Genomic DNA, 132,785 nt, shown 5'->3' with positions numbered 1-132,785 from the left:
GCTCACATTTATATAATCAACTGCATTCAAATTAAATTGGTCAATGATCCAAGACTGGTAATATGGCACTTAGAAGGCAATCAGTCACACAGAGGAAGAGCAGCCAAGCTGGTTAGGCCCTATTGCCATAACTAGTTCATATTTTCTAGTTAATTAATATTACTGCAAATTTCATTTGAGGTCAGGTGGTCCATTTTAGGCTTGGGGAACTGAATGTTAGATATGAGGACGTAGTCAAATTTATTTTTATCTTTTGATTGAAAAATTAAAAGCCACAAAGTACCTTTCAATGTAATACAAATACTAGGGGCAGAATAGAGGCAAGGATCAGAATATTAACACAAAGCTTCCTCTATTTTTAAAATTGAGTAGATGATTATTCATTCAACATATTTTTGTTCAGTGTATTGAATCGGTTCCAGGGGCATTTAAGTGTAAAAGTTATATGGTTCATAAAGTATTGAATTCATCAATATTTCTAAAAATATCAATGTCCACACTAAGGTTCTTTGTAGCTCAAAAAATCTATGCTATTTCTCTCATATTGTATTATTCAATCAATGTCACAAAGAAAATAATACATGAAAAGACAAGGATTTAGCATCCCACATTAAAAGCTCACATTATTTTGTACTTAATTTCTTTTAGCTCTCTTTTCTACCCTCTTTCCTCACCATATATTGCCCTGGGTGTGATTTCCTGGTTCTCTGAGAATGCCTTCCCATTCCTGCTTGCCCTCTGATATTATGCTACACCCAGACACTCCACCTCCACCCCATGATGTAGTCCAATGTGACAAAGGACTTTGTCTGGGCCATTGGGCTGCAGGCAAATAAACCTGCCTTGTTCTGAACCACATAACTTAGGATGCAGGTCAGGAAGGGGAGATGCAAGAAGATTGTTAGTACAGTGTGAATGCCTAATATTGAGTCTCTTACAAGAGAGTGGGGGACAGATTTTGGAAGAGAATAGAGATTAGCTGAACATCATGTACTGTCTTTTCAGACCCAGGAACCAGCTCTCTCACATATCCAAAAAACAACTAAAGGAATTTTATTATAATAGTTTCTGTGTTTCCCTGAAACAAAATATGAGTTCAGGGGGGTAGGCAATGTTCCCATATTTCTCACCAACTTCTTTTATTGGGGACAAAAATGTCTACTTCTCAATAAGAGATAGAATGGTAAATAACTGGAAGAACCAGTATATTTAAGTGACTGAGTCTCCCAGTAAAGGGAAGGTATAAATTACATGAGGGACAGCTGAGACATGCTGCTTACTTGTGAGAAGGAACAGAAAGCAGGTCTTTTTAAAGAGTAAGGTGTCTTACACCTTTTATTCTTAGAGTCCTTCATCTTCAACAACACATCAGACATACCGTGTTTCCCCGAAAACAAGACCTAGCAGGACAATTAGCTCTAGTGCGTCTTTTAGAGTAAAAATTAATATAAGACCAGTATTATTATATTACATTTATTATATGATATTATAAGATATTATATGATATTATATTATACTATACTATACTATATTATATTATAGTATATTATATTCTACCAGGTCTTATATTATAGTAAAATAAGACCGGGTCTTACATTAATTTTTGCTCCGAAGACACATTAGAGCTGATTGTCCAGCTAGGTCTTATTTTCAGGGAAACAATTTTCGGTATTAAGATGCACCCAAAATCCCATTTTACACACAAACATACACATAGTTGTAATTTTTAAAATTTTTTCTGTTTTGATTTAAAATTATTTTGCTATGAGTAAATTATTTAGCTATGATATAATTTCTGGCAAATCACTGTGCACGTCATGAATTTTTGTGAAATGAGAAAAACTAACCAATTATTTTCGAGGGTCAATGAGAATTTTATAAATACTAAATTTGACAGTTAATTAAATTGACAGAATGTTATTAGTTTTACTTTTGCAATTTTATTTTCATATTTTGGAGCCTTTTTTTTCAGTTTGCAAATGTTTCCCTTGGCCTTTGGCAATGTGCCAATGGTTCCTAATGGACAAATAGCCCTGGAAGAAAGTGGTGGTGAGGAAACACCATGGATTAACTTGCTTGCATTCATCATTAAACCAAGCGTGCCAAGGACCTAGCTTGTGTCTCTTCAAATAAATGCTGAGAGCAAAGGAAAATCAGATCTAATAGGATGGTGTATCTCAACGGCTTTGCCTGAACTAAAATACTAATCTATTAACGCAAAATGTATCAAGACTACATTAAGTGTTCCTCAACAAGACCAGTGTTTCAGTCTTTTCTTGATTCAATCTTTAATGTCTACTTTAAACCAGCATATTTCATACTTCTCCTTCATATTTCTACTTCTATGGGCATATGTTCTACTTCATTATTCTTTTTCTATGAGCATAGATTATTATTTGATGATGAATATTTATTTGTTCATTTGGCCACTGGCTACCTAAAGGTATTATATGAAAGACATAGTGCTAGAATTCAATCACATTTACTGAGAAAGTTGCCACCTGGCAGACATTTTTCATTGTGATGTCTACCTTCCTAGCAAGGCAAATGGCCTCCAAACACCACCAATTTCACTAAGAAAATAGAAACCATCAGGTAAGAACTCCATCAACTTCTACCTCTAATACCAAAGTCTTTTCTGTATCCATTCCCATCTTAGCTATATTTTAGTTTTAATGGAAGTGTTGCCGCTCCCATCCAAAGCGAATTACTCCCAATGTACTTTAAACTCTCCTACCTCTTGCCTCCTTAAAGAGGTATTTGAATTGGTTGTCCTCTCTCTTCTGTATGGGTCATCTTTTTTCTTTACCAATTTCTTCTCCTTAGCATGCTGTCTCTTGTATTAAAAAAAAAAAAATTATTCCCCTGACACTACTAGCCATTATTTTTGCTCATCTTCCCTTTATTGCCAAATTTCTTAGTATCAGTGTATACTTTAGGGTTCCTAATTTCTTATATCCCTTTTCCTTCTCAATCTACCATCCTCTGGCTTCCTTCTAAACTATACCACTAAAGCTGCTTTTATAGGGCACCAGGGTCACCGTCTTATAAATTAGTGGACACTTTTCTGCTCTTCTTTACCATATTTGAGTGTTTACAACTTTTGCTGATGTTAACCATTGCTTTCTATGGATCTCCCTTCTTTTGGTTTCTATGACAACAATCACATCTTCTTACCTTCCCTGAAGATTCCTTGTCGGTATCTTCAACTCGCTCTTCTTCCTTAGATCGCTGCCTAAATACTACTGTTCCTAAATTCTCAGGCATCTCTTCTGTTGTTCCATATATTCCTCAGGATGACCTCCCAAATCCATAGTTTATCTACCACCATCTATTTCCAACATAATCTCCCGTTGAGTTACAAATCTATATACCTAGCTCAATCCAGATTTCCCACAGGTAGCTCAAATATAGGCCTAAAAGTAAATCCATCCTTCCTTGCCCATAGCCAAAAATCTTTTCCAACCTTTATTATCACAGCAGTTACCTCTTAGGCATCCAGTCCATAAACGTAGAAGTTGTAATGATTCTTAATCCTAGTTACACTGCAGAATGAACTTAAAATCTTTCAAATATAACTCCCAGTTGTCACCTCAGGCCTGCTAAGTAAGGATCTCCACAGGTGAAAACTAGGGATCTATATTTTTAAAGCTATTCTCATGCAGCTGTTCCCCAAACCAAGATTTGGCCATCACTCTCCTAGAAAACTCCCTCTTTAACCCTTCCCTGAATATACAATCACTTTCTCTTATATAGGATATATCCAAAATATTTGTTATATTAGTTTTTCTCCTCTTATCCATTCACAATGCTATTGCTTCAGTTTAGGATTCCTTAACTTGCTGTCTGGATTATTGCAATAGTTTCAAAATACGTCTATACATTTGATCCATTCTATCCTTCACATTTGTCGGATTTTTTTTTTTCCAGAAAAATACAATCACATGCCTCTGTGATTAAAGCTGCAAACCCATACCTACCTGATCCTTCAAATGCCATCAGGGCTGTGTTCCTTAAACACAACAATGATCAAATCCAGCTCCAGGCCACAAACCTCCCCATCAACTGCAGAACAACGCGTAAACTCTTCATGTGACATACAAGACGTTTTAAGAAAAGACAGTCTAGAATCTGGCTCAGTCCTATCTACAGCTTTTAGGACAAAAGTCAAGCTCCTTGATTTATCATGCAAGTCTTATGGTTTGGTCTCTGACTAAGTCTTTAACCTCATCTGCCTCTTCCTCATGTATACTTGATATCCCAGTCTTAATGAACTTGCAATTCCTCAAATATGTTGTATATTCTTTTACTGGTTGCTTTGTATTTGCTGTTCCCTCTCCCTACAATGCGGTTCTTCCATTCCCTACATTTCTAAGTCCTATTCATCCTTTAAGACTCAAATAACACCTCTGGGGGGAAGTTTTCCCTGATACACTGTGCCCAATGTCTACTCAAATGATAGTCTACGTATCCTGCTACCCTAGTATTTATCTCACTCTTATAGCATTTGACATGCTTGTTTTATTTTCCTTCTATACTATGTGCTTCTTGAATGCAGGGACCATGTCTAATTCATCTTTGTACCTCTGATACCTAACAACCTAAATGAATTAGTTAACCATCAGCAAGAAAGGATGGACAATTGTACATGCTATGATTGCTTTTAGCCTGCATTTACATTTATGAGAATACACAAATCTATGACAATGTTCTGTTGTGATCCTTCTGGATCAAGCCACAGAACTAAAAAAATATTGCTTTCTCTCCCATTTTTAAACTTAGAATGGCAGCATAGTGTACTGGTTAAAAACATGGACTCTGAAGTCAGGCTACCTGGGTTTGAATCCTTGGCTCTTCCACTTACCAGCTGTGTGACAGTGGTCTACTTGCTGCATCTCCCTGTGTTATCCTATCTGTGAAATGGGAATAACAAAAGTACGTACTTCATGGGATTGTTATAAGGTTTAATTGAGAGAATGTAAATGACACATAAATGTTTGGTAAATAAAAGAAGTAAATATACTCATAAGTAATGATACACTACCACTCAGGGGTAAGTTGTATGGGATTATCTACAAATACTGCAAAGCGCATGTTCTCTATATGTATATCATTTTGTTTTTTCTGCTCTACCTATCACCATGCAATCACCAATGGTATCCATATGTCTGATGGCCTACCTGCTACCTTCACAGTATATTTCTTCAATTACTCTAAATCCTTAGAACTTGGGAAACAATGAGAATTTATTCAGCAAGTTAGGATTTTCTATTTTAATACAGCAGTTCAGTGTCTTCTATGCCATGTCCTTTGATTATCTTGCTTCCTTCCCTTCTCTAATTTTCTCATAGTGTTACTTCTTAATTTTCTATTTAATTCATATTCTTCGTTCAGTTAACAGAAACTAAAACTCATTGTCCCATAAAGCTCAAGTGTAGGCCTCCTATTTAGAGAGACCACCCTGATAAGCATTACTATGTCTCCATACTGGAAACTCTTCATAAAAACAAAACAAACAAACAAAAAACCCCACAAAATTAGTTTGGTCTCAAGTACGTAGATCTAATCATCCCCATTTAAATTGATATATTAATCTGGGTGGGAGAGACAATTTCAATTCTTAAATATGTAGCAATATAGCCAAAGCATTCTTATTTGTACTTACAGTTGTGGGGAAGTGCTCTCTTTTGGAATGTGGAGTTCTTATGTGGTCAGAGAAGACTAACTCATAGAACCTGGAGGTTAGAATGAGTCAACAGTCTTTCACCTAATTCCACAAACAGAGAGGCAACATTGACTCTAATTGGACAAGACCTTTCCCGTCCTTACTTTCATTTCCATTGCCATGGTCTTCCTTCAGACCTTCAAGTTTTCACTTTTTCTCCCTTGAGTTATTGTACTATACTCCCTAATTTTCCTACCCCTAACTTTCTTCCTTATCCCTCAAATACTGATCCTTCAAATGCCATCAGAGCTGTGTTCCTTAAACACAACACTGATCAAATCCAGCTCCAGGCCACAAACCTCCCCATCAACTACAGAACAATGCGTAAACTCTTCATGTGACATATAAGACGTTTTAAGAAAAGAGTCTAGAATCTGGCTCAGTCCACCCTTCCAGTTAGTCTCCCACGATGTCGTCTTCTGCCATACTACACTACTCCCAGGCTCTGGACACATCCTGCCCTTTCCTCAAGCATGTCCTTCACTCATGCTTTTCCATCCACTTGAAATGTTTTCTCCTTAAGTCTTCCGGTCAAAAGCCTACTCTGTCAAATACTAGTGTAAAGGCTCTTTTGTGAAATTTTCCTTGACATCCTTTCATTCCTTGTCTTGGTGACAGTCTCTTTTTCTTGTGTGCGCCTATTGTACTTTGTCCCTCACTATAGAACTTGGCACATTGTGCTACAGAGAGTCCCTCTTTGACAAATTTCTTTCTCACTGTGTTGAAAGCTCATGTAAAGCAAGAATTGACTTATCCTCCTCTGAATCTCAGCACCAGGCGAAGGGTTTTACACCTAACTGGGATCTGCAAATTACAATTTAATTTGGAGATGTCTCTGATTATAACATTTTAGGGAGAGTGATCCCAGCTTATGTGTAATAGATGACATTAATTCATGATGATTTATTGGAGGATGAAACATGAATTTCAGTGAATTATTATAAAATGTGGTTCTTGCCAAATCTAAATTCAGTAAAAGTATTTTCAAAGGAAACTTGGATTTATGTTCTTAATTACTGGCTCAGTAATGACAGCTTTTTGAAAGAGAACACAATGAAATAGAGAACTTGCCAACAAGGGCAGAATAAAATTCCCAGTCACGCTCACTATAAATTACCCATAGGCCTCTCACTGCAAAGACTTGGCTACATCAATGAACAATTTCAAGGTTGCAGGGCCAACCTTACGAGCACATCAGAAGGCTGAGTCATTACTAAAAATAGCGATATCAAATAAAAAGTTACTTTTAAGAGCAGAGCACTACTTCATTTTAACAGTTAGGACCTTTGGGATTGAAAAAAATTAAAGCAAACAAATACCTAATGCTGCCAACATAATAGGCTCTGCTAAGAAGTCTTCTTTAGCAAGTTTGAAACGTCTCCTTTTAAAGCCTGAGGAAAAATTCAGGAAAACTAAAAGAGGCTCTAAATTCACAAACTAAACAGCAGGACTGAGCAATTATCTAGAAAATGGAAGCTTACATTAAAACTGAGTTCTATTATCTGGCTTTACCAGTTTAAATGTTTACTTCTTGAAGACAAGTCCTCTTACACTTTTATCTTACATAGTCCGCAGACCACCAAATACTGTATTGAGTACATAGTTAGCACTCACTGTTGAATGATTACTTTTTACTCAATAATGAGATAATTGGCTGATTTTCTTTCTTTTTTTAAAAAAAAAGATTTTTTTTTATCGGGGAAGGGGTACAGGACTTTATTGGGGAACAGTGTGTACTTCCAGGACTTTTTTCCAAGTCAAGTTGCTGTCCTTTCAATTTTAGTTGTGGAGGGCGCAGCTCAGCTCCAGGTCCAGTTGCCGTTGCTAGTTGCAGGGGGCACAGCCCACCATCCCTTGTGGGAGTTGAACCGGCAACCTTGTGGTTGAGAGCCCACTGGCCCATGTGGGAATCAAACCGACAGCCTTCGGAGTTAGGAGCATGGAGCTCTAACCACCTGAGCCACCAGGCTGGCCCTTGGCTGATATTCTTCACCTCACATTCCAAGTACAGACACAGAAAATTTTTTTTCTTTATGTCTAAAATATTGACAAATGGACCATATTATTGTGTGCCCCCAAAATTCGTATATGGAAGCCCTGACACCCAGTACCTCAGAATGTGTCTGTATTTGGATGTAGGGCCTTTATTTTAAGGAGATAGTTAAGTTAAATGGCGATTAGAGTGGCCTTAATCCAATATGACTGGATAAGAAGAGATGAGGACACAGACAACAGCACAGAAGACCACGTGAGGACACGGTGAGAAGGTGGTCATCTGCAAGCCAAAGAGAGAGGCCTAAGAAGAAACCAACCTTGCAGACTTCTCAATTGTGAACTTTGAGCCTCCAGAACTGTGAAGGATAACTTTCTGCTGTTTAAACTATCCAGTCTGTGTTTTTTGTTGTTGTTGTTATGGCAGCCCTAGCAAACCAATACAGCCCACAAATAATGAGAACTAATTTAAACACTCATTATTGGAAGATTTAACTATTAAACTTGGTGCCTGGGCTTAGAGCCACACCATAAATTTTCTTGCCTCCTTTCGTCATGAGAGAGGAAGAGAAATGTACTCTTCTTTTTGAAACTTTTACTAAAATTTACTTGTCACCAACATGAGGTTGGATGTGAAGCTTCTAAGGAAAAACATCAAGGATGTTTTAAAAGTATGTTGTACATACTTTGGGGAATATAACTGTAAGCAACCGCTCAGATAACAATTGGAAGATCCCATTGGCAAGCTTGAAATCAAGTCACACCACAATTATTTCAGGAGTGATCAATTCCCACTGGCCCATTCCAGATTCATTCTCTCCTGGCAAGTTTGAATGTACCGATTATGCAGCCCCCAGCCAGCTCCCACCTTATACCAATGGGGGCGATGGTGCCCCCCAGTTCACCATTGCCTTGGCTACTCCACCAAGGGACCCGCTGAGCATGCATGGGCATGCATGAAAAATAAGGTGCCCAACTCAAACACTTTATGCCTATAGTCCTTTACTGGAAAGCCAAAATTGGGGGCAAATTTGAGGACATACCTTAATACTAGTAAATACAGAAGAGGCAAAGGTTTTTCAAGGGACTTGGAAGAGCCCCTGAGACCTGCCTCCCACCTCCTTCCCACACTACACCTCCCCAAACCGAAACAACTTTCTTTTCTCTTCTAGTTTTAGCAGTTGTTTTTCCTCCTCCTTAGTCCCCTTACATCGTGTCCTGTGTCCATAGAAAGAGCTTTACCCACCTTGAAAAGGTCTTGAGATCAGGCTTCTTTCTTCTCAGAGGGGTTTTGCCCACATACTTTCATCACTAACAGCCAAAATGATTCAGCAAATAATTATGGATACACACACTATTATTCTGAAAGAGTGGAAAGAGAGAGAGGTTAAGGAAAGGAGAATATGAAGTGAAAAAAACTGGGAAGCACTGACTTTGCTTCTCTTTATTTTCTTTCTTTTGTACTTTTCTGGAAAAGCAGAATTTCAAGAAGAAGCTTAAAACTTCCATGCAGCTTGCAGTTCTGAATGGACATTGACAGCCCATATTTGAATATTTTTGATGAAAGATTACTTTCATAACTTATGACATAAAAAAATATCCATTCTTAGTCCTAAGGCCAAGAAACTGCCCATGTGATTAGTAAGATCACCCTTGTATTTTTCAAGTTGTATAGCAGGTTTGGACACACACACACACACACACACACACACACACAATTCATACACACATCACAAATCATAACCTAAAAATGACTGACTTGAAAACATTCCCAATTTGATCAAGAGTGGTTGGGCATTTGTACAACATTGATTAATTTTTAGTCAAGAGTTACATTGGTATGTTGGTAGCATTTCAGCAATGCACCTTATCTAGTGCAAATCAAAGTAGAACTAAAAGCTTTAAAATAACAGAGTTAATCATCATACCGCAACTCCATGCTAGTGGCAATGACAGAAAGTTTGCAAGAAAAGGGTGGTTGTAGCTATGTAGTAATTAAAATTTGGCTAGAAATTGTCATTCATCGTCAATGCATGAAAACATTGTGAGGACTTTTAAGAACTTTAATAACATAATGTGTGGCCCAACATTTGGATTTTAGCAATTTGAACTCTGAGTCTGCTTACAGAGCATGACGCTGCTCCTTGGACTTGGAAACTGCCCATAGAATGGTCTCCATGTGCTGTTGGATTCCTGTTGACAAGTTACCCAAAAGCTGCTGTTCTACGAGCTTGGACTGGAAGTAGGACGTTGACAGATTCCTAATCATATGCTACTCCTTGTTCTTGTATCACAGCCCCACTTGCTGACCACGGAGTCAGCCGACCTCTGAAAAGTCCAGTTGCCCCCACCGATCAGAAAATAAATGTTGTAAGTTTGTGGTCTTGTTTCCCCCTAGCAATCCATCTTGTTGATCATCAGCTCCTTGCAATTTTTGCCTTTAAAAACCTAGCCTTATTTCCTCCATTTTGGAACAAGTCCTCTGTTCGTACTGAGGGTTATGTCCCTGATTGACAAATCATATGTAAGTAAAACTCTCTTTTAATTTCTTTTGGAATTTTTGTTAACAACTGGAATCAATTTATTTCACATATTTAAAATATAAGAAATATAATAATAAAAGGATAAGATAATTTAATTCTATCATATTTTTAAAAACATGTCCTTTCAAGAACAGTGATTTACATAGAGTTGATAACTAGAATCTAGTTGATAGCCCTTCTTTGCCTAATATTATAATGCCTTCAACTCATAAGTTTGCACAAAGGCAAAATTAGCTTTTAAAAGGAGAATTGAGCTCAGAAATGTTAGCCTCATGCCAATTTTTTAGTCAGTAAAATTTATAAAGCATGAATCATATAAAATTCTTAGAATATTATCATTATTTCGGTTAATACTTATGGAACACATACTATATGTCAGGTATAGACAAGAATTTTTTTTTTCCTTTTTAATGGCAGGAGGTCTAGATATTTATCTAATGGTTTTCCTTCCTTCCTTCCTTCTTTCCTTCCTTCCTTCCTTCCTTCCTTCCTTCCTTCCTTCCTTCCTTCTTTCTTTTTTTAAAAAATTTTTATTAAAAAACTGTATGATATAAGAAAGCAAAGAAAGTAATATTTGGTACTGTACAGAATTTTTGGTACTGTAAGGAGTCTGGCCAACAACAAAGATACTCATAGAGGGCACTTACCCCAGGACCACCCTTACTTCTGATAACAAGTTCGAACTCTCAGGTTCAATAATTAGCTAGAAGGACTCACAGAAGTCACTGAAAGCTATTATACATAGGATTATGGTTTATTGCAGGGAAAAGACACAGATCAAAATTCTCTTACTTTTGTAAACTTCCTACCACTTGGTGGCAGTATACCAAAGATTAGGAGGTGGAAACTTTTTTAGGTTTAATAGTAATAATGACTTGAAATGACACCAAATAGTTCATGATAATGGCTGCAAAACAACTTCTCCAAAATGTGCCCCTTTCCAGTTGGTGATTAAACTACTGTTACTATAATGTAAGTTTTTAGAAAGATTCTTTCTCTAATATTTTCCTTGTCCTACAACCCCTGCCCATCTTTACATCTATTATAGGTTCATGAAATTACTATTATAGTGCAATGAAACTATTGAATTAATACTTAAGCCACTTTCTTACTTTGTATGTTTCCTTACTTTTTGCTGCAACTGAGGCCTGATTTGTCTCTTTACATTGGCATTCCTTATAGAAACAGGAAGATCTTTCTTTTTAGTAAGAGAGGTTTTGTTTTCCTAATAAAATGCTGAAAAAAATTATGATAAATACTGATAACTATAACCATTCCTATGTATTCACTTTTGTATTATATAGTATAATAGATATCCATGTTTCTAAACATTTCCTCTTATGCTACTTATAATGATTTACTTAAAATGCTATTGATTAAATTTAAAGGTTGTATCAAATACCATTATCTCTGAGCTAAATGTAAAATTAAACATTAATAAATTGTTATTAATTCTAAGAGTAATGATATTCTCTCCAACTCCCCTTTTATTTCCTTTTGGCTTTCTCCTACTGATTTGATTGTCTCCCCATGTGGTCTTTTCTTTCTCCTTGTACTTTTTTTTTTTTTTTTTTTTTTTTTAGTTTAAAGGTTAATTCCTTGTTATGTAAACTTTTTAACTTAGGTAATATATATCTGGGCACTTCCTGTGAGCCAGGCACTATGGGAGATATAAAAGAACATACATAAAATGTGGTCCCTGTTATTAGTTATCTATATTCTAGTGAAGATCCAGGATGGCAAATGTGTGCCATCACCCCTGTTTGCTCTGCTCTTTGGTCAAGGCCCCTCCAGCAACTTCGCCTCCTGCAGCTGCAATCTTAGGTTACCCATCATTCCACTGAGTTCTGAAGTACGTAGCCTTTTCTGGAAGAAACTCCTTTCTTCAGTGCTTCAGGCCAGTTTTGAGTCTCCAAATAAGTGGACAGGATATCAAATACTTGATTGATGGCCAATATCTCTGAATGATAGTTTTTCCCATTCTTGCGTCTGACCATGTATTCCTGGATTGGTAAGCGGGCTGTCTTGACAGAATGTTCTCGGGCCTTTTGAAACGTCACCTTTTTCTGAACGCTTTCATCCACAAGTCCACCAAGGATGTAAACTTTGTTCAGATCAACATCTTCAAGAGCCTGTTCTGAGTCAGGAGTCAGGTACACAAGCGTTTCCAGGGGAAATAAAATAAAGCAGTCTTCTTCTGTTACGTCTAGCAGGTAACTAGAAAATCCATCATTTATCCTCAAACACTCTTCATACAGGGGACTGTCTGTTGCGAATCCAGTGAGGCAGATCCAAAATGGCCTCTCTGCTTTTTTATTTGAACCATACAACCTTCGGATCTGTCCAGCCAATCTACTTAATTCCTTCTTAGACATGTGGTGGGTCATACTCAAATCGATACAGAGTCTTGGTCCCGAGTGTTTGGCTTCCAAAAGTTTCTCCTTGGTTAAGGATCTCAGAAAGCGTTTGCTGTGCTGGGGGCAGATGCCTGAATTTTCTACACGATTGGCTTTTCTTCTTTTTTTCTCTTCTTTCTTTTGCTCTTCTTTGCTGCAACTATTTTTTCCCAGTGTCTCTGTTTTCTTTGGACATTTTTCGAGCACCACACTGCAGCGCCCGTGGGCCGGGTCTCTCCCTCCTGATGCTCACATTCCATATCAATCTGCAGAAGCTGGAAGCTGTCAGAGAGCCCATCTTCACCTGTGTCCTCGAGGATCACTTCTTGCTCCTGCAGCACGTCTGACTCTGTTTCCCGAGCACCCCCTTCCAATTTCCAGTCCAAGTGCTTAGTCCTCCGGCCTGATCCCGTCACCTCCCGCAGCAGCGGCCTCTCCTTGTACTTCTTAAATGTCAGTATTATCCAGGGTTCTGCCTTCAAACTTGCATTTTCCCTCAAGCTAGGGGGAATACATATATACATTTAATCAAGCTAGGCACTTCCCCTAGGCAATTTCACTCATACCCAAAGTTTAAGTCTTCTCCTACTTCCCAATGATTCTTAGATTTTATTTCCAGTCCCATTTCCCTCTGAAGCTCCAGTTTCATTTTGTGATTGCCTACTAAACATCTCCACTGGAGGTACTTATTACTGGCATTGCAAATTCAACATGTTCACAAGTTAATTTAATTAATTCAACAAATATTTAATTATCTAACATGTGCTAAACACAATGCATGGTAGTAAAGATATTAATATAAATATGACACAGTGAAATGAACACAGACATGGGACCAAAGAGCTACAGCGCAGTGGTATAAGGGCTAGAAAAGAGAGGGGCAAGCACCATGAGAGCACAGAAAAGAGATGGAATAAAATGTCAGGGAAGATTTTTTTCCTCAAAGGCAACAACTAAAATGAGTTTCAAAAGATGCGTAGGAAAGGCATTCCCGGAAGGAGCAGCATACTAGACAGCAGAATAGGTGTGTTTAGGAACCTGAGGAGAGTAGCCAGTGAGATGGGTGTTACCAAGCTTGTCAAGGACAAGAGATCTCTGAAGAGATTGGACATTAACTAGTGGAGAATGGGAAGCCATTTTAAAAATTTAAGTAAGAATAGGGCATTCATATAGTACTATTTTAGAAGGGTTATTTTAGCAGCACTGTGTAATATGGATTGTCCCTTCTCAAATGTGTTCCATCCCACCCCCATTATTCTTTTCACCTGGTCCTTGAGCAAGAAATATTGGAATCATTTTAATTTGAATAGTACCACCACCACCACCACCACTACTACTACTTCTACTACTACTACTACTATTTTTAATTGAACGCTAGCCTTGTCCCAGGCACTAACTTTTGTGTGTGTATTATCTTATTTAATACTCAAAATGAAACCATGTGGTAAATACTATTGTTAATACCATTTTACAAATGAGTAAGCAGAGACTAGTCCACAGCCACATGGCTACTAAATAGAGGACCTGAGATTTAAACTCAGGCAGTATACAGAGGGTGCCAAAAAAGTGTACACATTTTAAGAAAGGAAAAATCCATTAAAATCATAATAATCAATATATACTGATAACAAAAGACGAATACAAGTCACGTTTGACTTCTGCAATTACAAGAGGTGCTCAAAGTGGTTCCATCAGCGTCCAGACATTTCTGATGATGGCAAACTACTGCTTGAGCAACCTTGACCAAAGTGTCCACTTGTATACACTTTTTTTGGCACCCTCGGTATTTTAAGAGCCCATACTGCTAATCTACACTGCTAATGATAATAGTACCAAATATCTATATGTTTCTAAACATTTTCTCACCTCCCTTGGAATTAGCTTGGGACTGTCTAACTGCTTCTGGCCAATGGGAATGAAAGTGATATATGGCTTTTCCAGAACAAGGCACTTAAGAAATGGTGTTCCTCTCAATCTTTTTTTTTTCCCCCTCAATTGTGGCAAACTTAGAGGTCATGAATTCCAGAAGATGGCAGAGCTACAAGTTGGAGGAGACACTGCCCTAGAAAGAAAAATGTCTTTGTATTAAACTCTGGAGATTAGAAGGTTTGTTGTTATCACAGCATATCCTAGCCTATTCTGACTAATAACAAGCAACCTGCCCAAAACTTCCTCTTTCTCCTTCACTGTCCTTATCCAATCAATCACCAAATCTTCTCATTCCTCCTTAATTCTTCTTCTCCGTCCTTCCCACAGTGTCTTAGGTTAAGCCCTCATTATTTCTCTAATTGGGATGGTTACCAAAGCGTTCTAAACAACTGATCTTACTTCCATCCTCAATCCATGTTACACAGTGCTGCTAAAATAACCCTTCTAAAATAGTACTATATGAATGCCCTATTCTTACTTAAATTTTTAAAATGGCTTCCCATTCTCCACTAGTTAATGTCCAATCTCTTCAGAGATCTCTTGTCCTTGACAAGCTTGGTAACACCCATCTCACTGGCTACTCTCCTCAGGTTCCTAAACACACCTATTCTGCTGTCTAGTATGCTGCTCCTTCCGGGAATGCCTTTCCTACGCATCTTTTGAAACTCATTTTAGTTGTTGCCTTTGAGGAAAAAAATCTTCCCTGACATTTTATTCCATCTCTTTTCTGTGCTCTCATGGTGCTTGCCCCTCTCTTTTCTAGCCCTTATACCACTGCGCTGTAGCTCTTTGGTCCCATGTCTGTGTTCATTTCACTGTGTCATATTTATATTAATATCTTTACTACCATGCATTGTGTTTAGCACATGTTAGATAATTAAATATTTGTTGAATGAATTAATGAATACAGGAATGAATGAGTATTATTTTAAGTTATAATGTGTTTCCTAGGTAAGCTATAGGGAAAACAGGGTCATTAAAATAGACACAAAACTGCATTCTTTGGCTGTGGTAGCTAATTCGTAAAGATGGCCCCTAATGAACCACGCTTCCCAGTATTCACACTGTTCTGTAAACAATTTCCACATTGAATCTGGGCTGGCCCTGTGATCAGTTTTTATCAGTAGAACGTTGCAGGAATGACACTGTAATTTCTAAGGTTGTGCTGAAGATATCTGTAGCTTCCAATTTCTTTGCTTGGGACATTCTCTTTTAGATACCAGCCACAGAGAAGCCCTGGGGAGAAAAACTGAGGCACTCTGGTCAACAGTTCCTGTGGATTTCCTAGACGCCAGCCAGCACAAGCTGCCAGCCATGTGACTGAGCCACCATGCATATTCCAGACCAGTTGAACTACAGACAACTGAAGCGCCAGCCAACATCATGTGGGACAGAAGAATGTTTCAGTTTTGCCTTGTAACTCTTCTCCTATTCTGGCTTTATGTGATATTGTGAAACATATATGCTTTATTGGGGTGAACTGACAATTTACAAAGTTGTCTTAACTTTACTAGTATTTCCTGTGCACGCAATGACAAAAGTGACAACTCTGCTGTCTTCCCCAGTGTTTGCCACAGCTCCTAGAGGCTATCAATGTTTATGCTAACGTGCTGGCATGTGACATTGAGAATGCAGACATCTACATTGGGATGTGGTCTCAAGTCACTACAGGAGTTGTTGTCATAAATGCTGCTGACCACTCGCACCTCAGTGTCCCACAAAGACCATTATGAAACAACCCTTCAGATTTACTCACGTTTTTATTGAACCTCTTTCACAGTAGGACTCGGGCATGAATCCATGGGGGCTGGGCCAATAAATAATCTGAGCGACAGACAGACAGAAATAATGCTACATTCATAATCATTTCTCTTCCTTTATCCTGGCCTGTTGTCCTTAAGCCACACTTCTGTGCCATGTCATTCCCTTCCTTTGGATTAAAGGAGACACCATGCTCTTTCATGTAAACAGATCCTAGTACACTAATTCCACTTTCAGACATGTCCAGAGAAGACTGAAACCAAGAGGCTCAACATGGCCAAATTCTACTGAATTAAGAACACATATACATTTAATTAGTGTAGAATACCTCTTCTCTCGCACCCTCGTTTGCTAAGAGCTACCTTTTTCCTTGAGGAAATTGCCCTTCCTCCTTTCCAATTAATTGTGGTTGGATTGTCAATAATGGGGTTATATTCCCATCCCTGGCCTATAGGAATGGGAATATGACCCTATTTTGGTCAATCAAAGTAGGCACCTCATCTCTCTGAGCAAAGGGATTGTTCCGAAAGATGAATACAGGTCCCAAGACAAGGCAATCAGAGTACTTCTCAGAGATTTTTTTTTTTAGTAAGAGGCTCCTTCTTTCTTGAGGCATAGAATAAGAAGGTTGTAAGCTTGGGCTTCTATGTGGAAAACATTTGGAGGCAATAATGAAGTCTTGAAGAATTAAGCAGATGAGAGATGAATGGTGCAAAAGAGATTGAGTCCTGGTTGTGTCAAGTTGGAAGTTTTTCTCCCTAAGATATCTAAAGTACATGCTCTCTACAGAAATTCCATCAGTTTTATAACAGGCCCCATTCTTCTTCCATTAATTCCCATGTTTTTTCTTAGCTAGTTTGAGTTGGATTTCTGTCAAATACAATTTAAAAATGCCAATAATTACAAAATAAAAGCAAACAAAATGATAAAAATATTTTTCTTATTAAGTTACCTGCAAGTCATTTATATTCATAATGGGAAAATGACTTAAAGTAAAAAGAGCTGAAGTTGCAGCATACTTAAAGAGTTATTGAATAAGAAATCAATGTGCTATAACTTGTGGTTACAATGAAATAATGAGCTTAACAAATTGTTCAAGGAAAGGAAATTTGATTTTTACAGTTCTTTTATGATGGGAGAAATTTATGAAAATATGTGATTTGTTGGGGTAAAGTGATAATTTTTAAAGTTGTCTCAGCTTCACTAACTTTCTCTTGCAACTCCAATTTGAAATTTTGGATTAGGAAAATGAGTATGTCTATAGTTTTGCCATCCACAAAAGAAAAGATAATAACACAATATAAAGTAATGAAACTCTTAGAGAGTTGTTTACTATTGAACAATACTCTGCTTTGGATTTAATGAAGTTTTCTATTAGTTTTTAAAGAGAACCATGAACAGAGATTTAATTCTAACATACTGAATCATTCTTTTATTTAACAACTAATTAGTATTACGATGAAAATCTCAGCAAAATATAAAGCCTCTTATAAACAAGACTGAAGCAAGGACCAATTCTGAAATGTGTAAAGTATAAAGGTGTCTAAAGAAGACAAATTAATTAAATTCACCATCCAAGATTTACTCTGTCAAATGAGAAATTTTACAACCTAATTTGTACTACAAATTGCCTTTGTACAATGTTTTTTACAAGTGTGAACACTGATTTCCCAATAGTATGAAGAAAAGAAGGCACAAGGAAGAAATATCCTGAAAGGGAAAGTTAGTTAGCTGCTGATTATAAAGTTAACATCTCTCCTGAGTTAAAATAATTGAATCCTGCTTGCAAATTGCGAATGGTGAAAGGTCGAACTTCCTCAGTGTTGTTTAAGCCACTGTACTCTAATAGAATTTAACATTAAACTACATGAGCTCTATCTATTACTGACTAAAACATGAAATGGAAATGCTCATAGTTAGGTTGCCAGAATATTCTACTGAGAGAAATAGTTGACAAAACAAACAACTGCTTTTTTTTTTTTAAATAGAATTTTGGTTTCAAGTACAGTGCTAATGACTTCAACATTTTACTCTTTTTTACTATGTAAACTTGTGTTCTGTTTCATTTAAGAATTTTTTCATTCTGTAATGGTATTAGATTTTTAGTGTGGAAAGGAGCAAAGCATTGAACTCAATATAGGAACTTTGCCTTATTTAATTTCTTACTCCATAACCAAGAAACTAACATTTATTAAATACTTCTGTGCCAGACAACGTGATGTACATTTGATAAACATCTCTCCTTTCATCCTCCCCCAAAACCTATTTGGTATGTATTATTATCCACATTTTACAGAGAAGAAAACTGATGGTAAAATGGGTTTGTGACTTGTCTGAGGTCATTCAACTAGCAAATGGCCAAGCGAGAATTTAAACTCAGGTCTCCCTGGCTCCAGAATATTTCTCTTTCCCACTGTTGCACACTGATGCCTTTGTTTCCCAGATATAAAGATTAGAAAGTTTAAGGCATGACCTACTCCTAAAGAAGCAGCAATTGGAAATAGAGGTATTAACTTGGAATCCTCAAAGATACTTCTTTGAAACTTAACTGAGTTTATGAGAAAATCATTATTTCAGGTTAATAACAGCTTTTATTGATTCTCCTTTGAAATGATATCTATAAAATTCCTAGTAGAGTGCTTGTTACATAGTAAGGGTTCCAACTGCTCTCTAATATTTAGGGATTAATAAAATCCACTACTTCAGATTTTACTGTGTTTGTATCTATGTAATAATACCATGTTTCCCCGAAAATAAGACCTAGCCAGACAATCAGCTCTAATGCATCTTTTAGAGCAAAAATTAATATAAGACCTGGTATTATATTATACCCAGTCTTATAGTAAAATAAGACCCAGTCTTATATTATAGTGAAATAAGACCGGGTCTTATATTAATTTTTGCTCCAAAAGATGCATTAGAGCTGATTGTCCAGATAGGTCTTATTTTAAGGGAAACACGGTACTATGGTGGACACTTACTGTCTTGTCTGTCTAACATCCAATCTTTCTCTGGGAACTATTTCACACATCCACCCTGTGGCAGAGTAAATAATTTAGCCCCATCCTTCCGCATCCCCTACATCCCACTCTGACTTAAGCTTTACTGTGGGCAGAAAGTATTTCTCTGCCCCTTGACTTAGTGTTTAGCCATGCGACTTGCTTTGACTAATGGTATGTGTCAGGATGGTTCTGAGCCTAAACTTCAGAGGTCTCCCATGTGGCCTCAACAGCTTACTGCCCCCAGAAGGAGGATGACCAGTGTGTGGAATACAGCCACCCTAGTCACTACAGCTTTAAGTAGAGCTGCCTCAGCCATTATGCAGATCTGTGGAAATAAATGACAATTGTTTGAAACCACTAGTTCGGCGTGTTTTGTTATACAACATTAAAGCGGTAATAGCTAACTGGTATACGTCCCACCCCATTCCACTCCCAAATCATATGGTTTCCACAGGACTTAACAGGTTCTTACAAGATCGGACTCCGTGTAAGATCTTTTTACAAGATCCTGTCATCAGTGGGTCCAGAGGCCAATTGGGCCACTTAGAGTTCTCCTCAACATTTTGAACATGGAGAGAGAACATCAGGCACTCTTTCTGTGGTAGAACGTCTAAGGTATAAAACCTGGTAGTTATTATAGCCATATTGGCCACCCTGGAGAAAGCTGATTGATAGTGAGAAACATGAGTCAGGAGGCAGAGGGCGACACCTAGGGGCTGTTTAGAGTCCCTGTTGCAGTTGTTCTTAAGACCCTGCTGCATCCTTATTCTTAGGTTCTCTAAACCAAAAAACCCTCCTCAGTTTGACTAAGCTGCTTTGGTAGCTTGCAATTGATCACTTTTCTTTTTTGACTCTGGCAAAAAAACCCATAAAATTTACCATCTTAAGTATTTTTAAGTGTGCAATACAGTAGTATTAACCATATGTACATTGTTACGCAACAGAGCTCTAGAATTTTTTCATCTTTCAAAACCGAGATGCTACATCCACTGAACAACAACTCCACTTTTCCTCTTCCTCCCTACCCCGGCAACCACCATTCTACTTTTTGTTTCTATGAGTTTGACTATTTTAGATGTCTCATATAAGTGGAATCATGCAGTATTTGGGTGTGCAAATGTACACATATTTTCATGATGGATTCAAACTAATAATTATTTACCACTCTTTGCTTTTCCAGTTTTGGAGAAAACAATGAAAGAAAACAAAATGGATGACAATAACAATAGTTTGGAAACATGAACACCCATGAGTGAAACATATTTCCACCCCAGGGCTTTTGCCCATACTACACCTTCTACCTGTCAAAATCCCGCCCTACCCTTATTTAAGGTCTATCTTAAATGTCATGTCCTCTTTGGAGCCTTCTGAGATGTTCCTAATGGAGAATCACCTTAACTTGAACCTCCATGAGGTATCTCTGCCCCTCTGTGGCTCTTAGCCATTTTATTTATCTTACTCTCCATTTTCTGTTGTAATCTTTCTGGAGAAAAAGACAGTGTCTTATTCACATTTCTATTTCCCAAATTACCCTATCAAGTGTTTTACACACAATAGGCACTCAATCAGTATTTGTGGAATTGAGTGGCCCCCACCAAAACTCCTGAGTTAAAACTAGATCCCTCTTTTGTCTGAGCAACCCCACATTTACTCTAATCCACCTACTTTATACTGGAGGTTCATAGTGCAATCATTGCCCATAATTTGACTGCAATTAAAACCCTAAATTAAAATTGGATGAAAAACTCAGTCAGCTAGTTTTTTTTTTAAAGGTCAAAGTATTTGCTGCCAAAAGGTGAACAGGTTGAATTTGATCATCCTTTAGATTAAGGTCTATTTTAGCTTCAAAATTCTTTAGTTTTGTGATTTATATAGTTAATTATTTTCCATTACAAATAAATGAATTTCCTGGTAACCTTTTTAAGAAGAGTTAGCAGAAAATTTGCCTTGTTTTGTTTTTTCTGATATCTTTCCATAGGCATGTCCCGGGTACAGTACTAGGACTTCTTCCCTTTTCTATTTCTAACTTATATCTACTTTCTTGGTAATTGCATCCATGTCTATGACTTTAAATTCCATCTATGTACAGATGACACTCAAATCTTTATATCCTGCCTGTATCTCTTCCCTGAATTCCAGACTGATACCACCAACCGCCTATTAAACATCTGTCTGGATACATAATAGGCATTCTAAACTTAACATGTCTCCAAACAAATTCCTAATGCCCTTCCCCATTCCTCAGCAAAGTATTTTTCTCTTCAGTTTTACCCCATCTCAATTAATGACCACTTTACCCAACCTTTCAAGTTGCTTAGACCAGAATCCTTGGAGTCAAATCATTGGCACTTCTGTACTTAAAACTCTCCAATGGCTTATCTCAATCGTCAGAAGAGCCAAAGGCCTTCTGGCGCCTTACACTATTGCCCACCACTCCTTACTGCAGTTATTTCTCTAAACTTATTTTCTTCTGATTGAATTCCCATGGTTCTCCCCTTCCTTACCTTGCTCCTCCCACTGTGGCCTCCATACTGTACCTCTAATGCACCCCAGAGCTTCTTTTTCTCCCCTCTCCTAGTAACCCAACTGCTCTGTCTGTGTGGAGCACTCTCCTTTAAATTAACCCATGGCCCCCTCCCTCACTTCTACCAGATCTTTGCTCAAATGCTATATTTCAGCAAGAACTTCTCTGAGCACCTGAATTCTGCATGTTCCATTTTATTTCTCTCCAAATGCTATCGCCATCTAAAACTGTATTTCATTTATTTATTTTACTTACTGTCTATCTCCTCACACTAAAATGTAAGCTCCATGAGCACTAGATTTTTGTCTATTTTGTTTACTCCTTTATTCTCAGTGCTAAAGTAATTCCTGGAACATAGTAAACACCCAATATAAATAGTTCTTGAATAAATGAATGTTCAAAAAGTTTATAAGTACAAAAGGTCAGAAGAAATACGGACAGAATAGAATAATTCTCCTTTCACTTGAGTTATACCTCTCAATGCATGTTTCTAGAAAGGCAAGAATGATTCCATGGTATATTTTACATTCTTAACAACAACAACAACAAAAACCACTCTCATTCTGTTATTTAAAAAAAAAATACAGCCACGCATTACTTAACGATGAGGTTATTTTCTGAGAAATTTGTTAGGCAATTTTGTTGTGTGAATATCATAGAGTGTACTTGTACAACCCTAGATGGTAGAGACTCCTACGCACCGAGATTATATGGTATATCTTATTGCTTCCAGATTACAAGCCTGCACTGCATGTTATTGCACAAAACAACATAAGATGAAATCAAGCACAAGAGAAAATGAGGTAATCAAGAGACACGGTGAACATGTAATGTATGAAGCTGCTCCCAGTGTAATACGGCATACTGTTTTACACCAAACTTTTTTTATAAGTAGAAAAAGTACACTCTAAAATAATGATTAAAAGTATAGTAGGTAAATACATAAACCAGAAACATAGTTGTTTATTATAACTATTAAGTATTATGTACTGTACATAACTGTAATATGCTATACTTTTGTATGACTGGCAACACAGTAGGTTTGCTTACACTAGCATCACCACAAACAGGTGAGTAATGCATTGCGCTATGGCGTTAGGATGGTGATGATGTCACTAAGCTACGATGTCACTAGCTGCTATGAATTTTTCAGCTCCATTATAATGTATGAGACCACCATCATCTCTGTGGTCTGTCATTAACCAACATGTCCTTATGCAGTGCATAACTGTACATGGGTAAAATGGCAGAGAAAATATGCCCAAGTAAAGAAAAAAAAAGTTCCTATGATTCTCTGAAAATTTAGTTTGCTGCAAGGGATACTCTAAACAGGTTTTCTTAGTGGACTATGTGTACTTCTGGTGGTAAATGAGTAATTTCATATAGTACACAGAAAAACATTTTCATTTACCATGTTTCCCCGAAAATAAGACCTAGCCATTCCATCAGTTCTAATGCATCTTTTGGAGCAAAAATTAATATAAGATCTGGGATATTATATTATATTTTATTAGACCCGGTCTTATATATAATAAGACCGGGTCTTATATTATATTAAAATAAGACCTGGTCTTATGTTAATTTTTGTTCCAAAAGATGCATTAGAGCTGATGGCCTGGCTAGATTTTATTTTTGGGGAAGCACGGTAAGAGCCTCGTGCTTATTTCAATGTATAGTACAAAACAAAACTAGTATTTTACAACTGGGATTTTCTGGCTGTGACGCTGTAGGATGAGGCTAAAACATGCAGAGCTGTGGTAATCTGCACACCACATGAATCACAGGAAAGGACTCAGGCCCGCCCATGATTGTTGTGAACCTCCACAACTAAATCTTCTCCTGGAACAGTTCATGGAATATACACATGTAGGTGACAATGCTGTTCACTAGTATGTTGTCTTGCACACTGAATTTTCTAGCTCATTCCTGCATTTTTTTCAGCACTAAATTGAAATGTCACTCTGAGAAACTGACAATTGTTAAGTACGGAAGTATTAAAATGCTTGCCCTGAAAGCATAATTTATTCACTGTTGCATGCACCAGCAAAAACAAAAACAAAAACCTGGCACACACTTCAATTGAAGAGTAGTATTTAATTATGCTTTTCAAACTGTCAATTGTATCAACCCTGTAAGTCTCAGACTTTTACTTTTTGATGTGCAGAGGCAACGAAAACCACTGAAGGTCATTAGCTTCCATGCAGACAGGTCCTCATTCTCTTGTTCTAAACCTTTCTGGAGGAGACCTTCAACATTCAAAATCATTTGCATGAATAGATCTGCATATTTGAATATCTTATTGTTCTTTGTTGATTTGAACAGCCAAAAATCACCCTTACATTCAAGATTCCATTAGAATTATAAGTGAAGACCAAGTGAATGAGGGGCCTGCAAAGCAGAATGATAGATGTGTGCCTTGATCATGCTGTTTTATTCTTCTTTATCTGAAAAATTCTCTAAAAATATTTTTATCACCAAGAAAGACTTCATAAGTATTTTCTCCCACTAACTGGTAAGAGTGAGTGGATAAACGAACCTTTTTTTCTATTACCTTCTATCATTTATAGCATAAGATAAAAAATTTTCATCAAAGCTAATGATAATATGAATGATAATATCATCATTAATTATTATTATTATAGAAATGCACACCTACATTTAAAAACTAAGGGTCTCAAATAAATGACCTAATATCACACCTCAAGGAACTAGAAAAATTAGAGCAAAAAACTAAGCTCAAAAATAACAGAAGGAAGTAAATAACAAAGACCAGAGCAGAAATAAATGAAACAGGTTTGAAAAACCATAGAAAAGATTAAGAAAACTAAGAGCTATTTTTAAAAAGACAAACAAAGTTGACAGACCTTTACCTAAACTAAGAAAAAAAGAAACTAAAATCTGAAATGAAGAGACATTACAACTGATACTACAGAAATACAAATATGAGACTATTATGAACAATTATACACCAACAAATTGGATAATCTGGAATAAATGGATAAATTTCTAGAAACATACAACCACCATGACTGTTCATGAAGAAATAGAAAATCTGAACAGCTTGATTAATAGTAATGAGATTGAATCAGTAATAAAAAATCTCCCAACGAAGAAAAGTACAGGAACAGATGAATTCCACCAAACATTTAAAGAGAATTAATACCAAACTTTATCAAACTCTTCCAAAAAATTGAAGAGGAAAGAACACTTTCAAACTCATTTTAGAAGGCAGAATTACCTTGATACTAAAGCCAGACAAAGATAAGCAAAAATAAGCAAGTGGAACTATATCAAACTAAAAAGCTTCTGCATAGCAAAATAAACAAAATAAAAGGCATTCTACGGAATGGGAGAAAACATGTGCAAACTGTATGTGTATATCTGATAAGGGGTTAATATCCGGAATATACAAGGACCTCATACAACTCAACAGCAAAAACTTCAAATAATCTGATTTTAAAACAGGCAAAGAACCTGAATAGGCATTCTTCCAAAAAAGATATAAAATGGTGAACAGGTACATGAAAATGTGTTCAACATCACTAATCATTAGGGAAACGCAAATAAAACCACAATGAGATATCACCTCACACTTATTAGGATGGTTCTTATAAAAAAGACAAGAGATAGCAAATGTTGGTGAGGATGTGGAAAAAAAGAAACCCTGTACACTGTTAGTGGGAATGTAAATTGGTATAAGCACTATGATAAATAATACAGAGGTTTCTCAAAAAATTACAAATAGAACTACCATATGATCCAGCAATCCCACTGTCGTGTGGGGTGTCCGGCGGGGCGGCCTGCGGGGTCTCTGCTCCCGCTCCCCACATAAGAACACAGGACATGGTGAGGCCAAAAGGGAACACCCACGGAGCCATAGGTAGGGGAGTCATACCACTATGGTCTCACTGGAGGCTGGGTTTACACGACGTGTGACCTGCTGTCCGCTTTGCTGCCAACCGACCAACCGACCAACTCTCCTCGACTCTCCTTACTCTCCTCTAGTCTCCTCCTTCACTCTCCTCGGCTCCCCTCCGTAGCGGCGGCAGTTATATCAGTGACCAATGGCTTCATGGCTACAGCTGATGCCAACCAGCCACAGCTGACGGCCATCCACTATCTGAGCCAGCACCTCTCCACATGAGGCCGAGAGCCTGGAAACTGCTTCCTGGGGCTCTGTCCCCACACCCACTACTGGAAATATATACAAAGGAAGAAAAAGCAGTGTCTCAAAGATATATCTGCACTCCCATGTTCACTGCAGCATTATTCACAATAGCCACAGCGTGGAAACAATCTAAGTGACTATTGACGAATGGATAAAGAAAATGTATATGTATGTATGTATGTATGTATGTATGTATGTATGTATGTGTATATATATATATATATATATATAATGGAATATTATTCAGCCACAAAAAGGAGATTCTGCCATTTGTAACAACATGGCTGAACCTGGAGGGCATCATGCTAAGTGAAATAAGGGAAAGACAAATACTGTACATGTCACTCATAAGAGTAATCTAAAAAAAAAAAAGATCAAATTCATAGAAACATAAAGTAGAATGGTTGTTGCCAGGGACTGGGGGATGGGGAAAATGAGGAGATGGTGAAAGGGTACACACTTTTAGTTATAAGATGAATAAGTTCTGAGGATCTAATGTGTAGTATGGTGACTATAATAATACTGTACTGTATACTTGAAATTTGCTGAGAGTAGATCTGAAGCATTCTTGCAAAAAAAAAATAAAAGGTAACTGTGAGATGATGGATGTGCTAATTAGCTTGATTGTGGTAACCACATCACATATGTATACATATACAAAATCATTATGATATACACTTTAAATATACTAATTATACCTTAATTTTAAAAATAATTACTATTACATTTCTATATGGCTTTCTTTCTTTGAGTCACTAAAGGCTCAAGGTCTATTTTGAAGGGGATAAGAGAAGAATGAAGGAGAGTTTGAAGGGATAAAAACTTTCTCTCCCCGCTCTAAAACTTTCTCTCCCCGCTCTACTTCCAGTTGAATTTGCATAAATGTGTACAACAGTAGACATACCAGTAATTGGCTCCAGCTGTCTCATATTTTAGAATCAACTAGAAAGGAACTTCCCCTTTATATCCTTTCCTTTAAAGTTTTCCTTGTCCTTTCATGTGTTTAGTATTTTTAAATGTTTTAAAATTGCCCCATATTCTCATTATAAAAAACAGGAAGTTATTTAAGCAAAAGGAAGAAAAAAATAACCGTGATTTCATAATTAAAAAAACCCATTATTGTTATTTTGGTGTATTTTTTCCACATATGTTTCGTTGTTTGGCTTATATGGTTGAACTCTATCTAGTGAAGTGGTCTAAATGGTTTCCTAAAAGTATCTTTAAAAGAAGCTTTTAAAATTATACATATTTTAAAATATACATATTTTAATTGACATCTATAATAGTAAACATAAATCAAATAAATTTACTTCCTTTTATACAGAAAATAGAAATTATTGAACATTTTATAAGATGAAATAAGTAAGACCAGGCTATAATAGGAACAAATATGCCACAATATGATTTGGTAACATAACCTTTACCTTATTGATTAGAGTACAGCAAATGTGAAAGAAATCAAGTAAAAATTTACACATGAATTTTATCCAATGTATCTAAAGAAAAACATGTGATAGTCCATCAAAAATCTCATTTACATTTAAGAGGATACGATAAATCCCTCACATTCCTTCTGATCCTAAGATTCAGGCTATTCCAAAATCGGCCCAAATATCCCCAAATTGGCTAAAATCCAGAGTATCTCAACATGGACTGAAATATAAGTATTTTAGTAAGCTTCATATATATATATGCTGTGCTTCTTGCACAAAAATAAGATGGTTTGCTCCAAAAGACACATTAGGGCTAATGTTCAGGGGATGTCATCCTGAAAAATCATGCTAGCGCTTATTTTCCTGTTAGGTCTTATTTTTCTGGGAAACATGGCATATGACTAGAAGCCTTATGAGTTTAAAGCACCTTGATTAGTTATCCATGCAGGCCTCCCTAAAACCAGTATTTCCATTTACCTGTTTGTTTGGTACCCTGGAGCTATTTATACCAAGGTAATGCACAATACTGAAATTTGGAATGGAGGAATACCATTCTTTATGAAGTGAGAGAAGGATAACTGTGAACCTAGGCTCATTCTCGGAGAAATTAAATTTAGGAAAGGGCACATAAGGAAGTAGAGAATTTGGAAATTGATTTCCTTAAGAATATGCATGGTGTCTTCAATGCTGCAATGTCTGCAATGCTGTACATTGAAGATTTTGAATTCACTTCCACTTCTTAAGTCTCTAACAAACTCATAATAACGAAGACAAAGTTGACCTTTAATGCATACCTCACAGGAAATTGTGATGATTCAGCCCGTAGCACCTGTTCCTCCAACAGAGCTGAGTGAGTGAGAAGGTGTTTGATGTCGAGAAGAATCAAGCAGTTTCATGTAGGTAATATCCTTTGGATGAGTCAAAAGATTCATGGTATTTATTTCTCTTCATAAAGTCTACCCGACTATTTATGAATAACGGGTTATTAATTCAGTGGTTGAGAAAATTAATAAGATAAAGCAACACCTCATTTATTTGGCTGGTGTGAAGAATCAGTTGTACCAGGTAAAAAGATCCTCAGGATAATTAAAACTTATATAACTTCAAGGCATTGAAGTTAGAAAAATAAGTTCAGTATTTTTGAAAACACTGAAACATTTGAATTTGAAAACAGTATACCTGCTATGCAAGCACAAATTCAGTTTTCTGTTACTTTCTTAAATAAAGACTGTGGAACTGAAATTGTCCTTTTCAGAGTTGTGAGTGTTGAAAAGTAGGGCAGGCCCAGACAGTGAGCTGGGAACTGTTGGTGAAGTAAACTGGATACGGTGTGGTACACAAACCTATTGGAGGATGATGGAGTAGCAGGAGAAGCAATTGAAAGAGGGACGCTGGTACCATAAAATCTAGTTCAGAGTCACAAGTATGGGATCAAACTGGAGGAAACAGGCAAGAAACTGATCCTGAGTTATTAACCCAGATCAAGCAAGCTTTGTTCTACCAGCGTAGGCATTCAAGTACTAAAACTTGCACAAGTGTGGACCTGAGGCTGCTGTATATTTCTCTCTGCTCGCTTAGCTGTTTTCATATTTTTCCATTAGCATTTTATTCTTTTGTATTGTAATTTTTAAATACTATCTTTTTTCCCACTTCACTGTCCTTGAGAGCCATTAACATCCTCTTCTGTAATCACAGCCCCAGGCTCAGTACACAAGTATGCTACACAGAGACAGCACGAAAGGAATGTACAGCCCTTTATTAGGTCTCTAACAACAGTAAGACAGGATTGCACAATCAATTATCAAAATAACTCTTCACTTTTAATCACACAGCTTATAGCATATTGGAGAGTGCAAAAGAGTTCTTCACTATAGGATCAAGTCATTAGTGCACTATGTACAGAAATGATCTTAAATAGGCCATGAAGAGTGGCTCACTAAGTAGAGAACCATATGATTTCACTGATATGTGGTATATAAAACTGAAAACAACAAAAGAATAAGACAAACAAATGAAGAAACAAAAACTCATAGACAAAGACAATAGGTTAGGGGTTATCAGAGGGGAAGGCAGAAGGGGGGCTCTAGAAGAGGGTAAACGGGGTCTAATATATGGTGATGGAAAGAGAACTGACTCTGGGTGGTGAACACACAATGTGAGATATAGATAATGTATTACACAATTTTATGCCTGAAATGTATGTAACTTTACTAACAATTGTCACCCCAATAAACTTTAATTAAAAAAAAAAGAGTGGCTCCCTGCTCCTGACCATCCATGGTCACAGTGAGCTTTCCTTTCTTCATCCTCAATTTCGGGGGGCCCACCCATGCAATTGCCTCTCTTCATTCTTTATAGAAGAAATTGATAGGAGAAAAGCACTTTTCTAGTCAACAATTTATTAAACAATTAAACATATTCTACCTTGAATTAGGAAGTTATTTCAAAGCATAGATCCTGTTATGTGTTTTAGGAAAAACAAACAAACAAAAAAATCCCTCTTGCCTTGTCTTATTTTTGCATTTCTAAGGATCCTCTTCTGACATCTTGGTTTAATTTGTGACTGCCCGAGAAAGAGGGTAGATGTGTGTCTTGTCCCAGGCAGGAGGTAAGGAGGGACCTGGTCACACTTTACTCATTATAGTCAATAAGCTCTCTCAAATGGGAACATCTATCTTTTTTAAAAAAAAAAATTGTATTGGGGAAAGGGGACTTTATTGGGGAACAGTGTATACTGCCAGGACTTTTTTCCAAGTCATGTTGTTTTCCTTTCAATCTTAGTTGTGGAGGGTGCCATTCAGCTTCAAGTTGTTGTCCTTTCAGTCTTAGTTGTGGAGGGTGCAGCTCAGCTCCAGGTCCAGTTGCCATTGCTAGTTGCAGGGGGCACAGCCCACCATCCGTTGTGGGAGTCCAACTGGCAACCTTGTGGTTGAGAGGACGCGCTCCAACCAACTGAACCATCCAGGAGCTCAGTGGCAGCTCGGCTTAAGGTGCCATTTTCAATCTTAGTTGCAGGGGGCGGAGCCCACCATCCCTTGTGGGACTTGAGGAGTTGAACCAGCAACCTTGTGGTTGAGAGCCCATTGGCCCATGTGGGAATCAAACCGGCAGCCTTCGGAGATAGGAGCATGGAGCTCCAACTGCCTGAGCCACCAGGCTGGCCCTGGGACACCTATCTTTCACTCAGGTGTAGAAAAAGACTGGGCTGACCACTGTATCCTACTTACTAAGAATTGTGCAGATATGCTGAAAGTGTCTTCTCTGAGCATACCCATGCATTATGGGAATTTCTCTGATCTCTATGGGTAACTGTTGTCATCTACTTCTTCAAAAGCAACTCATCTAACCACCCTCCGGCCTTCTTGTCCTTCTATAATATTGATTTCCTTATTTCATACAGAATTGCTACATCACTATAGAACAAATGTTAAGCCTTCCAAATCAGGTACACTTAATGGGATTTGTGTTTTTAGTGGTACTTCCCAGGGCCTGGCTTCGGAGCTTTACACACATATAATACTCAGATGCTCTCCCCTACTAAAGCCATTTCAAGGAAATGCAGTAATCTAAATGAAAACAGTGTACCTGCTATGCAAGCACAAATTCAAGACAAGTTCACTAGTACCCTTTTCTGAATAGATTACTAGCCATAAGCCAGGCCTACTAAAAAATGCGAGGCTGGAGAGATCCAAGATGGTGGAATAGATAAACACTGTGCCTGCTTCCTTCTGTGAACACATTAAAATTACAACTAAATTATAGAATAATTAACCTGGAGAACCATCTGAAATCTAGCCAAACAGAAGTTCTACAACTGAAAATATAAAGAAGCCACATTGAGACTGGTAGGAGGGGTGGACACACTGAACTGTGTGTGGCAGTTGACAATCAGGAGGGATATGTTAGCTGCCTTGGTTACCGCTGGAGGAGAGAGGGACCCCAGCCCCCCAACCCGGTTCCCCAGCCTGGAGTACTGGTGCTGAGAAGAGGAGCCCCACAACATCTGGCTGTGAAAAACAGTAGGGATTCCGACTGTTCGGGTGGGCTGGAAGGCTGTGGGAAACGCAGATTCTTCTTAAACTACCCACGCACAGACTCACTTGCTCTCAGGCACTCATCTTGGGCTCCAGCAGAGGGACGGCGACTTGGGGGGGGGCTTAGAGACATACGGGGGTACAGACTGAGGTGTGTGACTGCAGGAGAAGACTGGAGGCTAGTCAGCATTTTCCTGGTGAGGGGTCGACCTTTGTGCAGCCGGCAGGTGGGTGCCATCTTTCCTGTGCTGAGCCCGCCCCTTCTGACCAAATCTGAATCTGACTGCTGGTTGAGTTCCACTGCTCTGCTCTGCTGACTCACTGGGAACTCACTCCACCCAACACGCACAATGCCAGAGGCACTCATATTGCACTCTTTCTCGGAAAACTATCAAGAGTCCAGCAGGTCCTAGGCAGGCAGCAACTGGCTTCAGTGTGCTCTGAGACTTTTGCTGAATTGCTCCAGGCTCAGCACTAGCACCAAACCAGAAATTACATTAACCTGGTGACCACAATTCTTCCCACTCTAGTGACTCTCTGAGACCTTGCCTCACCCAAGTCATGTACCACACAAGGCGTTATCAGTGGCTAAACCTGAAGGGAGCCAGCAGGTGGCAGCAGGCCTCAGGGTGTCTTGGCTTGTTGCAGAGCTACCCCAGACCCCATACTGGTGGCAGCCATCCTCAGTTCACAGCATGGCCTTTCACACGCACCTCCAGGTCCAGCACAGTCAGGAACAACTGTGGATTGATTTGTAGTTCCTACTAGGTAGCCCCCAGCTGGTCACAGGCAGAGGCTGACCTGGGTCTGCACCAGAGTCTCTCCCAAGTGGCCCCAGAATCAACATACTTGGAGGTTGGTATCAGACCACAGCAGAACACCACCCAATTAGCCCCACAAGCAGCACACACGAAGGATGGTCTCAATAAACACCAGAGCCCACTGGAGTGAATCCCACTCAGTAGGGTAAGCCTCCTGCACCGCAGCCTGTAAGCTGTGGATGTGGCAAAACCCCAAAGCCAGTCAGGCTAAGGGTTAATCCCACCCACTGACATACCAACAGTAATCAAGGCTCAACTACTCTGTTTCCCCGAAAATAAGACCTAGCCAGACCATCAGCTCTAATGTATCTTTTGGAGCAAAAATTAATATAAGATCCGTTATTACATTACATTACATTATATTATATTACCTGGTCTTATATTAAAATAAGACTGGGTCATATTAATTTTTGCTCCAAAAGACGCACTAGAGCTGATGGTCTGGCTAGGTCTTATATTTCGGGAAACACTGTATAACAAGAGGGAGAGGACACACAATTCACACAAGAGACACTCCTACAGCACCCGTCTCAGGTGACCAGGGAGACTGTGCCATTGGGCACCCCAGGACACCTACTACATAAAGCCACCCAGGCAAGACTGGGAGACATAGCAGATCTACCTAATACATATAAACAAACACAGAGAGACAGCCAAAATGAAGAAACAAAGAAATGCAGCCCAAATGAAAAAACAGGAGAAAATTCTAGAAAAATGAATTAAATGAAATGGAGGCAAGCAATCTATCAGAGACAGAGTTCAAAACACTGGTTATAAGAATGCTAAATATGTATAGTGCCAGGTGGGTACTAGACTAGCTGGGGGATCACTTAAATTATATAAATGTCTAACCACCATGCTGTACACATGAAATTAATTTAAAATAATATTGAAAGTCAACTGTAATTAATAAATTTAAAAATGGGGGGAAGGAGAAGGGTAAAAAGAGGTCCAAATTTCCAGGTATAAAACAAATAAGTCATGGGAATGTAATGTACAGCATGGGGAATATAGTCAATAATATTGTGGTAGAATAGTACAGTGTCAGATGGCGGCTGGACTTATCATGGTAATCACTTCTTTAGGTACATAAATGTTGAATAACTATTGTGTACCCCTGAAACTAACATAATATTGCATATTATCTATATTTTTAATAGAAATCTTTTTAAAAATGCCAAGGCTGCCGTATCACTTTCCCACATAGAAGTGGAAGGTTTTCTACCTCTATGCAGTCACGGAGTCACTAGGTTCACCTTTCAGAGATCAAATATCTACTTCCTGTTCTGCTTATTCCTGCCCACATTTGGCACCTGGGTCCTGAGGCAATATAGAGCCCTCTCTCTCCAATGGGAAACCAGTGTTGCTAGACCACATTTAATATCCCAGGTCTTGATTCAGCTATACTTCTTAAACTTGGAGATCCTAATCCATCCACTTCAAAGAGCTGCTTCCTTTAGTTAGTTAGTTTTTTTATTTTTTTTTAATTAAAGTTTATTGGGGTGACAATTGTTAGTAAAGTTACAAAGATTTCTGGTGTACAATTCTGTAATACATCATCAGTATATCACATTATGTATTCACCACCCAGAGTCAGTTCTCTTTACATCATCATATATTTGATACCTTTTACCCTCATCTACCACCCTCCTCCCTCCTTACCCTCTGGTAACCACTAAACTATTATCTGTGTCTATGAGTTTTTGTTTCTTCATTTGTTTGTACTGTTCTTTTGTTTTTGTTTTGTTTTGTTTTTTAATTAAAGTTTATTGGACTGACAATTGTTTGGAAGGTTACATTGGTTTCAGGTGTACAAATCTGTAATACATCATCTATATATTACACTGTGTGTTCACCACCCAGAGTCAGTTCTCTTTCTATCACCATATATTTGATCCTTTTTACCCTCATCTACCACCCCGTCCTCCCCAGCCTCTAGTAACCACTAAATTATTGTGTCAATGAGTTTTTGTTTCTTCATTTGTCTTTTTCCTTTGTTGTTTTGAGTTTTATATACCACATATCAGTGAAATAATATGGTTCTTGACTTTTTCTGTCTGACTTATTTTGCTTAGTGTAATAATCTCAAGATACATCCATGTTATTGCAAATGGCACTATTTCACCTTTTCTTATGGCAGAATAGGATTCCATTGTGTATATATACAACGTGTTCTTTATCTATTTATCTATCGAAGGAAATTTTGGTTGTTTCCATGTCTTGGCCACCTTAAATAAATCTGCAATGAACATTGGAGCACATATATCTGTAGGATAAATGTTTTCATATTTTTTGAGTAGATACCCAGGAGAGGGATTGCTGGGTCATATGGTAATTCTATTCTTATTTTTTGAGGAACCTCTACACTTCCTTCCATAGTGGCTGCACCAACCTGCATTCCCACCAACAGTGTATGAGGGTTCCTTTTTCTCCACAGACTCTCCAACACTTGTTATTGGAGAGGTGATATCTCATTGCGTTTTTTATTTGCATTTCTCTGATGATTAGTCATGTTGAGCATTTTTTCATATGTCTATTTGTCATTTGTACATCCTCTTTGGAGAAATGTCTATTCATGTCCTCTGTCCATTTTTAAATTGGATTGTTTGTTTTTTTGTTTTTGAGTTGTATGAGTTCCTTATATTTTTTGGATTTTAGCCCTTTACCAGAGGTGTTGTTTGCAAACAGCCAGTCAGTTTATGACAATGTTTGTTGCCTCTGGATATGGAAACTGGAAATACTTTCAATCCACAATAGGCAGGTAAATTTATAGAAAAGAAGAATTGCATAAGGACTACATACAGTTCTAGCTTTTCCTTTTGTCTGGTTTTAAGTTCCCTAAAGTGGATTTTTAGAGTGGGGGCAAAAATCTAAACTGCTGCATTGTATTTGTCCTGATGATGTGTTAACTCAAAATATATTTACCAACTTAATATGTTTTCAGGATTGTCGTGTCCCACGAGACAAGAGTTGTGGGGAGCGAGGAGGGCGGCACAGGGTTAAGAAAAGACAGTAGTCATGAATACATTATCAGCAGGGCCAAAAGACCCCCAGTCTCAAGGACTGGATGCCCCGAATTGGGCCTATGCATTAGCTTTTATTAGTTAGGTGGGGAAGTAAAGGAGACAAAGCTTGTCAATCTCAAGATCTGTGAATCCCACCCATCATACTAGGAAACTGATTCAAGCCAATCACCCTTGCCTGCAGGCAGCTGAACCCTAAGTCTCAGGATGTATGTACTTCCCCAAGGGACAAAACCTATACACATATGAATAGATGGAGAGCACATCATTGAATCACTTCCTTGCAGGTTTTGGGAAGGAATGCAGCCACAGAGGCAGAGGCTTTCCTTAGCCTGGGGAAGGTGGGGGGCTGTGCCCACCTCTATGAACCCCGTGGGTTCTCCTGTTGGTCTCCACTCGACTGCGCCTGGCTTGAGTTGTCCCCCCTCCCACCCCCCGTGGGGAATCTTACTGGTCATTGGCTGACCAGCCATCTTTTGGGGCCAAACTGGGAGACACGAGGTGCAAACACAAAGGTGAAGCAAGGTCCCTGAAAGGATCCATCTCAAAGACTCTCCTTTCTTTAGGGGCAGGTACAAGGAGATAGACAGGTAGGCTGCTGTGTGGCAACACAGGATCATGTATTTTTATACTTAATCACCCTTTTCATTCATTTAAGCTAATAACCATTCCAAACTTTTACCAAATGCTAGAGAAAAACTTGAAATTGTATGACTTTTAGGAAATAAACAAGGTTTATTACTACTAGGCCTATAAGAGTATAACAATATAATATATCTTCCCAACTTGGATAATTTTGAAAATAAAATGGAGTGTTATTTATAATTACCCTGGGAGAAGTTTAAGTTGGACTGTCCTGGGATACCCAGATGGTAACCCAGCCTATTGGAGAAAGCCACAATGGGTCTTGATGCTTTCTGATTAACAAATGAAGTCAAAGCACTTACACACATGAGATTTTACATAGTGGATCCTCATCATTCTTGAGTTCTATATATATTTGCAAATCCACTTACTAGCTAAAATTTATTTGTAATCGCAAAATCAATACTCACAACACTTAGTCAGTTGTCCAAAGACGTGCAGAATGGTGAAAGATTTGAGTCGCCAACATGCAAATTCTCCGCTAAGGGAATTATTTCAGTTTTCATACTGTAAACAGTAAGAAAAGTTTTCAGTCTACTTAGTGCCATGTTTTTCACATTTGTGCCTTTTGTTGGTGATGTTGCTGTTTAAAATGGCCTCCAAGTATAGTCTGGAAATACTGTCTAGTGTTCCTAAGTGCAAGGCTGCAATGTACATTACACAGAAAATACGTATATTAGATAAGTTTCATTCAGGCATCGATTGTAGGGCTGTTGGCCCTAAGTTCAATGTTAATTAATCTACAATATAGATTAAATAAGTTGTCTTTACACAGAAACACACGTAAAACAAGATTATGTATTGATCCATCGATGAAAACGTGAGCAGAGGCTCTCAGGATAAAAATATGTACATATGAACCATTAAAATAGCTAATGAACTGGACTTCACCAAAATTAAAAACTTCTGTTCTCCAAAGAAATCATTAAGAAAATGAAAGATAAGCCACAGACTAGGAAAAATAGTTGCAAAAGGACTGCTTTTCAAAATATGTAAACAACTTTCAAAACACAGTAGTATAAAAAAGAACAAACCAAAAAAAAATGGGCAAAAGATTTTAACAGTCTGTTCCCCCCAAAAAATATGTAAATAAACATATGAAAATAAACAAATAAAGAGAAATAAAATAAGCAAATAAACACAAGAAAAGATGGTTAAGAACCACCACCAGCCTCCATTAAAATATGAGTAAATAAATAAATCCTCATCTGCCCTGAGCTCTCCAACAACCTTGTCTTCACTGTCCAAATTCCTGAAAGATTAGCCAAGATCCTCTCCTTTATTTTCTATTTTGGTTCACAACCATCTCATTCCCCTCTCCATTTCTTTTCTGAAACTGCTCTCAGGGAAAACTGACTATTATCAAATCCAACACTCCCTTTTAGTTATTCTACTTAATCTCTGACCACTTGACACTGACCACACACTCCTTATATCTCTTCTTGTCTTTTGGGTCAACAGTTTTCTGGTTCAGACTACCCATTCTGAGTTCTCTCTGAGTTCTCTTATTCTAATCTTAGTTTTAATACTATCGACATGCTAAAATCTTCCAAATTTAGATCTCCAGTTCAAACTTTTCTCCTAAGACTACCAGTATCTACAACAGCCTATCAGACAGGTCTCTCTGAACATGTGGTGAGACCTTCCCAATTAACATGCCCAGAACCAAATTCGTCACTCCCCTACCATCACTCCTCCTTTTGTGTGTGTGCTCACTTACCGTGTGTTTCCCCGAAAATAAGACCTAGCTGGACAATCAGCTCTAATGCGTCTTTTGGAGCAAAAATTAATATAAGACCCGGTATTATATTATATTATATTATATTATATTATATTATATTATATTATATTTTACTATACCCAGTCTTAAATTATAGTAAAATAAGACCAGGTCTTACATTAATTTTTGCTCCAAAAGACACATTACAGCTGATTGCCTGGCTAGGTCTTATTTTCAGGGAAACACAGTAGTTCTCAATTCTATTTCTCCCTCTCAGTTCTTACTGCCTTTCCTTTGCTTTAGGTCCTCATCAGCTTTTGATTTTCAATAGCCTCCTAACTGGGCTCTTCATGTTCAATCAATTCTCTACATTGTAATGAGAATTATCTTTCTAAAATGCATTCTGATTATGTTATTTTTCCACTTAACAATCTTTGCTGTCTCTTGACTGACATCAAAATGAAGGTTAAACTACTTAGCAGGAATACAAAGCCCATTACAGTCTGCCATTGACCTAATTTTCCAGCTCAAATCCTATTTCCCTCAACTTGGAGAAACACTTACCAGTCACAAAACATCTATATTATTTGCACATTCTGTTCTTGGTATGTGAAATGTTTTCCCACACCCTTTCTTTCAGAGGCTGGAAAATTGGTACGAATTATTAAAACCCAGTTGACAGTCACATCTTCTGTGTGGTCTTCAAAAACAACCTTATTCGTATATTCCAGTGGTTCTTAACCCTGACTGCTCATTATAATCACCTGAGGTTTTAAAATATTGAAGCCCAGCCTGTACCCCCAGAAATTCTGATTTCATTCTCTAGAATGAATCTGAGCATATGAGTGTTTTAAGTGTTCCCCCAGAATATTCTAGTGCACTAGGTACTAAAGATATAAAAATTAAAAAGACATACTGTCTTTTCTGACTTCAAGAAGATTCCTGCAGAGGAAACAAGTTAATTAATTGTCATTTTCAATAGAAAGGAGTATATAAAGTGAAACGATACACATGTAGGACATATAGAGGAGGCAGGAAGAAAAAGTATGCCAGGAAAGGCCCACGGTGATGCCTACTATAACTCAAAAAAATATTTAGTCATTTCTTTTTATTTCCTTGTAGTTTATTTCCTGCTAAACCACGAACTATAGTTCAAACAACTAATTTATAATTTAACCATTGTAAACAACAAAACGAAGGAGCTCTTCTGTAATCAGTCACCATTATACATTTAATGTCCAGAGCAATACTTGGCACATAGTAGAAACTCAAAAATACTTGTTAAATAAATTAATGGTCAACAGTAGCCTTTAAACTTTCATTGTCTTAAGAAACAAATTTGTAATTAATGTCAACGATGGTTGCAAATTAAAACTAAGCGTAGTATTTTTGGTGTCAAAGATTTTGACAGATAAAGCATGTATATGTGTTCTACTTCTTAGATGAGACAAGTAATTTAAAATTAAGCTGAAAAAAAGAAAAAGAAAAAAGGACTGACAAAGCAGTTCACTTTCAGTAATCTGGGTTTTTCCAAATAGTGACATAAGAGCCAGTCATTTTGAATTGAACAGTTGAGTTCCTCTTCAAGAAACAGCAATGTAGGTCAGAGCTGTGCTGACATTTCCATTTGCCTCATAGCTGAAAATCTTAAGTGAATATTGACCAGCAGGCAGTGGAGAAAGAAGACATGACGCAGGCCACCGGGGTAGCAGCCTGGCTCTGAAGTGGAATTATGTGCTGCAAACAGGTCGAAAGGTAAAGAAAAAAAATGACCATCCAAATATTTAAAAACAGCTGTATTTCCTTTTGGAAATACATGGGCAAAGTTATTTTCTGTTATACGTTCTTGTGATATTTCATACAGTGATTACTGATGAAAGTTGAATCTATAATATTGTCTGACATCACATCACTTTAATAACACTGTGTATATTCTATTAGGTGAGTAGTTAACTTCTAACTAGGAACATTTTAGGGCTTGTTTTGTCTATTATTGATAAAGAGAAGACCTACTATTGTTAACAAATTATGAAAGGGGTCCCTATATTCATGAATCATGAGAACCCCGGTTTTTAAAAATCTTATCAGATATTTTATGCTATTTCACAAGTCATGAGTTTTGTTTTGTTGTTTTATATGAAAAGCTCACGTTTTATTAAACAGATAAAAATAAGTGAATAATGTTGATAATTGAGTAAATGAAATAACTCATTAATAATGTAAGAAACTGATTAACTAAATAATGTAACTCCAGTTGTAAACTAATGGCAATATTATTTGGAATTTTTATAATGTATTTCTTTTGATACTACAGATAATGGACTTTCTGTAAGTTTAATTGGTGATAACACATATGCCTTTGCCTCACTTCATCTTTCTTCATTTTGAATGCCTTTTCTCTGGAAATTCTGAAATTTTTGGTTTTACCAAAGTTTTACTCATCAAAGACTGATACCCTGTTTCCCTAAAAATAAGATCTAGCCAGACAATCAGCTCTAATGCGTTTTTTGGAGCAAAAATTAATCAGCTCTAATGCGTTTCTTGGAGCAAAAATTAATATAAGACCCAGTAGTATAGTATAGTATAGTATAGTATAGTATAGTATAGTATAGTAAAATAAAATCAGGTCTTATATTAATTTTTGCTCCAAAAGACGCATTAGAGCTGATTGTCTGTCTAGGTCTTATTTTCAGGGAAACATGGTGTTTCTGGAGCTTGATACGTGCATCTGATCAGGAGAAAAATTCATCATCAGGAGTTAGAGCAGAAAGAGATTTCTGACAAGAGAGACTAGATTAGGAGGAATTGTGTTATATCAAGGGTCAAAATGTCCTACTAAAGTATAATTCATAGTGATTTTTGAAGGGTATAAAATTTCATTCTTTTGTTTTACTTCTCAACCTCTATTACACCTCCTCACACACCTGTGACTTTTCTTTAGTGTTTCTTTCCTTCCTTCCTTCCTAATCAAAGGTTCTCATAAAAAACAATAACTTAGAAAAAAATTGTAATACCTTTTATTATTTTATTGCTATTTTATTAAAATATTACAATTTAAACTTTTTTTCTTTTTTGTATTTTTTGGTATTTTTTGTATTTTTTTTATTATTTGTATTGTATTATTTTATTATTGTATTATTGTATTATTTATGTTCTTTTTTGTATTTTTTTCTAGAGGGGAACAAAGAGCTTTTTCCTGCTTTCAGGCATGAATCAGGTCACGATTCAATGGGATATAGTAACAGCTCTTTATATATTCTTCAATTGGTGTCATGGAGGTACAGTATTTTGAATACCTACTGTTATCTCTTGCTCAAATCAAGTATTGAGTGTTTATTACTTTCAAGGCATTACACTAGAATCTCTGAAGAATAAAAATTATATTGGGAAAAATTACATGCACATAAAAATTATATGGAATAACATTTAAAACTCCAGCCTCCCTCCTGATGCAGGATTCCCTTCTCACGCATCCCTAACAGACAGGACTTTAACTCATATACAAACATTTCCACATAGGAGTTTATTACTTTGAGTCGGCATCTTTGAACAATTACTAATGTTGAACATTTGAATTTCAATCAATTCCACAAACCATTTGTTGCTGGCTACTCTGTGTCAGACCTGTGCTGAGCCTTATGATAGACATCAGAACCCCAGGGAGGGGATTGTCAGAAGTTCAGGCAGGCTATTGCCATGTGGGAGTTTCCATTGGAAACAACGATATCCTGGGTAGATGGCAGGGATTCATTTACTGCGAGACAAGCAGCACCAAAGCAGGGTTCTAGACCTTGAAGAAAACTCTGCAGATGATGCAAGTTACTCAGTGACAAGCTCAAAACTGTGTTCTCTAGGTTGGGACACCATTATATTAGAGAGATAGAAGTAGCTTCATCATCAGAACTAGAATCCGTCCAGCAGGATGTTGGACATTTTCGGAGTCAGACCAACACTATCCAAGACGATTTAGGAGAAATAAGGCACCAGCTACTTTGTACAACTTGTTGAAAAATGCAAATGATAAGTAGGACTTCTGTTTAAAATCATTTAGTTAATATAAATGAATAAATTTTACATGCAATAGCATATTCTTCTGAATCTCCTGTTTTAATGTTTTACATGGAACTTATTATTTTAATCTACTTATTTTCAGGAATTACAAATATAAACTGCTCTGGCCGCATCTGGGTAGAACCAGCCACAATTTTTAAGATGGGTATGAATATCTCTATATATTGCCAAGCAGCAATTAAGAACTGTCAACCAAGAAAACTTTATTTTTATAAAAATAGCATCAAAGAAAAATTTCAAATTAAAAGGATTAATAAAACAACAGCTCAGCTTCGGTATAACAACTTTCTGGAACCACATGCCTCTGTGTATTGCACTGCTGAATGTCCCGGATATTTTCAAGAGACACTGATATGTGGAAACGACATTTCTTCTGGATGTAAGTGTTGGGGTGCATTCAAAGTCCAAATGAAAGAGGGTCTAACAATTAACTGGTAATGAGAAACTTGTATAAAAGTAGAGGCAAATTGTTATAGTTCACTTCGTATATTAGTCTAATACAAGAGTGACAAATTGAATGTCTCCAGGGGCCAGATTGGTGAAAAATATGAGGTAAGGAAGTTGGTGGGATTTGTGCAGAGAAGAAAGCACTTGCATGGTTTACTGGGGTCAGCCACCGCCCAGTTCCAGCATTTGTGAAGGAAGGTCCAATATTCCTAGATCTTTTGACTATTCCAAAGAAGACAGAAATATGAATTTTTAAGGTGAACTTTACGAATTTAAAACTGTGACCAATGCATTCAAAAAAACAATTTTCAACATTTGCCTGGTCAGGTACAGCATACATTAGAGACAGCAGCCTCAGGCTTTAAATGTTGCTCTTTTCATCTGTTTTTCACTTTTTTGTTTGTTTGTTTTTCTTCCAAACTAATACCATCAACCTTAAAGGAGACCCCACTGTGAAATTTTGAGATTAAGGTTTAGGGAGAAAAACAGTTGCAAAACTAGCTTTGTGTTCCTGCTATACTCCTTACCAGCTGTGTGACTGTCGTGCGGGGTGTCCGACGGGGCGGCCTGTGGGGTCTCTTCTCCCGCTCCCCACATAAGAATGCAGGACATGGTGAGGCCAAAAAGGAACACCCACAGAGCCATAGATAGAAGAGTCAAACCAATATATTCTCGCTGGCGGCTGGGCTGGAGACACAGGAAGCAGGATCTACATAATCTGCAACCCGCCGTCCTAACAGCAGTCCGAGCTTGCCAGCCACCATCTTCTCGCTAGCCCCCATTTTTTTTGCTAGCGTAGCCACAGCCGTTATATTAGTGGCCAATGGCTTATGGGTTACAGCTGACGGCCAACTAGCCACAGCTGCTGGCCATCTGATCACAGTTGATGGCCATTTACTACCCGAGCCAGCACCTTTCTATGTGAGGCCGAGAGCCTGGAAACTGTTTTTTGGGGCTTTGTCCCCACAGTGACCTTAGGTGAGTTGCTTAACCAATCTGAGCCTCAATTCCATATCTGTAAAATGAGGCAAATTATACTGACTGTGGTAAGCACTCCATTTTAATAATTTATTTTAAATCATATTATACGCTTGAAAGTACAATGCCAATATGCCTAAATGCCTTAAAAATGCTAAAAAATATGCCTTAAAAATGCATCCTTTGGCTAATACATGGGAAATTCTGATACAATTCCCTGCTTCTCATCCCACTGCCCCAACTGTGAATCATTGTGTTTATTCCTGTAATAAAGAAAAAATTTATCAAGTTAATCTTAAAAATATTTGTTAAATTCAATTTGTGCACACAGCATTCTGAAGATTTTGAAGTTAGAGTGATACGGGCTGATTTGTATAATTATAAACTTAATTCTTGGTTCTACTACTAAGAAGAATAGATCAGTAAGTTCAGCATTGTTTTATCCCATATATTCATTCTTTATGGCATCTGGGCTCATTTTTAGTGAAAGATAGAGGTCTTTGAGTCCTTGCCACGCTCCCTTCCTCCACGCTTTATGAGAATCAAACCTGAGCTCTTCTTCCTCACCTCCAGACCTTACCTAGCCTGAGCCAGACCTCCTGGCCCCTAGAGTACATGCTTGAAAACCAGGTTTCTTTGTTCTAAAACAAGGCCATTGTCCTACTTAACTCTGGGCCTTTGATCTTGCACGATTTGCGAAAGAGAAAAATATGTGAGGTAGCAGAGGTGAACTGAGGAAGAAAAGTATGTAGTAGAAAAGAAAGTAGTAAGTTTTGGAGTCAAAGAATGAGGTTGGCAAATGTATGCCTTAAACAAATAATAACATGACAAACTTGCCCTGAATTGCAGGAATTGAAACCATAGGCACCTTATCTGATGTATGAGGACTCCTTACCTTGTCCACATCCTCGGGAAATATAAATAACCCTTGATGCGTCAACGCTTTAGTATTGATTCTTTGGGGGGGTTGTTGAGATAATATACAATTTCTTCGGAAGGCAATAAAGCAACTTCCACAGTTATAGGGAAAGGTTAATTTCCAATTTAAGCAAGAGGAAAAAAGGAGGAAAAAGAAGTATGGCCTCCTTTCCCGTGTTGCAGTTTGGGTGATAGATTACGACCAACAGCTCTCCAAGGTTGGCTAAGGGCCTCTGCCCCCAAACACGACAGGTGATGGTTAGGATCAAAGAATGGCCTTGGCTCGCCTTCTATAGCCATGTAACAGAAGCACTTATTCTCTGCAAATGGCCACTTAGAAAGAACATCACTCTTTACATTATTTACTCTGTGAGTTGTAACTTCTTACATAGACCTCTAGTTATGAGTGTGAAATTGCAACTGTCAGGTAAAAATTTACTCAAACTCCTAGGTTCAAGAAACCCTGTGTTCTTGCGTTCTGCATTCTTAGCGAACAAAACTTCCTATTTAAGTAGGTCAAAAAAAAAAAAGGTTTTTGAGGGTTTTTGTGGTACTCTAGAAATCACATTGCTTTCGCTGGATCCCTTTGATCACAGGATATTTGTCCTCTGAACTTTACTATGTCAATTTATCGTTACTGTTTTTTTAAAAAAAAATGATTATGCGTATATTTTTAGACTGGAGACAAGTCATAAAAGAGAGAAGATAAATGAGTCATAGCTTTCCCTGAAAAGATATCCAAATATATTTAAAATGTTCTGTACTTAAATGTGTAATGTGTGAAATACAAACTATTATTATCACAACTTTCATTTTTAGCCATAACTTTAAACACTTCTTAGATTCCTATCTGTGATTAATGCACACTGATTATGGGAAGTTTGTTCTATCAGAATAACACCAAGCATGGAATAAAACACTATAAGATGTCTTTAAGCATTTTAAATCACCAAATTAAAATAAACCATATATGGCACAGTCCTATTTCCACTTAATCATTTATTTAAAAGTTTAAATATCTTTGACTAAAACTTTAGCCATCTTGATCTTTACTTATCTCAATGAGAGCCGAATTGTTATCCAATATTCATCTTTAACACTGCTATTAAGTATCATTACTGGCACAATTAGGCTTATCCGTTCTCTCCTTGGGTAAGGAATTAACAGAGTGATCTTTGCCAGAAGCATGGGGTCTCTCTTCATTTTAAGTCTTCTTATTATCATTTTATTAATCAAGCCAATCAATTCATGAAATACACTTTCCTGAGAGATTGCTATGCACCAAAAATGTGTTAAATGCTAGAAATTCAAAGAAGAAGCAATCACAGAGTTTGTCTTCAAGAAGCTCTTAGTAGAAAATGATCCTTGGCCAGACTCTGAATTAATAAGAAACCTGGCCTGTGATTAATGGTTCAATAATAGGGGAGGGAAAGAGCAAAAACTTAAGCCTCATCCTTGCATATTTCAGGGTAGTCTCTTGTATCTGGCTGTACAGCAGGTGTTCATCCTGCTTTGAATAACCTGCCAATGAAATCTAACAACAATCTGGTGCTACACTAATAACTATACTCATACTCCCATCTTTACATAGCTTCACATTAATTTTACAAATATTGTGTTTATTTGCATGTGTGTATATAATCCATTTTATCTTTCACAAAGTTAATTAACCACCAAATAGTTATAACATGGAGCATTTACTTTATATAGAATGTTATGGAATAACATATCCCAAAAGACTGACAGATGTCTTTCATGATGGCTCAATCAATGATACTGTCTCTCTGAAAACAGGAAAATAACGACTTCAGCACAATCACTGTAGTCATTGAGGGACCATAACTCAATCAATATTCAAAATGACTTAAATTTATGTTTCCACAGCTACCTTCTTTAAGGTGCAAATAAAATTTAAAGATTTCTTTACCCTACTTGGCATCTTGTTTTCCCCATTACAACTTAACGTTACAACTTACCAAAATGTTTTAAAGTACTTTAGTGTATTCTTTCTGTTAGAAAATATTTGTAATTATAAAATCAATAAATACATTTATTGTAGAGTTTATACAATTGTATAAATTACATTTAATGTATAGTTTTTTTAAAAAAATAGACCAGCAAAAAGAAATATCCATCATCTCTATAATGCCATAATCTCACCACTAACAGAATCCCTCTTTAATAATTTTGAATATGTCTTTCAAGTTTCTCTCTCTCTCTCTCTCTCCTCTTAAAAGACACCACTATACTAATTTTACAGTCTGTTTTTCTCACTTTATCATATGGCCATTACTTACTAAGCTAATTAAACATATTTCTAGCGTCTTTCAAAGGCCAGATACTTAAATTGTATTCTACAACTTTGTTTTGAGATGTATTTTCGGAGTGGTTTATAATTTATTTAACCTAATTTTGGGGTACTTTGTTTCCTTTTTTTTTTCATTATTATGAACAATACTTTAAGAGGCACATCTTTTTAGCCAAGTATTTTTGTATATCTATGAACATTTCATTAAGGATCTATTCCTAGATGTAACATTGCTGGGTTGCAAGATAGATGTAAAATATCTGTGTTGCAGCTTTTAAAGGTTGTGATATGTAAAGTGTTCTCCATAAAGGCTGTACCAATTTGCACTCCCACCAGAAGTGTGTTACAGGATTTTCATGAGTCCATTCCGACATTGCAGATTACCATTTTTCAAAATCCTTGCCAATTTGATAACTCAAAATTATATCTATTATTGTTTCAATTTGCAATGAGGTTAAGTGTTTTCATATTTTTATTTCTTATTTTACAAGTTATATTTTTGGTAGGTGATTTACAGGTGAAGAGCAGGAGTATATTTAGATTTAAGATAAATCTTTGGGTATAACTTCAGATTCACAAATGTCTGCACTTTTATTTTTTACGAGCTCTCCTTCTTCTATTTGTCCGGTCATTCTCTGAGTAGTCTAGTTTCCCGGACAGGATTGCACATATAGACACAAACTGAGAAAGCACACCTGAAAAGTAAGTATATGATTAGTATTCAATATTTCCATACTTCTTTTTTAACCTTGATCTTGGTAATTTATTATTAGATGATGTAACTGAAAATTCCAGGTGCTGTTCCGTAGTTGGTGAGGTTTCTCAGGCTTCACAGCCCCCAAGGGCTCAAACAATGTCATCAGAACTCTCTGATCTTTTCCCATCTCTTGGGTTTTCTTTTCCCCTGTGTTGGCTTCATTCTTAAATAGACTGTTTCACTCTGACAGCAAGATGGCCACCAGCAACTCACCACTCAAACCGAGATAGCAATTTCAGGAGGTTAGAAAGTGCCTCTTTTACCATGGCTCCTGAAAAAGTAGCTTGGAGAATTCTGATTGGTTCATCTTAAGTCGTGTTCATTCCCAAGGGAAATACTCGATTAGTCAGCCTAGGTCAAGGGCACACTTCTGTGTGGAACCTAGTGATTGACAGCCCTTGGAGCAGGGGTAAAGAGGGGATCAGGTTAGGAGTGAGGGAGATGTCAGTTCTGAAAAGGGAAAGATGCTAGCAGACAGAAACCAACAATGCTCTCCATAATATGGCCACTCAGAGAAAGTGGTGAGGATGTGTGGGGGAGGAAGAAAGAGAGAACCTTGAAATAGAATTCTGTAACTACCAAAATGTTTACAAATCCTTTTTTGTTTTTCACTATGGTAAAATAGACACAATATGAAATGTACCATTTAACCATTCTTAAGTGTACAGTTCTGTGGCATTAAGTACATTCACACTGCTGTGTAACCATCACCATCACCCACCTCTAGAACTCTTCATCTTGTGGAACTGAAACTCTGTATCCATTAAACAATTCGCCTTCCTCCCTGCCCTCACCCCCAACCCTGCAACCAACATTTGTCTGTATGAGTTTGACTATTCTAGATACGTCCCATAAGTGAAATCATACAGTATTTGTCCTTTTGTGTCTGACTCATTTTACTTACCATAAGGTTCATCTGTGTTGTAGCATATGTCACAAGTTCCTTTCTTTTTAAGGTTGAATACTACTCCATTGTAAGTATGAACATAAACTTTTAAAGTGAGTAGTGGAATAGGTCCCCGAGCACAAGACAGTTTTCCAGAGTAGTAGAAAAAATACTTTGGAGAACACTTTCACAGGAACCAAAAGGCACAAAGGTTTCAAGAAGGGAGTGATCAAAATACTAAGTGCCGCAGAGGTTGAGGTCAATACTGACTACATAGAGATCATAGGGTTTGTTGATTAGAAAGTCATTAACTACCTTAGCAACAGTGGTTTTGGTGGAATTGTGGGGACAAATCTTGATTTTTTGAGGTTCAAGAGGAAATGGGAGATGAAGAAAAAGACCAATATAATGGATTCTTTAAAAAAAAAAAAAAAAAAAAAAAAGCTTGGCTGTTAAGAAAAGCAGAAAGATACAGTAGAAGCTGAGGGGAGAGACCTTGAGGGGAAGGGGATTGTTTTGTTTTGTTTTGAACGGGAGGAATTTGATTATAGTATTAACCCCAAAGGAGGGGAGAATATAGTAAAATATACAAAGGAGAGGATCAATGTTTGATGGCAGAGTGGGTTGTAAGAGGAAGTGGTAGGGATGGAGTGAGAAACACTGAGTGGAGATTGAGCCAATTTCCCAGATAAAATGGAAACTACTTTATAAAGAACTCTGTGCTTCTATGGTGGCTCCTAAGTGATACATTTTGTTGCAGATCCACCAGATGTCCCTGACGAGGTAACCTGTGTCATTTATGAATATTCAGGCAACATGACTTGTACCTGGAATACCGGGAAGCCCACCTACATAGACACAAAGTATGTGGTGTATGTGAAAAGGTAGGTTCCTCCCTCAGCATGGTGAAATGAGCAACCCCACCGCAGTTCAGGCAGGGCTCTACCTCCAGCAGGGACCCAAGAAACCAGCCTCTAACATTAAATACGCACTCCCATTATCCCCAATTCCCTAATTATGATCTGGGAAGTTACCAAATCCTTTGGGGCCATTAATATTTTCATCCCGTGGTGCAAGGTGTTCGATAATCTTTCCAACCCTTTTATTCATTGGCAGGGGCCTAATGGTGCTACAGCACCACACAGCTTTAGGAGGACCTTTCCTTTCCTCAGATCTATCACCACACAGCTTTAGGAGGACCTTTCCTTTCCTCAGATCTATCGCCTTCTTCTATCGCCTTCTAGGGTTTAGGCAACTTACTCAATCTCTCCAACTTGCATTCTCTTTACTTTAAAGTAGGCCTAACACAGAACCTACTGCACAGGTTTGTTCTAATTATTTAAGAGGAATTTGGCTTTTAAAGTAGACATCGCAGTGCCAGGTCCATAGTAAGCACTAAATTCATGAAATCTGTTATTATTAACAATGACTCCAAAACTTGAATTTGGTGTCTATGTAGGCTGACCAACTTTCCTGGTTTGCTTGAGTCTAAGAGAGTTCCTGGGACATAGTTTTAAAACTGAAAGTGATAATTGAATGAAAATAACCACTTTCTACTTAGGGTTGAGGAGGCTTTTGTAGAAAGGATATTTTGTTATGCTCTAGCAACACCCAGACTGCAGGAGCCAAGATGACCATGCAGCCAAAATCTCTCAAGTTTTATGCTTAAAGATAAGTGGTTGATCATAAAAGTTATATTACCTCATACCAAATTAAATTGGGGGGAAAATATGTTTAATTGCTACTATTCAGAAACTGCAAAATAGGAAGAGGTTCCCTTCCTCAATCTACGTAGTTCAAATTTTTCTATGTTATATTTAAATTGTATCTATGTATGTCAGTCTATTTTGGACTCCTCTACTAGTGTTAAAGATGGAAAGACAATTATCAATTTGAAAAAAGTTGTGGGCAAACTGGGATAAGTTGGTTACCCTATCAATATTTCTTTTGTTTATTTATTTATTTTTAATTTTTCAATTACAGTTGGCATTAAATATCATATTAGTTTCAGGTGGGCAGTAATTTTTGTTTTGTTTTGTTCAATGCTGTAGGGCTTGAGCCTAGAATGCCTGGCATATAGTAAGTGCTCAATAAATATTTTTTGAGCGATTGTTCTAACTGATAACAAGAAATAGACATTTCCTGCATTTTCCCTTCACAGTCTAGTTAAGTAACAATAAAAGGTCATATATATTACATTTTTTTCACTGTTTCTCCTGAAATCCGACAATAAATTATAGCCCAAATCAGACAAACCTAACTCAAAATCTGAATTAATGCAGTACAGATTAATGGATCTTATCATATTTTAAAGAGGACATGAAAGATTAGCATAAAACAATGAATGCTCTACTCTAAAAAATTCCAGGAATGAGCTCCTATAAGCACAGATAAACATGTTCATCTTACAATTAAAAACACACCCAGGAATTGAAAAAAATTAGAGAAGAGAACGTCAATTTTTCTAACTAGCAAAAAGGTCTTTCTTCCAAGGAAAAAAATTTATTATTACTTATAATAAATTTTGTGGTTCACGTAGTATCAGATTTAAAAAGGCTCTTCTAGATCCTGGGTTCTTCATGTATTTTCCTCTTTGGCAGATAGGTAGAGCTCAACATTTGCTAGGTTTCACTTCCATCTCACGTGGTTCTATTTTCCAGTAAAATCACATATACTGACAGGCATTTTACCTCAGCCCTCCCACTTGTTTCACTCGTGGCAGAAGTGTAGAGTTCCCTCTATGGCAGCATAGGGGTCATCAAGGCTTCCTTCTGGTGCTGGGTTGAAGTTATAAAGTAGAGGAATTGTGTCTGTATTGCTTCAGGAACTTTCTTTCTCCCCAGTACCTTTGTAGTGATCCCACCAGCAGAGGTGTATGGCCATTTACACACCCTCCTGTACCCTTCTGTACTCTTATGAATTCTGTTAATAAGCACCTACCTGCTGTTGTCCCAATACGCTCAACAGCTTCCTGTAAATATATTCTTTCTTTACCTTGGAAGCTCTTTTATATCTGGCATAGTGCCTTCTATTCAATAAATACTTGTTAAATGAAAATGAATGAATGATGGTGGCCCTTCATTCCATTCTATTCAAGTCACCTTAGCAAATATTTATTTAGCATTTTGTCTTCTTGGCACCATTGTAAACTCTACAGATTAAAAAAAGAAATAGACACCATCTCTGTGATGAAAAGCTCATAAATTTTTTAGAGTAACACCAAATAAAATCTCTCCTGAACTGCCGCTACCACGTATCTAGCATCTTACTCAATATTTCCTCTTAGAAATCCAAAAGGTAACTCAAAGTTAGCATTTTCAAAGTCAAACACCCAGTCCCCTTTCCCCAGACGTGCGTTCCCCTTCTCAGTAAATGGCAACTCCATCCTTTGCACTATTCAGGTCAAAATCACCTCCCAGATTCTTCTCTACAAATGATCAGCAAAACCGACTGGATCTAGCTTTAAATTTTTCAGGCACCATAAAAAACCAACAGGGCAATTATTTTTAGAGGAGCTATACTTAAGACCCACTAAAATCAATTGCCTATTGTGCCAGTTCATTAGGTCTGTTGGTTTTGCCCCATCTTTTTCATATGCATATTCCTAACAACCCGAAAGAGTTCTTAGATAGGATTTCAAATATTTTAAGGCTCTGATGTTATGTTTCAGTAATGATTTTAGGTTTCAATGAGCAGTTCACATTTTTAAATCTCTTTCCTCACTAATTCTGCACCTGTTCTCGGAATGCTAACTGTGGCTGGAGACAAACATAAACTTACTTGACTGATAATACTTTATATACATGACCACTAATCCCAGAGAGCTACCCAGTAGTCCCAGTCCATTTCACTGGCCAAGTCACTCCACCAGTAAGCCAGATAATTATTTCACTACTTTTTCTCTCATTGCTGGTCTCCAACATCATTTTTCCCTCCTCATTCTCTAGTGATTACCTGCTTCCTCTTTCTCTGAGAAAATAAGAGCAATGAGAAATACCACAACCTCTCTCATCTACTGATGCATTGACATCTGTATCCACATACTTGCTCTTCTCTTCTACTACTGTGGATGAACTACCATTGCCCTGAGGCCAACTCTCCACTTGTGTACCAGATGGCACCCTTCCTGCCTGTTGGAAGACACTGCTCCCACAGTGTTCCTCTCTTTCTTCTGCATCATCACCTTTTCTCTCTTTAGGGGACAATTCCCATCAGCTTTCAAACATCCTATAGTATCTGCCCTCTTGAAAAATAAAACCCTCTCTTGGTCTCTGCCCTCTACTACCTTATTTCTCTGGTCCTCTTTATGGCAAAAGTCCTCCAAAAAGTTATCTGTATTCTGTCTCTGCTTCCTCTCTTCTCATCCTCTTTGTAATCTAGTTTAGTCAAGTTTTTGCCCTCCACTGAAACAGTGTCACTAATGACTTCCCCATTGCCAAATCCAGTGGCTTATTCTTAGACCTTATTTTCCTTATTAAGAGCATTTACTATCAGGAGCATTTAATTTTGCTTTTCGATGCCTTCTTTTGGCTTCCAGGATATCACCTCCTTTTGGTTCTCCTCCTCTCTTTCTAGGTGGTTTTTCTCAGTTCCTTTGGGTGATTCCTCTTCATTTCCAGTAAAGTAATAGGTCCCCCAGAGCACTATCCTAGAATCTCTTATTATCTCTTATCTACACTCATTACCTAAAAGCTCTCATCCAAATCTAAGGTATAAAACTCCCTAAGTTATATATCTCCAGTCCAGACATCTCTCCTGAACTGTAGCTACCATGTACGTAGCATCTTACTTAACATTCCCTCTTAGAAATCCAAAAGGTAACTCAAAGTTAACAGTTTCAAAATCAAACACCCAGTCTCCTCTCCCCAGACTTCTCAGTAAATGGCAACTCCTTCCTTTGCACTATTCAGGTCAAAATCACTGGCCTCCTCCTGGATTCTTCTCTGCATATGATCAGCAAAACCGACTGGATCTAACTCTTTTTTTTTTTTTTTTGAATGTCTTTTCCTTTCAAGTCATAAACTAAAAGTCACTTTCATGTGCGTTTTAATTAATTTATGTAAACTGCCCATTACTTCTCTTGATTAAGGCAAAACCCAAAGCCAGTCAAGAACAAGTGTAGGGGGTGACAATGGTAATCATCTTAACAATAATCCACAGCCTTCAGACCAACTCGATTGGATCTAACTTTAAAATTTGACCCCTTCGCACTACCTACATAGTAATCCTGGTCCAGGCCATATCATCTCTCATCTGAGTTAGTACAAGAACTTCCTAACTCGTGCCCTCGCCTCCACCTTTGCCCTCCTATGGTTCATTAGTTATTCACAAATAGCCAGACTAATTCTTTTCACATAGATCAGATGCACATCAGATCATGTCACTCCTCTGCTCAAAACCTCCCATTTCACTCCGTCAAAACCAGAGTCCTTCAGCTGCCCTGTGTGAGCTTAAGATGCGTTCTACATGTCTCCCTCCTCCATAACCCTCTGATCTCTTCTCTAATCCCTTTCTGTCTGCTTTACTCCAAAAACCTCACTCATCTCCTTACTATTCTTTAAACAGGACAAGCAAAGTCCTGACTCAGGGCCTTTGCCATTGCCTAGAAGGCTCTTCATCCAGAAGCCAGGAGACTTGATTGTTTATGGCTCTAATGTCACCTTCTCAGATAAGCCTTCCCCACCTCCCTAAAACATAAAATCCTCTCACCTACTTCTAGCATTTCCCAACCCCTTTTTGCTTTATTTTTCTTCTGGACATGTATCACCACAGGACATACTATATATTTATTTGTTTCTAGCAGAATGTATGCTCCACGAAGGTTGGGACTTTGTCTGTTTTGTTCATTGTTGTAGCCCCAGTGCCTAAAGTAGTGCTTGGAACATAGTGGGTATTAAGTAAATATTGTTGAATGAGTGATTAATAAATGGAAGACACTATTCACCATTATCACCATAAATTGGCAGTGTTTATTGAAAATCTGTTAACTGTAACTAGAGTGAGATGCATAGGAAACTTCAGAGAATATATACATCATGCTGACTCCTTTCAACAAATAATCTGTTGTGTATGAATCAGCACATAAATATAGAAATAGGAAATTCAAAAACTTTGTAATACAGTTTTATGTAAAAATAGTCCCAATGTATATAGTCAGTCATTATTGTTGGATTCTTCACCTAAAATAGTGCTTTGTGGTCTAGGTGCTAATGAAAGGGTAGGCTTTAAAAGCAGAATTAAATTACCTAGTAACTATGGTTAATGTCGGTTTGAGAATACATTTTCCTTTTGACTTGTGGTCTCAATATGTGCGGTAAAAGAATTAGCCACAAATCAATTAAGAACATGCATGTGGTTTTTCTCTAACTGGAAAATATTCAAAGGTGCCCTACTTACACATAGTTGCCATTTCCACATTTTAATTCTTATTTAGCATGAGGTTAGCATACCTTTTAACAAATTCTCTGCTAATATATTTGTATTCCACCTTATTTCAGAAAGAAGATTTGGCAACTGTGTAAACACTTGAATTTAATGGCATGATTTGACTTCAGATACAAGCAACATAAACTTTCCCTTGTGGAAATATAACAATTTTTAAAGTTTCATTTTTATTTTTTAGCATGTGTAAAAGTCATGTTACAAACACCTTTTAATTCATAATAATAATTGTTTTTTCATAAGCCATTTATTATGTGTGAAGCCACCTGCTCCATGCTTTCTTATTTCATTTATCCATTTATTTCATTTACCCACGATAACAATGATGCGATTATTTCTGTTTTACAGAGAAGGTGACAATCGAGCCATGGAGTAAGTCACTGGCTCCAAGTCCCACAATTTATCAAGGGGAGTTTGAACCTGAGCCTGGCTCTAAAACCCAAGCCCTGTGTTTTTCATCACCATGATAAGTCTTTCTTGCCCTCTCATGGTGTTCATAATGATCTCCCTGCTGGTGAGAGGAAAGAGGCAGCACCAGAAAATATGCACTGAGAGTTAAACACCTGAGCAGAAGTAGGGTAGCTGTGGCTACCTGCATGCTATGTACCCCCTTCACCCTCTACCCACCCACCCTTGTCAGCCTCAGAGAGATTTCTTAATTGCCTGCTGAGGTTACCCTGCTCTGGTAGTGGCAATAAGTTTAAAAAGTAAAAATATCGTTTCTATAGTATTTTTATTTATAAATGCATTTATTATTTGGTAGTGTAAGGCTGGTTCCTCTTTTCCTCCCTGGAGTTCTGTGTCTTAGCAAGCATGTCATTCTGGATTTCAAAGAAATCTAAGTGGCTGGCAAGTTATAATCCTGGCTGGGATTCCATGGGCTGGAGAAATTCGGGAGTTGCTGTGTAGACACACAGTAGTAACAGGACACAAAGTGAAGCCCTAGGGATAAAATGCCAGTGATTTTTTAAACTGTTTCTTCCCCACAAAACCTATCAAATCAGTCCCCTAAGACAGAGAGCAGTTGATGATATTAGATAAAGAAATTAGGCCGGTGCTTGCCTCAGCAGCACAAATACTGTAATTAAGACAGTGCAGAGAAGATGGACATGACCCTTGATCAAAGATGACGTGCAAATTTGTAAAGCATTCAATTTGTTAAATATCAGAATGTAGAATATCTGTATCAAGTTCGGTTTCACAATGCAGTACAACTAACTAGGATTCTTTAAGGAATATACCCAACCAACAGTATAGAGGTAGAAACTACACCATGACCACAGCTATCAAAACAGGGAGAAAATATAAGATAAAAAAATATTTTTAATAATGCTTCACCTTCAGTGGTCAACTCTTAAGAGCAATGAAGAGAAAGTTGTTAAAAAATGGTAAACTGATGATCAGAAAAGGCAGCATGCCATTGACAAGACTGGAGTAACTGGCAACAAGTGCTGATCTGCACAGAAAGATAATTTAGTTGGAAAGGTGCTATAGTTCTGGTCTCAGGCTATGTTCAAATGCAGCTACCAGGGAAAGCGCAGATATGTGGTAGCCCCACGTGTGGAATAGCAATTGAAGCCTGGAAGATGAGTTAGCCGAGGGAAAGAACTAAGCGAAAACCAAGTGCGAAGGGCTGACCCTCAATATGGTGGGGTAAGAGGAGTAGCGGGGGAACCCAGGCGGAGGGTTGGAGGAGGAAAGATGTCACTAAGCAGGTGTGAAAAAGAAATGTAGGATCTCTCACTCAGAAAATACGACAGGGCCCGGTAGCCAAGGGAAGTAAGAGTTTGAGGAATTAAGAGGAACAGATGTTAAAAAGAGGATTCTGAGGACTCACCTTGGGAAGGACGCCATTTTAGAAGAGTAGTTTCATGAAAAGTGAAGCTAGAAATCACAAGGGCTTAAAGAACAAGTTGAAATGGTAACTTGGATATAGTAACAAAGGACATGGAACAACTGACTGAGAAGCTTAAAAAAAGGAAATAAGAAGAGTTGGTAGTTCAAAAGGTACAAGAAGTACAAACTTAGTGAAGTCCAGTGAAAACACTTTCATGTTATGAATGGATCTGATTATACATAATGGTGTCTAAGAGTTTGAGGGGGGCTTATATTTATCTCTGCGTATTTCCCTCCTGAGTTCTAAACCACCTGAGAGAAACCAGAGGCAGCCGCTGAAATACAAAACTATTTAAATTTTAATTAATGTTAAATATTTATTGAAATATTTAATTAATTTTAAATACTTTATAATATTTACTACTGATGAAGCTTCATAATGGAGAGCATGGCTTTGGTACGTGGCAACAGTAAACTATCTAACATTTATCCTCTCAGAATAAACAGACTTATTGCCCTCATCCTCAATCATATCCAGCTGCAGGTCCCCACATGGGGGACTCACTCATCTAAATCTTATAGCATATTAGAGGAGCAGACTAGAACAGGTCATCTCTCTGGTCTTCTTGACTCCTGAGGGAAAAAGAAGGAGGAAGGGAATGAGTTTCATATGCCCAATTCTTCTTGAGTAGAATCACCTCTACTTTCAAGAGGGAAGAGTGAGCAAGGGGCAGGGCAAGAGGAGGGAGATTTAAGGACAGTCTCTCTTCACAGAAAGGAGACTATAGGGGAAGAAACATTCTCCAGTACTCTCCTTTCCACTTCTCGCAACCCCCAACTCCGTAAAATACTGTGGAATAGAAATTTTTAAAAGACTTAAAAGAGAGGCTCAAACTTTGTGTTCAAAGCCAATGTCAATCAATAAAACTTGAAGTTTTAGCCTTAACAAATAACATTTAAAATTTTACTAAGTTTAATTGGCAGATTAGAGATCCTCAATCATTTAATGGTAAAAACACAGATAAATATAATTTGAAGTGATAATTTAATAGCTCTCTCTCTCTCTCTTTCTCTCTTTCTCTCTCTCTCTCTCATTCCAAACTGGGTCTCTCCCCTCTATCTTCTCCATCCTCTTCAGCAATAAGAGACTTCCTTTCCCCTCATCCAATCAGCCACCAGTTCCAGTCAGTTTTATTCTCAAAATCAACAGCAGGTCTTTTTGACCTGGTCTGCTCTACTTCAAGTTATTTCTTGCACTTTCATGCTCCAGAGTACTGAATTTGTTGAACTTTTTCAAAAATGGCTTGTCATTTCATTTGTTTCAGAACATGCTGGGTTTTTTGCTACCTGGAAGCTGAGTCTTTCCCTACCCCATCCAGCTCTCTCACCCCATCATCACCCCCCACCCCATTCTTACCCCTCACCCTACATCTGGTAGAAATGTCTGACTCACAGCCCTTGCACTGAACCCCTATGCAATACTCCTTCCCAGAATGTGCTCATTTATTTCAAGCTATGTCTAGAGATGACTTATTCAATAGGCAGAGAAGTGCCCAGGGCCCACAATACTTTCAGGAGTCCACAGAATGTTTAATTTCATTTAAAATCAGAAGGAAAAAATGAATTAAGTCGAAGAAAATGTTTTAATATGTAATATTAATATATTTGCTTTTATAACAATGGTTGTAAAATATCATCTCTAAAAATGTATGCATGTATATATATATAAACATAAACACACCCATACACATATGTAATATTTTATTTTCTTAATAGGAGTTGATGAAGATAAAATTGCTTAGTGCCATGAAAGTCATACTGTGGCCTTAGACAGTTTTGACTTCCTTTTTTAAAATTCTCAAAATAAAGTCAAGTTTGATTCATTCTTCAGCATATGTTGCATTCTCAACGCAGGCTAAAAAAAATTGAGGAATAATTAATTGAAGCCAAAAAAACTGGTGATTATAATCTTTTTTTTTTCTTTTTAAGTTTAGAGACAGAAGAAGAACAACAATTTCTCACCTCAAATTATGTTAACATCTCCATTGATTCATTACAAGGAGGCAAGAAGTATTTGGTTTGGGTCCAAGCTGCAAATGTACTAGGCATGGAGAAGTCAAAACAACTGCAAATTCATCTGGATGATATAGGTAAAGACTATGAAATTCTATAATGTCTTTACAAATAAACAACTAATTCATGCTGACCTACTAAATAAAGTCTAGATCTGAAAAGAGTTCCCAAAAGTTCCTGTAGATCATGATTTAAAAAAACCAAATGAAACAAGAATCACCCATAATTTCTCCATGGGTGTATGTGTCTTTAAAAATATTTACTGATAACTTTTTATGTTCAGGCATTGTTCTAAGTGCTAGGAGGAGTAAGATATTTAAGGTACCTGCTGCCCTAAATATCTCGTGATCCACCAGAGAAGATGGAAAGAAATAAGGATTTGAATAAAGTGCTATGAGTCTTATGTTGTGAAAAGTACAGCATATTAAAGAATTCTTCTGTATACACTATTGTGGAAGTTATGTTTTTGTTTTTATTTTGAAAAGTTTTACAAGATACATAGAAAATTTTAGAGAATTATATAGACATCTCTATGTTTACCAGCCCAATTTAACAAATGTTAACATTTTTTCTTCAAATATTTTTAGATCTTGCCTTTTTAACTTACAACATAGAATAAATATTTCTATTAATTTAATCTACAATCTTATTTTTAATAAATGTCTTTAATCACTTATCACTGGAAATTTAGACTGTTCAAATTTTCACCTTTATAAACTATACTTGAACAACCTTTTGGCTAAAGTTTTGCTTGTAGTTGGTTTCTTCCTTAAGATTTATTCCAAAAAGTAATTCGGCCTTTTACAATTTGAGCCTTTTACAACTACATCCCAGCCCTAAAGCCAGAGTTCAGCCAAAGAGTACCAAGTGTGAATCACCCTCTATTGGGAGATTCTTTTGCCAATTATTCCTGTTTTTATCACAGTAGTCCGCCCTTATCCATGGTTCCATTTTATGTGATTTCAGTTATGCTTGGTCAACCATGGTCCAAAAATATTAAATGGAAAATTCCAGAATTAAAAAATTCATAAGTTTTAAATTGTGTGCCCCTCTAAGTAGTGTGATGAAATCTCCAGCCATCCTGTTACCTTCTGCCTGGATTGTGAATCATCCCTTTGTCCCAAGTTTCCACCTGTTATGTAATAAGCGACTACTGTAGCAGTATTGCAGTGCATGTGTTCGAGTAACCATGATTTTACTTAATAATGACCCTAAAGAACAAGAGTAGTGATGCTAGTAATTTGGATATGCCAAAGACAAGCCATAAAGTACTTCCTTTTAGTGAAAACGTGAGTACAACACAATAAAATATTGTGAGAAAAAAAGAGAGAGGAGAGCGCGCACATCTACATAACTTTTATTACAGTATATTGTTATAACTGTTCTATTTTATTATTAGTTTTTGCTATTAATCTCTTACTGTCCCTAATTACAAGTTAAAATGTATCATAGATATGTATGTACAGGAAAAAACACAATATACATAGGGTTCAGTACTATCCGTGGTTTCAGGAATCCACTGGGGGTCTTGGAACCTATCCCCCACAGATAAGAGGGGACGGCTGTGTTAAGGATTATTTCAGCAGGCTAACATTTCTATAGCACTTTCTTTAGTGCTAACTGCTTTTTCATACATTATCTTCTTTAACCCTCACGACAGCCTTATTTTGTAGAAGAAATTATAATGTAGACATGAGGAAACAGAGGTTAAACAGCGTTAAGAAAGTTGAGATTGGAGAACTAGGGAGCCTCTAATTCCAACATCCTCAACTCCTATCCTCGGTTTTTATTTAAAAGCATATTGCAATGTGTCTGACAACTTTCCTGCTGACTAATGATCTAGGGGATGTGATGTCATCTTTGGGATATAGCATGGGTATCTTTGGGGGATCACTAGGATCTTTGATTAGAACTATTATCTCAACTTCTGCCTTGGCTAAACTCAACTATCTCAACTAACAGGATAGGTCTAAAAATCTGTCCTTATGCTCTGAATATTAGATTTGAAAACAAACACTGCTGACGGTTGTGATGTAAAATAATTCCATTGTGTTGTATATTATTGGAGTTGTCATTCTCTTGACCATGATCTATACATTTTTGTAAATTTACATTTTGAGGTAGGATTCCACAACATGCCTTTTTCTTAAAAAAGATTCCCTTCAATGGATTAATGATGTTTAAAGGCTATCATGTCCAGTATCATTTTGGCAATGTCATTTTTAGGAACTAAATTATTATTAGTAGTATTACTGTGATTATTATCATTGTGATCTTATTATGATCTTAACATTATCACCCTCATTTTTGAACATCCCAGACAACATGTATATCACATTAAATTCTGGAAACAGCTACACATGGTACCGTGTCCATTTTACAGGAAATAATTTGTTCAAGGTCACATGGCTAGTAAAGAGAACAGCTCAAACAAACTACAAAATACATGTTCAAGTACATGTTATATAACATATATTTATTTGAAAAAAGTAAGCTCATAAACCTACAGGCTTAGCTCTCTACTGCATTGATTTGCTCTGTTCTAAGACTCTGTCTTAAACCTGACTTACTGTGATCTGCATTTCTCATAAGACTAAACAGACTTTTGGTTCCTCCCCAGAAAATTTCTTTCTGCAAAAGGGTCTCAGAATGCTTGTGCTGCTATACCAGTGTTAGGCCAAACTCAGACATGGGAGACAGGAGGGTGTGAATAATTTATAGCTTTGTGGGGGCTTAATTGGCTCCAAGTGGTTTCAGAACCCCCAAGGGGGCCCACTTCTCTGAATCTAGAAATCTCTGAATACTGATTCTTTTTACAAGAAGCTTATACTAGCTAAAGGAAATCAACTATGGGATTCAGATGATAAAACTTCAGTGTAGTAAGCTCTTTAATTAGATTAATTCCACTACTATTACTTCTGGCCTGTGCTAGGTTTAGCCCAAGGATCTTATTCTAAAACTGTGCGACTAGAGAGCAAATCTTTAATATTTATATTTATCTATAAATCATATACCTGTGAACATAATTTTAGATACTAGTTATTGATAATAAAACAATAATTTTCCCAAAGAATACTTTATACATTTAGAATAAATGAAAACTAATTCATAAGAATATTAAACTGCAAAATGGTCCCTGAAAAACACATATACAAGCTCTTGAGTTCTTTGCTAAATAACAAATGCAGCAAACTCATAGGTTTTTATTGTTCTAATCATGCATACAGGAGAAATGGAAAGTGCCAATGATTCTATTCTATTCGGGTAGAACAAACTTTAAACAAGCAACAATAAACTCTCAATTATTCATACAGGTTAGAAATATAGAGATTCCTGCTACACTATTACTCCTAGTAAAAAAAAAAAGAACTAGTAAGATAACCGATCAGAATTTCACTTCCTTTTTGAAAGTTATTATCATAGAATATAGAAATAATTGGAAAAATCTTAAGGTCTTGTGAAACTTGCTTTGTTCAAATCATACTTTCAAGTACAGATTTGTTTTAATGGAGAATAAAACAAGTTAGCAATAAATATAAATATTCATACAAATGTCCCTATAATACCAGAGAATAAAAATAATATTATTGTAAGAGGTCTCAATTTAACATCTTATCAAATCAAATTCTCTGAACTAAATTTAGGATGCAAAACATCATCTCTTCCTAAACAGATGCAGGGAAAAAGAGCTATCTCCTTTATTTCTTTCTTCCACTCCTTTGTTAATACGTTCAGGCATTTCATTAGTTAAGATTATAAGGAGTTGGGAGGTGGGGGGAAAGATAAGACTAATAGAGCTCATTAAAAAAAAATGGAGAACAGGCTGAATAAAATTTTACTTAATAATCACAAATTTCTCCTACATAATAGATTAGAAAACAAGAAAAAAAATCATTAATTGTTAATTAGATCATGGAATTGTTTTTTTAGTACTTTGAGTTTTAACATGTCTATAGATTGATGAAAAGATACACATTTCTCCCAGGCAAGTTTTAAATTGCTGGGTTTTGTTTTGTTTTGTTTTTTTCTAGTGATACCTTCTGCATCCATTATTTCCAGAGCTGAGGATATAAATACTACAGTGCCCAAGACCATAATTTATTGGAATAGTCAAACAACTATTGAAAAGCTTTCCTGTGAAATGAGATACAAGGCTACAACAAACCAAACCTGGACTGTAAGCTAATTTTCACTATTCTTTAACATGTAAGCGAATGAAAGAAAAGCCAACCAACAGTCAGTGACCACAGTGGACTCATAATGATCTGTTTTACATGTTTTTATCTGATTCTTTGTGTGATATTCAAACCACTCTAGTTCTGATTACCATATGCTTTCAAACAGATGTTTTCTGAAAAGGTCCTCTTGCCTTTTGTAAATGCTAAATAGACCAATGTCCAGCTAAGAGAGATCCATCTACTTAGCTCCTTGTAATTCAGTATCTCCTAGGGTGAAATTTATACTTCTATGCTGAAATTTAATAGGCATCCAGAAAACTAAAAACTATTCAAAAAGAACTTCAGATTTATGGATGTTTCCTTTTAAATGAAAAAAATGTGCAATTCAAATGTAAGATTTGTTACTGGTATAGGCCCCAGTCTTAGATGAGTATAAGGTAAAAAGTGAATGTCTAGATAAACTAACCATCCTTAAATACCAATGGTAAGTTACCAAGTATCTTAGAAGCATAGTCACAAGGTTCATTAATAAAAATCATATCACATGACAGCAACAGTGAACATTAATAAAAACTCACTAATTTGAACTATAGGGGAACATTAGTCTAAGGAAAAAGTTCCAATATTAGGTATTTGAAAAGAAATGTCATTTTATTATTTTCAAGTACAATAAACTGCCATTTAATCAAAATAATTAAGGAATAGAGTTGTCTGGCTTTGCTTAATGAAGAGTTGTGTATTATGTATGATGGATACGTGGATAAAGTAGATGTAATATATATATGTATATATATGTATGTAATATATATGTATATATATATACACACACACACACAATGGAATATTATTCAGCAATAAAGAAAAATGGAATCTTACCAGTTGCAACAACATGGAAGGTATTATGCTAAGTGAAATAAGTCAGAGAAAGACAAACACCATATGATTTCACTTATAGGTGGAATCTAAAAAAGCTAAAGAAATGAATAAACAAAACAAAACAAAACAGAAACAGACCCATAGATATAGAGAAGTTGATGATAGCCAAAGGGGATAGGGTGGGAGATAGGTGAAAACAAAAGAAAGTCAGTCAGTCAGTTAGTTCGTTCGTTCGTTCTGGGTGAAGATGGTGGATTGAATACACTCATCAAAATAAAATAATAAAAGAAAAGAAAAACAATCCTCCTTTCCGGAACAAAGAGTTATACATCACGTGTGGAATTACCAGTTGTAGGGAGTTACATGAAATGATATGTATTTAACAGTAATCTTTGGAGATTAGTGTGACTCCAAAGGCTTCTACTACTTCAGCCTCATCATTCTGTACATCGGTTTTGCTGTACAGCAATGCGTTTGAAAAGTGTCAAGAATACAAGGGTAAAACAATACTGACTTCATGACATGCTCTAAAGATAACTCTTTAAAAATGAATCTCTGATGTCAACTTGTTTATTTACTCTTGTTCATTTAAACCAGAAATGTGAACTTTCCCGTTGTTTAGATTACACTTAGATTTGAGTCCTTGTGCTGCATCATTTGGTCAATACCCAAGGGATGACCCTGCTGAACTCCTTGATTAAATAATTATGGCCTCTGTGTGCACAGCAACCCATGCTTGAAGCCCGGGACAAGCAAGATCAACACAAAACAAAATCACAGCCAATCTTTTGCCTATGTGCAATTTAGGTAAATTTGAAAACAATCTAAATTAAATTCTTGAATCTTAGATTTTGAGTTAATAGAGTTTTGATCAAATTGGACACCTGGGGTCTCTGTGTAGTGTTTCAGTCATAGGATACTGAGAATGTAAAACTCCCTTATTTGGCATAAGTAGGAAGACGTAATCGGCTATAAGAATGTTTAGAGAATAGGAAAGAATTACATTATCTGTATCTCCGAATAGGTTTTCAGAAACCAACTGTTTTCTGGTTGAAGCTCTTATTCTCTGCTCCCCCTGGTGTTGTTACGTATGCCATTGTGAAACTTGGTAACTTAGAGGTAAATTTGAGCTCACTTTTCAAAAATTTCTCTTTATCAGCAGCAGGCAAATGAAGGAACTGAGAGAATATTTGTTGTCTCATTTAATTTTCCTAACAATCTTTTGTGATAGGTAGGGTCAACTCCATTATAAAATGGGCTTGAAAGAACTTAAGCCAGGTTCTCCAAACTTTACACTGTTAGTAACTAAGTCTCTCACAGATCTTTCATCACTTTGGGCATCCAAAAAATATTTGGAAAAGGAAAGAAGAGGTTTCAATCCAAAACCTGTATCCTATCCCTTCTACGATGATTCCTCCATATGCAACCACTCACACAGAAAAAGGTGAATTACTATTTGTACCCAGATGACCAAAGTCCAGTCAGCAATAGCCAAATGAAGCTTTGTGTTTTACATTTGCTACCCCATCCGTTTGGTCTGGGTTATGCATAAAGTATTGTCTTTGCCGCCACATTCAGAGACAGGAAGTTGGAGTCAAGAAAGTGGGAGGACACAAAGGACCACAGATTTGCTCCTCCACCTCAGCTCTGCCTCCATCAGATATTGCTGGAAGGAGGTTCTTTAGTTCAGAGTGGCAGGCCTTGTGGCTAAGTGCACAGACTCTAGATAAAGTTCAAAGCCTGGTTCTGCCACTTTCTAGCTGTGCAACCTTAGGCAAGTTCCTTATCTTCTCTGTGCCTCATGATTCCCATACCTGAAATAGGAATAAGATAAGCACCTACCTCAAATGGCTCTGGGGATGATCAAATGCTCTAAGGAGCTAGTCCGGAGCCAGGAATAGAGTTGATGTTCAGTGAATGCTGGCTGTTATTGTTAGTCTTCATCTTAACTTCCAGGCGAGCCGTGCTGCAGGCTTGGTAGAACAAAAGAAGCCCACCTGAAAATCAAAATTAATGCATTGAGGATGCTTTTCAGCCCCTTTTAGCTAAGCTGCATAAAGATGATCCTGCAAGGCTGACATTATGGGGAGAACATTTATCTACCTGTCGGTTATCTTCATGGACTATCTCCTTAGCATCTCAAACTTGTGTAAAAATCAAACTCACAATTCTGAGCAGCAATCTTTGCCCACTTCTGTGTACCTTATCTCAGAATCATACTTACATGATTACAAGTGTATTTCCTCATCCTTTAACTATGAGTCCCTGGAAAGCAGGGCTGTCCCATATTCATTTCTACATCTACGTTGATTCTGATGATGTCTGGTTCACAGAGATAATATTTGGAAACATTAGCTACTAGTATTATTATTTGCCTTTAATTATGCCCAACAGCAGTGACAGTAAGGTAGGGAAATACTCACTGTAAGTTCAAGTAAATGGATTAGTGGTGACTCATCTCTCTAACTAAGCAAGACCATGATATTGGCAAACTTTTTACTCAAGGGCCAAATAGTAAGCAATTTAGGCTTTGCAGGCCATAAGGTCTCTGTCCCAACTACTCAATTTTGCATTTGTAGCGTGAAAGCAGCATAGACAATAAATGAGTGGACATTGTTGCATTCCAGTAAAATTTTATTTTTGGACACTGAAATTTGAATTTTATGTAGTTCCCATACATCACAAAATAGTCTACTTTTGATTTTCTTCCAACCATTTAAAAAATGTAAAAACCATTCTTAGCTCATGGGCTGCACAAAACCAAGCATTCAGTCTGTTCCTGGAATGGCTAATGGAATAGTACAAAGATAGTAAAAGGTCAAATCCTTGGCCTTTACATTTCAAAAGTGTAAATGCTGGTATAAGAAGACTTGGAAGAACATGTAATTAGTCATGACTAAATTTCCCAATAATCACCCCTCTTCCCTCCTTCACCAAACACTAGATAAAGATTACGATAAAGATTATCTGAGCAGAGAGAGGGGAAACTGGCCAGGGGCAGGAGTAAGGGGGATGAATCAAATGAGTTTAGATACCGGTGGGGCACTGAGAAGGGCCCCTCACCCTGGGCCATGTCCCAGGTTGGGAGTCAGAGGAAGCTGAGATTACAGAACTCTCTGAGTAGGTCTGAGACTCTCCTCTCCACACAAAGGCTGCTCCCAGAAATTTAGATGTAACCCTAAGGAAAGAAGTACCTTGAACTGATAGAAATTAAGTTTCTATGCCCCCACCTTCATAATTGAGGGTCTAACTAGACATTAACTGTTTAAAAAATAAATTCATATTTCTTGCACTCAAAACCATATCCTTTCCATAGATACTCTATTAGGTCTAGCTCTCTCAATGTACATTTTAGCCTCTGAAAGTATCATCTTGAGGTATCATCTTGTGCTTGCAAGGCTCTAAGCAATCACCTGGCTTGCCTCATGGGAGAAACAACTCTGTGAATAGCTCTATAAAATTCTTCTTTTAAAAAGTTCAGAATTCTGGCTGTACTTGAGGGTATCATTTCTCTTCTTCAAGAGGACTTATCTATAAATGTAATGGCAAGAGACATATTGGAAAATAACAACTCCTTTCCAAGAGAAGTTAATGTGAAGCAGAGTACATTTGATAGTCAAACTTTTGGCACAAGTAAAATTTCTCCTGGATTCCAGGAGACCCCAGAGGCCGCCAGTCATATTTACATAGCAGAAAATTCCAAGGACCGTAGATAGAGATGTGGCTTCTGCAAAGTCTGAATGATATCTTTCATGGAGTATGACAACCCCAAAACAGGTATTTTCATGAATATTACATTTTCAGTGCATTACAAGTTTCATGAATATTACATTTTCAATGCATTACAAGTTTTATGTTAAGATTGGGTTTTAACAGAAGCATCCCTAAACGAAGTTGATACCCTGTTTTTAAAAAAAATCTTGATATTTTCAACTTTCTCTTTCATGAGTGTCTAGTAACTGTTTTCTCCCAGTTGCTGCATAAATGCATTTGTGGACATATTTTATGTTTACCTTTCAATCGTGTTTCACTTTTTTCAGTAAATCCCCTTATCACAACATACTAAAGGTGCTGTGTAAATGTCTTGATTTCTCTCTCCCATCTGAAGCAGCTTGTTTGGGGGTCATTTTTCATTGTTTTATAGCAGGTTGTAGAACCCCAGAAAATGATTAGTAAGTTTATATTTCAGCTATTTGCTTGCTTATCTTCCACTGGATTTTTCCAGTTCGACTTCTGTAAATGTTTTACATTTCATTCTCTCTCTCTCTCTCTCTCTCTCTCTCTCTCTCTCTCTCTCTCTCTCGTTCTCTTTCACATACACACACACACACACACACACACACACACACACATACAATAACAGGCCTTATAGAATCTGCATAAATCTGCAATAAGGACCAATTTAACAGATTAGCTTATGAGGGATTTTTTCTGAAAGTCATTAGCAAGTGAAATTATTTCATCATCCATGAATAATTATTGATCTAAATATCCAACTGCAGAGAGGGGAGAGAGAGAGAGAGAGAGAGAGAGAGAGAGAGAGAGAGAGAGAGAGAGAGAGAGAGAGAGAGATATGAAAAAGATGGGATTCAAACAATTGCTATTAGGTCCCCCAGTTCTCCCACCCCATTAAAATCAGTTATTTCAAAATTAAGAATATATTACATTTGGACTTTCTTGAGATTTAAAAGCTTGAGAGAGTTGTCAAACACAATGTGTATTTCATGTTCAATGTTAAATAACATGCATTTGATTATTTTTGGCCATGTTTTATATAAAGGATCCTATTCCTCTTTGTTTTCCCATGCTCTAAAAGAGTGCCTGAAACATAACCGGTGCGCTAGGCATTTCTGTTAAACAAAATAACTGTTTGTTTTAAAAGCACACTGTATCATTTCATTATTGCTATTCATCCATTTTAGGTTAAGGAATTTGACACGAATTTTACACATATGAGACAGTCAGCATTCTACTTGGAGCCAAACACTAAGTATGTATTTCAAGTGAGATGTCAAGCAACAGGTAAAAGCTACTGGCAGCCCTGGAGTTTACCCTTTGTTCATAAAACACCTGAAATAGGTGAGTGTATTTATATATTTAATCTCTTAGGCTTTTCTCTTGACCTCTCTCTTCTAATTACATATATTTTTTCTTCTGGACTTCATTCAAGATTGACAAAAGTATTCTAGGGCAGGTGGTAACATTTCCATTGTCATTTTGCTTTGATTTTTGTTAAGGCTGACTACAATTTATATAATGGTTCTCAAACTTTACTGGACATGAAAACCACCTGGCATGCATGTTCACTGTCTCTCCTCCACAGATCTGAGGCAGTGGGAGCGTGGGGGGTGAAGGGTGGGGGTGCTCAAGCGTCAGCATTTCTTACAAACATCCTGGATGATTGTGAGGCACATCAATAATCTAAAGCCTTGTTTTGAAAAACATTACTAAGAGTTTCATTCAACTCTTCAGGTCACTCTGATAAAATATATTCTCCTAAAAGAAACACAAATCAAATCATATCAATAAAAACTGATTACCTACTATGTGTAAAACAATCAAAAGAGTTAAAAGACTTAAACATGGAATTGTTTAATTCTCTTCTCAAAATTTAGCTAGCTCATTGTTTATCTTTGGATATTTCCCTGCTCTTAGTATTATTAATTTTCTAGTCATTTACACATGCCATTCAATAAAATATTGTCAGATAGACTTCAATTGTAAGTACACGATAAAATGAATCTATTATAATTGTCATAATATTCCATAATGGCCCCATTATCCGGAAGATGTCTCCCCACTACAGGTGCTTATACACTAGTTTTCTTTTTTTCTTTTCAGAACAGAAGAACCTAATTATAATCACAGTATTGTTAATATCTTTATTATAATATAACATCTTGGAATTGTGTTTTATGTTTTCAAAGCACTTTGACATACATTATAAATAATGATGTAAGTAAAGAAAGCCAAGACCCAAAGACTAGCTTAGAAGGTTTTTGGCGCCCCCCAATGTCCAAATCTTAGAAACACATTATTAAGGGAATCATTTGCAATACTGAGTTTCAGTTCTGTTTTTAAAAAGTTACTTTTTCTCCTTCCATAACCATATAGAACTGACTCTGGTTAGTGAACACACAATGTGATATATTGATGATGTATTACAGAATTATACAGTTGAAACATATATAACTTTACTAACCACTGCCACCCCAATAATTAATTTTTTTAAAGTTTGCTTTTTAATTTAAGATATTCTGTCTTAAGTTGATATTGTTAAAAATTCTTAGGAATTTGGATACCATTTTATAATAGGCAGAATTTAGCTGACAACCCAATTAGTTTTAAATGAAATGTAGAACTACCTGGCAAGATTATTCAAATTGATAACTAACATTTACTTACCACTTACAAAGTACTACTATGTATAAGCTTGTTTGATCTTTACATCAGCCATATTTGCTAGTGTAATTGGCACCATTTTACAGATGAGGAAACTGAGGCATGAGCTGCTGAATAGCACATTGCTAGTGGGAGATAGCACCTAAACTATAGCACAAGTTTTCTTACCACTGGCCTTCAGCAATCTTATCAATTTCTTTAACCAATTAGTACATCAAAGTGGAGGAGCAGTTTACGAAAGCATTCTACAAGGACTGGACCACAAATTTTCTCCTTTAAGAGTAGAGGTCTTAAACTCTTATCACAGCAACCCTGCAACAGGCCTAAATTTAAAGTCTTGGTTTCCTAAGGAAAAACATCACTTGAGCAAAATTGCCAGTTAAAATAAAATATGCTTGAAAACTTGCATCTATACAAGTTTAACATGTTAGCTAAGAGGAAACATAAACTATCTTTCTGGTACCGATTCCTTTCTAAGAAATGTTAAATAAAAAGACTGAAAAGTGTATTAAGAAAGTGCTGGTATTAAATCTTTTTGAAAATGTATCTTTTTTTCTATTTGTAAAAACAATGTAAGCCTATTGTAACATACAACCTAGAAAAACTGCTGTTTACATTTTAATGTATTTAACACTAGTTTCTTCCTATGCACATATTTTTTACTGCTAAGTGCTGTGCTGTACATACTGTTTAAATTCTGAGGTTCTTACTTAATCTGTTTTGTTAAGTTTAAGAACCTATTCACTGACTGCATAGCATTCCAATTAATGGATGTACAATAATTTATTTAATCATTTCCTTATTTAAGGAACATCTAGGTTATTGCATTTTTTCCATTATCAATAAACTTCTTTGTATATAAACTCCCCTTTTATCTTTAGGTCTTATTGGCTCAAGAGTTAAGCATATTTTAAGATGCCTTGATGCAAGTTGCTAAGTTGCTTTTTAGTAAATCTTCAATTTCAGTTGCTTTTTATAAAGGTACCCATGAAAAAACAGTCATGCATTTAGTCATTCGTGTTCATTTAACCTCTACCATGCACCAGGCACTTGCTAGGTGCTTACAGAACCTCAGTGTACAGAGACAAATACCCCTTAATTCTAAAGAAGACAGTCAATAAAAAAGCATGATAAAAAAGTAAATTACATAGCATTATAAATAAAGATATAAATAGAATCGGTGAGAATGAAATGTCAAAACAAAAATTTAAATTATTTCACAATTGAAAAAAAATAGTTTCTGTAATGTTTCTGTAATAGTTTCTGTAATGTAATAGTTTCTGTAACTTGTTCGATAATGGGGTTTTTTGATCAGCCAAACTTCCCCAGTCATTAAAGGTTTATTTATTTATGAAGAAACACAGCCCAGACAGTAATGCTCCCTCCACACAGGAATTTCCTGTTTTGTTCTAAAATTGTTATGTGTATATAACTGAATTGATTCATCTCAAAACAATGTGTTTTCCCCAGGCCTAGAACTTCTTTAGTAAGGTTTTAAGCCAACCCTGTCCATTGTTCTTGTGCACCTAGGTTAACACACCTTTGAAATACCTAAAGACATACCTCTTGAAGGGGGTATTAACCCTCAAGAGAGCACATAATCAAGTTAACTATCCTGTAATCCAACCTCGTCTTGCTTTCTCTCACCTCTATGAATAATTGTTATTTTTTGGACCATTTGAAATTTTGCTCCCTAGCATATGTCATCAGTTTGGCTCAAATCATCTCTTATGGAAATTCTAAAAACAAACAAACAAACAAGTAAAAACGTGTTTTCAAATTATGCCCAGATGGCACTACAGGTCAAATCACGAAATAGGCTTACCCCCCACTATTCTTCTGTATCAATTTCCCTCTGGATAGTGCTTTTCCTTGGCTTTGAAAACCCTGGTTTTCAAAAGAAACCAAACTAACTCATTTACAGCAATGGTTAAATCACTTACAAGATTTATTCTCTTTTCTTTCCTCAGAGTATTTAGACTTTAATGGAAAATAAAGCTTTATATTAAAAAAGAAAAAGAAAGAAATCAATTTCAGACTATAATATCAAGCTTTAGCAAACACATAAGAGAAGTTTCTCTGGGTTAGAAACTCATACTTTTCTATCCCGGTATAATACCAAGAGGTTAATTAAGTGAATGCAGGGTGACTTCAGGGTAATAAATAATAATAGCTAACATTTATTGGATGCTGACTATGTTTTGGGCACTGTGATAAGTATTTTACATATGAATTGCCCTTTCATCATCACTACAGGCCTATAAAAGGAGTGTAATTATTATTCCAATTGTGCAGAGAAAAAAGATATGAGGCCCAGGTGAGATGAAGCAGTTTTGCCAAATGTTACAAAGCTGGTGAATGGTAGAGTCAGAGTATAACTCAGGCTGTGAGAGTCTAGTACCCGCACGAGAGCTCTGTGGTCTCCTTCCTAAGAGACCTAGGAGGGCCCGTGACAGCACCCCCTCAGCCACCTAACCAAATTCTCCTCCACACATTAGCTAATAATAAAACTACGCCAACAGCACTTGACTTTAAATGTAATGTTTGTTATAAAAAATCAACTACATGAGAAAAGAGTGACCCATAAGATGCTATCAATTATTTCTACTTTGGCATGAATACAAGCTGTAGAAGCAGATTTGGGTGAAGGTGATGAAAATGAAACTTCAGGGTCCCAGGAACCTTGGAATAGGACAGGGCAGCCTGAGATGAAGATAAAGTATAGGTGGAAAAGGTGGCCTCGCCCGTGACAGGACCTGTGCAGGCCAATTCATAATGAGTGTTTCCAGCTCGTCCCGGTTCAGTAAAGTGTCTAGAAAGCAGTGCTTCTCAGAGTGGGGTCTGTGGACCATCTGCATTGGAAATGCTTGAAAACCAGTTTAAATGCAGATTCGCCAGCCTCTAGCCAAGTGAGACTTCTGCAGTAAAGTGTGAGAAACACTTTAAATGTTTTATTTTCATTAACCTCTGTATCTAGAGGTTAGACACATCCTTTAAGAGGGACACATGGATGAATAACACTGTAGGGTGTGGGCAGGAAATGTGGACAGAATTGAACAGAATTAAACAGCACATTAAAAAGACCATACAACATGACCGAGTGGGCTTTACCCCTGGGATGCAAGGATAGTTCAACATCTGCAAATCAATCAGTGGGATACACCCCATTAACGAAATGAAGGATAAAAATCATATGATCATCTTAGTAGATGCAGAAAAATTATTTGATAAAATTCAACATCCTTTCGTGATAAAAGCTCTCAAGAAGTTAGGTATAGAAGTAATGTACCTCAACAAAATAAAGGCCATTTATGACAAGCCCACAACTAACATCATACTCAACAGTATAAAGCTAAAAGCTTTGCCTCTAAGATCAGGAAAAAGACAATGATGCCCACTCTCACCACTTCTATGAACACAGTACCAGAAGTCCAAACCTCAGCAATTAGGCAAGAAAGAGAAATAAAGATATGCAAATAGGAAAAAAAAAAAAGGAAAACTGTTGCTTTTTGCAAATGACATGATCTTATATATACAAAACCCTGCAGACTCCACCAAAAAACTATTAGAGCTAATACACAAATTCAGTAAAGTTCCAAGACAAAATATCAATATACAAAAATCAGTTTCATTTCAATATACGAACAAGAAACTACCTGAAACAGAAATTAAGAAAACAATCCCATTTACAATAGCATCAAAAACAACAAAGTACTTAAGATTAATTTAACCAAGGAGATGAAAGACCTGTACAATAAAAATTATAAGACACTGATGAAAGAAATCGAAGAAGACACAAATAAGTCAAAAGATATTCCATGTGCTTGGATTGGAAGAATCAGTATTGCTGGCAGTGGTTTGTGGGGACACAAAAGGGTTGGCACGTGAGGACTTCAGACCCTTATCTCTGTCCTATCTGATCACCTTCATGCTGCCTCTTCCTCATGCTCTCTGCTTCCTGAGCCACTAACCACTCCAGCCACTTCAGCAGCCCAGGATCCCCAGAAGCACAGAACGCAAGACCATTGCCCCAGTGGACCATCAGGTCCCACATCAACCCTCCTGCCTAAACCCTGTCCTGCCTCTGGCGATGAGGTTTCAGCTGAGGCCCTGAGAATCACTCAGGCTGCTGAAGTTGGAGCTTCTAGACCACCAACTTGGAGAGTTGCTGAAAAAAATTCCTAGAGTCTTTAAACAGTACAGAAAGAACTCCAAAGGGGAAACGATAATTTGTCAGCATAGAAAAACCAACAATGAAAAACGTGACAGTGAATTCCCTAAATTTACTACTACTGATGTAATAAAGGGGGAAAGAGGACTTCTAGGCAGGAGTGCTTCAATTCTGCACTGTAATATAGATCTCTTTGTCACGAAGAAAAGGCACAGCCTCTGTAATCTCTTTAATGACAAGTCAGAGGCCTGAGGGAAGGGCAGTCAAATTTTATAGTGACTAATTAACTTGCTTGAATTGCTACTTGCAGTTAAAAAAAAAAGTTTCCCAGAGAAATCATATTTTTTTTTGACAATTCTCCCAAGAAGGCAAGTATGAGCAAGATGTTAAACCACACTGTATTTTGTTCTCATAAAACACTATTGGTTGCTGCATTACCAATGACTCTATAAAGATTCTTATTAATTTTTCAGGACTTTTAGTGACTAAAAGAGAAAAAAAACAAATGTTGTATCAACGCAACTAAATATACGAGTAGGTGATATTAAATATAATGCAATTAGAGGGTGGGAAACAACATGTGCTTTCAAAAATTCTAATTTTAATTAGAGGTTTCTGATTCATTCATATTGAGATTAATGATATATGTGTAGATTTGTGGTTACTAAACTGGGTAAACAGACAAACAATGTTCCTTGGAATACTAAGCATCTTAGACTCTTCATCTACATTTTTTATTCTTCTCTGGGTCCTGTCCCTAATAAACTACCAGAGTTCTATAGAATAAGAAACAACCCAAAAGAGCTTCACAATCTCTCTGAGGTTTGAAACCCACTAATAGAGAATAATTATGCTTTCCCCTGAAGAAATAGTAATTTCCTGTATTGGTTTCCTATTGCTGCAACAAGTCATCACAAATATAATAGCTTAAAACAATACAAATGTATTATAGTTCTGGAGGCGAGAAATCCAAAATCAATATCATTGGGCTGAAATCAAGGTATAAGCAAGGCTGTATTACTGCTGGAGGCTTTAGGGGAGAATCATTGTCATTTCCTTTACCAGATTTTAGAGGATGCTTGCATTTCTTGGCTTGTAGCCCCATCTTAAAGCCAGAAGCATAGTACCTTCTGATCTCTTCCTCTGACTCTGCTGCCTTCTTATAAGGACCTTGTGATTTCATTGGACCCACCCCTATAACCTAGGATAATCTCCCCATCTCAAGTCCCTTTTGCCATACAAGGTAATCTATTTAAAGGTTCTGGGGATTAGGACATGGACATCTTTTGGGGATCATTATTTGTCCTGTCACAGCTTCTTACCTATCCACCTACTACTCACTGTGGCAATTTCTACTATTCATTGTGATGAGGTGCAAGCAGAAGAAATCAAATCTGGTTCTCTTAAGCAAAAAGAGAAATATCGGGAAGATAGCCAGAAATCAGTAGGAAGGCTGGCAAAATGGTCATGAGCAGGATCCAAGGGACAGTAGGAGCCAGAGCCACAGGCAAAATCACAACCTAAGAAGAATCTGGTGAAAGGCCTACAGCTGGCACTGTGGTCACTGCCGCTGCCTACCCTGTGCCTTGCACACCCCACTGGTCTTGCTGTTACCATGCCCTGGATATAGCTGCCGTACCCATATTGGATTCTAAGTGACCTTCTGGAGCTGTGTGTCCTGTGCAAGTGGGGGCAGGAGGGCATCTGAGGAGCTAGGCTTAAGACATCTGCTTGCATCTACTTAATGGCTGGCTACAGGGAGAGGGAGTCTGCTCCATGGAGGCTTCCACAGTGGGAAGCCCACTTACATATTTTAGGATGACCACAAAGAAGTATGTCCTGGTGATGGGCAACTAAACTATAGCAAATGTCCATTAGACTCTTCAGACTCAAGAACAGGTACATGCTATGCTTGAGAGCAAGGTTGCACTTTTGAAGAATCTGAAACCACTGGGTAAAACTTGCAAGTTGCTCATTCATGCATGTGAAGTTTTGCTACACTTTGACATCAGACGCTCACCTCTGTGTGCTCCATGTCACTTAGGAAAATTTCCTGGGTGGCTGATGCTTTCTACCTTTTCCTCTTCTTATTCTTTCTCTTTAACAATATGATTGTCATACGTACATTTCTTACCTTCTTCTCCTTCTACATACCAAGTACTTAACAGCCTAGGAATATAGGCATGAAAATAATCCCTTGGATACGTCTAGGCACACCCTCCTATCCTTAATTTACAAGGAAGACACTGTAACTCATTAAATGATTCATCGTTTGACTTGTTTTTCAAGGCGTGGTAATGAGTTTGTTCTGACATATCCTTTTCTCTGCCTTGGGCGTCTGGTGCCTATTTGATATGTCTGTCCTTTTGCTTTGCCAACTAATACAGACTAGAGTCAGATCTGTACCTTTGGCCCAATAATGTTGAATTCCAACCATAGAACTAAATTGGCTTGGGGATATAACACTTAAGTGCTGTGAAATAGCTGAGGTTACTAGAAGATTAGAAAGAAAACAAAAGGAGACGCTTATGTTTTAAGGAAAATAGCATTGGAAAAAAAAAACTTCCAATAATTTGAAAAACACTCCCTTTGTCTCTTTTAATATGACTTCTCTTTCTTGAATATCTAGAACCTTCTGAAAGAAAAGTTTAGAAAGGTGACTGTGTTAGCTCTGGTCAAAGCCTTTATGATGCAGACCTTGGTTAGTGTGTCTTTGACCGCAAGATTGGCAAGGGCAAAAGTAAAGAAAGGAGCCTTACAAACGTCCATACCCTTTAGCCCAGTAATTCCACTTACAGAAATCTAGCCTTAGGAAACAAACAGAGATGTGAAAAGGAGATTTATGTACAATGATATTTATCCAAAAGCTAGTTATAATAGTAAGAATTGGGAAACAATCCAGAAGTCCAATAATAGCAATGGCTAACCTGTATTAAGCTTTTCATTTGTGTAAGGCCTGGTACTAAGTGATTTATACGAACTATCTCATCAAACTCATGAGTGAAGTGCTGTTATTAGCCAAATAAACAAATAAAAAAACTGTGTCAGAGAGGTGAAGCAACTTACCCAGGGTTAAGCAACTCTAAATGGTGGAGCCAGGACTTGAACTGAGGTTCATCTGAGTCCAAAGCTGGTGTTTGAAACCACCAAGCTATACCATTTCTCAATAGGGAGTTGACTGAATAAGTACCATACAAAGATGATGAAATGTGAAATCGCTATTAGTATGATGGTTTTGAACAACTTTTAATAAAATGAAGAAATGTGCATAATATTTAATGAAAAAGAAAAACAAGATACAACACTTGGTAAAGAACATGATCTCCATTAGGGTTCAGATATACACAAAAGACTGTTAACAAATGTAAAAAATAATTATTTCCAGTTTGTGAACAAATATAAAATTGTATTTCCTTTTCCATACTCTTCTATATTTTTCAAGCAGTCTACAAGTAGTATGTATTGCTTGCCTAGTGAGGGAAAATAGTTTGTTTTCAGAAGAAATTAACTCAAGGCTGGAAGAGTCTAATAAGTGCTAAATGGGTTAACAATAGCCCGTTGTGGTGGGGTCCAGAGCCCTACAAAGCCAGCAGCTCAGTCACACTGGCTAGCCGCAGAGGAGAAAGGGCTAAGTCTCAGCAGGGAGAGACTGCTCGCAGGGCTGACTGAGCCTCCCCACCCCGAGTTCATCTTCTGCAGAAGTGAGGTTATTCATTAATGGGGCCAGCCAGCAAATCTATGTGTCAGAACTGGATGGGAATTTTTACTCTTCAACCTCTATCTATGTGACTTTGGGTAAGCCATTTACCCTTTTTACACCTTGGTTTCCTTATCCATAAAATAAGGACAATAGCATTATTTACCGACTAGGTTGCTGTGAGGATTAAATGAGAGGAAGTAGGTAAAGTTTAGTACATTACCTGAAACAAAATTAGTACTCAATAAATGGTCACTTAAAAAGAACAACAAAGCACACTTTGTCCCATGGAGGGCGTAGAGGGTAGGGCTGAGGAGATTGATTTGATATCATTTCTAAGAAACAGATGGAATACATTATTGCTAAAACCAAGTCCTTTTGAGCAGATTTGATTAAATTAGACTGGTGTTTGATGGGCCAAAATAATGTTATGCTTCCAGTTTTGTCCAAGAATAAGAAACTACATTTTTTTGGTTGAAACCACTCTAAATTCCCTATGAATACACTGTCTTCTGTAAGACTAGCTCTAATATCCACTGTCAGTGTGTATAAGTTATATAAAAATTCTTACCAAATTAGAAATGATTTGGGTTTTCTGAGTATACTCAAGTATGTGTTGTGAGAGTAATAGGCATAATTTAATATACTGTTGCAGACACAGAATTGTCTCATTATGGACATAACACAACAGACATTAAATAAATAATGAAAATGCCATGAGATTTTTCTAACACAGTAGGCAATACACTGATGATTACAGTTGGTATGTTTTTTAGTTGTAAAAGCTGTGTGTGTACATTATTGTGTGTTTGTGAATGCTTTTGAATGTTAAAATACTTGAAAATACAATAAAATATGAATAGCAGGTGTATTAAAGGGATGGAATTAGAAATAGTTCTTTTTCAATAAAGGAGCCAAAAACATACAATAGAGAAAAGAAAGCCTCTTCAATAAATGGTGCTGGGAAAATTGGAAAGCCACATGCAAAAGAATGAAAGTAGATTGCTATCTATCACCATGTACCAAAATTACCTCAAAATGGATCAAAGACCTAAACATAAGACCTGAAACAATAAAATGCATAGAAGAAAGCATAGGTACTAAACTTATGGACTTTGGGGTCAGAGAGGATTTTATGAATTTGACCCAAAGGCAAGGGAAGTAAAAGCAGAAATAAATGAATGGGACTATATCAAACTAAAAAGCTTCTGCATAGCAAAAGAAACCATCAATAAAACAAAGAGGCAAGCAATCAAATGGGAGAAGATATTTGCAAACAACACCTCGATAAGGGGCTAATATTCAAAATATATAAATAACTCATACAACTCAACAACAAAAAACAAACAATCTAATTAAAAAATGGGCAGAGGACCTGAACAGACACTTCTCCCAAGAAGACATACAAATGGCCAACAGATATATGAAAAATGCTCAACTTCACTAGCTATTAGGGAAATGCAAATCAAAACCACAATGAGATCTCACCTCACACCTCTTAGAATCGCTATCATCAACAAGGCAATTAATAACAAGTGTTGGAAAGACTGTGGAGAGAAAGGAACCCTCATGCACTGTTTGTGGGAATGTAAATTAGTACAGCCACTAGGAAAAACAGTATGGAGGTTTCTCAAGAAATTAAGAATAGAGTTACCGTATGACCCAGCAATCCCTCTTCTGGGTATCTACCCCCAAAATCTGAAAATATTTATCCATAAAGACATATGTATTCCTATATTCATTGCAACATCATTCACGGTGGCCAAGGCATGGAAACAACCAAAGTGTCCTGTGATAGATGACTGGATAAAGATGTGGTACACATACACAATAGCATACTACTCGGCCATAAGAAAAGATGAAATACTGCCATTTGCGACAATATATGGATCTTGAGATTATCATGCTGAGCGAAATACATCAGACAGAAAAAGTCGAGAACCATACGATTTAACTCATAAGTGGGATATAAAACTGAAAGCAACAAAGGAACAAGACAAACAAACAAAGAAACAAAAACTCATAGATGCAGACAACAGTTTCATGGTTATCAGAGGGTCAGGGAGTGGGAGGGTGGTAGAAGAGGGTAAAAGGGGTCAAATATATGATGATGGAAGGAGAACTGACTCTGCGTGGTGAACACACAAGGCAATATATAGATGATGTATTAGAAATGTACATTTGAAACCTATATAATTTTACTAACCAATGTCACCCAATAAATTTAATTAAAAAACAAAATTCAAAAATTAGAAAGAAAATTCTAAATTTTATCCAGGGAAATAAGCTGATAAGAATAGGCAGGAAAATGTTGGGAAAAAAGGTACAGATTAGTATTATCAGGTATTTTTAAATGTGATATAATGCAATTAAAATTTACAAATGTACAAAGAAATACGATGAAAGATATTCTTAAGAATAGGATTGATTAATTACATACATGACTACAATGGAATACAATGATGTAATAAAAGAGACTTACCTTAAACAACAAAAAAAGAAAGAAACGGTTCTTTTTCTCTCCCTTTTATTTTTCCTGTTGAAATTCTTTTCTCTTATAGTTACTGTTTTTACAATGAAAAATGTTAAGCATGATTTAAGAAGAAATGATCTAACCACTTGGTGGCGGTATGCCATGAAGAATACCATCTATATGGCATCTTTTCAGTCCTACACCCCAAAATTTTGCCATTGGCTTGATTTCTTCTATAAAAATCTTGTTTATAAATTGTCTTACTTCAGATATCTTTCTTTGTGAAATTACCCTCTGACAATTAAGCCTCTCTTTTAAATGATTTCAATCTAACTTAAATTAATGCACTTAGTTGATTTGAAACTGTGACAACCAAAGACCCTAAAGGAAGAGTGTGTTTATTCTCTATTAGGCCTAATAAAGCCCTAAACAAATATGAAAATTATTTTTATATGATGAAAATTAACATCTGAAATTTCATTGCCAAATAACCACCTGTAGTTTATACAACAGAATTACATTAACCTATATTAAAAGCCAACAGCACCATATATTCTTTTTAAATAAAAAATGTTAATTTAAAAATAATGAAAGTGAAAACAAAAATAATTCAGCAACATATGCTATAAACCGCTGATTTTGCCAAATTAAAAATAGTGTTACATTTTAATGTAATATTTCTCTGAAAATTTCAAAATAACATACCGTGTTTCCCTGAAAATAAGACCTAGCCGAACAATCAACTCTAATGTGTTTTTTGCAGCAAAAATTAATATAAAACCCTGTCTTATTTTACTATACGACCAGGTCTTTATAATATAATATATAATATAATATATATAATATAATTAATATAATATATAATACCGGGTCTTGTTTTATTATAATGTAAGACCGGGTCTTATGTAAGACCCGGTCTTATATTAATTTTTGCTCCAAAAGACGCATTAGAGCTGATTGTCTGGCTAGGTCTTATTTTCGGGGAAACACGGTAGATGCAGCCTTTTTACATGGGCTTCCTGAGAATGAACATAAGCCTATAAAATGCTAATTTAGATGAATAAACCTGGCTGTTGGCCATGGTGCATAACCTTGCTCTGTTCGAGTTAGATGGAACCACATACTTGGGAACAAAAGAGACATAGTGAAGCACTGAGAAACCAAAAAGAATTTCTGATTTGTCACAATTCACAGTGAAACATTTCTCTCTTGCTGTGGCGAAGCCAGAATAAAAACACAGAAAAGAACTTTTGGCTTTTCTGATGTTTTCATCTTCTAAAATCTCCTACCCATTGTCCTTAGAAAACTACTCTTTAATCGTGCCTGTGCTGGCACCCAGATCAGCCTTTTTCAGAAATTTCCAAAGACCCATAAGAACCTATTAATTGGAACTCTGATATTTTTTCTCAAAGAGAGTTGTTCAGGCCACAAAGCTTGTTATACAAGTGTGTGATATTTCCGTGGCTGTTAAGGACACCTCAAGTTGTGATTTCTCCCTGGCCCCAAAACTAATTTTTTTGAAGAAGAATTTGAACACGGAAATCAGAATGACTGAATAACGGTTTGAGGCACTCTTGGGGATCCAGAGCTTAGAACCATTTTCAAGAACGTCTTCTGTCAGCTGGGAGAATGGCGTCCTTGAAGTCACCTCTGGCAGCTTTTAATTATCAGGAGAGAGGAGATGGGTAAGGAAGCGCCAGGACTCCTTTGAGTTCAGGCTGAAAGCAAGTTAGCTGCCAAGGTTGCTCACCCCACCCTGGTCAGAAGCTTTCATTAGCAGTGTCCTGACAGCCTTTATGTCTGGCCAGGTTCTTTGCCAGCAGGAAAGGAGCAGAGGGAAGTCATTAATAGCATTCCACCTCTGTGTTACAACCTCAAAGTGTCTGTTAATCAAAATTAGGCTTCTTATATGGAGCCAAGATGCTGTTCACCAACAGCATCCCAGAGATTGGGCAAAGGCAAAAGGGACACATCTTGGAGGCTCTCAAGGAAACCTAAATTTATTGCATCATCTATTGGAAGGAATCAAATAGTGGCCAGTTACTGTGTATTTTTTTCTGGTTCAGGGAATGAAATAAAAGCTCCTTGGTATTTGTTGCTTAGAAGCCTCATGAAATTAGTGGATATACCTTGAAGTTTTACAAACCCTAAATAGTTTTTATTGTTTTTTCAGTGTTTCTTCCTTTGGGATTTACCTAATTAAATAAAAAGAAGAAAAGACACACATAATCAAAGGCCTTTGTTTTTATTCCATCTTTCGAGACTATTAGTGTTAGTGATTTACTTTAATTATCTCCAAACAAATGAAGAAACTTTCTTAGGAAATTGGGTAACCTGAGTGCAAAATATAAAAAGCTGACGTTGTTTTCTCTTTTAAGTTCCCCAGGTCACACTGAAACCATTTCAACGTGATTCTCAGAATTTTGGGCTTTTAAGTGCTTCCGTCTTTAAAGGACATCTTACTTCTGGTAAGAAAATACAACGTAGGCTTTTCTAGCAGTCTTGAATAATCATTCATTTAAATTCCTCATACTGAAAAACATGTGTTAGGCATAAATTTCTTGATAAGATTTGCCATATGCTTTTTTTAGGAAAATAATCCACAGTGATCTGCTTAAAATTGATTTTGCCAGCTTTTACTCTGGGTTGGATACATTTTCATTTTAATTGCTGGGGCTCAAGACCTCAAAACTTCTTCTTTCTAAGAAATTTCCATTATTTCAGTTCTACCGTGTACTAAGAGTTTCATATACATCATTTTTTTCAATGTTCAAAGCAACCTAGTGAGATAAGTGTTCTGTATCTATTTTATAGATGGGAAAACTGGAGCTCAGAGAGGTTGAGGAACTTGACCAAGGTCACACTAAGTGACAGACTAAAATTTAAATCCTGTTTTTCTAATCCTCAAATATGTGCTCTTTCTCTCATACAAACAAGCTCCTATTTTATTTGTTAGTATGACTCAGGATTTTCTATTGATGAGCATACTTAAATGTGTTAAGCATTTAAAAGATATTAGATCAGATTTGCAATAGGCAAGTATAACTCTAAATAGAAATTTCAAATTGAAAAACTTTAGTCATGACTATTTCACCACAGACCACTGGTAGACCATTTATCTCCTTGCACAGAAATCTGGCAGGAATAGGCTAAGAATTTCTGCAGGTCATATTGACATTCTTTGGACTTTTGCTTCTTTATTCAACAAATATTCATTAAACAGCTACTATGTTCCAGTCACTGTTCTGGGTTCTGGGGAATCAGCAGTGGAAAAAAAAAAAAGGAGAACAAAGTCCCTGTCTTCATGGGGATTCCATTCTAGATAGACAGAGGGAGAAAAACAAACAAAACAAGAAGAAAAAAGTCAGTGGTGATAAATGTTAAAAAAGAAACACGAAGCAAAGTATGGACACTCTAACTTTGTACATGTGAGTCAGTTATAAGCCAAGTGCTTACGTTCCGTATAGATCCCTAATTACAGATGTCTACAGAGGTCTGAATCTTGATACATCTGTGGGAATTGTGGAGGCTAGGCACTCACAGCAGCTCTATTAGATAGGTATTATTATCTTTATTTTACGGAAGAGGAAACTTGAGCTTCCGCAAATTATAATTATGCCTTGAGGTTACAGAGCTGATAAATGGCAGAGTCAACTTCAAACACAGGTATCTCAGGTCACTCTGCTCTATCCTCAGACCCCTTGCCCAGATCCTGTTAATGTGGGGATTCTCTATCCTCCTTCAGGCAAATGCCCAAGGGGTATATGGCAGTCAGTACCTCCCATTAGTTGCCTAGAATCTTCAGCAATCGTGTTTTAGTCCTAGGAAAACACTAAGTCTATACCCCACTGGGACTTTGGAATGATCTAAGCTCCACAGGCCTCTGGCTACCAGTTGGTTTTAGGAGAGGGTCTGAACAGCCTGAAGACCCCCAAGTGTGTGGTAGGTGTAGCTGGGAAATAACTAGGGTAGGGCCCATACAGCATCTGCCATGTGGTACGTATGTGACAAACATTTGCCAAAGGAAGAAAGGAAGTGGGATGGAAGGGAGGTCAATATCCAGGATGGTTCAGAACACAGTCTAGTGTGATAAGTCATTTCTCAGTTGTAGTTTATATCTGAAAATAGAAAATAGGGTTTTACATGTACTAGGGAGAAACTGTGATGAGCCTAGTGGGTAACACATGTTAAATATAGTACATTAATTATTTAAAGATTTCAGGTAAGGGAAAAACTGTGATGAGCCTAGTGGGTAACACACATTAAATATAGTACATTAATTATTTAAAGATTTCAGGTAATTAATTCAACTTCAAAATGCAAGAAAAGCATTGTTAGCATTGTTTTTAAAATAAAATGTGAGTGTAAGCTATATAGCAATATAACACATATTGTTCTAATTCGAGTGAATGTCCTTTCTCAGAAGAAAAAAATTCAGGAACAATAAATTTTGAAGAATGGTGACAAGTTGTATGTAGCTTCTGTCTTGCACAAAAGGCTAAAAAAAGAAACCAGAAAACCTCAGTTGTGATTTTGGCCAACTTTAGACTCTGTTACAAGGCAATTGGGAATTCTCACTTGTGTCAGACAAACCAAATGGGGTTCATCACTAAACCTTTTTATATAAAAGATGCTTGCGCAAGCTCAGAAAAATGTCTAATGCTCACCACATTTGCCAGAGATGCACTTCTAGAAATCCACTGACATCAGATATATGCAGCCCAATTTTCTCAAACAGAAAGTACTGTTGTGCAGTTTGGAAAGGCAATCACGCTATAGGCCAAGATAAAGGTTAATTTTGTTTCCCCCTTTCTCTTTCCCTTTGAGATCAATGACCTTCACTTTGAGCAGAGTAGAGAGAATGATTATTCTGACATCACATAGACACTTATGCTTAGCTAAAATTATTTTTCTTTCCTTTCAGGCAACAGGCAACAAGACATTGGATCTTTATCAGGAATGGTCGTCTTTGCTGTTGTGTTGTCAATTTTTTCATTGATTATAATATTTAACAGATCCCTCCGAACTCGGTATGTTTTTGTGGAATTTGTTTTCCGATTTAGACCATGTATTTGTACCATCGAAGTGTAGTCAATTCAGTGATATACAAGAAAAATCCATCAATGCTTTTACTCAGAGAAAGGAAAAGCAAAAGGAACAATATTTAATGAATACGTGCCCAAGCCAAACTCTTTACAGACACCATTCATTTAATCTTCACAATGACTGTGCCAGAAAAGCTCTACAGCTTAATTTATGGGTGACTTACATGAGGCTTAGAAAGGTTAAGTGGTTAGCCCGAGGTCACTAAGCACTAGCCAGGAGTCCAGATCCAACAGATATCACAACTCATGTACTCCCCTTCACCACACAGCCTTCTCACTGTGCCCTCACATTGATCTACAGTGTCTGGATTCTTCAGAGTGGTTAAGTCATAACCTGCCTCAAATTCTATCCAAACAAATCTCCTTAGTCAGTATGAAGAGAAGTGTAGCACCATCTGAATCATCACTTTGGTATCAATTATGTTAGTGTTTTAGCCTCCAACCCCAATGCCCACTTTCCTTGGCCTGAAACAGTCATTTTTTTCCCAATATGGTATTATTAAAGATCTATGCCAGTGATGGAAAAATGAGGCTTTGAGGAAAACAAGGCCTTTGATTTCCTAACTTTTTCTAGATACATGGAGTATGTATCTCTAATTGTTTCATGTGGCAATCTCCCAGTACATCCAATAACTCACAGATATTAACACATATGAATGTTCTTTGCCTAATAGGCATTGAGTTTCTCTTTACTGCTATCACTTGCTTCATGAGATAATCTTTCTTTTAAATTTATAATTGAAACACAGTAGAAAGATTTAGAATAAGTACTCTAAATAAAATATACTAGTGATTTTTTATTTATTTATGTAGACTTTTCTTTCCTCAGAACTTAAGCATTTAAATTACACATTAATAAACATACCCCTGGTACCCATGTGAGACGAGTAAACAAATATGGAACTTTATTTTGGTTGTTTTAAAATATACTTGATTATAGGGGGATCAAATATATGGTGATGGAAGGAGAACTGACTCTGGGTGGTGAACACACGATGGGATTTATAGATGATGTAATACAGAATTGTACACCTGAAATCTATGTAATTTCACTAACAATTGTCACCCCAATAAATTAAAAATAAATAAATAAATAAATAGAAAAAATATATATATATACATGATTACAAAGCCCTTTGCAGTATTTTAATATTTAAACTTATACCACATAAAAATATTAATATTTGTGTTGTTATCTAAAGATGTCCTAGTTAGTGTGAAATTTTAAATAACATTAAATTTGTTATGAATAACCTACAAATTTCCCGTTGGTAAAGACAAATAAGAAAACAGGACAATTCTTATTGCTAATTCAATTACTTCAATAAGTATTCTTTTTAAAAAGATAAAAGAAATAAGAGATAATTCCAATATAACTATTTTACATATGAGCAGATACTGTTATTTACTATAAATATGCATTCTTTATATACGCCTTATATCAGAAATAGAACTGGAAAACAGAGGGTAAAATATTTTAAATATAATAAAATGAAGGGTGGGTAAAACGTATATATATATATACACATATATATATATATATATATATACATATACATATATATGTATGTTTTCATTGTATCAGCATGCTGTATAAAATCTTTTTATAACAGCATTAGTTTACTAATTTGGTCTAATTTTAGGTTATAGAAAGAGTGTAAATTAGTAAAAAAGCTGAATCATAAAACAGTCTATAAATATGTGTAAAGAAATTATTTTTTTCCTATAGTTCAAGGTCAAATTGGGTTAGCGAAGTACATTCAGTCATTTTGGTTGTTACTTAGTAAAAGTCCTTGGAGAATCTGCTTAAACACATAAACAAGTCTGATCTGTTGTTAATGGGTGCATTGTTAACATGGCAAATTGTGCCAGAGATCAGTTTAGTCTCTTTTAAGTTCCTGGCACAACCTCTTTGCTCAAATCAATTTTTACTGTAAATATAGAAAGTGCTTTCAACACAGTGGCAGTGACAAGGGGTAACGTGGGGGAAGAAGTGGGTCATATACAGCTTCTCCCTCTTCTTTCCATCACCCCACCCTAGCAATCCTTAATAAGCACACAGCCTAAGTCAAAATTGGTATTCTCACTATACCACACAATTGTAAGGCAACTTCCCTAGCCTCCTGCTCCATCCATATAAAGAGAGTTTAGAGCCACCACTATCATCTCAATCCTATTTGGAATCATTACAAATACAGAAATAGAGGAGCTCAAATTATGTGTTTTATTATATGACATTCTCTTCTTTAATACTTTTCTGTGGTTATGGTCACTTTGGTAAGTTCTACAAAATATCCCTAAAGTTTTCCAAACATTTCCATACTGATATCTCCTGCTTATAATAGTTTGCCATTTCTAACATGTGTATAGTTTCACTTCCAGGGTGGTTGTCCCATTTATCTTGAATCTAAGTGTGTGTGTTTTGAAATGTTCCAGCTCATTAGAGAGAAGCAGAGCAATAGAGAGAAGAGGAAAATCTGAGTAGATATTGAATCAACTTCTCAGTTAACTATTTAAAGTCAGAGATGGAAATCTTAGGTCTTGCTTCAGAAAGTTTGATTTTTATTCTAGTTGATTCCCTAATCTCCTATACGATTGCCTGTAACAATCCTAAAGCACAACGCTTCTTCTGATGTGTCATTTTTGTTTTTTAGAATTAAAAGAAGAATCTTATCGCTAATACCAAAATGGCTTTATGAAGATATTCCTAATATGGAAAACAGTAAAGTTGTGAAAATGCTACAGGTAACTAAACACCATCAAGTAAAAACTAAATGGTAGCTGTGACCAAGAGTGCAATACAACGCAGTAGAATTTCCATTCAAATAAATACATGCTTGTGTATACTAGCATAACTGTATAAACATATGCAGAAACAAAATTATACATATTTCAAATAATACTTGAGAGAGATAAAAGAATGGAGTTAGAGAAAGAAAAGAGAGACAGAAGAAAGAAACAATGCTACTCAAAAGAGGAAAATGACATGAAAGATTGTAGGCCAGGTGCCAGAGTAACTTGGTGGCCACGCAATTGGTAGGTGTCTTCAGAGACCTGAAGAGGAAGAGGGCAGAAATGCTTAACAGAATGAGCCTCAAAGACACAAAGGGACTTCCATCTTACATGAAATTGGAGAAGCAGGTGGAGCCCAAAGAAGACACCACTTCACTCCTGAGACCCAATGGAATTCAAGAAAATAAATGTGAGAGGACGGTGGGAGATGGTGTCACCAGAGGTGGGCCAGGTTTCCAATTTAGCAAAGAAGAGAAGGGTGAGCTGGGAAGACCCGAAGGATATATGGGACTTTGCTGGCAATGGAGGAACTGCTGGTGATTGTGGATGAGGGGAATCTATTGTGTGTGCTCCTTCTACTTTCCAGCACTCTGGCCTGGCCGTCAAGGAGCTTAAAACCCAGTTGATGGGACAGACACATTCTCCAAGCATTGCAATGCAGTGATGTAAATGCAGTGACAGAAATGAGACCAAAAGGAATATAGAGCAAACACATTGAAAGATAAGTAGGAATTGCTCAGGAGAAACATTCAAAAGAGAGAGAACAACATGATCAAAGGCACAGAAGTGAGAAGATCATATTTGGTATTGCTTTGTCAAAAAGCTTTACTTGAGGAGTGGCTAGAATAATGCTGGAATGGTGAGTGGTATCAGATCACAAAAGGTCTGACTGCTACGGAACACAGACTTCATTCTGTTGACCAATAGCTTTCAAACTTAAAAAAAATTATTTTTAGCCTAGGAACTCTGTGTTCAAATGGTGCAAGGAAGACAAGTATTTGTAAATCAAATAAATTGGCTTTATTTGGAGTTCTGGTGAGCCCACTAACCAACTCCTTCCCCAACCCCAGAGAAGTCCCTGAGGCAAAAGTTTTTAGCCTGGGTTGCATATTAGAAATCAATGTCAAGGCGACAATCCAGGATCTCTGGGGAGAGATGGGCCTGAGAAGACTCAAGAATTTTCCAAAGTTTCTCAAGTAATTCCACTACTGTTAAGTGGTTGAAAACTACTGCTAAAGACAATGAGGAGCCACTGAGGGATTTTCAATTGAAATTTTCAATGGAGACAGAGTCCCAGGAAAGAGGCAGAATTAGGAGGGTCAGAGAAATGAGCATAGTAAGGTGTGGACAAAATGGTGAGAAGCAAGGATCCATGATGCTGACCACTCAATAGAGGGTCTATAACATAAGGAGTAAATGAATCCATGGAACGTGACAAGGAGCTGGTGGTCCTGGTCAAGAGGTTCAGTTGAAAAGTGAATGGAAAGTGAGGACGTGGGGACTGAGAGTGGAGACATCTTTGGATGAGAGTGGACTAGAAGGAAAGTGAAGGAAGCGGCTATGCTGACATGTGATTAGCTCTCAAATACTGGTAGAACGGATGAGTAACAGTAGCTCTGGAGGGGTGTGGAGCCAGAGGCATGCTTGTGATAAATTGGATAGGCCTGAGGATTAGGACAGAAAGAGACGGGAAGCTGATTAAACAAGACTATGAAGAAGCAAGGAGGAGATATTCTAAAGGGAAGAGGTGGAAAGTACACCTAGAGCAGGAGAGATCTTCATCTCCTGATACATGAAAGAGAGAAAGGGTGTGCGTAGGGTTGAGTTCAAAAGAGGTAATGTTGCCTAACAGTGGAAGGGTGATCTTAAACAACTGAACCCACACATGTAATGAAGTACATAGTTAACAGTTAACCAAGGACAAGCATATATCCACCAAACTACAGATAATAAATACTATGGTCTTAACATTCATTCCACTTCATGGTTCTATCTTACCCCCGCATTAATTATCCTAGAGAATTGGGGACTTTTTGTGGCTCAAAGAATTGTCTCTGATCTCGTTGTGATCACACTCTCTTCTTCCTTTATCGTCCTCACTCTGGAATAGTCCCCATTGGTTTTCATTGTGACCCGATTCCCACCCACTTCTCCATTCAGTTGCCAGCCTGAAGTGGAGAAAACGAATGCCTCCTTCCTCAGAACACAGCCGCTTTGCACTCTTAGTTTCCTATAGTACGTCCAGTTCTTTTGACTTCATCTGACCTTTAATAACAGTGGTGCCCCCTTATTTGTGATTTTGCTTTTCACAGTTTCAGTTACCTGTGGTCAACCTTGGTCCAAAAATATGAACTGGAGAATTCCAGAAATAAACAATTCATAAGTTTTAAATTGTACGCCATTCTGAGCAGTGTGATGAAATCTCGAACCATCCAACCCAGGATAGGAATCACCCCTTTGTCCAGTGAATCCACAGGGTATATGCTACCTGCCCATTAGTCATTTAGTAGCCATCTTGGTTATCAGATTGACTGTTGCAGTATCACTGTGCTTGTGCTCAAGTCACCCTTATTTTACTTAATGATGGCCCCAAAGCACAAGAGTAATGATGCTGGTAATTTGGATATGGCAAAGAGAAGCCATAAAGTGTATCTATGTATGTGTAGGAAAAAATATAATACATACAGTCATATGCTGCTTAATGATAGGATACACTCAGAGAAATGTGTTGTTAGGCGATTTTGTTCTTGTGCAAACATCACAGAGTGCACTTACTACAATCCTGGATGGTATAGCTTACTACACACCTAGGCTGCAGGGTGCAGCCTATTTTTCCTAGGCTACAAGCCTGTACAGCATGTTACTATACAAAACAACAAAAGATTAAATCAAGCACAAGAGAAAATGATGTAATCAAGAGACAAAACATACACAAGACGGATGAAGCGGCTGCCAGGGTAACACAGTAGTGTTACAGCAAACATTTTTCTTATAAGTAGAAAGAGCACTCTAAAACAATGATAAAAAGCATAGTATAGTAGCTACATACAGTAACACAGTAGTTTCTTATGTACATAATTGCATTGCTGTACTTTTATACGACTGGCGGTACGGTAGGTTTGTTTATTCCAGCATCACCGCAAACACCTGATTAATGCATTGCCCTACGGTGTTATGACAGGTATGATTTGACCAGATGATAGGAATTTTTCAGCTGCATTATAATCTTACGGGACCACCATCGTATATGTGGTCCTTTATTGACCGAAATATTGTTATGTGGCACATGACGATATAGGATTAGGTACTATCCTTGATTTCAGGGGGTATTGGAACATACTCCCTGTGGAGAGGAGGGGACATGTCTGCCCGTCCTAATCCAAACCTTGTAAATTCCGTGGGGAGGTTCAGCATGAAGAAAATCTGAACACTTCATGCTGTTTTATTCTAAAGTTTCCTTTTTGCCAAACTTCCTTCCCATTCTGGGCTCCTGGAATTAGAAGTGAACCTTAGGGTTTTCTTCAGATGAGGTTTTGTTCTAGTCAGTCCAGAGTGCTATAACAGAATACCGTAGGCTGTGACTTAAACAACAAACATTTATTTCTCACATTCCTAGAGGCAGAGAAGTCCTAGATCAAGACACTGGAAGATTTGCTTCCTGGTGAGAGCTCTCCTCCAGACAGCTGTCTTCTCGCTGGATCTTCACAGGGCAGAGGGAGGATCCGTCTCTCTCCTGTTTCTTCTTATAAGGGCATTAATCCCATTCTTGAGGGCACCAGCCAAAGCCTAATTACCCCCCAAAAACCCCACCTCCTAATACCATCATATTATGGGATTAGGGCTTCAATGTATGCATTTTGGAGGGACACAAACATTTAGTCCATAGCAGCCAGCTATAATTTTATAACCGTGTTGGGTGGGAGTTATTTGCCTTAGGAAGCCAGCCATCCAACTGGAAGGCTTCAAGTACTTTTCATACCCAGAAGAATCATCAGGCTTTTATACAAATAAATCCCTTCTTCGTCTATCTTCCTGATTATCACAGACATGTCTGAATTGTGAATAGCTGCACATATTTAGAACGTCAATTCAAAGCACTTATTACAACTTTATTCTCAAATGGAAGCAAAACACGATTCTCCCCCTACCCTATTTTGTCATTTAAGCAACAAAATGTTTTATTGTGGTAAGGCTCCATAATATTAAGAAATATTGCAACATATTTCAAAATCCAAATTTTAAAAGGCCCTGAAATAATATTCCAGTTACTAGTATGCAAAATGCTCTCTCTCTAAAACTTTTAAAAGCACTGAGACATGTGCTTAAAACATGGATTATTTTTAGTTTTCCTTTCTTTTAATCTCCTCAAGGGAAAATTTAATAAAGATTTGGAATGAAGCAGGATAACAAAGGACAGAGCAGGAGATCATATGGGAAGAGAAACAATATGAAAAAAAAAGAAGGGGAAAAGGACAGTTGAGGGAAAGCAGAATTCCACTCCTTATCCAGTTATCCAGCTGGCCCCTTAAATGCCTTTTGTAAAATAAAATGATGTTTTCTTCTTCCCAGGAAAAGAGAGAATGTGTGAATAATAACTCCAGCGAACAAGTCCTATATGTTGATCCAGTGATTACGGAGATAGAAGTCTTTCTTCCAGAAGAACACAAGCCCACAGACTCCAAGAAAAAAAAGAATACAGGATCCCTGGAGACAAGAGACTACCTGCAAAAATCACTACTCACCAATGCTACAGTTGTGTATATTCCTAATCTCAACACTGGGTATAAACCCCAGATTTCCAGTTTTCTCACTGGGGAAAACCATCTCAGCAATAATGATGAAACAGTTTCCTCAACTCTCAAACCACCAGTTGATTCCGTAGACCTGGGAAAGAATGCCCAGTTTAAAAAATACCCTAATTTTGCTTTTTCTGTCTCAAGTGTGACTTCGCTAAGCAACACATTACTTCTTGAAGAATTAAACCTCATTTTAAATCAAGGAGAATGCAGTCCTCCTGACATGCAAAACTCAATAGAGGAAGAAACCACCATGCTTTTGGAAAATGCTTCACCCAGTGAAACTATTCCAGAACAAACCCTGCTGCCCGATGAATTTGTCTCTTGTTTGGGGATCATGAATGAGGAGTTGCCATCTATTAATTCTTATTTTCCACAAGATATTTTGGAAAGCCATTTCAACAAGATTTCACTCTTGGAAAAGTAGAGCTGTGCAGTCAAAATGAGTGTGGGAAAGCTGCCTTGCAATCTGAAGTTGGATCTCCTCACTATAACATAAATTTAATTCTTCCCTATTTCTTAAAATTAGAGAATTAAGGTCCAAAGATGGAACATACCTAGTGGTCACAAAAGAAGCAGCAATATTAGGGACACTACCGATATAGTTTTTAAAAGTTTCAAAACAGATCTCTCTGTTGTATGAAAGATAAATCACACAAAATATGTTAGTGAAGTAAATGCTGAAAATAGGTCTATAAAATCGAGACATTAATATTTGGTTGCAAGAGGAGAAGCAAATTTAATGTTAATTTTATTGCTTAAAATTCTCCATATCCTCATCAAACATAACAACAACAAAATAAGCAAAGGATAGAAACAGAGGAGCAATTACTTAGCATGGTTGCTGCATTGTTTTTTCTACCTTCTATTCAGGTGTTAGAGATTTGATCTTACCTTATTTTGATTTTGGACAAAGAGAGTTGTAAAACGATGTGTGGAAATCATGAGATTGCTATCTTCATTCAAGTTAAAAGTGATGACATTATTTTCCTGTGGTATAGTTGGTGTATTAATTACACTATACAAGAATTAACGAGGTAGCAAGGGCAGGATCAGTAAGGTGTAATTTATTTTGTAATCAACAATACATTAGACATATGTCAGCAAATTACTATTAAAACAGGTATATGTCCAAATCTGGGATAGGAATAATTGCCACACCTGCCATTGCTCCATGTCCCATGTCTCCTGCAGACATCAGTAGCTGATCACCACATGCCTTTCTGCTGAGCCCTAAGGTGGCCTCAGAATCATGTCAGAACAGAGTGCCTGATGGCAACAATCAATAAGGGCTGGGACTGAAGATGAACTCTACTATGAACCAGGTCAATATTAAAAGGTGGGTGATCTTAAAAATATGTAATGCATATTTTAAGCTGAGAAATGGTACCCAGCACACTTCTCTGTTCCAATTAACTTTTATGGTCAAGGGGAAAGTTCTCTTATGATCAGAACAATTTGAAAATCTCTTTCTAACAGTTGTCAACATTAATAACTTATATTCAGATTAAATAGTTTAATTTTATTATAACAAATCATCAGTTAATCAAACAAGGACCAGTTGGTTAGCATGTGTTTAGCACGTATGAGCAAGCTATTTTGTTTTGTTTTGGGCTTTTCTTAAATAAAAATAAAAATGCTAAAAGCAGTTTTATTGCTATTAAGTGTCCCCATGAGGAGGATGTCCTTTTTCGTCCCAGTGTTAAATATGGTAAGTGTGCCCTTTCATTCTCAGAAGCACCCATGTAGTCATCATATGGTCACTCTATCTGTGAAGACTGTTTAATGTCCAGCATATAAGTAATTTATCACAAGTCATCTCTTTTTTTGCATTGGCAATCCTCTTTATTTTACTTTATATCATTTACTAAAGCCATTTTACTCCAAAATGGAACATTATTATTCACAGTGTAGAAAACATTTCCCCTGCTGTGAAATTCTATTCCACCTATCCTAAAATATGTGTATATTTGTTGTATTTTACATATTCTGAGAATGCATTTTAAATCACTAATGAAATGCTAATATGAAATATCTTGACTTATAAATGATTATATGCCTTTGCTTTATTTGATTCTAAAGGGAGAATATAATGAAGCAAAGAGGCAGGCAGTATTTGAGATAGAAATATCAAAAGACTGAGATAAATCTTTAATGTTTACCAAATGATGAAGACATCTGTTAACTTGAAGATTTTCATAGTGTATTTCAATATAATTGTAAACTGTCTCACATCAAAAAAGCTTGTGTCAAGCTTAAAGGATGGCAGCATTATTTGATGCTCTCCGCATGCTTCCATTACACTGAGTGCCTTCTTTAGAACTTTCTTCTTGCCCTCTGGAGTGGAAAAGGGGCTGTTTTCTCTTCCTATGGGGTTTTTGCCACACCCACATTCAGCATGGAGGAGACACTTCTAGTTCCATTTTTGCCGTTAGCCCTTGTGGTCCTAAAAATTGAGGCTATACCTGTAATAGAGGCAATGTACCTGCCATTGTCCCAACTCAGGGAAAATTTCAACCCTTCATCACAATGCAACCTTGGTAAATGGGCAAGGGTTTTCTTCTATGATTCTTTAATACAAGTATTCACTGAAGTATTGAATGCCCCTTCTACGTGCAAAGTACTCTGGGTGATATGGATGTTAACAAAGTCCCTGCAGCCTTCGGGCATTTATTCCACGGACAAGAAACAGACAATCCATGAGACTAAGTCATGGACCTTCAAGGAGCTTACCTTTTAGTGAGGAAGGGGTTGAGAATAGGAGATGGAGGCAGAAAAAGTAAACAAAAACAATGCCAGATAATAAGTAGAGAGGGAAAATGGGTTAATGTGGTGGAGAGACACTGGGCAGTCAGGGAAAGTCTCTCCCAGGAGGGGTCTCTGACAATGCCATTTGAATTGTAGGTAGGAGCCAGCATGTGAGAATCAGTTTGCCACTGATAAGTCCCTTCTATAGAAAAATTCTCCAGTGGCTGACATCTCTACTTCTCTCCCTCCTCTACAAGTTGCTCCTAACCCCAACTCCTGCCACCTCTCCTTTCCTCTGCCAGGATTTTCTGTAAATTTGGCGGACAAGTGTGTATCTTTCTATCTTTCCATTCGGCTCTTGGGCTTATATTTTCAATCATCCTCCCTTTGACATAGAGGAAGCACATGACTATGGCACAGGGCAGAGTTTTCATAAACAAAGTTTAGCAACTGAAATGAAATGAAAGCTGTTGCAGAAGAACAAACTGTAAAATAGGTGAAAGCAAATTCCTGTTGAAATAGAGATTGAAGGCCATGCCTTTCCCCCCACCACCCTCCTGTGCAACTACCACTGAAGCAGCCTACACATGAAGTATGAAAATCCGAGGCCAGGGGGTTCTCTCTTCCATATCTGGGTGATCTGGATCCCAGCAGAACCTCGAGAAGCCCATACCTCAGACTGCACCAAAATTTCCATCTCAGCCATAGGTTGCCAATCCAGGCTAATGGGACCAGAATTCCCCCAAACCTCCTTACATCTTCAACAACTTCATAAAAGGGAACTTTCTCTCAGAGATTGCTAATAGAGGCAGTACTATTTGCAATAATTAACTTGTTTATTTCCAATTACTTTATCATAAATTTCTGGGTTTTGTTCAACTTAATGTTCTTTTTGTGATCACTAAGAATAAAATACTGTGTGTGAACATAATTAGATTTTATAATCTCAAAGACTGCTGAACTGTACTGTGGTTTATCTCTTTATGAAGTAATTATACCAATTTAGGAGGTGATGTTTTAATAAGAAGTGTTACCCACTTGGCAGACATTATTGATTTAAAATAAAAGAAGTGATTAAAAACAATTTATGGAGATCAGTGAGAGATTAAAGATAGCAGAGTAGATAAATGTTGTGCCTGCCTCCTTCCATGAACACATTAAAATTAAAACTAAATTATAGAACAATCAACCTGGAGAACTCTCTGAAGCCTGGCTGAACAGAAGCTTTATAACTAAGATTATAAAGAAAAAGCTACATCGAGACTGGTAGGAGAGGTGCAGACATGGAAGAGGTCGGCCTCACACTTGCATGTGATGGTTAAGAATCAGGAGGGATATCAGCTGTGGAGGTTCCTCCAGAAGATGGAGGGAACCCAGCCCCATACTAAGCTCCCCAGTCTAGAGTACTGGTGCTGGAAAAAGGAGCCCCCACCATATCTTGCTGTGAAAAACAATGGGGATCCCAACTGTCCGAGTGGGATAGAAGGCTGCAGGAAACCCATACGTCCTCTTAAACGGCCTACACATAGATTCACTAGCTGGCAGACACTTGACCTGGCCTCTGGTGGAGGAAAAATGACTTGGGGGTCATCGGAGACATACAGGGAGAGACTAAGGTGTATGGTTTCAGGGTAAGGACTAGAGGACAGTCATTATCTTCCCTGTGCGTGGTCCTTCTCCTCTGCAGCTGGCAGGCAGGTGCCATCTTTCCTGTGTTGAGCTCTTTCCACACAGGGCTAATTCTGAATCTGATTGGCTTGGTGAGCTCCACTGCTCTACCCTGATGACTCCCTGGGACCCTGCCCTACCCAACCCCCTCAACGCTGGAGACATTTTCTCAGCTAGCAGCCAGCCCCATCAACTCTGCACTCTTTCTTGGATAACTATTGGGGTTTATGGGCCCCAGGCAGGTGGTGACTGTCCTTGGTGTGCTCTGAGACTTTTGGTGAGTATGTCCAGGCTTAGCACTGCCACCAAACCAGAATCTACATTAACCTGATGACCCCAACTCTTCCCACTCTAGTGACTCCCTGAAACCTTGCCTCACCCAACTTGCATATGTGAGGCTCTATCAGGGGCTGAACCTTAAAGGAGCAGGCAGGTGGCAGCAGGCCTTGGGGTGTTCTGGCTTTTTGTGGAGTTACGCAAGGCCTGGGACTGGTAAAAGCCACCCTTGGTTTGCAGCGTGGCCTCTCCCACATGCCTCCAGGTTTCGCACAGGCAGCAGCCAACCATGGATAGCTTTGTAGGTCCTATCAGGTAGTCCCTGGCCAGTCACAGGCAGTGGGTGACCTGGGCCTGCACCAGAGCCCCTCCCAAGATGCCCCAATATACTTGGAGTTTGGTTTCAGACCACAGCAGAGCACTGCCCAATTAGCCCCATAAGCAGTACATACAAAGCGTAGTCTCAATAGATGCCAGGGCCCAATGGGGCCACTGCCGCTCTGTAGGGTAAGACCTACAGCTGCCCATAAGCTGTGGACATGGCCAAACCCCACAACAATCAGCCTGAGGGTCAATCCAACCCACTGATGAGCCATAGCAATCAAGGCTAAACTATAACAGAAGAGTAAACACAACCCACACAAGGGACACTCCTGGAGCACACATAGCAGGTGACCAAGGAGATAGTGCCAGAGTTCCACAGAGCACCTATTACACAAGGCCACCTGGCCAAGACTGGGAGACATAGCAGATCTACGTAAAACATACAAATACATCGCAAATGAAAGGAGAAGTCTCTAGAAAAAGAACTAAACAAAATGGAGGCAAGCAACCTACCAGAGACAGAATTCAAAACAATGGTTATAAGGATGTTCAAGGAACTTAGTGAGAACTTCAACAAAAATATTGCAAGCATAGAAAAAGACATGGAAACAACAACAACAAAAAACCAGTCAGAAGTGAAGAATACAATAACTGAAATGAAGAATGCACTTGAAGGAATCGCCAGCAGACTAGAAGAAGCAGAGGGTCAAATCAGCGATTTGGAAGACAAGGTAGTAGAAAACACCCAATTAGAACACCAAAAAAAAAAAAAAAGATAGTTTAAAAGACCTCTGGAACAACATCAAGCATAACAACATTCACACCATAGTGATACCAGGAGAAGAGAGAAAGCAAGGGATTGAGAACCTATTTGAAGAATTAATGACTGAAAACTTTCCTAACCTGATGAAGGAAATAGACACACAAGTTCAGGAAGCTCAGACAGTCCCAAATAAGACGAACTTAAATAGGCCAAATCAAGACACATCATAATTGAAATGGCAAAGATTAAAGACAAAGAGAGAATCCTAAAAGCAGCAAGAGAAAGGCAACTAGTAAATTATAAAGGAGCTCCCATAAGATTGTCAGATGATTTCTCAACAGAAACTTTGCAGGCCAGAAGGGATTGTCATGAAATATTCAATGTGATGAAAAGAAAGCACCTACAACCAACAGTACTCTACCCAGCAAGGCTATCATTTAAAAATCGAAGGATAGATACAGAGTTTCCCAGACAAGAAAAAGCTAAAGAAGTTCATCACCACCAAACCAGTATTACAAGGAATATTAGAGGGAATTCTTTAAGACAGGAAAAAAAAAAGATCAAAATTATGAATAATAAAATGGCAATAGCTACATATCTATCAATTACTTTCAATGTAAATGGATTGAATGCTCCAATCAAAAGACATAGGAGGGCTGAATGGATAAGAAAATATAAAACCCTTACCTACGGTGCCTACAAGAGACTCACTTCAGATTGAAAGATACACATATGTTGAAAGTAAAGGGATGGAAAGTTATTTCATGAAAATGGAAACAAACAAAAAATCTGGAGTAGCAATACTTGTACCAGACAAAATAGACTTTCAAACAAAGGCTATCACAAAAGACAAAGAAAGACCCAGTAATCTCACTTCTGGATATTTATCCGAAGAAACCCAAAGGCTACTTTCAGGGGACATGTGCATACATATGTTCATTGCAGCAATGTTTAGAATGGCCGAGATGTGGAGGCAACCTGGGTGTGTGTCGATAGATGAATGGATAAAAAAGAGGTGGTACATACTCGTATATACAATGGAATATTGCTTGGTCATGGAAGGGTACGGGTTCTTGCCAACTTCGGTGGCATGGATGGAGCTGGAGAGTATTGTGTTGAGTGAAGTGAGAAAGACAGAGGAGTGTGATTTCACTTATATGTGGAATCTAAAGAACAAAATAAACAAACAATACAAACAAACTCATAGATACAGAAAACATTTTGATGACTGCCAATGGGAGGGGGGTTGAGGAGATGGGTGGAAAAGGGGAAGGAATTAAGAAGTACAAATTGGTACTTACAAAATAATCATGGGGATGTAAAGTAAAGCATAGAGCATATAGTCAATGAGATGGTATTAACTATGTATAGTGCCAGGTGGGTACTAGACTGAGTAGTCAGGGAGATCACTTCTTAAATTACATAAATGTCTAATCACTATGCTGTACACCTGAAATTAATATAATATTGAATGTCAACTGTAATTGAAAAATAAAAGTGGGGGGGGGGGAGGTGAAGGGGAATAAGAGGTCCAAACTTCCAGGTATAAAACAAGTAAGTCATGGAGATGTAATGTACAGCATGGGGAATATAGTAAATAATATTGTTACAGTATGGTATGGTTGCTGGATTTATCATGGTGATCACTTCTTTAGGTGTATAAATGTTGAATAACTCTGGTGTACCCCTGAAGCGAATATAATATTATATGTTAGCTATATTTTTTAAAATAAATAAAAAACAATTTATAGCTATCTCTTGGGTAAAAGCATGAAACCAATACAAAATAAATGAATTATGATTCATGGAGCCACTTCTGTACAACTTTCTTGGATGCTATAGTTAAGGTAATTTTATAAGGAACTCTAACAAAGGTTTGATAGAATGTTATTATGTCTCTTGCCCAATGCTAAGATTACATACACCATTAAATCCCAATTAATGTTTCATGGTATGACTCCCTTAGAAATTTTGCTAATTTCACGTTTTTCCAACTTACTCTGCATCTTTTCATCCAGAATTTCCATCAATTTTATTTTCTTTCTTTTTTTATTTTATTAGTTTCAGGTGAACAAAGAAACATAATAGTTAGACACTTAAACCTCTCATAAAGTGATAACAACTACTACCCCTCCGACATCTTATATAGCTGTTACAATACCATTAACTATCTTCCCTATGTTGTACTCCACATCCGGTGATACATATATAATTACTTATAGTTGACATTCAATATTATTCTACTTCAGTTTCAGGTGTATAGAACAGTGGTCAGGCATCTACACAGTCTATGAAGTGATCCCCTGATAAGTCCAGTGCCCATCTGGCATGTTACATGATCTTTACAACATTGTTGGTTATATTCCCCATACTGTATTAACTACCAATTTGAATTTCTTAATACTTTCACCTTTTTCACCCTGCCCCCAACCACATTCCCATCTATCACTGATAGATTTCGTATCTGTCTGGCACCATACCTAGTTATTGCAATATTATTGACTATATTCCTTATACTATACCCAACATCCCCATGACTACTGTATAACAACCCATTTGTACTTCTTAATCCCTACCCATTCTTAAATACCCTCCCACATTAAAGAAGTCCCTCTAAGATCCCTTTTAATACTGCTTTGATGATGATAAACTCCTTGAGCTTATTCTTGTCTGGGAAGCTCCTTCTCTGTCCTTCAATTCTAAATGATAGCTTTGCTAGATAGAGTAATCTTGATTGTACGTCATTGCTTTTCATCACTTGGAATATTTCTTGCCACTCCCTTCTTGTCTGCAAAATATCTGTTGAGAAATCAGCTGCCAGTCTTATGGGGGCTCCCTTGTAGGTAACTAACTGCTTTTCTCTTGCTGCTTTTAAGATTCTCTCTGTCTTTAACCTTTGGCATTTTCATTGTCTTGGTGTTGACCTCTTTGGGACTCTCTGTGCTTCCTGGGCTTGTATGTCTATTTCCTTCACCAGGTTAGGGAAGTGTTCTTCAAATAGGTTTTCAATTCCTTGCTCTTTCTCTCCTCCTTCTGGTATCCCTATAACGTGAATGCTGGTACGCTTGATATTGTCGTAGAGGCCCCTTAAACTCTCCTCAATTTTTTGGATTCTTTTTGCTGTTCTGGTTGGGTGTTTTCTGCTACTTTATCTTCTACATCGCTGGTTGGATCTTCTGCTTCATCTAATCTACTGTTGGTTCCCTGTAATATATTTTTCATTTCAATTACTGTATCTTTTATTTCTGACTGGCTCTTTTTCATGGTTTCCATCTCCATTTTTTATGCTTCCTATCTCTCTGTTGAAGTTCTCCCTGATATCACTGAGCATTCTTATAACCAGGGTTTGGAACTCTGTGCCTGATCGATTGCTTACCTCCATTTTGCTTAGTTCTTTTTCTGGAGCTTTGTTCTGTTCTTTTATTTGGGATATGTTTCTTTGTCTCCCCATTTTCGCTGCCTCCCTCTGTTAGTTTCTACGTATTAAATAGGGCTGCTATGTCTTCCAGTCTTAGTAGAGTGGCCTTACGTAGTAGGTGTGCTGTGAGGTTCAGTGGCACAGCCTTTCTAGTCACCTGAGCCACACGCTCCAGGTGCATGGGTTGTGTGTGCCCTTCTCTTGTAGTTGAGCCTTGGTTGATAATTGCACATGGATGGGAGGGACTGACCTTTGGGCTCACTGGTTGTGAGGACTGGCCTTGACTACAGTGGAAGAGTTGTTGGGCAGGGGCTGATCCTATGGCTCAGCATCTGGCTCAGCAGGGCTCTGACGCCTGCCCAATCTGCTCCTTGGGTGTGTTGCACTTGAAGACGGCTGGGTCATGCTCCAGCTTGTTTTAAAACTGGCCACTGGGGGCACCAGCTCAAGGACCACCTTGGAGGGGATCTACTTAGGTCAAGTTCAGCCACAGCCAGTGCCCCACCCGGGACCACCCAGCAGGAGCCACAAAGAAATCTGCAGATGTCTGCCACCCATGCTATGCTTGAAAGTGCTTTGAGAGGCCAAGCCACAAACCAAGGCCGGCTGCCACTAGTGCCGGCTTAGGGCTGCTCAGCCAGAGGCACAGGATGTGCTCAAGTAGATTCTGCTTGTCTGGGTTCTGTGAACCTTTGAGAGACCCTAGGAAAGTGCAGCTTGAGCCAAGGCAGCAGTCTGCATGAAAAAGCCTTTCTCTGAAAGCATCCTGGGTATCTCGTGGGGAAGGGGAAGGGCTCAGCAAGGAAACAATGGCCTCCACCAGTTCGACCATCCAGGAGAAAGCTGCCTCTCCAGCTCCCATCCCAAGCGAGACAACTCAATTCCTCATCATAGTCCCTGCCACCTTTCCAGCTGTTGCCCCAGGGCTGGAGCTCAGAGCGAGTGATTCCGTTGGTGGGTAAGCCCATGTGCAGTCCCTTTCAGAGAAGTGCCTGGGAGTGCAGCTGCACTCAGTCTCACTCAGTCACAGTCTCTGCTGGTTTTCACAACCAGAAATTATAGGGATTTCTCTCCCCGGCACTGGAACCCTGGACTGGGGTGGGGCTGGGACCTCTCACTCATCTGGGAGTGTGAGGATACCTTCACAGCCAAAATATCCCTCCTGATCTTCAATGGGCACACACAGGTGTGGGACCAGTTGTTCCATGTCTCTGCCCCTCTTATCAGTCTGGAGGTGGCTTCTTCTGCACATCCTTACCTGAAAGGCTTAAGTTCAGCTTGATTTTAGGTGATTCTCAATAATGGTTGTTTTGTAGATTAGTTATAATTTTGATGTGGTTGTGTGAGAAGGTAAGCACAGCGTTTACCTACTGCACCATCTTGGTTGTATCCCTCCACAGGCAGAATTCTTCTGAAGATGCATTTCCTTTATGCTTATGGTCACAATAAATTTTCTGAAGATGCATTTCCTTTATGCTTATGGTCACGATACAACCTATTATTTAATTCTCATAATTAGCAGATAGAAAAAATTACAAATATATCTTAAATGGTCCATTTTTATTTGGGATAGTAAAAGGATTCTGGCCTAGCTTTATGAGAAGAAAAAAAAGTAAACTAAGCAAGCGTTGCAGAAACAGTTCTTTTTTGAGATCCTTGATTCAAAAATTCAAGTAAAACAAAATGCTGTTTCTAAAAGGCATACCTAAAATTAGTGACTGTCAGAACACAGGAAGGAAATCATAAATAGTCAAACACTGGAACCCAAGTGTGAGTTACAGAAGTCAATAAACCTGACTTTTTACTTTCTGTTCACATCCTGCCTGAGAATTTGATTAGAAGTGAGTGAGAAAGAGTATAATAGTAAAATATTTAAAAATACATTTTAATTTTTAAGCTCCACAGTAATTCATGAAAAAAGCACCTTAAAAAATCAAGGTGATACCACTGTAAATGGAGTGAAAAGTGACAGTCTCTCTGCACACCCCTGCTTCTCACTCTCCCTCCCTATCATAATAATTCTCAATAAATTAGTGTTTTTCTGTCCAGTATTTTCTTAAATGGTTAAATTGTGGTATTGTTCTGTGACGTGCTAGTTTCACCTAACAATACACATCTTGGAAATCTTCACATGTTGTGAAGATATATAACTTTATCTTATTCTTTTATAGTTGCATAGTATTCCATAGAATTAATTGTCTTACAATATATTTACTATTCTCCTGTTAATGGACATTTGTTTCCAATTTTTCATTATAATACCCATTCCTGTAATAATTCCTCTTATATACATTGCCACACACATATGAGAATTTGGGGGCAGAGGATAAATGCCTAAACGTGTACAGCAAGAGGGGAATGTGAGGTACCTACATGGAGAGGCAGGAAATGTCAGTAGACTTGTGGGGTAAAGAGGAAGTGAAGAAACAGGAGTAGAAAAGCCCCAAAGCATGCACTTTTAGGTAGCGTAGGACTGCTCTTTTTCACCTACTAAAGAGCACCAACTCTAAATTCCTATCATGCCTCTGCTATTTTGTTTTAAGTGTTCAGAATTTCATAGCAAACATGCAAAATATAATATGTTCATTGGATACTGGCTGACATGATACTTATTTCAAACCTCTTCTTATCTGGATTTAAACAAAGTTTATTTTACTTTGGGATTCAATGTAGAAGATTTATTCTACCTTAGTTGTTGACATTAAAAATCATTTATATTTCCTTAAATGAGGCGATTAGGATTTTAAGAAGTTGCCAGCTGCCAAGTATTTGCAAGTTCATTTTCTCCTTTTAGTATTCATTGCACATTCCATTCAATGTGCTACTTTGGAGATTTCATTTGATTGAATAGAGGCAGCATATGTTGAACACTCTGAGGGATGGGCAGGAGCTTGCCAAGGCCCAGAGTAATGAAGAAAAGCAATTATAACGCAAAACAAAAACAAAAACAAAAAAACCCAAAATGTTTTGGAAACATGATAGATGATAGATTCAACCTATCCTCATAACTTTAATGAAACGATAATTTTTAAAAGTACGTTAAGACTTATTTTTCCCCATTTTGCTTCCTTTGTTTTACTAAGCAATGGAAACCTTCATTTAGCAAAAATTTTGCAGAAAAGCATAAAGAACTACAAATATAACTGATGTTGCAAATAGATGGACTAAATTTCCTTTTATTTTCTGTTGAAGAGCTTGAATTAAGACCAAACAACCAGGGTTTTTGAATTTTGAATCTACCACATGCCAAGTGTGTGACCTTGGATAATCACAGGAGTTGGGTGTTTTCTCTCCTTGTCCTATTTTCTCGGACAGGGATCCCAATTTTGGTGAACCTTGCTAAAGATTTGACTGAGTTGACAGCTCTCTCCTTCCCGAAGTACTTTCTTCACTTCACTCCAAAGATACCACAAGACCTCTTTCTCTGACCACTCATTTTCAGCCTACTTTACTGGTTTCTCTTAGCCTCTCTGTCACATAAATGTTGGAGGCCCCACAGTTCCGGCCGTAATTTCTCCTTTGGTGATCACATCCATTCTTAGAGTTTTAACCATTATCTACATGTCATGGAAATAGATTATCCTGACCTACACTGTGAACTCCAGACTCATACATTCAACTGTCTACCTAACATACTCATTTGCACATCCACATAAGACCCACTATGAGATCATCTCCCAAGTCTTCTCTTCTCACAGATGTCTCCATCTCAGTAAAAGGTATTGCCATTGTTCCAATTGTTCACAAATCCAGGTATCATCCTTGACTTTTTGTTTTTTGTTCTTACTTTTCATGTCTACACTATCAGGAAATCCAATTCACCCTACCTTCAAAATACATCCAGACATTAAATCACTTCTTACTAGTTCAACTTGACCACCCTAGTTCAACCCACCATCATCCCTTGCTTGGGTTATGGCAAAAGTTTCCGAAGGTCCATCTTCAGTAGAGTGACCAGATGTAATTAAATGATCCTGCTAAAGCAACACTTATCTGTTCAAAACCTGCCAATGGCTTCCCATCCCACAAATAATTGTAGTCCAAGTCACCACAGTGACCTATGAAACCCTACCTGGTTTACCTCTCTCTAGTCCGTTGGCTACCTAGTAAGCACCCAAGTACTTTTTCTTGCTCTTCCTTCTTCCTGGGATGCTCTTCTCCAAGACTGTTGCATGGCTCATTAGCACACTACCATTAGGCTTTCCCTGCTCAGTCTATCTAAAATTGCAAACCTACCGCCATCTTTCCTAGACTCCTCCTCTACTTTTCCTTTCTTCAGAGCACTCACCACCATCTCAAATCGAGCAAACCACATATTTAAACATGAATCTTGTTCATTATTACTCAGTACAATATAAGATCCAAGAGGGCAAGAATTTTGTCTCCTTTAGTTCCCAGAAATCTTTAATCCTTAGAATAGCGCCTGACACATACCCTGTTTCCCCAAAACTAAGACCTAGGTGGACAATCAGCTCTAATGCATCTTTTGGAGCAAAAATTAATATAAGACTGGGTATTATATTATATTATATCTGGTCTTATAGATAAGACCGGATCTCATATTAATTTTTGCTCCAAAAGACGCATTAGAGCTGATTCCCGGCTAGGTCTTATTTTTGGGGAAACAGGGTAGTATGCACTCAATAAATATTAAAAATGAATACATAATAAACAATGGCCCAATCTATTAATTCAAATTTGCTTCCAATGAGAGATAAAACAATATTACATGAAGGCATCAAAGAACTTTCAGATCTCAGTGTGTTTTCTGCCATTCTTCCACAACGTTGTATTTTATTATCATTGTTGCTCTTTCCCTTTAAAGTGCCCCTATGTCACTGATGAGAAAGCAATGATACAATGTAAAATTATGCATTTTTTATTTTCAACTATGCATTTTTATTTACTTGGATTATTTCAGCATGATAGTTATTTTCAACCACCTTTTTGACTTTTGACTAAAACTCTTACTTCAAATAGGTTCATATGGCAGAGGAAAGAACATTTCAGTGAGCAAACTGTATCATTCATTTTTTTCAGGAGGAATTGTTTCTAGACACCACACTAATTAGACAGTTGTCTGGCTCATAGTCAGAGGCAGGCAAATTGTGTGGTGTGTTAAAGGAAATGAGCAAACAAACAAGAGTACTTACCTAATAGAACATTAGTTAAATAGCTTACGAATGAAAAACAACTAAATGAAAAACAACTAAATGAAAAACAACTAAATGAAAAACAACTAAATTCTTAAAGACCAACAAATTTCAAAAGAACAGGTGTTCTGATAGTTCACGGGAACTGTGGTGTAAACGTTGCTAAATTCTACCTAAAATAGTCAACTAGAGATGATCCACAGAATATATTTATTTACTTATTTACTGACGTATTTATTTTATTATTGTTTTAAATGCCATTTACTTTTGTTTCAATCTAGCCTGTTAATTTCCTAAATGAAGCTGGGGTTGCCGTGGTAATTTGTGCAGAGTGGTAGAACAGGGGCAGATCTCACTTTCCTGACTTCTGGCTCAGGCTCTTTCTTTCACAACCTACACCAAATTAGCTGCTTAGAAATGGACCAGTGGTTCTCACCTGCCTCAACATTAGAATCACCTAGAGAACATTAAAAAAATAAATAAATAAGCCAATGTACCGAAGCCTGATGACCACTGCCAATCTCACTAATACATTTTAAAAGGTTTATCAGCGCTATTTTATGCACTGCCAGCGTTGAAAACTATTAACTTAATCATTCCTCCTTGTCAAAAGGAAATTTTTGCCTTTGTACATTGTTATTTAGCACCCCCAATTCTTCCATTACCTCTTTTTCTCAGGGACAATAGATGCCAACCCATGGGACCGCCTTTACTTCACCAACACCCTATCTACAAACTTGCTTTCATCTATCCTCTCTCCTTATTTTCATAAAACAAAAAAGGCACACCTTTCTCCCATCAGGCTAATCTTCCCACCTGGCACTGGATTCTCCCGCTCCTCTCATGCCGCCTTAGGGACTGGCTGTAGTTATCTGTTCATGTATCACACCTAACGTGTTCCCACTTATCAGTGTCTAGCTCACAGTAAATGAGGTAGAGACTTCTAATTGTCTATTCAACATTCATTCTCACATTCTTACTTACTAACAGAAATGTTGTGTTATTGAAGCAGCAGTGGACGCAATTGAAAGACATATTTTCTAGCCTCCCTATCTACTTGTGGCCATGTGACTGACTTCTGTCCAATGAGAACTTATGGAAGTTGTTAGGGGGATTTCCAGGAAGTTTTTTTTTAAAGGAGAGACATAAATGGAGAAATATTTTCTTCTCTTCCTCCTTCTACCTCCTTCTTGATGGCTAGAAAGTGGACATGATAGCGAGATCTCCAGCAGCCATCTGAGGCCATAAGGTGACCTGTAGGACAGAAGTTGTACACTGAGGATAGTGGAGCAGAAAGATGTAGAAGACCATGTCCCTGATGATTTTTGAGGAGCTTCCCTGGAGCACTTATCTCTACTTTCAGATAAGACTAATGCTTTTAAGTTACTCATATTTATCATCTGGTTATTTGTATTTGAATTAATCCTAATGGATGCAATAAGTAACCAGAAATTATTTTTTCAAAGAATGGATGGAGTACACACCCATATGGTGGTCATATCTATTGTCTCCCCAGTTCCCCGTTTTTTGGGAACCACCCCATTCTTCTTATCCACTGAAGGTGTTCCTTCAATGTCACCCTGGGCAGCAATTGACTGGTGTGAACTATCCTAATCCAAGCCAGGCTAATCAAAGGCCTTCCCCAGGTTGCCTCTGATCATAATAATTGGGCTAGAGGTGCACACCTGACATAAACTGGACCAATCAAAGGCTTCCCTCAGGAGTTTTGGAGAAACAGAGACTCTCTCCAATGACAGAATTTTAGATGCAAAGTTCAGAAGCTGCTGTCAGTCATGTTTTTCTCCATGTGACCAGGCCAATGGTCTGCCTACAAAGACCAAGAAGGATAAACAGATGAACAGAAAATGACAAAGAGGAGAGATGGAGTGAGAACCCTACATACATCTATGTACCTACCTGTTTGTTAATATGGTTCAATCGAATTCATGTCTTACAGTTAATGAAAATCTTTTATCATAGTCTTTTTGATTAAGCTACTTAGAGCTGTATTTCTGTTATTTATAATTGAGAGTTCTAATTAATATAACTCCCTAGACTTATAAAGAAAAAGAAAAAAATAAGCTTTGTATTTTGCTCCCAGAAGCTATACAATTTTTTAAATAATGATTAGCAGTGATGCTGTTTGTTTGTTTGTTTGTTTTATCTTGTACATCAGTTTACCTGAAACTGAACAGGGTACTGCAAAAAGATATACCAGGATACCAAAAAAATGTACACACATGACTTGTATTCACCTTTTGTTATCAGTATATGTTGAATATTACAATTTTAATACATTTTTTTTATTTTTAAAAATGTGTATACATATTTTGGCACCCTCTGTATTACATGCTGTTTTCAGTAAACTGTTACTGGAATTAAACCTCAAGCCATCCTGACAGCTTCCCTCTACATCAACCTCTTTGCAATTACACACAGAAGAACTGTCAATAAATGCAATTCAGCTTGGAGAAAACACCATAAATTTTAAAAGCCTGTAAGAACTAGATTGCATTATCAACTCATTGTGCAGCCCAACTGAAGTCTAAAATTGAAATAAGGTGCTAATGTTTTTATTTTTTAAAATGTTAATCATTTTCATCTTTCCACCTCAATAATTATGACTAGATAAAGATATTGAACATTATCTGAGAAGAGGACAATCCCTTTAACTTACATGACTGAGTTTCAGAATGTGAGTAAAGTATGGCTAACCAAAAAGTTAAAGTGACATGATGTAAATTTCCTTTTTTATGACTACGTAAACAAAAATCTTTTGCATGGTACCAAGTTTTACGTGACATAGTATGTAAAAGTTTTATGTGGCATAGTACGTACCTGTGTTTGTGCAAAAACCAGGCAACCTTGTCATAAACTGGGGAAGAAATGACTGAAGTGTCACTTCCCACATTTCCTGCTATGAACAGACTTAAGGGTTACTAGGTGTCATAGCCACTAACACGCAAACTTGACAGAAACTAAATCTCAGTGCACAAACTGAAAAAAAGAAAAAGTATCTTCTGCAAATGAGTTCTATGATTTTATACCAGGCTCTTTCCATACACTATTTAACTTCCCAACAACTTGTGAGGTATTATCATGATCACTTTAGAGCTGAGGAAACTGAGTCAGGGAGATGAAGCATCTTGTTAGGGTCATCTAGCTGGTAAGACACCTCACTCATGCCATGTGCCTAAGTCAGCACTGGGCCCTACTCTGAATTCCTCAGGGTATGGAAGCTGCTATGTAAGTCATTTTTTTAAATTAACATTTGCCATGCGAGACTAGGATCCTAGTAGTAATAATGTATACACACCAAGAATACAGCAGTTTATCAAGTGTATATTAAAGTCAGCAGGTATGTGCAATAGAGGAATTACAAAAGGCACACCTGTGAAACACTTTCAGGTTCAGCAATAAGAAATCATTCAGAACTAGGCTTGACCACCAAATGTACACATGATCCTGGACTGAATCCTATGCCAAGGGCAAGTATAACGGGAGATTTGCTATCAAGATTATTAATGGGACATTCAACAAAATTTTAATATGGGCTGTACGTTATTTTTTAAAATTTCCTGCATTTGATACCTGTACTATGAATACTTAAAAACATATCTTTAATTATATGAAAACACACTGGTGTATTATAGCTAAAGGCCACAATATATGTAAGCAACCTCTCTCAGATAGCTTAGTAAAAAAATTGGAGAGAGAGAGAAAAAACAGAAATGACAAAACATTAAAAAATAATCTGCTAAAAGGTATATGGGAATTCTTCATATGTGTTGTTCTCACAATTTTTCAGTAAGTTTGAAATTATTACAAACTATAAGGTTAATAAAAAGACCACTAGGCTTAGACCCAGGAGTCCTGGATTCAGATTCAGATTTCCCTTTACCATCTGAGTGACATTTGTCATTTCACCTAACCTCTCTGAACTATGGAAAACACAGAAGTTATTTGTTTTAACTGTGGACTGGCATTCAATTATCCGAACAAACTCCAGCTCATCCATTCCCCTACACTGGGTAGTTTTGACTTTTTCACTATTACAAGCAGTGTGTGACAGGGAGCAGCTATATACATGTTTCCACATGCTCATGTGCAAACTTATCCTTGAGTGGATCCACATGTATCAATGAAAATAAACTCAGGAATATAAGATGGAGTGAAAAAAAATCACAGTGCAAAAGGACACATTAATATGATTCCATTTATGTAAATTTTACACACTAAAATACATGATAAAAGTACAAAAACATATAGTTTATTAACATACACCAATTTCATCTGAGCTTACCTCCAAGGAGAAGGGGAAGGAGGCAGAGGAGTAGGGTAGGGTGAGCTTTAGTTATATCTATAATGTTTTATTTCTAAAGACAGAGACAGACAAAGGGAGAGAGATAGAGTAATAAAAGAATCTAAAGAATCTCTGTCCCTTCCAGCTCTAATGGTCCATATTTGAGTTAGATTTATAAACTCAACAAACTGTATAATCTTTAGCCTGCTTATGAGTGTGTGTAGACTTAATTTAACAGAATTCAACAAGCACATATTAAGAAAATACTTGAGGGCACTGAGCTACCTACCAGGTAGTCAGAGATAAAACAAAACATGGTTTGGAATGCTTTGAAGGAAAAAGGACTCTGATGTTGCATTAAAGAAAAAGCTTGGCTAATCATTTCCTTGCGATAATTAAATCTAACCTACAATTAAAGGAGGTAATGAATGTGGGGGTAAAGGTGGGCTTGGGTTAGAGAAATGCTTTTCGCCATATATTCGTGATGTGAAAACAGGAGCTTTTCATTCTTAGCATTGTTGGCTCAATGAACCGCCAAAAGGAAGTTACACCCCAGAAAGAAACATGTTACTACACATTGGAATTTACTGCTCTTCCATTAATAGTTACAATTGACTTGCACATTTTGAAACTGCAGAAAAACACAAGCAAAGAGAAAATATTTTCTACCCAGGACTGGTATCATTTAAAGTAAAACAAAGTGGAAATTTGGTAATTATCCAGTCAATTTCTGCAGCTCAATAACCCAACTGGATAATTCAAGCAAAAAGTGCATCTACTGCTGTGTACACACAATCATAGCCAAACATATCTCGCTACCTCTGAGGGCCACTTCGTGTAAACAGGAACAGAAGAGTTTATTCTCTGGGGTCGTGTGGATCAAAGAGCAGAAAATCTGACCCAAACGAACTTAAATGAAAACAGGAATTTATTGGATCAAGTAACTAAAAACCCCGGGTATAGATTTAACTTCAAATACACCTTAACCAAGGAGCTAAGGCGATGGCATCAAGACTCAGTTTCTCCCCCTCTCTTGGCCTGTCCTTCTGAGACCCTGGTTTCATTTCCAGGCTTTACATGGTGGCCGTAACACTCCAGACTCAGGTCAGTCTTACTCCTACCAGTCCCTGGGGGTGGGAGGTGGGAAAATGGATTCTGGGGTGGGGGATGGGAAGATGGTCTCAGCCAAGTAGTTTCTACAAACATTCCAATATTTAACGTACTTGGCATAACCTGTATCACATGCTTATCTCTAAACTAATGAATCCCTGTTGCCAGGGAATGAAATACCAGACCACATCACATGCCCACCAGAGTTAGGGGTAGGGTTATCTCTACTTTCAGTGCACATGGGGCATGAGGTGCTCTTAATGAACACTCCTCACACTTTAAGGTGCGTTAAATTGCCAGAGGAGCTTTTTAAATGGAGATTTCGACTCAGTAGGTCTGGAGTAGGCCCAGAGCATCTGCATTTGCAAGAATCCTGGCCATATGAAACTCCCAAGGAGCACGGTAAATCAATTTTAAGGATTGCAAGTGTAGTTAGTTGCAAGCTAGACCAGCTACATAAATTAGAAGGCCCAGGGCAAAATGAAAGTGTGGGTCCCTTGCTCAAAAACTATTAAGAATTTCCAGAAGGTGACAGCACAGAGCTCTTCTAAGCTTGAGGCCTGTACAACTTCACAGGTCACACACTCCTGAAGCCAGTCCTGACTGCAGGCTTCTGTTTGGATTGAGCTTGTGGACAGAGCAGAATTGCTGTGAACAGCAGGGAAGAGGCTGAGGCAGACCTTGTGGTCCTACTCTGCTCTTCTTCCAAACAGATGCAGCACCATCTTTGAACAAATGTTGAACAGTTATTTGAAAACCATCTCCCCGAAGGAGTACCAGTTATTAGCCTGCTTGTGGAGCCCACATATCTCAGTCCAACTCATTAAAAAGAGCCCTATCGAAGGACATATTGGTTGTACAGAATTGTACACCTGAAATTATGTAATTTCATTAACAATTGTCACCCCAATAAATAAATTAAAAAAAAAAAGAGCCCTGAAATGCTTACCTCTCTCCTTAATGGCCACTGATTTTACTCCCGTGTTAGGCTCGATATTTTTGCTGTGTGTCCCCAAAGCATCTTACACTTTCACAAAGATAGCCATTAATACATAGTATTTCTGTTAACTAGTTTAGTTGTTTGTCTTTCCTCCCGAACCGTAACTTCAAGGAGGGTAGGGACAGTGTCTGTCTTGTTTACCTTTGTGGCTCCTTTCTCTAGAATGGTGTCTGAGGCACTATTTTATAAATATCTATTAACTGAATCAACAATTATAGTAATAGTTAACACTTTTGACATTGTCAGACATTTACATTTTAGCCATTCTGGTGGGTGAGTGGCAGTTTCCTGTTATAGTTTTAATTTACATTTCTCTGATGACTGATGAGGTAGAACACTTTTTAGCGTATTTGTTGGCCTTATGAATACCTTCTGTATTAGTTGACTAGGGCTGCCATAACAAAGTATTACAGACTGGGTTGCTTAAACAACAGACACTTATTTTCTCACAATTTGGGAGGAGGCTTGAAGTTTGAAATCAAGGTGTCAGCAGGGTTGGTTCTTCTGAGGTCTCGCTCTTGGACTTGTCAATGGCTGTGTTCTCCCTGTGTTTTCACATGGGCTTGCCTCTGGGTGTGTCTGTGTCCTGATTTCCTCATCTTAGAAGGACACTGGTTGTATTGGATAAGGGCCCACCCTAATGACCTCTCTTTAACTTAATTACTTCTTTAAAGATACTATCTCCAAATACAGTCACATTCTGTGATACTGATGTTAAGACTTCAACATATGAATTAGGATGGGGGACAAAGCACCCATAACAACCCTCTTTTGTAGAAGTGTCCTTCAAGTCTCTTGCCCATTTTTCTTTTGGGTTGTTTGCTGCTAGGAGCTCTTTATATATCCTGGATTCTGTTCTATTTGGTCTCTTTTCTCTCTACAGACTTCAGCTACATGTATGTTAGACCTTTTTATTTTATCCCATATGTCCCTTACATATTTGGTCTCTCCTTACTTCAGCCTGGATATTTTATTCTGACCTACATTCAAATTTACTTATTTTCTCTTTAGCTGTATCAATCTAATATTAAATCAATCTATTCAGTACTTACTTTATATTTTTTAGTTCTAGAACTTCTATTTGATTTATTTTTACAGTTTTCAGTTCTCTGACAAAATCCCCATCTTGTTGTTTAATTTCTTAAATACAATCTAATAGTTATTTTAAAATAATGTCTAAAAACTCCAATATTTATATCTCCTATGGCTCTGTTTTTCTGGTTTGGGTCAACTATTATTTTTGTAGGCTTCATTATTTTTTATTGAATTCTAGACATTGTACATGAAGAATTATAAAGGCAATTTGAGGCTCTGGATTTTTATTTATGGCAGGAAGTTTGGCCAGAGGTGGATCATCTTTCCAATTTGAGATTAAAATAATGCAAAGCTAGTCCTCAATTATTCTGAAGCCTATTTCCCACCAGATTTCCCCCTAGAATAAAGCCCTTGAGGATCCCAACTGAATGACTAGAGTGTTTTCCAGGGAACCTTTTCTGAGCTCCACCTTTTTGTACCTCTATATTTTGTCCCTACAGCTCATGGGATTCCTCATGGAACTTCTAGTGACCATGCTTGTCAGGCATCTCTAAAAAGAAAGAAGCCCGAATGTCAAGAATTCTGAAAAATAAATATCTGTTGTTCAAGCCATTCAGTCTATGGTACTTGGCTGTAGCAGCCTGAGTTGACTAAGACAGTTGGTTTGTACATGAAAGAAGTGTTTGTGAGCAAATTGTTTACTGTCTTAGGAATTGGTTATCCCTGGGAGGGGCAGTGTCTTTCTGGGTCCACAAAGCCCCAAAATACCAAAGCATCATAAAAATACAGAAAATTAAAAAAAAACACATGATTAATAGAGACATACAGACAGAAGTTCACCAGGTACAGAAGCAATAGATAGAAGTTGACAGAAAAAGAGATAGAATCTGAAATTACTTCTTCTCAGAGCCAAATTTCTTGAAAGAACAACTTAGATTTCTTAATTTTTTCTTTCTCATTTACTCCTCACCAACTACAATTTGACTTTTCCCCTTACCTCTAAAAAATTCCCCTTATGCAGGGAACTGACTTCCTTGATGCCAAATCCAATTGGTACTTCGATTTATGTCATCTACTGTATGACCCCTTCTTTTTCCCCTGCCCTCCACAGGTAGAATTGGTTTCTCTTGCATTGGTGCTCTTTTGTAACATATGGTAATTTTGATCAAGCACCTTAAATACTTCATTGCACATATTTACTTATGTATATACTCCTTCTACTGGGATATAAGCTGCCAGACTCTAAATGATGATTTGATATACAGAGCCATTGTGAAAGGATTATACCCACCCCCATTGAGTGAATTAATATATTTATCATCTCACACGTTTACTTCTTTTTTTAAAGTCTAATCTCTTATCAAATTTCATAATGCTCAACCAATACCAGGCATTTAACAAACTGTCATTAATGGAATGCCAAATTTCTGAATGGCTGAAGTTTTCATGGATCCTCACAAAGGACAGATGAGTATTGTTCCAATCTGACCCACTACATTTTAGCTCATTTCCTAGCACAATACCCCGTGAATCTTTATGTTTCACAGAAAGTACTCAGACCTTCTCAAGCTTAACCTGCACTTTGACTCCTTACTTCTAACCGTACAATTTCACTGCCATGGATGATCTTTCCACACTCCTTTGGACCTGCAAAGTCCCTATTCATTCTTCTAGACCACCTCTAGTGTCATATCCTATGTGACTCTGTTTTGTATTTCCTCAGAACGAGTTAGATACTTTTCTGATTATTCCCATGGCAGTGTGTACATTCTAAGATTTACTCTTACCCATATCCTGGTTTAAAAAAATATATCTTTATATCTGTTTTCTTCACCAAAACTAGAAAAGATTAAGGACATGAAATGTCTACCCGTCTTGGTATTGTCAGCAATTGGCACTGTAAACTGAATGAGTGGTTAAATGGCTAAACAAATATTCAAAATGGACTTTAAGAAGATTAAATTGGCAAAAGGGTAATTACAAGTATACTACAAAGGCAATAAGCATTTGAAGTAGGATGCTAGTAGTAAGATAGAAGTACTAAAAATATCAAGGTGGCAAGGTTAAAAGGATTTGACAAACAAACAAAAGTTAAGGAGAGAGAAAAAACAAAATTAACTCCAATTTTATTCAGTTACATACCCCTTTAAAATCTAAAGAAAGCTAAGGACATTAATTCCTGAAAAAATGCATATATGCTCATTCACAACATCTTTTTGCATATTGGATAAGGAGATTCCTTTCTTAAATATCCTCTATTCAAGTTTACACAACTTAACCAAGCTTTGAACAACTTGAAAAATAGCTGGCTTAGAGGAGTAGAAGGAAGTTGGGTCTTGAGAACACAAGATCTTATAGCATGCATGCTTTTGACTACTCTAGAGAGACCCTTGAGGAGCATGGCATGTAATTTCTAAAAACACCAAAGCATAGTTGAGTCCTGAGGGACTGCTATATAACAGCAAATCACTTAGTAGTTAGTCCAGCTGAGTGCCTAGCAAATGATTCAACTTCTTTATGCACAGGCCCTAACAAAGTGAAAAAGATCAACTTGTGGAATAGGTATATGCAAAGGAAAGTCATGACTTTAAAGGCTAAATTTAAATTATGAACCCAAACAAGCATTTCCTTATGTGAGAATTAGTAGATATATTCATTCATCATTTCACTCCTAGAAATATACCCAAGAGAAATAAAAACATATGTCCCAACAAATATTTGTACATGAATGTTCAGCAGCATCATTCCACCAAAAGATAGAAACAACCAAAATGTCCATCAGTTGCTGAATGGATAAACAAAATGTAGCATAGCAATACAACGGAATAACATTATTTAACCACAAAAAGGAGTAAAGTACTGATACATACTATGACACACAGATGAACCTTGAAAACATGACGCTAAGTGGAAGAGGCAAATCACAAAAGACCATATATTATATGATTCCATTTATATGAATGTCCAGAACAGTCAAATCTATAGATGCAGAAAGTAGATTTGTGGTTGCCTAGGGTCAGGAGAGATGGAGGGGTTGGGGTTGATAGCTAAAGGTTACAGTGTTTCCTTAAATGGTGATAGTTGCACAACTCTGTGCATATACAAAACCCATTGGACTGTACACTCAAAATGGGTGAATTACATAGCATATGAACTATATCTCAATATACCTCAAGCTGTTACCAAAAAATGTTGTATCTCAAGGTATTAAAAATGATGTCGTTTTAATTTGAATTGCTATTATTAATAGTGAAGTTGAGCATCTCTCCATATACTTATGAGCATTTCACATTTTTCCTCTGTGAATTGTGTAGTTATATCCATTACTAATTTTCTATTCATTTTTTTCCCTTACCAATTTATAGTAGTTCTTTGTACATTTTAGCTACATTGAGATGCTTTACAGATTGGCAAAAATTAGAAAGTTGGTGTGGTAGGCAGAAAAACAGCCCCCAAAGGTATCTACATTCTAATCCCCAGAACCTGTGAATCTGTTGGGTTACATGGCAAAAGAGAATTAAGGTTACAGGTGGAGCTAAAGTTGGTAGAGTTAAAGTTGTTAATCAGTTGACTTTGAGAGAAAGAGATTATCCAGGCAGGCCCAATGTGATCACAAGCGTCCTTGAATGTGAAAAAGGGAGGCAGAAGAGGGAGTGTCAGAGTGATATGATGTGAAAAACACTTGACATTGCTACCTTTGATGATGAATGGGAGCCATGAGTCAAGGAATATGAGTAAACTCTAGAAGCCAGGAAAGGCAAGAAAATTGATTCTTCCTTAGAGTCTCCAGAAAAGAATGTAGCTCTGCCAACACATTAATTTTAGCTCAGTAAGACTCATTTTGGACTTCTGAACTTCAGAACTATACACATTTGTGTTGTGTCAAGCCACCAAACATGTAGTAATTTGTTTTAGAAGCAATAGGAGACTAATACATTTGAATGATACAAAATTCTGAAAGGATGAAGAAAAACAGGTATTATTGTGTCACTCATGTGAATGCCAACTGGTGCAGCTAATGTTGGACAGTAATCTGGTAGTACATAGTACAACTGAGTGTGTGCAATACTTAAGATCCAACAATTCTCTTTCTGGGTACACACCTCAGAGAAATATCCACATACATGTACAACAGGCATACATAGGATGTTAATTCATTAAGGTATTATTCATTGGGGCAAGGAGTTAAGGGCAAATTAGAAGCCCTTTAATATAAGTATGGATGTGGAAATGTGGATGTGCTTTTGACAGAATGCTATGCAATAGGCTGAAACAATAAACCAAAGCTACTTGTAACAACATGGATTGATCATAAAAACATGATGTTGGAAGAGAAATAAAAGTAAAACAGTATTCAATTTATAAAATAAGACTATTCATTTAAAATTTTAAGAGATAATAATGTTATATATTTATTATAGATTCATATGTATGCAAGCACAAACATACAATTTTAAAGAAAGACATACATTGGAAAGACATACATTATGTTAATCAGAGAATGCCAGTGATGTGGGAAGAATAGGACTGGAGATGAAGGATAAGTGAGGAGAATATGAGAAAACAAAAAGTTTAAAGGGACTATGAACTAGGCTCGCCCCCACCCCCGCAAAAAAAACACCCCCCAAAAGAAAAGAGTCAAATAAAATCAGAAATGAAAGAGATATTACAACAGATATACTACAGAAATACAAAAGAATAGGAGATCCGAGATGGCAGAATAGATAAACACTGTGCGTGTTTCCTTCCATGAACACGTTAAAATTACAACCAAATTATAGAACAATTAATGTGGAGCACCATCTGAAGTCCAGCTGAACAGCAGTTTTATAACTAAGGATATAAGGAAGAAGCCTCATCGCGAATGGTAGGAGGGGCCAAGACGCTAAGCGGGCTATCCTCAAACCTCCGTCTGGTGGTTGAGAATCAGGAGGGATATCTCAGCTATGGAAGTTCCTCCCAGAGGAGCAAGGGACCCCAGACCCATAGCATATTCTCCAGCCTGAAGCACTGGTGCCAGGGAGAGAAGCCCCCACAACATCTGGCTGTGAAAAACAGTGGGAATTCCAACCATCTGAGTGGAATGAAAGGCTGCGGGACACTCAGACATCCCCTTAAAAGGCCTGTGTACAGACTCATTCGTTCACAGACACCCTGGACTTCAGCATTGGAGGCATACAGGGGCCAGAATGAGGTGTGTGTCTGCAGCAGGAGAGCTGGAGGGCAGTCAACATTTTCCCTGTGTGTGGTCCTTCTCCTCTGCAGCTGGCAGGTGGGCACCATCTTTTCTATGGTGAGCCCTCCCCAACACACCAAATCTGAATCTGATTGGCCTAGTGAGTTTCACTGGGACCCTGCCCCACCCAGCTCCCCCAAGGCACTTTCTCCCAAGGAGAGAGCCCCACCTACATTGCATTCTTTCTTGTAAAATGATCCAGTCCATGGGGGAAAGAGGAGGGGATTAAGAAGTACAAATTGGTAGTTACAAAATAATAGGGGGATGTAAAGCAAAGCATAGGGAACATTGTCAATGATACCGTAATAACTATGTATAGTGCCAGGTGGGTACCAGACTAGTCAGGGGGATCACTTCTTAAGTTATATAAATGTCTAACCACTATTCTGTACACCCAAAATTAATATAAAATAGTATTGACTGTCAACTGTAATTGAAAATTTTAAAAAGGTAGGGGACAGTGAAGGGGAATAAGATGTCCAAATTTCCAAGTATAAAACAAATAAGTCATGGGGATATAACGTACAGCATGGGGAATATAGTCAATAAAACCCTGTTTTCCCGAAAATAAGACTTAGCCAGACAATCAGCTCTAATGCGTCTTTTGGAGCAAAAATTAATATAAGACCTGGTATATTATATTATGTTACGCTACGTTACGTTACGTTGCATTACATTATATTATATTATATAAGATCCAGTCTTGCAGTAAAATAAGACTGGGTGTTATATTAATTTTTGCTCCAAAAGACGCATTGGAGCTGATTATCCGTCTAGGTCTTATTTTGGGGGAAACATGGTATTGTGATAGTGTGGTACAGTGTCAGATGGTTACTGGACTTATCATGGTTATCATTTCTGTAGGTACATAAATGTTGAATAACTATGGTGTATACGTAAAACTAATATAATATTATATGTTAGCTATATTTTTAATAAAAATCTTTTTTTAAAAAAAGATATTCAAAGTATCATAGGGACTACTAAAAAAAATTATACACCAATAAATTGGACAACTTAGAAGAAATAAATTCCTAGAAACATACAATCTACCAAGACTGAATCATTATAAAATAGAAAATCTGAACAGACCGATTATTAGTAAGGAGATTGAATCAGTAAAAACAAATTTCCCAACAAACAAAAGTCCAGGACCAGACAGCTTCACTGGTGAATTCTACCAAACATTCAAAGAAGATTTAATAACAATCCTTCTCAAACTCTACCCCCAAAAAAGATAAGGAGGGGACTCTTCCAAACTCATTTTATAAAGCCAGCATTACCCTTATACCAAAAATAGACAAGGATGCTCCAAGAAAAGAAAATTACATGCCAATATTCCTGATGAGCATAGATGCAAAAATCCTCAACAAAATATTAGCAAACTGAAATCAACAATACATTAAAAGGAGCATACACCATGATCAAATGGAATTTATTCTGGGGATGCAAGGATGTTTTCAACATCTACCAATCAATCAATATTTTACAGCACATTAACAAAATGAAAGGAAAAAAATCATATAAGCTTCTCGATTGATGCAGGAAAAGCATCCGACAAAAAAATCATTCATGATCAAAACTCTCAACAAAGTGGCCCTAGAGGGAAAATACGTCTGCATAATAAAGGCTGTTTATGACAAGCCCACAGCTAACATCATACTCAATGGTAAAAAGCTAAAAGCTTTTCTTCTAAAATTGGGAATAACACAAACATGCCAACTCTCACAATTTTTATTCAACATAGTAATAGAAGTCCTAGCCAGACCAATTAAACAACAGAAAGAAATAAAAGTCATCCAAATTGGAAAGGGAGAAGTCTCTATTTGCAGGTGACATAATATTATATATAGAAAACTCTAAAGACTCCATCAAAAAAAAATTTTAGAACTAATAAATAAATTCACTAAAGATGCAGGTTACAAAATCAATATACTTTCCAAGACCCAGAGTGGATGCCTGAAACAATAACTAGTAACAAATCTTACATATACTATGTTTTTTCCTATACATATTTATATATGGTAAAGTTTAAGTTATAAATTAGGCACGAAAAGAGATTAACAGCAATAACTAAAAATTGAATAATTATAATAATATATTATAATAAAAATTATGTGAATGTGGCATTGTTAAATAAAATAAGGGTTAGTAAAATACAAACACTGTAATACTGTGACTGTCGATATGATAACAGAGATGGCTACTAAGTGACTAACTGGTGGGTAGCAGTATATACACCATGGATATGCTGACCACAGAAAGGGATGATTCATGTTCCAGGCAGGACAGACCTGGATGGCATAAGATTTCATCACACTACTCATAATGCAATTTAAAATTTATAAATCATTTATTTCTGGAATTTTCTATTTAATATTTTTAGACTGTGTTGACCATGGTTAACTAACATCACATACAACGGGGGACTACTGTACAAAAATCAGGTGGTTTTCTATACACTAATAAGAAATTTATCAGAAAGATAAATTAAGAAAACAATCTCATTTACAATTTTATCAAAGAGAATAAAGTACCTAGGAATAAATTTAATCAAGGAAAGAGCTGTACACTAAAAACTATAAGACACTGATGAAAGAAATTGAAGAAGACACAAATGGAAAGATATTCTGTGCTCATGGATTAGAAGAATTAATATTGTTAAAATGTCCATACTACCCAAGGCAATCTACAGATTTAATGCAATCCCTATCAAAATTCCAATGGCATTTTCAAAGAAAAGTACAAGACAATCCTAATATTTGTATGGAACCGCAAAAGACCCCAAATAGCCAAAACAATCTTGAGACATAACAAAGCCGGAGACATCAAGCTTCCTCATTTCAAACTATATTACAAAACTCTAGTATCAAACATGATAGTATTGACCTAAAAAACAGATACATAGATTAATGGAACAGAAATAAACCCATGTATATATATTGTAAATCAATTTATGACAAAAGAGCCAAGGATATACGGTGGGTAAAGAACAGAATCTTTGAAAATTAGTCTTGGGAAAACTGGACAGCCATATGCAAAGGAATGAAACTTAAACAACTGTCTTACACCATACACAAAAATTAACTTGAAATTGAGTAGACTTAAACAGAAGACCTGAAACCATAAAAATACTCCTAGAAAAAATCTAGGAGTATTGCTAGTAATAAAATTGCTACTAATAAAATGCTGTAAGCTCCTTGACATCCATCTTAGTAATGATTTTTTAGATTGGACACCAAAAGCAAAGGCAACAAAAGCAAAAATAAATAAGTGGGACTACATCAATCTTAAAAGCTTCTGCATAGCAAAGGAAACCATCAACAAAATGAAACGGCAATCTACTGAATGGGAGAAAATATTTGTAAATCATATATCTGATAAGGGATTAAATCCAAAAAATATAAAGAACTCTTGCAATTCAATAGCAAAAAAATTTCCAATTAAAAGTTTGGCAAAGATGCGGAGAAAAGAGAACCCTTGTGCACTGTTGGTGGGAAGGTAAATTGGTGTCACCACCATGGAAAACAGAACGGAGGTTCCTCAAAAAATTAAAAACATAAAGAACCACCATCTGACCAGAAATCCCACTTCTAGGTATTTATCTGAAGAAAACAAAAACACGACCTCCAAAAGATATTTGCACCCCCATATTCATTGCAGCATTATTTACAGTAGGCAAGATAAGGAAGCAACTTTAAATGTCCCTTGATGGATGAATGGATAAACAAAATGTGGTATATATAGACAATGGGATATCATTCAGACATAAAAAAGAAGGAAATCTTGCCATCTGCAACAACATGGATGGACAATGAAGGCATTACGTTAAATGAAATAAGTCAAACAGAAAATACTACATGATCTCACTTATATCTACAATCTGAAAAACAAGCAACAAACAAAAACCAAGCTCATGGATACAGAGAACAGATTGAGGGCTCCAGAGGTGGGGGAGTGAGAAGTGGGCAAAATAGGTAAAGTGAGTTAAAAAGTACCAACTTCCAGCTATAAAATAAATAAGGCATGGGAATGTAATATACAGCATGGTGTATACAGTTGTAATATACAGTTAATACCATATTGCTTTTTGAAAGTTGCTGATAGTAAATCGTAAAAGTTCTCATCACAAGAAAAAAATTTCTATGTGTGGTGATAATATTAATTACACTTATTGTGGTGATCATTTCACAATATGTACATATATTGAATTATTATGTTGTATACCTGAAACTAATATGTTATATAGCAATTGCAAACACTCACTTTCCCTGATGCTGAAATTCTACTTTCAAAACTTTATCCCTTGAAATAGTTACATATGTTCAAAAATAAGTATATAAACTATATAAAGTGCGTTTCTTGCAATATTATGTGTAATAATAGAAAATTACAAGTTAAAATGTCCATTAGAATGGAAATAGTTCATGAATTGTGGCCTATGTGTACAAGAGTTGTGATGAAATTGTTTAAGAAAAGTATGAGGTGGACATACTCGTACACATCTTGACATGAGAAGAACTCCAAGGTGAATAATGCTAGTAAAAAAACAATATGTACACTATAGTCCCAAATACACCCACACAAAGAAAGCTGTACATTTGTGAATACAATTAATAGAAAGTGCATGTGGAGATTAGAAATTGTTAACAGTACACCAGCTCAAAGTTGTGTTTCCTTGGAACTTTCCATAAATTGAAAAAACAGAAAGTGTCACTATCAAAGGATAGTGCGGAAGGATTGATAGAGATTAAGAGAGGATTAAAATCTTCCTAAACAAAAGGTCGACAATTGTTGAGTTTGTGATGGGGGTGGGAAACAAAGGGGATTGTTCATATTTTGTTTTTCACTCTTTTGTATTCTTGACTCTTACCGATTTGAGAAAAAAATGTACTGATGTATTAATTATAAAAGGGTGGGTGGGTGGGTAGTACTTTACAAGATAATTGCATGCTGTGTATTACATGTACTGACAACTATACTCAACATAATTCTATACATCTAGGACAGGGTCAACGAACTTTTTCTGTAAAGGACCAGATAACAAATATTTTAGCTTTTGTAAAGTTAAACATTTACAATCTTAGAGTTCAGTAAAAAAATTACTAGATGGGCAAAGAAGCACAATTAATGTGATTCATAAGTAGAAGAAAAATCAGGCAATAGAAATACACCCAGAAATAGCAGAGATGCTAGAAGTAGCAGACGAGGACTTTACTACAACTACCATAAATGTACCCAATGATTTATAGGAAAAATGGATAATAAGAGAAATGGAAACCATAAAACAATGACCAAACGGGACTTCTAGAGCTGATAAATACACACATTTTAACATTTTATATAAAACTAAATGGATGCATATAACAGATTTGACAATGCAGAAGAAAGCAATAAATTTGAAGAAATAGCAACTGAAGCAAAGAGAGGAAAAAAGCTGGAAAAAAACACACAACAGAGCCTCCGTGAACTGAGACAATATAAAGCACTCTAAAACTGTGTAATTAGAATTTAGAAGTGGAAATAGAACATTTGAAGAAATAATGTCTGAAAAATTTTTCAAATTTTGCAAACACTAGAAACCCACAAATCTAACAAGCACAACAGACCTTAAGCATAATATACATACATCAAGGAAACCATACCAAGGCACATCATAATATTATATTGAAAATCAGTGACAAGGAGAAGATCTTGAAAACATACAGGAAAACAAGATAGAGTTTCGCTGACTTCTCACTGGAAACAGTGCAAGCAGAAGACCATGGAATAATATCTTTAATATGCCTGGGAGGAAAAAACCCATCATTTTATATACAGTAAAAAAAAAAAAATCTTTAAGAATAAAGGTGAAAGAAAGACATTTTTAGACACACAAAAGCTGAAAAAAATTTGTCAGTAGCACACCTGCACTATAGGAAACGTTAAATGAATTTATTTACGTGGAAGTATGATACCCAGTGGAAACTTTGACATATACGAAGTAATGAAGGGTGCAGGCAAGCATAAATATGTCGCAAAAATAGAAAACGAAAGCTTTGTTTTGTATTTTTTAAATTTTTTAAAAAGATGAATAGTTAAAATAAAAGTAGTAACAATGTATTGTGAAGCTTATAATAAAAATAAAAATAAAATGCACAATGGAATAGCATAGAAATAGCATAAAGACAGAAGTATACTGTTGTAAAGTTCTTGCATTCCATACTATTTGAAGGTAGACTAAGATAATTTAATAACACATAATTGTAAAAACTATCAGACATATGAAAAGATGTTCATAGTCAAGGACATATATTTTAAAGCAATGCAATGCCATTTCTCACGTTAGATTGATAAAAATTACACAAGGTGTATAGCATTCACTGTTAGTGATAATGTGGTATGCTAGTAGGAATATAAATTACTACAGTTTGGATAATAAACAGGCATAATCCATTAAAGTTACAAAGCTCATACATACCCTTTAATTCAACAAGTCATATGTGAGATTCTATTACACACAAATAAAAGCACCATATATTTATACACGTATATATGTGAGAATATTTTTATTTGGGGGGAAATTGGGAAAAACTTGAAGAATATAAGAGAATAGTCGACTAAATCTCTGTCCATACATAGTAGAGAATACTTGAAGCTATTGGAAAAAAAATGAGTTAAATCTATTATGTATGTTATGGAATGAAGTTTATGCCATGTAGTAAATAAAATCAAAAGACAGATAGATAGAATGATAGATAGCATGGTTCAATTTTTGTTCAATGCTAAAGAAAAGACTATCATGCTTGTATACATCTATAAAGGCATGAAGAAAAATGTGGAAAGATTCTCACAAAAGTATTACCTTTGGAGGAGAGGTTGGAGGGGAGAGGACAAATTATTAAAATTTGCTATTATGCTGTTGTGTTTGACTTGTAGAAACAGATACTTAATTGAGATAATTCCTGTCTCAGTTTTGGCAGAGGTCCTATCGGCCAAAATCAAAAACACTAATACATCACCCAGCAGGCAGTAGTGCTTCAGCTCTAAGATGTTCAGTGTCTCACATTTTTCTCCTTTCCAAAGGGGAGAGCATTCATTGTTCCCGTTGTACCACTTTACATTGTGGGTGGGGGAGTGGGATGCAGGTAACACATGTTTTGGGATTATAAACCGCTGCTCACCACACAAAGAGCTTAACTCTGAGCTGGATGCAGTGACAGGGCAGGATTTTGGGTTGTCTCACTTGGGAAATCAGAGAATATTTTCTATGCGTGGGAAGCATGGAGCAAAGGGATATTTGGAGTCTAAAATACTGAAATAAAGAAAAAAAATGCTTAATGCTCACCAAGTATCCATGTTCTAGAGTGCTCTTCGTTAGGCTTTCACTAAAGAACTCTGTAGCAAAATAAATAAATAATTAAGGTTTTATGTAAGAATGTTTGCGAGAAATTTGTCCTTTATGCGAATCACTCTCCTCTTTATAAGAACCTGTGAAACACTTTCTATTGCGCCACCAAAAGTTCTGCCTCTGACAACCAGGTTATATGCCATCATATTATGGAATCTGTGAATCCTATAACTCATATGTTTCTTAGATTTAGCTTTGAGAATAGCAGAGACACATTGTCAATCAAGTTTATATTGTGTGCGCCCCTACAGCTGTCAGTGTTTTGTATGTATGTATGTATGTATGTATGTATGCATGCATGTATGTGTGTATGTGTATTTATATGTTTATAATTGGTTACGTGTTGGCTACATAATGTCAGTGTTTTAAATTTGCTTCATGTTCTCATTTTGCTCTTTAGCCTTTATTTTCATTTAAGAAGGCCTCTGGCAACCTAGAACCCTCTTGGAAATGCACTGCTCCTATCCAAGAAATGGGATTTTCCATGTGGTTTGTTCAACTACAAACTACTTCTGTGCTTGCTAACTGTCAGTTGTGAAAAAGTTACAATTCTGCATTTTAAGAATCTTTGGAGGTTTCTGATAATCTAATAATCTGGCACTATACTGTTTTATGTAAGCCTTTCAACATATGACATTACAGGTACATTTAGTAGTTACATTGGTGTCCTTTAAGTGTAACACTTTGGACGGATGAGTAAAATTAATAATTAAGTGAAAACTTTTAGAAATAAAACTTTGTAAAGTGAAGCAGCAAAGATGAATCTTAGATTCTGACCTCCTTATTATAAGTAAAATGTTCAAAGGTATGTAAAAACCTTCTTACCAAGCTTAGCTGGGTGCCAGCATTTGTCTGATGCCTGAAATCACTATGTTGGCAACCATCTCTTAATATTTATTCTGACAAATGACACTCAGTTGTTCACAGCACAGTGTAAGTAAGTATTTTCAGGGCTTTTGGTATCAACAGTAAACCGAAATAGACATTCGAAGGAATGGAAAAGTACCAGAAATGAAAACTGAACTAGCATTTCCTAGAAAAGTCTTTGTCACTGTCACTGTGGTTTAATTAAGCTTTTGATTTGCACGTACATTCATGTAGCTATAACTGTGCAGAAGGCCATCTCATCTCCACAGGCATAAAATATCATCCTAACAATCACAGGCTGATCCTTTGGTCTGTATGTTAGGCTCTTGCTTCTTTAGGTACTCTCCAGAAGATCTAGGGCTTGTTCTCAGAAAACACAGAAGCAAGAATTCACCCCACCCCCACCCCCACCCCCGCCCAAACTAGACAGACAACCACTGACAACAGACATCCATCTACTAGGAAAACTCTCTCCAGATATTAAAAGAAGGAGAAGGAAGAGAAAGGAAGAAAATAGAAAGGCCTCTACAGATAGTTAGATTCCATATGGGAGAGTCACCGACTTGCAAAGAAAAACTATGCAAGTACATAACTTTCCAACTACATTGTTAAAACTCTGTTGAAAATTTTGAAGATTCAACATCCCCTATAACCTTGGTTAACCAAGGACAGTGAAGTCTCTCCAGAACAAGTCAGTTCAATTCTAAATATTTATTGAGCACCTGTTCAGTGTCACTCACTGTGCCACGTGCTGAAGATACCGGAGCAAACCAGACAGATACGGTCCTTGTACTTGTGGAGCTTACAACACAGAGAAGATGCAGGAGAGATGAAGAGAATTGCTGTTATCAATAACTATTAGCACAAGTCTTCCCTTGATATTTAACTCTAAATTGAATGATATACTGATGTCCTAGAAAATGATTTCTCTAAAAATACTTACATGAAATTGGTAATCTTCTGATTTATCTGCATCTATGGAAAAAAAGAGAATAATGAAATCCACCATTTTTGCCTGCATCTTATTGTATTTTTATAATTTGTTTTGCTTGCTTAACAGTCATGTTCAAGTCCTCTCATCTGTTCCCTAAAGAAAATGTCTGTGAATGCATTTGGAACACCATCTTGTGTTTCAGTTAGCAATTTTGTAAGATGCTGCAATGAAAGTTAATAGACCAATGGTCTTTAAACATTTTAGATTGTGCACACCATCAGAAAAAAGGGATTTGAGGATACATCCCCAATACACGTTCAGGTGTATATTCATTTACTTATAAATTTTATAAGTAATATATATTATAAATATATACTTATAATATATATTGTAAAACGTACACAAAAATAAATTAAATTTTTAAATGAGATAAAGAGTAAAATACATTTGTGGAATAATTTATTAACAAAATAAGAGCTTTTCTTCTCACTAAAAATTATTGAAAAATAAGCTAATCCATGAATTAATTATACAAGCTAATTACTAATATTTAGTTACCTTTCAAACTAATCGGAAGCAGATGCATTTTCATTTTTTTTTAACAAATGGATTCAAAATTCACTGAAATACTCAATTGAAAAATTGAAACAAAGTAGCAAATTGTTTCCAAGGGTTTTTTTTTTTTTTGTAGATGACAAATTTACATAATTTTTAGCAACCCTCCATACACACACACACACACACACACACACACTCACACCAATGGCAACATTTTGAAACATTTGTTTTCAAATGTTCTCTACATAGCACTCAGTCAGTGTTTAAATGTTATTCTTTAGTTTGAAGGGACAAAGAAGGCTGAGATTTTTTTTCCCCAAGAAAAATCTATTAAGTAGCATACTACTGACAGACATACATCACTACAGAAAAGATTAGCAAATTTAGAATATATGCTTTTTGTAAAAAAGGTAAATACAACAAAAATAACTAACTTTTAACTAAATTAACTTTGTCGCAAATGATTTTCTCAATCATTCACCATCTTGCTACACACTAATGTTAAGATTCTACAATTTGAAAGCTTTATTTTGATCAAATTGTTCACATAGATAAATTGCTGATGTATGTAAACTATAATATGTCAGAGTGTCATAAAAGCAATGTACTATACGTTGTCAATTCTAAAATGTACATTTCTCTTATTTAACATCTCATCTTATGCCTATTGCCCAAACAATATGGTTAATGTAGTTGGCTCTGCACATGCTCAGCAAACCTGGATTGGTTTTAGTGGTCTGGAAGATATCCCTGAGACAACAGTGGGCCATTCTTTTAAGAAATGCTGCCTTATTAACACTCATGTCACTGAGGATGATATTGGGTGAAACAAAAAAGTAATCCAGAGTGTTAGACTCTGAATGTGAATATATCTAAAGAATATTTTAACCAATTTATTTTGCTTATATATGGTTTCCTTTTTATTTTTTGAATGAACAAGAGTGATACATAATAAACATATGTCTAGATAAATCTTATAGGAATACTTTAATAAATGAAATTTTAATTAAAAATATTCTAAGAAATACAATCATAGTAGGGGACTTTAATACCCATTGACATCAATGGACAGATCTTCCAGACAGAAAATCAACGAGGAGACAGCAGTCTTAAATAACACACTAGACTAGATGGATTTAACTGATATTTTTAGAGCATTTCATCCCAAAGCAGCAGAATATACATTCTTTTCAAGTATTCATAGAATATTTTCCAAGATAGACCACATGTCAGGCCACAAAACAAGTTTCAAAAAACTTAGGAAGGTTGAAATTATATCAAGTGTCTTCTCTAACCACAATGGTATGAAACTAGAAATCAATTACAAAAAGAAAACTGAAAAATACACAAACACATGAAGGCTAAATAACATGCTACTAATATACTATTATAATGAATGGGTTAGCAATGAGATTAAGGAAAACATCAAAATCAAAAGATACCTGAGACAAACAAAAATGAAAGCACAATGACCCAAAATCTAATAGGACATAGCAAAAGCAGTCCTTAAAGGGAAATTCATACCAATGCAGGCCTACCTAAATAAACAAGAAAAATTTCAAATAAACAGTCTAACTTTACACATAAGAGAACTGAAAACAGAACAGCAAGCAAAGCCCAAAGTGGAAGGAAGGAAGGAAATAATAAAGATCAGAGCAGAAATAAATGAAATAGAAGCTTAAAAAAATATAAAATACCAATAAAACCAAGAGCTGGTTCTTTGACAATATAAACAAAATTGATAAACCATTAACCAGATTTATCAAGAAAAAAATAGAGGACCGATATAAATAAAATCAGAAAATCAAGTGGAGAAGTGACAATGAACACCACAGAAATACAAAAAGATTTTAAGAAAACACCATGAGCAATTATACTCTAACAAATTGGACAATCTGGAAGAAATGCATAAATTCCTAGAAGCATACAATCTTCCAGGCTGAATCAAGAAGAAACAGAAAATCTGAACCAACCAATAACTTCTGATGAAATCGAATCAGTAATCACCAAGCTTCCACCAAACACAAGTCTTAGACCAGATGGCTTCACAGGGGATTTTTACCAAACATGCAAAGAAGAATTAACACCTATCCTTCTCATTCTATTCCAAAAAATACAAGAGAAAGGGAGGTTCCCAAGCTTATTCTATGAGGTCCCCATTACTCTGATTCCAAAACCAAAGACATTACAAAAAAATGAAAATTATAGGCCGATATCCCTGATGAATATGGATGCAAAAATCCTCAACAAAATATTATCAAATCAAATTCAGCTATACACTAAAAAGATCATACACCACAATCAAGGGGGATTTATTCTTAGTAGGCAAGGTTGGTTCAATATCTGCAAATCAATTAACAAGATACACCACATAAACAAAATGAAAAATAAAAATCATATGATCATATCAATTGATGAAGAAAAAGCATTTGACAAAATCTAGCATCCATTTATCATTAAAAACTCTCAGCAAAGTGAGAATAGAGGGAACATATCTGTATGTAATAAAGGCCATATACACCAAACCCGCAGCTAACATACTTAATGGGGGAAACCTAAAAGCATTCCCTTTAAGATCATGAACAAGACAAGGACGTCCACATTCACCACTTTTATTCAGCATAGTACTGGAAGTGCTATGACATGATACTATCTGTAGAGATCCCCAGAGATTCCACCAAAAAACAATTAGAACTGATAAATGAATTTAGTAAAGTAACAAGATACAAAATTAATATTTGGGAATCAGTTACATTTTATACACCAATAACAAACTATCAGAAAGAGAAATTAAGAAAACAATCCCATTTACAATAGCATCAATACAAATAAACAAACAAATAAATAAATAACCTAGGAATAAATTTAACCAAAAATAGAGAGCCCAGAAATAAATCCACACCTATATAGTCACTTAATCTATGACAAAGAAGGCAAGAATATACATTGGGGGTGATTGAGGAGTGACGTCGTAGAAATGGCAGCAGAGGGGCACACTTTTTGAGTTCTCCTCCGGTTTTTATCACAAACAGGACATCTATAACCCATCAAAGGACTCTCTGCTCATCACGCAGCACAGC

At 36.9% G+C, this 132,785-nt stretch overlaps 2 protein-coding genes across 2 annotated transcripts; one reads left to right on the top strand and one right to left on the bottom strand.

Moving 5' to 3' along the window:
* Positions 1-12,092: 12,092 nt before the first annotated feature.
* Positions 12,093-12,995, bottom strand: LOC308500673 (tRNA methyltransferase 10 homolog B-like; the record flags this gene model as incomplete). Its single annotated transcript, XM_081055874.1, is given in 2 exon segments — positions 12,093-12,787; positions 12,790-12,995. Coding segments are annotated over 2 exon segments (822 nt in total). The 5' UTR covers positions 12,917-12,995.
* Positions 12,996-40,924: 27,929 nt separating this feature from the next.
* IL23R (interleukin 23 receptor) lies at positions 40,925-93,349 on the top strand (the record flags this gene model as incomplete). Its single annotated transcript, XM_081056105.1, has 10 exons — positions 40,925-40,994; positions 41,870-42,166; positions 48,842-48,965; positions 58,348-58,508; positions 62,463-62,608; positions 68,408-68,564; positions 82,607-82,696; positions 85,153-85,258; positions 87,988-88,078; positions 92,696-93,349. 10 exons carry the CDS (start codon positions 40,925-40,927, stop codon positions 93,347-93,349), a joined length of 1,896 nt encoding a protein of 631 aa, XP_080912231.1.
* Positions 93,350-132,785: the final 39,436 nt, after the last annotated feature.

Source organism: Rhinolophus hipposideros (assembly GCF_964194185.1).
Source record: "Rhinolophus hipposideros genome assembly, chromosome: 8".
Taxonomy (NCBI): Eukaryota; Metazoa; Chordata; class Mammalia; order Chiroptera; family Rhinolophidae; genus Rhinolophus; species Rhinolophus hipposideros.
This window is presented reverse-complemented; position numbering and strand designations above follow the sequence as displayed.